This window comes from Hyla sarda, chromosome 2, assembly GCF_029499605.1.
Source record: "Hyla sarda isolate aHylSar1 chromosome 2, aHylSar1.hap1, whole genome shotgun sequence".
NCBI lineage: Eukaryota > Metazoa > Chordata > Amphibia > Anura > Hylidae > Hyla > Hyla sarda.
The window spans coordinates 385026574-385149576 of NC_079190.1; the positions used below are offsets into that span (position 1 = coordinate 385026574).

Genomic DNA, 123003 nt, shown 5'->3' on the forward strand with positions numbered 1-123003 from the left:
TGGTTCACTGGGGATTCATAATGTTAGCAAGACCACCATGCCACCCTGGACTCAACAAAAAAGACTTTGCCAGAGGGACCACTACCATCAGCTAGCCTAAACTACTAAACCCATCCTCCTTATGGGCACCACAAAAGCTGATCAGATGTTAGGCAAAGTTGTGGTTTCGACATATATGCAATGAATGACCAGAAGTAGTTGGCTCTGTTCAATGTGTAGTGGGGGTGCTGGGTTACTGCCGCTCTGTTCCCATTCACTTCAGTAGAACCTGTACTCCAGTAACCTAGCCAATGCTTGGCAATAAAAATACAATGCATGAAGTTCTGAGCAAACAGGTCTTGTGCTGGTGACACTTCTAGGGGAGGAAATGTAAAGCTTTAATATTTAAGGCCCATTGGGTGATTATCATTTTCATAGCCGATGTGATCTTTCTCGCAGCTCGCGCTGCGGCCAGGCTTGCTGGCTGCGAGCGCACGCTTGCTCTCTCCCCTGCTGCTGGCAGTGCCGGCATTCACATCGCGGGACTTGCCTGCATGCAAACGCCGGGCCCTCACTTACCGGAAGTCGTCAGATGACGTATTTCCGGTCCTGCAGCTCCGGATATCTATATTCCATGCAAGCTCATAGATAGAGCCTGCGGCGTCCTGTGGGAGGAGGCCTTATTATAGGCGTCCTGTACATCCCGAGTCCGCTCCCGTTCTATAACGCGGGGCCACAGCCTTTTAACAACGGCCAGGACCCGTGGCTAATAGCGCACGGCACTGATCGCGGTGCCGCGCGCTATTAACCCTTTAGACGCGGCGTTCAAAGTTGAACACCGCGTATAAAGTGAAAGTAAAACATTGCCGGTTAGCCCAGGGGGCTGTTCGGGATCGCCGCGGTGAAATCGCACCATCCCTAACATCTCTTAGAACAGCAGGGGGTTCCCTTACTTTACCTTACCTCCTGTTGTCCGATTGCTGAATGACTGCTCAGTGCCTGAGATCCAGGCATGAGCAGTCAAGCGGCAGAATCATTTATCAATGGTTTCCTGTGAGTAAGCATTGATCAATGTAAAAGATCAGTGTGTGCAGTGTTATAGCCCCCTATGGGAGCTATAATATTGAAAAAAAAAAAAGTGAAAAAATAAAAAAGTTAATAAAGATCATTTAACCACTTCCCTAATAAAAGTTTGAATCACCCCCTGGAAAAAAAAAAAGTGTAAATAAAAATAAACATATGTGGTATCGCCACGTGCGGAAATGTCAGAATTATAAAAATATAATCATTAAACCGCACGATCAATGGCGTACACGATCAATAAGTCCGATCATTACAAAAATGGTACCGCTAAAAACTTCAGATTACGGCACAATAAATGAACCCCATACTTCCCCCCATACGCGGAAAAATAAAAAAGTTATAGGGGTCAGAAGATGACAATTTTAAACAGAAATTTTCCTGCATGTAGTTATGATTTTTTTTCAGAAGTACGACAAAATCAAACCTACATTAGTAGGGTATCATTTTAACTGTATGGACCTACAGAATAAAGCGAGGGTGTCATTTTTACCGAAAAATGTACTGCGTAGAAACGAAAGCCCCCAAATTTACAAATTGGTGTTTTTTCTTCAATTTTGTTGCACAATGATTTTTTTTTCCGTTTCACCGTAGATTTTTGCGTAAAATGACTGATGTCATTACAAAGTAGAATTGCTGGTGCAAAAAATAAGCCATCATATGGATTTTGAGGTGCAAAATTTAAAGGGTTGACTTTTTAAAGGTAAGGAGGAAAAAACGAAAGTGCAAAAACGGAAAAACCCTGAGTCCTTAAGGAGTTAAAGTTTAATAAAAAATTTGATTTTATAAAAAAAATTCCACCATCCTGCCAGCTTCACAGGGGCAGAAACACCCCACTTGTGCTGCTGGTTAGGACGACAGCGAATGTATGGTATGGTCAACCATAAAATGTACCTGTTGGGTTAATTTTCCCTATTGTTCCTTTTTCTGCCAAAAGCACTTATCTGGCTATGTTGATGGGCATCCACAATGTTATTCTATCTTGGAAAGTAGGAATAAAAAAAGAAAAAGGAAAAAAAAGATGTCTCCAGAAATTGGAGATGTAATTGCCATTGGTTGCCGGTACTGCAATCTGCACCATATTTGACTCATATAAAAGAAACATACAGGGGTATATTTAAAGGGAAAAAGTGTATGTCACAAACATATGTTAAAGAATTGTATTTTTAATTTTGTATATAACAGTCTGAGACACAGTACATTGTAAAAATTTAAAGGTATGGCATTCACAGCAAACACACTATTTAGATCACATTGTGAGCTTGTTGAAACAAGTAACTAAGGGCGTGTGAGGTTTTAAAGTAAGTAGACGTCACCAAGGAGGCTGGAAGAAAAGAACAAAGAAAATCATGGGAAAATCAGAGCTGGGAGGAATCCAATCTGGACTGTCGTAAGTTTCTAGTTGTGTTCTCTGTGTAGTGCTCTGCAAGTGGATAGACTTTTTTTTTTTTTTTTAAAGAGTGGCATTAAAGGAAATAGATGAGGATCTATTAGAGACCAGTAAATAAATGAAGAAAATAAATCATCGGGATCTATAACACTTTCAGTTCTGGTCATTTGACTCAGGGTTGCTTCCGGACTGGCGTCTGTATTATAGTCATGTTAAATCCCGTTAATATAACCCTCCCAATTGCAATTTCAGTTAGGAAAAAGCTCTTTTATATATAATTTTTTTCTTTACTTTTGACTATTATTATGGTATACATGGAGGTGTATCTACATTCTTCGTATCATACTGTTAACATTCCTCAGAGATTTTGCTCCATATGGAAATCACACAGTTCCTCCATATGGACATGATAACATCACACAGTTCCTCCATATGGACATGATGACATCACACAGTTCCTCCATATGGACATGATGACATCACACAGTTCCTCCATATGGACATGATGACATCACACAGTTCCTCCATTATAGACATGATGACATCACACAGTTCCTCCATTATAGACATGATGACATCACACAGTTCCTCCATATGGACATCACAGTTTCTGCAGATTTGTCAGCTGCGTATCTATGATGATAATCTCCTGTTCCACCACATCCCAAAGGTGATCTATTGGATTGAGATCTGGTGACTGTGGAGGCCATTGGAGTCCGTGACCTCTGTCATGTATGAGATGGGAGCTTGTGACATGGACTCAGACCAGCCAGTCTACCATCAAAAACTATACCATGTTCCAATTCACATAAATCCTCTCTTTTACATTCTGATGCTTGGTTTGAACAGCCACTTTTTTGGCCACATCTACATGCCTAAACAAAATTGCTGCCATGTGATTGGCTGATTAGCCACTTGTTTACAAGCAATTAAACAGGTGTACCAAAGAAAGTAGCCTATGACTGTACAGAATTAGCACGGTAAGGCCGGTTTATACTGAGAATCTCCATCCAGAGATGATGAGTAGGACCGTGCAGACATTGCCATCCCTATAGACGGCAATGTCCGAGAAGCGGCTTCTACCTTCTTACAGTGGAGATATATCTGCAGCGTGCACTGTGCAGAGAAATCCCATTGGCAGCAATGGGACGAATTTGCAAGCAGATTTTCAAAACCAAATTCTGTTTGGAAATTCAGAGGTGTGAACCCAGCCTAAGTAGGCTTAGAATTGCTTCCACCCAAATGTACAGCAAACAATTTATCAAAAACCAAGCGCAACATCATTTTTTCCACAAACCACTGCATATCTGGTTTAATATAATTCTTCATATAGCATAATTAATGCTTGTGTGACATTATACCTGAATGCTGTGTTACACAATTTTGTATGAATGTCCAATAATCCAGAGTAAGTGATATCACAACTATACTATATAAGTATTCACACTTTAGAGGAACTTGCTGATACTGCCTGTTAGTGCAGGTGACGCTATTCAGAATATATGTCAGCAGCCACGGACCCGCTGGTAATGGCGGATATCAGCGATCGCGCTCAAGTGTGCCATTAACCCCTCAGGTGCCGTGATCAATACAGATCACGGCATCTGCGGCACTTATAATGGATTATCTGATCGCCAGCGGCACTGCCGCGGGGATCAGATCAGTCAAGATGGCGGACGGAGGTCCCCTCACCTGCCTCCCTCCATCTCCCAGGGTCTTCTGCACTGATCTGCCTTCCAGCAGACCAGAGCAGAAGATTGCCGAAAATACTGATCTTTGCTATGCCCTATGCATAGCACTGAACAGTATTAGCAATCTAATGATTGCTATAAATAGTCCCCTATGGGGATTAAAAAGTGTAAAATAAATGTAAAAAAAGTTACAAAAAAAAAAGTTTTCAAAAATGTGAAAAATCCCCTCCCCAATAAAGTTTTTAATCACCCTTTTTCCCCCATTATTAGTACCGTATTTATTGGCGTATAACACGCACTTTTTAGGCTAAAATTTTTAGCCTAAAGTCTATGTGCATGTTATACGCCGATACACTCCCAGGAAAGGCAGGGGGAGAGAGGCCGTCGCTGCCCGCTTCTCTCCCCCTGCCTTTCCTGGGGGTCTAGAGCCCTGCTGCCGGCCCTTCTCTCCCCCTGGCTATTGGCGCCGCTGCCCGTTCTGTCCCCCTGACTATCGGTACCGGCGCCCCATTGCCGCCACCGATAGCCAGGGGGAGAGAAGCGGCGCCGACAGCCAGGGGGAGAGAAGGGGCAGCGGCACAGATTGCCGGCGCCGCTGCCCCGTTGCCTCCCCCCATCCCTGGTGGCATAATTACCTGGGTCGGATCCGTGCTGCTGCAGGCCTCCGACGTGCGTCCCCTGCGTCGTTGCTATGCACGGCGCAGCGCACTGACGTCATGCGCCGCGCATAGCAACGACGCCGGGGACGCACGCCGGAGGCCTGCAGCAGCACGGACCCAAACCAGGTAATTATGCCACCGGGATTGGGGGGGAGGCAACGGGGCAGCGGCGCCGGCAATCGGTGCCGCTGCCCCATCTCTCCCCCTGGCTATCGGCGCCAGCAATGGGGCGCCGGCACAGATAGTCAGGGGGACAGAACAGGCAGCGGCGCCGATAGCTAGGGGGAGAGAAGGGCCGGCAGCAGGGCTCTAGACCCCAGGAAAGGCAGGGGAGAGAAGCGGGCAGCGACGGCCTCTCTCCCCCTGCCTTTCCTGGGGGTGTATCGGGGTATACACGCGCACACACGCACCCTCATTTTACCATGGATATTTGGGTAAAAAAATTTTTTTTAACCCAAATATCCTTGGTAAAATGAGGGTGCGTGTTATAGGCCGGTGCGTGGTATACCCCGATAAATATGGTATATAAGCGCGTAAAAAACAAAACAAAAAAAAAAACATTTGGTATCGTTGCGTGCGTAATTGTCCAAACTGCAAAAATTTTTTATAAAAAGCAATCAAAAAGTCAACTATACGCAAATATGGTACCAAAACAAACTACAGATCATGGTGCAAAAAATTATTTTCACAAATCCCTGAATATGGTAAAATAAGAAAGTTAGAGGTGGTCAAAATAGGGCAATTTTAAACATACTGATTTTGTAAAAAAAAGTTTGAGATTTTGTAAAAGCAGTACAATAATAGAAAAGTATGGTTATTATTTTAATCGTATTGACCCAGAGAATAAAGAAAACATGTAATTTTCCATAAAAGTGTACAGCGAGAAAACAAAGCCCCCCCCCAAATTTGCAAAATTATGATTTTATTAAATTTCCTTACACAAAAAATAATTTTTTGGGTTTACCATACATTTAAAGGGTAGAATGAGTGATGTCAATACAAAGTACAACTGGTCATGCAAAAAAAAACAAAAAAAAAAAAAACACAAGCCCTCATATGGGTCTGGGAATGGAAATATAAAAGTTATGAATTTTAGAAGGCGAGGAGGAAAAAACAAAAAACGCAAATATAAAATTGGCTGTGTCCTTAAGGTGAAAATGGGCTGAGTCCTTAAGGTGTTAAAGGACCAGGTACATTTTTTGCACCGTGATCTGTACTTTTTATTGATACTACTTTTGTGTATAATTTTTTTTTTATATAATGTGACAAAAAAAAGCAGCCGTTTAGGATTTTTTTATTTTTTAACACTTTAATAGTCCCCATAGGAGACTATTTATAGCAATCAATTGATTGCTAATACTGGTCAGTGTTCTGCATAGGGCATAGCGCTGGTCAGTGTTATCGGCCATCTTCTGCTCAATCTCAGACCAGAGCAGAAGAAGCCAGCGGAGGCAGGTGAGGAGAGGCAGGTGCTGCGGGCGATCAGATCAGCATACAATGGACTCAAGTAATATGCATAAGTTATAGAGATGAGCGAACTTACAGAAAATTCGATTAGTCACGGACTTCTCGGCTCGGCAGTTGATGACTTCTCCTGCATAAATTAGTTCAGCTTTCAGGTGCTCCCGTGGGCTGGAAAAGGTGGATACAGTCCTAGGAGACTCTTTCCTAGGACTGTATCCACCTTTTCCAGCCCACCGGAGCACCGGAAAGCTGAACTAATTTATGCAGGAAAAGTCAGCAACTGCCGAGCCGAGAAGTCCGTGACTAATCGAATTTACTGTAAGTTCGCTCATCTCTAATAAGTTACTAAAAAGAAGCCTGCATGAGGCTAGAAATTCCCAGCATAACTATATATATTATCTATGAATCTATGATTCAAGATCAAAATGTTGTCATGTTAATTAGTTTGTGTCAAAGGGGACACCCGATACAAAGTGCTCCCCTATTACAGGTGTGCATAAGTTTATAAACAACAGGGACCCCCAGGATGCCCAGTTATTGTATATCTGCAAAAGAAAGGGGACACAACAGAGGGAGGGACATCAGTAAAAATATATGAAGTATATCAGATAAATCCTATCTGTATGCTGGATTTGTACTCACAGTCCCCAATTAAAATCAAGGATTACCTAGAACAAATAAAATAAAGACCCCCATCAGTCCAGGGTTTAAGCCAGTACCTGCAAAGAAAAGTAGCTAAAAGTACTAGCAGAGTTACTCACAGTCCCGCCGTTTCCCCCCGGATTCGGATCACAAACAGAGCGTTAACCCGCAGTGGCGGGGAGTCGTCTGTCAGTGATGCTCTCTGTCCGTGTCCGCTGGCATCTGATGTCATATCCTGGCGCCGGAGAGCCGTGTCATAGCACCAGCCCCTCTCTGACATTTTCAGTGGGCGGTGCTGAATGTGAATCGCGGCACCAGTATTATAGAACAAGACAATTTGATTTGTATTATACAAGCAGCAGAAATGGCAATCATGGCCCAGATTAGAGACTATTATTTTTATTAATTGTGTGGAGCTGGAAATGTACCGGACATTGAGGGGGGCACCACGGCGTGACCCTTCAGTCAGTAGGACACTGGGTACTGCCCTCTTAGGTGTGATAGTGCCAGGTCCACCAGCATCACTTTTTAAACCAAAAAATTTATAAAAAATTAACCAAGACTACAGAGGTAAAAAGAAAAAATATATATATGTATACCGCTTCTGATGATTCCTATATTGTGTATTAAGCTAGACACAGTATACATGCTCTCAGATGATGTCTAGTATGTCTCTTTAGTGTGGTATTGAGAGAATAATATGAGGTGTTGGCAGTAAATGGTAAATCCACATTTGACTTGTGGTAACTGCGGACCTTTTTTTCGCCTTTTTGATTTATAATTTGGTGCTGGTGACATTAGAGCACGTTCACGTTTGAATGGTATTGCTTTTAATAGTGACTGAATAAAGGTTATGTTTTATGGCACTCTTCCCCTCCCTCAACATTTTTGGTTGAATACAGCATACATGCCGTGATCTGTATTGATCACGGCATCTGAGGGGTTAATGGCAGACATCCGCACGATCAGGGACGTCGGCCATTAACAGCGGGTTCCTGGCTGCTATCAGCAGCCGGGACCTGCTGCACATGACCCGATCATCGCTCCAATGCTCTCGGTCATGTACAGGATGTAAATGTCTGTCCTGGTGTGCGAAGTACCGCCGCACCAGGACATACATTTAAGTCAGTGGTCGTCAAGGGGTTAAAAAAAAAGTCAATTTAAATGGCCCCTTTTCCCCATTTAAAAGAAAAAACATCATACTTTGTATCGCTGCCTGCGTAAATGTCAGAACTATCAAAATATGTTAATTATCCCGTATGGTGAATGGCGTAAACAAACATTTTTTAAAAATAAAAACATATATGCAATCGTGGTACCTATAAAATTTGCAAAATCAGTTCTCTTTTCAAATTCCCCACACAAATAATATTTTTTTGGTTTTTCCATACATTTTATGATAAAAAATAAAAAGAGAGGAGGAAATAACGAAAATGCAAAAATAAAGTTTCCTGTGTCCTTAACCCCATTAGGACAAAGGACGTATATTTACGTCCACTCCCCGCTCCCGTTATGTGAAGCGCGCTCAGGAGCTGTAGGACACAATCACTGATGAAAAAAACTGATGCTTTAACTTTTAAAGTTGCAGCACATAAGATCTGCAGCATGTGAATATAGTCTGAGGAAACACTGCAAATTTAGTGCAGATTATCTATCACCACTGAATTCAAAGAGGAACTCAAAATCCTCAATAAAGCAGTTTTTATGCTAACCGAAAAATCCACATCTATGGATATAATATTATAATTAGAGATAGAGATATAGATATATATATACATATATATATATATATATATCTCTATCTATATCTATTTATTTTTTTATTATATATATTCCCCCCCCCCCTTCTACAACATTTATAATATCAGCACCAAAATACAAGAGACCATACAACAATAATGTCATAAGAAATGGATAATCTTTATTAGGATATAACAAAGCCTAAAAGCGCATAATAAAACATATCATGTATGAGTACAACAAAGACTCAGGTAGAAGAGAGGAGGATGGGGGCACTGGAAGAGGTCCTAAAAAATGGGGACTTCATGAAAACACACAGGACAGACTACCTGGGAGGGTAGGAGCCGAGCGCCAAACAAAAGGCTAGGCTATGGTAATCATGAAGGAAGTAACATGCTAGATGGAAACTACTGCAGACATAAGGTGATGTCTCTAACAGCTAATGCCTGTGATGAAGATAATAGCAGCAATTATAAGGTGAAAAGGAGAATAATAGTAAAAGGCATATATGTAACTCATGCAAACAGTATATACATGACCAGAGCACCTATTGAGTACCTCTCACCTCCTACTCGAAATGCGTTTTCGCATCAAATGGCTTCGTCAGGGAGCGCATACTTAGTAGCTACACACACAATAGAATAACAGTGGACAAACATCCCAAAATGTGAGAAGGTGCACATGTGATAAAGAGAAAGAGTGAGCGAGAAAACACAAAACAAAGACAGTGAACACTTACCACCACCATAGCTTAGCCTTTTGTTTGCTTCTCGGCTCATACTCTCCCAGGTAGTCTGTCCTGTGTTTTTTCCATGAAGTCCCCATTTTTTTTAGGACCTCTTCCACTGCCCCCATCCTCCTCTCTTCTACCCGAGTCTCTTTGTTGTACTCATACGTGATATATGTTTTTTTTTATGTGCTTTTAGGTTTTGTTATATCCTAATAAAGTTTGTTCTCCATTTCTTATGACATGGTTGTTGTATAGTCTCTTGTTTTTTGGTGCCGATATCTTGCGTAGGTCATATGATATAGGTTTTCAGACAGCCATATCTATTTTGGTAACAACATTTATAATATGTACCACAGATCTGTGGGCCGACACTAGGGGGGAGATTTATCAAAACTTGTGTAGAGAAGGTGCAGTTGCCCATAGCAACCAATCATTTCTTTCATTTTCCAGAGGCCTTTTCCAACATAAAAGCAGCAATCTGATTGGTTGCTATGGGCAACTCAGCAACTATTCCTCTGCACTGGTATTGATAAATCTCTCCCTGTGAGCTTTACAGACAGTCCTTTCCTCCTCAGTGCTTTGTTTTTGCTGATATACATTCAGCTGTGAGCTCTTCTAGACAGGGCTATGTCTTTCCTAATTATGTCTAATTAACTGAATTTACCACAGGTGACTCCAATCAAGGTGTAGCAACGTCTCAGAGCGAGACTCACAGCAAAGGGTGTGAATACTCCTATCCACGTGTAATTCTATTTTTAATAAATAGGCAAACATTTCTAAAATGCTGTATTCATTGTGTGGTATTGAATGGAGATTGCTGGGGAAAACTTGATTTTTTATTTTAGCACAAGGCCGCAACATACCAAAATGTGAAAAAAGTGTAAGGGTCTGAATACTAACCAAATGCATTGTATATTGTAATATTCATGTTCTGAAGCATTTCCATCCACTTGACACCAATACATCCACTTAGTTAAAAAGATTAAAAAAACATAACAAAAGCGGCTGGTCTTTTAAAGTTTATTCTGCATTGGGGTATTCGTGTCTTAGTCATCATCTACAGTTGGCTTTATTGTCACTCCTCTTCTTATCTGACCCCAGCCAATCAAACTGCGGAGAAAAAGATAAAGACAATAGACTTAATACAATGTATACACAGAAAAGGGAAAATACCAGACCCACACAGTAACAATATCCAGTGATCTCCTCCTGGCACTGGCCTGTATGAAGAGCTGCATTGACTCAAAGGCCAGCTATATCTGTTTCCCAACCAGGGTGCCTCCAGATGTTGCAAAACTACAACTCCCAGCATGCCCGGACAGCCAAAGGCTGTCCGGGCATGCTGGGAGTTGTAGTTTTGCAATACCTGGAGGCACCCCGATCGCGAAACACTGAGCTATATAAAGGCAACTTGCCAGAAAGCATTTCACATAAACAACAGAGCTTTCCATACATGCTGACCACTAAGGAATGGTTTGTCAATTCAGCCTGTACACACTTACCTGAATGATACTGACGTATAACACTATAAATTAACTCCTTCATACCCAGAGTGTTTAGGGCCTTAAATTATCATTTCCAACTTGCAGGTCTACAGGTTGGAACCCTTAAAGGGAACCAATCATCAGATTTTACCCAATATAACGCTTGGCAAAGCGTTATATAGGGTAAAAATCTTTATTTTCACCATTCCCGGGGGACGCTCCTGCCCCCAGGGATGGTGAAGATATGAAGTTATAAACTATATTGACTAGTTTATAACTTCATATCTTCACCATCCCTGGGGGTGGGAGCATCCCCCGGGAATGGTGAAAATAAAGATTTTACCCTATATAAACGCTTTGCCAAGCATTATATAGGGTAAAATCTGATGATTGGTTCCCTTTAACCCCTTAAGGACCGGGGTTTTTTCCGTTTTTGCATTTTCGTTTTTTGCTCCTTGCCTTTAAAAAATCATAACTTTTAATTTTGCACCTAAAAATCCATGTGATGGCTTATTTTTTGCGCCACCAATTCTAATTTGTAATGACGTCAGTTATTTTGCCCAAAAATCTACGGTGAAACGGAAAAAAAAATCATTGTGCGACAAAATTGAAAAAAAAACGCAGTTTTGTAAATTTTGGGGGCTTCCGTTTCTACGTAGCACATTTTTCGGTAAAAATGACACCTTATCTTTATTCTGTAGGTCCATACGATTAAAATGATACCCTACTTATATAGGTTTGATTTTTTCGGACTTCTGGAAAAAATCATAACTACATGCAGGAAAATTAATACGTTTAAAACTGTCATCTTCTGACCCCTATAACTTTTTATTTTTCCGTGTATGGGGCGGTATGAGGGCTCATTTTTTGCGCCGTGATCTGAAGTTTTTAACGGTACAATTTTTGCATTGATAGGACTTATTGATCGCTTTTTATTCATTTTTAAATGATATAAAAAGTGACCAAAAATGCACTATTTTGGACTTTGGAATTTTTTGCGCGCACGCCATTGACCGAGCGGTTTAATTAATTATATATTTTTTTAATTCGGACATTTCCGCACGTGGTGATACCATATATGTTCATTTTTCTTTTTATTTACACTGTTTTTTTTTTTATTGGAAAAGGGGGGTGATTCAAACTTTTAATAGGGGAGGAGTTAAATGATCTTTATTCACTTTTTTTTTTCCACTTTTTTTTTGCAGTGTTATAGCTCCCATAGGGACCTATAACACTGGACACACTGATCTTCATTATTGATCACTGGTTTCTCATAAGAAACCAGTGATCAACGATTCTGCCGGATGACTGCTCATGCCTGGATCTCAGGCACTGAGCAGTCATTCGGCGATCGGACAGCGAGGAGGCAGGTAGGGGCCCTCCCGCTGTCCTGTCAGCTGTTCGGGATGCCGCGATTAGCCGCGGCTATCCCGAACAGCCCGACTGAGCTAGCCGGCTACTTTCGGTTTCACTTTTAGCCGCGCGGCTCAGCTCTGAGCGCGCGGCTAAAGGGTTAATAGCGCGCGGTGCCGCGATCGGCACTGCGCGCTATTAGAGGCGGGTCCCGGCTTCACTATGACGCCGGGCCCGCCGTGATATGACGTGGGGTTACTGTGTAACCCCGCGTTATATCAGGAGAGCAGGTCCAAGGGCGTACCTGTACGCCCTTGGTCCTTAAGGGGTTAAAGGGGTTATCCAGGAAATGTATATTTATATTATAATCATATTTTATTATATTTATATTATAATCATATTTTATTATATTTATATTATAATCATATTTTATATATATATATATATATATATATATATATATATATATATATATATATATATATATATATATAGCAGAAGAGGTTTGCTATGGGAATTTGCTTCTACTCTGGATCGCTCCCGACACACGTGTCATCAGAGAGCAATTAGACAGAAAAGAACAACTCAACTTCAGCAGCTGATAATTATTTGAAGGATTAGGATATTTTAATAGAGGTAATTTACAAATCTGTTTAACTTTCTGGAGTTAGTTGATCAAAAAAAAAAAAAAAAAGTTTTTTCCTGGAAAACCCCTTTAACTATCCTGAATAGAGAAAAATTGTCCACAGAATAAATGGAGAACACACAGTGTGTGGCCAGTGCTCCTGTCATTCACTATTCTCCAAATCTTGTCACCTACTGAGCCATAAAGACATGGCACTATAGGAACGATCCATTTTCATAAAATTGTGTATTGTGGGTCATTAAGGCATTAATAATGAAGCGCAAGTACTAAAAATTAGCAAAACAAACTAAAAATTTTATTTGGCAGACACAGTACTACTGACAACTCCATTTCACTTTAAAAGTGTTACCAGTTTTACATTAATAAAGCTTAAGTGAAAATCTCTACAACCTCTACGATACTCTCTAGGGGGAATTTATGTTCTAGGTGGTTTTTTTTGGTCTTTTTTGTCCCTGTGATTCTGCGGAGAAGCGCCATGGTTATGAAGTCGCAGGGGTCCCTATACTATTACATAGCCCTACCAGATATACCAGACAAAGTTGTCAGGCTTTAAAAGGGAATCTGTTCTCACCTTCATGGTTCCTGAACCACGAGTTATTGGGGCTGTTCTCAGTAGCCTCTGCCTTCCCCACTAAGGCTGGGTTCACATGACGTTTTCTCCCTTATGGGAGCGCATACGGCAGGGGGTGGGGAGCTAAAACCTCACGCCCCCGTATGCCTTTCTATGCGCTCCCATATGTAATTAATTTCAATGAGCCGGCCGGAGTGAAACGTTCGGTCCCGTCAGCTCATTTTTGCGCTTTTACAACTGGACCTAAAACAGTGGTTGACCACAGTTTTAGGTCCGGGAAAAAAGCGCATACAGCGCAAAAATGAGCCGACCGGACCAAACGTTTCACTCCGGCCGGCTCACTGAAATGAATTGCATATGGGAGCGCATAGAAAGGCATACGGGAGTGTGAGGTTTTAGCTCCCCCCCCCCTGCCGTATGGGAGAAAACGTGATGTGAATCAGCCCTAACCCTGTTAAACCTCTTCTTGTAACCCAGGTGAGATCTATAAGTCAAGGCTGGTAGGGAGGGGAGAAGTGAACAGGACAGCTCTGATGACTTTTGGTTCAAGCAGAATGAAAGCTGTAACAGTATCCAAGTCCTACAAAAGCTCAAAGCTCTGTTAAAGGGTTAACATCATAAAAACAAAAAATTAATAAAAACACACCAACACACACCTGTTGCTGAGACATATTAAAAGATTTAATCACACCAGGTCTCACTTTGATTGGGAGCAGGGGAGCGAGCAGCCCTCTGCTGCGAACTTCTCCTTATAACTTGCAATTGCAGTAGACCTCAGTGACGAGACCTTGTGCGATCAAAAACTTGATGTGTCTGGGCAAGATGTGGAGAGTTTTAAGGATCGTAACCCTTTAAAAGGGTACTCCGCTCCTAGACATGTTAGCCCCTTTCCAAAGGACCCCTGGGATCTCGGCTGAAGTATCCCCCTGTCCTTACTGCACAGAGCAAACTCGCTCTCTGCGTAATGACGGGCGATACAGGGGCCGGAGCATCGTGACATCACGGCTCTGCACCCTCGTGACATCACAGCCGCCCCCTCAATACAAGTCTATGAGAGGAGGCGTGGTGGCTGTACATAACTAGGGACATAGCTGGGATGTCACGATGCTCCGGCCCCTGTATCGCCCGTCATTACGCACAGAGTGAATTTGCTCTGTGCAGTAAGGACAGTGGGATACTTCAGCAGAGATCTCGGGGGGGGGGGGGGGGACCCCCGCGATCAGACATCTTTTCCCCTATCCTTTGGCTAGGGGATAGGGGATAAGATGTCTAGGGGCGGAGGACCCCTTTAACCTAAACAGCTATAATGTTTTAATACTACACCGATTCTTACCGCCAATGTTTCTCAACTCTTCTGCTAAGAGCAATTTTCTCTCCTACTTCTGTGCACACGGGATTTGTAAGCACAATTTTTCCTAAATCCGCTTTTACAGCACTGACACGACCTCCAGTGGACAAAGAACCTATGTTGACCATCAGAACTTCATTCTTTGACAGTTTTTGAACCTGAAACACAAAAAGATGGAAAAAGATTGTGGAAATAGTAAATCCTTTATTTATATAGGGCCAGCATATCTCACAGCACTGTAGAGAGCTTGTCACATAAAAGGGGTACTCCACCCCTAGATATCTTCTCCCCTATCCAAAGCATTGGGTATTAGATGTCTGATCGCAGGTCCCACCGCTAGGACCCCCACAATCTCTGTGCAGCACCCGGCGTTCGTTTAGTGACTTCATAGCCACGACCCTCGTGAAGTCACGCCACACCCCCTCAATGCAAGTCTATGGGAGGGCCGCCACGACCCCTCCCATAGACTTGCACTGAGGGGGTGTGGTGTGACGTCACGAGGGGTGTGGCTGTGACATCACCACCCCCGCCGCTTGCTCCAAGCTTACGGAACAAAATGTTCTGAATGCTGGGGCAGCGGACTAACACTTTAAAGGAGATGTCCGGTGCGGACTATTCCTATTCCATCCTGTCCGGGCTGCAAAAAAAAAAAAAAAGAGAAAACAAACTTTCACTTACCTTCCTACGTTCCCCCGGAGCTCCGCAACAACCGATCGGTCGGCCGGGCTGTCTGCTTCCTACTTCCTTTAGCCCGGTACGTCACACGGCGCTTCAGCCTATCACCGGCCACAGCGATGTCCCGCCTCGGCTGGTGATAGGCTGAAGCGCTGTGTGGGAAGTAGTAAGTAGACAGCCCGGCCGACCAATCAGCTGTTGTGTGAGGAGCTCCGGGGGAACGTAGGAAGGTAAGTGAAAGTTTGTTTTCTCTACTTTTGCAGCCCCGGGTAGGATGCAATAGGAATAGTCCGCACCAGACATTTCCTTTATTAATCCCTGTTCCCATTGGGACTCACAATCTAAATTCACCTGTGTATTTTGGAGTGTATGGGGAAACCAGATTACCAAGAGGAAACCCATGAAAACATGGGGAGAACATACAAACTCACTGCAGACATTGTCCTTGGTGGAATTTGTTTTTTGCGTTTATCCTTACCTTTGCAGCCTTTTTATCTCCCTCTGTACGTACTCCAAGAAGACGTCGTAGGAGAAAGTAAGAGATTTCCAATTCTGTGAATATTTCAGGCAATGCTCCAACTGCACCCAACACCTGCCCAACCATACGATCAGCACGACACAAAGTTGGGTCAATCTTGGTGCCAACACCTGCATAAACATGGAAAGATTAGCTACCATTTTTTTGTAACTACCCAATATTAGTTATATATTGTGCTAGTTGGTGGTTTCAAATCACTAGACATTTCTGCCACAGCAGAAGGACCACCGGCTTCCTGACAAGTTCCACTGTTACGTTACTTGGCTTATGTCCATGCTCTCCTTTTCAGTCCATATTGAGTACAGATTAGGCCTCAGTGATACTGTCTTAACAGTAACGTAACAATACATGGCTATGACGTCTGCTATTGACAGTGACTGAATGTGGCTATGTTACTATAGATAAACCACCAGAGGTTTGATGTTAACACAGGCCAAATAAAGACAGAAGCATCTCTTTTAAGTGGTGGTCTCAGCACTAAGGCCCAACTAAAAAATTTTGGACATGTCTATATGACATGTCACAAGTTTATTTTATTTTTTATATATAATGACAGTAACACTTTAAAAAGAATCTGACAGGCTGTTCACCCGCACTAAACTCAATATATTGGGCTATAGTGTGGTAAGCAGCGTTAATATGAGTGGTCACTTAAATTGGTAAAGTATTGAGTATATGAGTCTTCACTCTTATTTCTATTGCGCAGCTGTATGCAACAGAGGCGGAAAGCCAGCTCATATTTTAATGCTGTTCCCCCCGCACTATAACCCAGTATATTGGGTTTAGTGCAGGTGATCAGCCAGTTTCGTTTTAATAGCAACCACAGCAGGATAAGTTATATAACCTATTAAGAGCTAAGACAAGGCTATACTAGCTTTACTAATAGCACCTCTTACCAATTAGGCCACCAGGAGCGGCATATTGTAGATCATTGTGCTCAGCAAAGAGAGACACAATTTTAGAAAATATAGGCTTGCACATGAGCTTTCCTTCACTGTCTTTAGAAACGATGCCAGGGCGAACCTCTATTTCTTGACCAACCTAAGTATATAATAAAAAAAAAAAAAAAAAAACACACTTTAGTAAAGACCAAAACTTGTTAGACTGGCTGTAGAAGTTTAGACAAAATCAGGGTATGCTCTGGGGGCAATCCTGTACACCTGTGGCAACTTTCAATGTACTGACCATAATATCACTTGTGTAAGTCTTGTGACTGTGGCCTACAAAAATGAATGTGAGCAAGTACAAGGCACCGATCATTTTGTTCTCTGCCCTCATGTGGGTGGATCATCTGTGTGGTTTGGCAGTTGAAATCGATTTGTCAGGGTAGAACGGTCAGCACATTCTTTGTAACTTGTGTGTTGAGCCCAGTGTAAACTCCAATTCAACTATAATCACGAATTTCTCCAAAACCCATTTATTTAATAATGCACTTAAGCATTAAGACAGCTGGCCATTCACAAAGCTGTAGGCTGAAGGCACATTCAATCCTACGGGTTGGCGGAGCAACTGCCAGACTTTTCTGGTAGGGGCTCAGCTACCAGAAAACAAACAAAAGGATAAAGCAGTTAAAACCCAACATGCCCAATCCTTCTCTCTCCTGATATCTGCCACCATAAGGTCAGACAGACCAGCCACAATCTGTGGGTTCGGCTGACACACACGTATAGAACCGGTTTAACACTAAACTCCTCTCTTGTATGTCAAATAGTTTGTAGCTCCAGACATTACTTTGGTAGCATTAATCATTCTAGATTAGATACCCATAGCCATACCTTCAATACACCTTTCAGAATACTGCCTCCAGCTACACCACCTTTCAGATCATCAACCTCACATCCTGGCTTGTTGACGTCAAAAGATCTGATAACTGAAAAGACAGAAAATGTTAAGTTCATGTTTTGTATCAATTATTTTAACAACATACGCCGCACACTGCATCAAATTGTCGTCCCAGAAGGAAGACTCTTCAAGAGATAATGCTCGAGATAGCCTGCAAACATTTTGCAGATGAAAAGCAGACTAAGGAGTTGAGGACCAAACTGCTTACCATATTTTTCGCCGTATAAGACGCACTTTTTCTTCCCCAAAACTGGGGGGGAAAAAGTCGGTGCGTCTTATACGGCGAATACACCCCTATGGCGGCGGTCCCTGCAGCCATCAACGGCCGGGACCCGCGGCTAATACAGGACATCACCGATCGCGGTGATGCCCTGTATTAACCCTTCAGACGCGGCGATCAAAGCTGACCGCCGCGTCTGAAGGGAAAGTGACACTAACCCGGCTGTTTGGTCGGGCTGTTCGGGACCGCCGCGATTTCACCGCGGCGGTCTCGAACAGCCCGACTGAATAGCCGGGTTAGTGCTTACAGGACAACGGGGGAGACCTTACCTGCCTCCTCGGTGTCTTCTCCGTTCAGGGATCCCCTGTATGGCCGGCGCTCTCCTTCCTCGGCATCACGTCGTCGCGTACGTGCGTCGGCGTGCGTAACGACGTGATGGCGGCGACGGAGAGCGAGGATTCCCGGCCGGCAGTAGAGACGTTCCGGAGCGACGGGGACACGGCGACAGCGATGGAGCGACATCTAGGGCAGCGGTGACGGGTCCGGAGCGGCGGGGACACGTGAGTATTACCTCCTCCTGCAGTGGTCTTCAATCTGCGGACCTCCAGATGTTGCAAAACTACAACTCCCAGCATGCCCGGACAGCCAACGGCTGTCCGGGCATGCTGGGAGTTGTAGTTTTGCAACATCTGGAGGTCCGCAGATTGAAGACCACTATTGGGTTCAAAATCTTTATTTTTTTAGATTTTGTCCCTAAAAATTGGGTGCGTCTTATACGCCGGTGCGTCCTATAGGACGAAAAATACGGTACTTACCAATAAGTCTTGGCTCAGATGTGAAGTCTCTCAGAGGCACTGGGATTTTCTTTACAATATATTCACACACCACTTCAATGTTATACTTCAGCTGAGCAGAGATTGGAATGATAGGAGCACCCTCAGCTACTGTACCTATTGTAGAAACAAATCTAGTGCATTATCCACAACAGTCCTGTAGAACGTGTGAAAATATTGAATTATACTACAAATCAAATGATTGCTATAAAAGGGACTGTCTCGTAAAGCCATTGTCACATGCTCTATTCCAGCATACGGACAAATCACAGAAGGAGGTCCCCCACTTAAAACCCCTCTCTATGAGGAACTGTGAAGGGCTTCTCTGTATAAGCAGCTACCATTCTGCAGAAACAAGCAGTCATTGTATTACATGAACTGCTTCTATGATACTACATTACTGGCCACAGCAGGAGAAATGCTTAGTTATCAACTTTCCCAGACAGAATCAGCTGTTAGCCAGTGGTGCCTAAAGTGAAATTAGCTGATCGGCCCGTCATCAGCATTTTAACAAGGGTTGTCATTGGTGATGCAACCCCTTCATTTCATATGAAAAACAAGGAGTGAAAAAAGAAACTAGCACCTGTCCGAATATAGAGGCAATCACTTGAGAAGCTAGTTCATATTAGGCAGAGGGATTTTCAACAAAGTCAACATGTCCCAGAAACTAAAAATGCAAAAATAGAAGTGAAATAAATGTGGCACTCACTGGGTAATATGTAAGAACTTTTATACCTTATTCAACATCCATTAAAAACCAGTCCAGGCCAAAGGGGAGCAGAAAAAAAAATTCCTCAGAGCTCACCAGTGACCGAGATCTCGCAGCTCCACTGTGATCAAGCAGTTAAACAGCTGTAAATTTTTACCTGGTCAGTGCCACATTGTTCTTTTTCATATGTAAAAAGATAAAAATTAAAACACACAGTATAGGTGTTCACTCAACACATTAAATCTGCCAATTTGTTGATATTTTACTTACCTTGTACAAATGCAAGGATCTGCTCATACTGTTCCTTGGCTTGACTTTCTTTTACCAAATCAATCTTATTTTGCAAAATAAGGATGTGCTTTAACTTCATGATTTCAATGGCAGCCAGATGTTCAGAGGTCTGGGGCTGAGGACAGGATTCATTACCAGCTGGAAATGTAAAATCAGACAATAAAAAAGGGGTTATTATGTTTTTAATAGTGTATATATATATATATATATATATATATATATATATATATATATATATATATATATACACACACACGAATATGCAAAGCAGCTCATTACATCACCTTTTCAGGTAATGTTCCCTGGAATCAGCTTAGCTCCTGTTAAGGAATATAAAAAGCTGATCGGGATTTTATGCCAAGCCAGACTACTCCCCAAAAGGGAAGTTTCTACCCATCTGCAGACAGCTGTTTCGTGGTTTATTGAAAGAGCTTTATTGTCCGTCCAATCATTACAAGTCATACAATAAATTACAATCACACAAAGCATGACAGTACAATACACAGCAAAGGTTCCCTAAGCTATACATCACACATCATGCTACTCTAACACTCCGCTCAATCCTGTAATAGAAAAGCACAAGAGATCGAATAACAAAACAATGCAATCTGTGATCGGGGTAGGGGCGTGGGCGGATCACAGGGCCAAACTGCTGGGCTGTATCTTCAAGGAGACATGGGAGAAGGAGAGGGGTCTTCACTCCTCTTCTTCCTCATCGACGGCCGGGCTGTCCAAGATGGAATAGTCTCTAAGCAGGCTCTAAAGCCGAGGAACGTGCTCTCAAATCACCCAAAGTGCAAGAAAAAGTGCAAACGTGTTACACAAAAAAAACGTGCACAAAGGATGCGGTCTATCGCAAGCCCTTCTCCGATAGGAGAGAGGCCCCCCAACAAACCTTACTCTTCGTCTCCGGACCAAAAGGTACCTGCGAGGTTCCAGGTTCGATGTCCCTTTTCGCCGAAGCTACTAGGGGACCACAAATGCTCCCGGCATCCCCCTTGGCGTTAGCCAAGGTATCTGCCCGCAGAGCCAATAACAGTAGGTACCCTGCCCATGCACGAGTACCCGGGGTGTTTGCAGGGAGGTGCGGAACCTAATGGCCACACACACCTCCCCTAGACCGCCAGGAGGGACACCCAGAAGGGCTACCGCATCCTGACAAATCCTGTGAACACACAACACGCAAAAAGTGACACAGTGAGACAAAAAGAAATAAATAAGTGAATGTGTGCAGATATACTGCCCGGACATACGGCCAGATCTATAAAAATTTCTCTGATCCTAGCCAGAAGGCCGGGAATCAAGAGGTGAGTGCCACAAGGTGAAGAGATTATGATGCCCGTGCTTCCACTCAGTGAGCCAATTCTCCCAGTGAGTTTCGGCACCTCGGGGTCACCACTCCCCGAGGCACAAAAGTACCTCGGCTCTAGACCCTCTCAGCCTCATGGCGAGACCCGGAGGGAACAGGTCACATCGGGGCAGCCTTCGAGCTGATTCCTCAGAACCAGCCCCGGAAAGCCCTGGTACACCTGCATCCTCCATGCAGCATCCATCCCCACCAGCATGAAAACTGATAAGAACAGATACTACACTTGATCTTAGCCAAAAGGCCTTCTGAAGCTCCGTTACACCAGGAGTGGTGGCCTCACCCTGAGGCAAATACTGTTTTAAGGACACAGTGTGGCTTGCCAGGAACCGCCTCGTGATCAACAGGGAGAACATGTCCGTCCGGGACTGCCGCAGGTTCATCAAGAGCCTGCTTAGAGACTATTCCATCTTGGACAGCCCGGCCGTCGATGAGGAAGAAGAGGAGTGAAGACCCCTCTCCTTCTCCCATGTCTCCTTGAAGATACAGCCCAGCAGTTTGGCCCTGTGATCCGCCCCCGCCCCTACCCCGATCACAGATTGCATTGTTTTGTTGTTCGATCTCTTATGCTTTTCTATTACAGGATTGAGCGGAGTGTTAGAGTAGCATGATGTGCGATGTATAGCTTAGGGAACCTTTGATGTGTATTGTACTGTCATGCTTTGTGTGATTGCAATTTATTGTATGACTTGTAATGACTGAACGGACAATAAAGCTCTTTCAATAAACCACGAAACAGCTGTCTGCAGATGGGGAGTAGTCTGGCTTGGCATAAAATCCCGATCAGCTTTTTATATTCCTTAACAGGAGCTAAGCTGATTCCAGGGAACATTACATGAAAAGGTGATGTAATGAGCTGCCTTGCATATTACCCTACACAGAATGCCCGCGGAGTGCTTAATGGCCTTCTGAAGCTCCATTACACCAGGAGTGGTGGCCTCGCCCTGAGGCAAATACTCATCCCATATATATATTATATATATATATATATATATATATATATATATATATATATATATATATATTTATATTAGGGATCAACCGATATTGATTTTGTAGGGCAGATACCGATAATTAGAGATGAGCGAACTTACAGTTAATTCGATTCGGCAGTTGATGACTTTTCCTGCGTAAATGAGTTCAGCCTTCAGGTGCTCCGGTGGGCTGGAAAAGGTGGATACATTCCTAGGAAAGAGTCTCCTAGGACTGTATCCACCTTTTCCAGCCCACGGGAGCACCTGAAAGCTGAACTAATTTATGCAGGAAAAGTCAACTGCCGAGCCGAGAAGTTCGTGACAAATCAAATTTACTGTAAGTTCGCTCATCTCTACCGATAATCTGTGACCTTTCAGGCCGATAGCCGATAACTTATACCGATATTCCGTTTGAGCTGTGGCAAATTTTCTGATGAAGCTCAAATTCCCAGCTGCGAACCCCCGCCCATGTCAATGTGCCCTAAAAACACTACACTAACACAAAATAAAAAGTAAAACACTACATACACCCCCCTAAAATAAAAAAAATGTCTTGTACAGCACTGTTTCCTCAGCAGCACTGAGACTCCAGCTGTTGCAAAACAACTCCTAGTATTGCCGGACAGCCATTGACTGTCCAGGCATGCTGGGAGTTTTACATAAGCTGGAGGCACCCTGTATGGGAAACACTGCCGTATTTTTGGTGGACGAGGCAAACCCCATGCTTGCATCCGGGTCCACCCTATGCAAATCCCTAATTTAGGCCTCAAATGCACATGGCGCTCTCTCACTTCGGAGCCCTGTCAAATTTAAAGGCAACAGTTTAGGGGTATTTACCACATATGGGGTATTTCCCGATTTGGGAGAAATTGCGTTACAAATTTTGGGGGGCTTTTTCTCCTTTATGAAAAGGTAAAGTTGAGGTCTGCACCAGCATGTTAGTCTAAAAAAAAAAAAAAAAAATTTTTTTACACTTACATGCTGGTGTTGCCCAATACTTTTCATTTTCACAAGAGGTAAAAGGAAAAAAAGACCCCCAAAATTTGTACAGCAGCACAACAGGGCTCAGGAGTGAGAGCGCACCATGTACATTTGGGGTTTACTTTCTGAAATGGGGTCACATGTGGGGGCGGTCCACTGTTCTGGCACCATGGGGCTTCGTAAACGCACATGGCCCCCGACTTCCATTCCAGCCAAATTCTCTCAACACAAGCCCAATACTCTTCTGAGCCCTGTAGTTCGCCCGCAGAGCATTTTATATCCACATATGGGGTATTTCCATACTAAGAAGAAACGGTGTTACAAATTTTGGGCGGCATTTTTTCCTATTACCCACTTGTGAAACTGAAAAATTTTAGCCAACACCAGCATTTTAGTGAAAAAAAAAAAAAATTTTAATCTAATTTTTCATGATCACTTCCCACTTTAACAAAAGTTCAATCAATCACCTGTGAGGTGTTAAGGAACGTAACATGGGGTAGAATGATCCTTGAGGGGTGTAGTTTCCCAAATAGTGTAGCACGGGTGTTTTTTTTTTTTTTCTTTATGCTGTTCTGGCACCATGGGGGCTTCCTAAATGTGACATGGCCCCCAAAAACCATTTCAGCTAAATTTGCTTTCCAAAATCCCATTGTCGCTCCTTCCCTTCTGAGCCCTCTAGTGCACCCACAGAGCAGTTTACATCCACATATGAGGTATTTCCTTACTCAAGAGGAATTAGGTTTCAAATTTTGGTGGGCTTTTTCTCCTTTAACCCCTTAAAAATAAATGAAATAAATAAATAAAAGGAGTCTACAAGAACATAGTGTAAAAAAATAAGATTTTGAGTTTTCTCCTGTTTGCTGCTATGCCTGTGAAACACCTGAAGGGTTAAACTTTCTGAATGTCATTTTGAATATGTTGAGGGGTGCAGTTTTCATAATGGGGTTCACTATGGGGGATTTCTAAGATAAAGATCCTCAAATTAACTTAAAAACTGAACTGGTCCCTGAAAAACTCAGAATTTGAATTTGTCTGAAAATTTAGAAAATTGCTGCTGAACTTTGAAGCCCTCTGATGTCTTCAAAAAGTTAAAACATGTCAACTTTATGATGCAAACATAAAGTAGACATATTGTATATGTGAATCAATATATAATTTATATGGAATGCCCATTTTCCTTACAAGCAGAGAGTTTCAAAGTTAGAAAAATTCTAAATTTTCAAGAAATTTTGAAATTTTTTACCATGAAATGATGCAAGTATCGATGAAAATTTACCACTAACCAAGTAGAATTTGTCGCAAAAAAAAAAAAAAAAAACAATCTCGGAATCACAATGAAAAATAAAAGCATCCCAGAGTTATTAATGCTTAAAGTGACAGTGGTCAGATTTTCAAAATAGCCGGGTCCTTAAGGTGAAAATGGGCTGAATATAATGCTGTTTACACTGCTAGGGAAGGGACTAGTGAAGGCTAAAGAATTTTTTATTTTTTTCCATGCAGTTCAGTAGCATTAAAAGGTTCAGTTCATGGCCATGTTCACGAAGTATCTTGGCCATATTTTCATTTTTAATAAAACAATGTTATTATGCAATAAACGCTGAATTTGCTCTGTTTTTGCATGAAAGGATGTAAACACTGACTAAATAAAAAAAAAAAAAATACCACTATAAAAAGGCCAAGACAATTTAACAGCTGTGAAATTTCAGTCTTAAAGTTATGAAAACATGTCTTTTACTATTCAGTTCAATAGAAGAACAGTTATTTTTTTGCCTTTAAACAGACCCCCAAAATAGGCAAAGGCATAAAAGTGCTGCAAAATATAGTACTATGATCTTTCTCAAGGTTTTGATCGATCACTAATCTTACTCTGATCATTGAATGTACTGAACATAGTATAGTGATTTGTACAAACTCACCAATCAACAATAAGGCAGCATCCATGACTGCTGCTCCGTTCAGCATAGTTGCCATCAAAATATCGTGACCTGGACAATCCACAAAAGACACATGTCTGGAACACAAGGATAAGAACGACTTGAGAAATATACTCATAGAAAAGTACACGTGAAATACAGCTTTGCAAATGACAAGATATTACTTCTTCATAAAGTCTACATGACCAATTAAACAAATCCCTTACTTACGAGAAACACCAATTCATAAAGTAGTATAGCAGCCATGTGCACTTAATGGTATCCCCCCCCCCCCAATATGTGACGTAGCTAAATTTAGATTCTTTACTCAGCAATCACATGGACTTAGACATTTCTAGAGATGAGCAAAGTTACAGTGATTCAACTCGTCACAAACTTCTCGGCTCGGCAGTTGATGACTTATCCTGCATAAATGAGTTCAGCTTTCAGGTGCTCTGGTGGGCTGGAAAAGGTGGATACAGTCCTAGGAGAGTCTCCTAGGACTTTATCCACATTCCCCAGCCCACCTGAAAGCTAAACTCATTTATGCCGGCTAAAATCAGCAACTGCCGAGCCGCGAGGCTCATGACAAATCAAATCACTGTAACTTCGCTCATCTCTAGACATTTTATCAGCACATGTTGCAAACTGATGCTCAATGTAAACAAAAAGCTTTTAGCAGGAATTCTATGTGCAGAAAAGTGTTAAGAAATGGTAGGGTCCAGCTCACAGAAGAAAAGCAATTAAAACGTAGCCTTTACTAGATCATATTAAAAACAAGGAGAAAAAAAAACTAACAAGTGCATTAAAAACAGCATGCCGACTCGTTTCGAGCTTTTAGTCATGGCAAAGTGACTAAACAGTGAAAGTTTATATACACTTATCAGAAAAATGCATAACAATGGGATAACTATGATCAATGTAAAAGATCAGTGTGTGCAGTGTTATAGCCTCCTATGGGAGCTATAACATTGAATAAAAAAAAAAAAAAAAAAGCGAAAAAAGTTAATAAAAGATCATTTAACCCTTCCCCTAATAAAAGTCAGAATCACCACCCTTGTCCACATTTTAACGAAGGCTGCAGTGGTCTTCAACCTGCAGACCTCCAGGGGTTTCAAAACTACAACACCCAGCATGCCCGGACAGCCGACGGCTGTCTGGGCATGCTGGGAGTTGTAGTTTTGAAACCCCTGGAGGTCCGCAGGTTGAAGACCACTGATGGAGGGATTGACAGGCGGAGAGTTCACTAGAGTATAAGCCGAGGGGGGCGTTTTCAGCACGAAAAATCGTGCTGAAAAACTCTGCTTATACTCGAGTATATACGGTAACAAAAAATTTCCATTTAAAAAATGTAATAAAATAAATGTTGAATACCGTGAAACCACCATAATTTAGAAAAATACTGTGATATACATTTTTGGTCATACAGCCCAGCACTAGTGGAACTGCGATCGTCAATAGCAACTTACTGCCATAATAAACGTATTAGCCAATATTCAAATCGGCATATACACCTTACAGCCACCTGAATAAACAGGAGTATAGATGGCAATGCGTGCGCACAAGATTAATTATGCGAATGTCATGTATCAGTTAAAACGAAAAATACTAATAACACCTTACACCATGCATGTTGTACTTCATATATAAATAATATCAATATGGATGAGAACTGTAAAATAATGCTAACGAGCAATTTCATACATGATATTGGTGATCCTAGAGATGTTAACATGAACATACATGATAATTCCTTAATTATGTATTTCAGAAATTATCATGAATGTTCATGTTAACATCCCTAGGATCACCAATATCATAAGAAATTGCTCATTTAGCATTATTTTGCAGTTCTCATCCATATTGATATTTATATATGAAGTACAACATGCATGGTATTTTTTGTTTTAACTGATACATGACATTCGCATAATTAATCTTGTGCGCACGCATTGCCATCTATATTCCTGTTTATTAATTCAGGTGGCTTTAAGGTGTATGTGCCATTTCAAATATTGGAAAATAAGTTTATATCCAGCAGTAAGTTGCATGGTGGATATCCATACCCGGTCTTATTCTACGCTCATGCAGCTGGATGGACTGGAACTGTCGTCACATGCCGAATCCATTGTCGGACACCTCTCAGGTACTCACGTGTGATGATGCATTTATCTAGTAAGTGTATATAAACCTTCACTGTTTTATGTCACTTTGCCATGACTAAGAGCTTGTCCAAAGCTTGAAACGCGTCGGCATGCTGCTTTTAATGCACTTGTTAGGTTTTTGTTTCTTTTTTCCCATGTTTTAATATGATCTAGTAAAGGCTACATTTTAATTGCTATTCTTCTGAGAGCTGGACCCCACCATTCCTTCCTATTGCTGTATACAATAAACTGCGCGCACCGTCCGTGCTCCAGACATCTCTGCAGTGCTGCATCACAGCCGCAGTTCCTTCATTCCGTGTCCATACTGGGTGGTGAGCTGAGCTCCGTTTTTCCATTTGATGCAAAGTGTCCGGGTGCATTCACATCACGATTTTACCCTCCTACTTTTCACGATTTTTAACTTTGAAATCGTACAAATCTGCACGCCAAGTCGTATCCATTGACTTCAAATCATTAATTATAGCCAACAAATGCATCTGTTTTGATCTGCATTCCGCATTTTGCACGATTTTCTCGGCTCGGCTCGGCAGTTGATGACTTATCCTGTGTAAATTAGTTCAGCTTTCAGGTGCTCCCATTGGCTGGAAAAGGTGGATACAGTCCTAGGAGACTCTTTCCTAGGAATGTATCCACCTTTTCCAGCCCACCAGAGCACCTGAAAGCTCAACTAATTTATGCAACATAAGTCATCAACTGCCGAGCCGAGAAGTTCGTGACGAATCGAATTTACAGTAAATTCGCTCATCTCTAATATTCATTTTAATAACAGGATCAGATTTTTATTGAAAAGCGGATGGAATTTTCATCTGTACGATTTTTGGATAGGATTTTAAATCTGATAGCAAAGACATTTTTACATATGATTGTATACAATTTTTTGCAATCTGATTTTACTGTCTGATAATCGGATGGTTAAATCGTGATGTGAACCTAGCCTTAGTTGACCATACATTCCAATACAAAAAGAAAGGCAGTGCCCCCATTGCATGCAGCCAAGATCCACATCAAAAAGACACTGCATAGACATCTGTCAGGTCACAGAAGTTTAAAAAAACCAAAGCCTAACTATTGACAAGGTTTTGGACATTATTTTGTTGAATCTGTGGTTTGTGTGCAAAAATGTTGGCAACTTTATATGGAGTCCTTTACAAAAGCAGTTTGATGGGGGATTTTCATGGCAAGTTTGTGCAGCGTACAGTGACCCGGCCCGACCTACGATGGCCCGACATACGATAATTTCAACATACGATGGCCTCTCAGAGATCATCGCATGTTGAAGGCAGCATAAACATACGATGCTTTTGTATGTCGGGGCCATCGCATAAACAGTTATCTGGCAGCGCAGACTGCTGCGGCCGAATAGCCATTTAAGGTTCCCCGTGTGGTCCGGTGACGGTCACTTACATGTCCCCGGCACTCCGGACCGTCCTTTTCGGGATCCCCTGCATCGCCGTCGCTCTCCGTCGTCATCACTGTCCCGTCATACAATAGGAACGGCGTGCGTAGCGACGTGATGACGGCGATAAGCAACGACGATCCCGGGCAGTGGAGACGCGGCGACAGCGACATCCAGGGCAGCGGTGACGGTCCTAAGCTGCGGGGACAGGTGAGTATACCTTCCTATATGTAACATTGCACTGATCCCTCAACATATGATGGTTTCAACTAATGATTGTTCATTTGGAATTAATTACCATTGTATGTTGAGGGACCACTGTACTTACATTTATTCTGTGTGACTTTTGGGAAAAGGTGCATTTTTTGTCACCAAACAACTCTTTACACCACAAATCCACACCAGCTCAGAACACTCTCAGAAATGTGTCTATATCTAAGCTTCTTTGTCATTTACGAAGAAGGTGGGAGAAGTACACTTGCCGTACGCTCAGGAAAGCAGAGGTAAAAAGAACTTTGCTTACACGGACAATAATAAATTCCCCTCCTGTAACTCTGAAAGACCATGTGTATTGCATTTCATCAGATACTTACCTGACCAATTTAAAGTTACCCTTGGTGTTGGGTATATCTGTAGGAAATTCATCAGGGGTGCTGCTGCCGCAGGAACGATAGCATTCAGGGCGAGAACAGCTGGGGTCATCAAGTTTGTAGATCTGCAATGCCAGCAGTCATTAGTAACAATGCATGTCAGCATAGGACAGTGTTTCCCAACTGTTGCAAAACTACAACTCCCAGCATTCCCGGACAGCCGAAGGCTGTCCGGGTATGCTGGGAGTTGTAGTTTTTGCAACAGCTGGAGGCACCCTGGTTGGGAAACACTGGCATAGGAATACTACTAACTTACTTTCACTGGTATCATAGTAAAAAGGCCTGTGCAAAAAAGCAGAAAACCTTCTTTTGCATTCAGACAGTTAGAAATCACACAAATAAATGTAGCAGTCCTGCACTTCTCTGTAGCTGGTGTGTGTTTCTCTTGGTAATGTAATACTAAATCCATTCTAAATATAATAAACAAGTTTACCTTCGGAAACGACTGCCTAGTAGTAGTAATTCAGAACCACCTTATCCTACTGCACCCAACATGTCCTATACTATTTCCAAGTATCTCTTGTGACTCCCCCTGCAGCTAGATATAGTACCAGGTTCACACTCGGACTTCTCTCCTGCAACTTGTAGGTGTCACAAAACCTGCAGGATGGAAGAGCATCTAAAATAGGGCAGCACTGACCACACTATTTCTACTCACAGAAGTCTTAAAAACAAGCCTTCTGTATAACATGTGCACAAATCCACAGAGCAGCAGGACAGCCTTTTCTTCCCCACACTGAGTTTTGCCTTATGGCCTTGTCCCAGGATGAGGCTGGAAGACAAACTCAGGGTCGGGCAGAGAGGAAGGCTGTGCCACTGCTCTGTGGATTTATGCCATCTTATACTGAAGGCTTGTTTTTAACAAACATTTGTGAGTAGAAATAAACAACCACTTTCTTATGTATTAATGCAGTCCAAGTGTGCCCTACACCATATGCTCTTCCAAACTGTAGTTTTTAAAGGGGTATTCCGGCTTTATACATCTTATCCTCTATCCAAAGGATAGGAGATAAGATGCATGATCAAAGGGGTCCCGCCGCTGGGGACCCCCCGCGATCTCGGTACAGTCCATGAAATTCTGTGCCAGACGCAGCCTCCAAGACGGGACGTGACGTCACGCCCCCTCTATTCAGGTCTATCATGGCTGTCATGCCCCCCCCCTCCCATAGACATAAATGGAGGGGGCGTGGCGTGAGATCACTAGGGGCGTGGCCTTGACACCTTGGATAGGGGATAAGATGTATAAAGTCGGAATACCCCTTGAAGTGACATCTACAAGCAAGAAATCTGAATGCGTTGTATCCAAGTTGCAGGGGACAAGTCAGAGTATAAACTTAGTGCTACATCCAGCAGCTGGGAATAGTGAAAGCTATGTAGGACACAGACTTGTACGATGGTTGTGAATTACTTTAACAAAAGCAATTCCAAAAGGTAAAGTTGTTTTTTCAAACTAAGGCTGTGTTCACATTACGTTTTCCCCCATACGGGAGCTCATACGGTAGGGGAGAGCTAAAACCTCACGCTCCCGTATGTAATTAATTTCAATGAGCCGGCCGGAGTGAAACGTTCGGTCGGCTCATTTTTGCCCCGTATGCCCTTTTTCCCTGGACCTAAAACTGTGGTCAAGCACGGTTTTAGGTCCGGTTGTAAAAGCGCATACGGCACAAAAATTACCCGACCGAACGCTTCACTCCGGCCGGCTCATTGAAATTAATTACATACGGGAGCGCATAGAAAGGCATACGGGAGCGCGAGGTTTTAGCTCTCCCCTGCCGTATGCGCTCCCGTATGGGGGAAAATGTGATGTGAACCCAGCCTTACACTTATCTATTCATAAGTAAAAGTTTACTTGCATTTAGATGGAACTTATATCTCTTAAAGTAAAAAAAATAAAAATAAAAAATCATTGATGCAACCACAACCAAGAGACCTGAAAAGAACATAAGGCGCACAGATACTACACCCTTTGGCTTTTCAATGTTGTGGGCAAAAGACAATACACAACACCGGTGCTAGTCAATGTAAACAGACCTTAGCATTGGCATATCCAAGCTTGATAGTAATGTTCCTCTCCAGTTCATTCTTAAATCGGACAGTGTGCACACCAGAAATGGCTTTTACTACGGTTGATTTTCCATGGGCTACGTGACCAATGGTACCTAGAATAAATGAAAAGGTCAAAAACTTGCCTACATTACACTAAACCATATATACAGCATGAGCACAAAGCATATGCAAGCTAAAGAGGGAACAGAGGTCCGGAAATGCATTAAAGGGGTACTCCGCCCCTAGACATCTTATCCCCTATCCAATGGATAGGGGATAAGATGTCTGATCATGAGGGTCTCGCAGCTGGGACCCCGCAATATCTGTGCAGCACCCAGCGTTCGTTTAAAACACTGGAGGCTAGGGTCGTGACGTCACAACCACGTCCCCCATGATATCACAACACGCCCCATCATTGCAAGTTTATGGGAGGGGGTGTGACAACTGCTACACCCCCTCCCATAGACTTGCATTGAGGGGGTGTGGTGTGATGTCACGAGGGGGCGTGATTGTGACATCACGACCTCCGCTCCAAGGCGTTCAGAACGAAATGTTCCGAATGAAGGGGCTGCGGAGTACCCTTTTAAGAACAGAGACAAGGACAGCCTAATATCTGCATTCATGACTTCTATATTACCTATATTAATTGTGGCTTGCCTGCTGATGATCTCTTGTGACAGGGGCGTCAACTTGGTGACATCCTGTAAAAGTAAAATAAAACTGCTTATAATATGAAATGTCCATATAAACAGAATGTATATTTTAATAAACACTGATTACAATGATGTATCCCCCTTGTGTTTCAGCCATTCTACTGATATCTTTGTTGATATTGAGGACACCAGTAGTCCTCCTAACTACATGCATGCGCTTGGTAGTCCTCAAGATCCAGTCCCTGTGCTGCTGCTGACGGACATCTGTGTATAGGGAGACAGCTGGCAATGAGTGGCCAGTGGGAGCGCGTGGCACGGTGCTCATTCTCCTGGTTAGCAGAAAAATGGCCGTATTACAAAATGTAAGTTCTAGATCTTTCTAACCAGCATCTCTGCTGCTCTCAGACAGCATAGACCTAGTAACAGAGTCCCTTTCATATTTACAGAACTCAATAAGGTCAGGCTACTTGTATATGGTGCACAAAATGCACACAGGTTACCTCTACTTGCCATACTTCACCTGTACTAGCAGAAAAACTGCGTCACCTATTTATTGCAGCTCAGCCACACGATACACAAGCAGCCTTAGGGCATGTTCACACGGCGGAATTCCGCAAGGACATTCTGCTGCAGTCCTATTGATTCCGCAGAAATGGGATGTACCGTATTTATCGGCGTATAACACGCACTTTTAAAACTTAAATTTAAGACAAAAAGTCTGCCTGCGTGTTATACACCGATAAGTCTTCTTGTCACTGATTTAAAGCGGCCGCAGCAGCATCTGCTTGTTAAGTATTAACAGCACGGCCGCGGCCACTTTAAATCAGTGACCAGCGGCGTCTCCTCCCCGCTCTGTCGCATGTTTTCTCCCGCACTATCCACAGGTACTGCTGGATACTGCGGGAGACGCTGATTAAAATGAGCCCTACCTTGCCCGGATCTGCGCTACCCTTTAATCAGCGTCTCCCGCACTATCCACCAGTACCTGTGGATCGTGCGGGAGACAAGCGAGTTTTACTTTTCATTTTTCCTCCCACCCTCATCATTCCCCCTTTTGCTGCTTTTTATAGTTTTGTTTATTTTCCTTACCTGTCTGCGCTTCGGCAGGTCAGGCAGAGGGTCTTGCAGGGTCAGTGAAGCAGATTAGTTACGTCCTCTCCCGGCATCACTTCATTTTCTGTAGTTGCCGCCAAAAAGTGACATCCGTGATGCTGCACAGAGAAGCCGGGAGAGGACGTAACTCCTCTGCTTCACTGACCCCGCAAGACAGCCGAAGCGCAGACAAGTAAGGAAAGGGGAAGAGTGGTCTTCAACCTGTGTACCTCCAGATGTTGCAAAACTACAACTCCCAGCATGCCCGTACAGCAGTTGGCTGACCAGGAATGCTGGGAGTTGTAGTTTTGCAACATCTGGAGGTTCGCAGGTTGAAGACCACTGATCATGCCATAGGAGGAACATGATGGGGGGATGAGACAGGGGGAAATGATGAGGGGGGAATGATGAGGGACATGATGAGACAGGGTGGGGGGATGATGTGGGGGGGGAATGATGGGGGACATGATGAGACAGGGTGGGGGGATGATGATGGGGGACATGATGAGACAGGGTGGGGGGGATGATGGGGGACATGATGAGACAGGGTGGGGGGGATGATGAGACAGGGGGAATGATGAGAGGGGGAATGATCGGGGGCATGATGAGGGACATGATGACACAGGGTGGGGGGGGGGGATGACGAGACAGGGTGGGGGGGGGGGATTGACGAGACAGGGTGGGGGGGGGGATGACGAGACAGGGTGGGGGGGGGGGGGGGATTGACGAGACAGGGTGGGGGGGGGGGGGGATTGACGAGACAGGGTGGGGGGGGGGGAATTGACGAGACAGGGTGGGGGGGGGGGGGGGGAATGACGAGACAGGGTGGGGGGGGGGGGGGGGAATGACGAGACAGGGTGGGGGGGGGGGGGAATGACGAGACAGGGTGGAGGGGGGGGGGGAATGACGAGACAGGGTGGGGGGGGGGGGGGGAATGACGAGACAGGGTGGGGGGGGGGGGGGGAATGACGAGACAGGGTGGGGGGGGGAATGACGAGACAGGGTGGGGGGGGGGAATGACGAGACAGGGTGGGGGGGGGGGGGAATGACGAGACAGGGTGGGGGGGGGGGGAATGACGAGACAGGGTGGGGGGGGGGGAATGACGAGACAGGGTGGGTGGGGGGGGGGGGAATGACGAGACAGGGTGGGGGGGGGGGGGGAATGACGAGACAGGGTGGGGGGGGGGGGAGAATGACGAGACAGGGTGGGGGGGGGGGGAGAATGACGAGACAGGGTGGGGGGGGGGGGGGGAATGACGAGACAGGGTGGGGGGGGGGGGGAGAATGACGAGACAGGGTGGGGGGGGGGGGGGAATGACGAGACAGGGTGGGGGGGGGGGGGAATGACGAGACAGGGTGGGGGGGGGGAATGACGAGACAGGGTGGGGGGGGTTAGGGGAATGACGAGACAGGGTGGGGGGGGGGGGGGAATGACGAGACAGGGTGGGGGGGGGGGGGGAATGACGAGACAGGGTGGGGGGGGGGAATGACGAGACAGGGTGGGGGGGGGGGGGAATGACGAGACAGGGTGGGGGGGGGGGGGGAATGACGAGACAGGGTGGGGGGGGGGGAATGACGAGACAGGGTGGGTGGGGGGGGGGGGAATGACGAGACAGGGTGGGGGGGGAATGACGAGACAGGGTGGGGGGGGGGAATGACGAGACAGGGTGGGGGGGGGGGGAGAATGACGAGACAGGGTGGGGGGGGGGGGGGAATGACGAGACAGGGTGGGGGGGGGGGGGAGAATGACGAGACAGGGTGGGGGGGGGGGGGGGGAATGACGAGACAGGGTGGGGGGGGGGGGGGAATGACGAGACAGGGTGGGGGGGGGGGAATGACGAGACAGGGTGGGGGGGTTAGGGGAATGACGAGACAGGGTGGGGGGGGGGGGGGGGAATGACGAGACAGGGTGGGGGGGGGGGGGGGGGGGGGGAATGACGAGACCGGGTGAGGGGGGGGGAATGACGAGACAGGGTGGGGGGGGGGGGGAATGACGAGACAGGGTGGGGGGGGGGGGGAATGACGAGACAGGGTGGGGGGGGGGGGGAGAATGACGAGACCGGGAGGGGGGGGGGGGGGGAGAATGACGAGACCGGGTGAGGGGGGGGGGGGGGGGGGAGAATGACGAGACCGGGTGAGGGGGATGACGAGACCGGGTGAGGGGGATGACGAGACCGGGTGAGGGGGATGACGAGACCGGGTGAGGGGGATGACGAGACCGGGTGAGGGGGATGACGAGACCGGGTGAGGGGGATGACGAGACCGGGTGAGGGGGATGACGAGACCGGGTGAGGGGGATGACGAGACCGGGTGAGGGGGATGACGAGACCGGGTGAGGGGGATGACGAGACCGGGTGAGGGGGATGACGAGACCGGGTGAGGGGGATGACGAGACCGGGTGAGGGGGATGACGAGACCGGGTGAGGGGGATGACGAGACCGGGTGAGGGGGATGACGAGACCGGGTGAGGGGGATGACGAGACCGGGTGAGGGGGATGACGAGACCGGGTGAGGGGGATGACGAGACCGGGTGAGGGGGATGACGAGACCGGGTGAGGGGGATGACGAGACCGGGTGAGGGGGATGACGAGACAGGGTGAGGGGGATGACGAGACAGGGTGAGGGGGATGACGAGACAGGGTGAGGGGGATGACGAGACAGGGTGAGGGGGATGACGAGACAGGGTGAGGGGGATGACGAGACAGGGTGAGGGGGATGACGAGACAGGGTGAGGGGGATGACGAGACAGGGTGAGGGGGATGACGAGACAGGGTGAGGGGGATGACGAGACAGGGTGAGGGGGATGACGAGACAGGGTGAGGGGGATGACGAGACAGGGTGAGGGGGATGACGAGACAGGGTGAGGGGGATGACGAGACAGGGTGAGGGGGATGACGAGACAGGGTGAGGGGGATGACGAGACAGGGTGAGGGGGATGACGAGACAGGGTGAGGGGGATGACGAGACAGGGTGAGGGGGATGACGAGACAGGGTGGGGGGATGACGAGACAGGGTGGGGGGATATGATCGGGGGCATGATGAGACAGGGTGGGGGATGATGAGACAGGGGAAATGATGGTGGGAGGAGGCACTAAATGCTTAATGTCTGTATGGCTAGTGGTGGTCTATGACAGGGGGAAATGATGAGGCATGGGGGGTGGCGATGAGAGGGGTAAATGTGGCACAGGGACTGTTAAAAGGGAAGGAATGATGTGGCACTGGAGGGGACAGGATCAAACTGAGCTGCAGAAGAAAACGAAGTTGGGGGGGGGGAGGGATGATGTGGCATTTAGTCCAAGTCATTTATTTTACATTTTATTTTTTTTACTTACATTTCCCTGTTAAAATGGGGGTGCGTGTTATATGCCGATAAATACGGTAATCTTTATTGTGTAGATCAATATGATTGAAACAATACCCATGTGATAGTTTTTCTATTGTACTAATAATGGGACTGTTTTGAAGGGACTTTATCATTTTTTTTCTAATATATGATGTGACCAAGTATCTGCATTTTCGGCTTTCGGGGGGCGATGAGCCCCTTTAGCTAACAGGAATGTAGTATTTAATACTTTACACCCTGTGATTCATACCAATCTAAAAAGAGTTAATAACAGGAAGCAACAGGATCCCCTCGCTCATCATTAGCGGTGAGTATCTGGCTACTGATAGCAGCTGTCACTCACCTCTATGAAGCAAGCGCAGCTCCTGTGCTTGCTTCATAGTCCCCTAATGCTTCAGGGCGGACAGGCAGGCCAGATGTCGTCTAGGGGTTAAAGGTGTTTTCCCAAGACCTAAATGGAGATGGCTAGACAAATCTCCCTATCCTGTATCTAGGTTAATCTACTACGTTGTTACAGCTCTGTACAATGCTTTACAGTTTGGGACCCATTTACAGTACCAAATTTCGAAACAGAGCAAATAGGTCCTTACATGTTCAGGAATGTGGAAATTTAATAAACTACTTGTCCACGGGACTAAAACAGAGCAAAATCTACTTGTCCCTCATGACGATCCACTTGTACGGGACATTTTTCGCTTTTACACTTTTTTCCTGCTCGCCCTATAATAGCCATACCTACTATAACGATATCTTAATTTTTCCATAACATATTCTCCGAAACAAAAAACAAAAATCCACCCCACAAGCCCACCAGGGAGCATCAGCTTTGACAGCAGCAATCTAAGGGGATAATAGCCAGCCGTGGCAATTGGGATCGCCGCATGCTGGCTATTAGCGGTGGCCCCCTACTACTGAAATCAGCTGGAAGCTGCAGAGTACGGAGTGGGCTGGAGTCAGGAGCCCGCTCCATACTCCCGTGAGCGCTGCCGTGCTTGTCGGAGGCATTCGGCTCCGGCCCTGTTTGCCAAAAGCAGGGCTAAGGACCTGAAACATTTACCTGCCAGGAACTGCATGTACTGGGCGTTGGGCGATACAAATTCCACATCCCTGCATGTTGCATTACCTCTTCCTGCCCTTAACAGCATTTAGATATATGCTTTACAGTAAGCTCAATGGACATAGGCAACAATAGACAGGAGCTGTCCATTGAGCTGACATGAATGGGAAAGGTTTCTGAGCATGCTCTGTGACCTTCTTTAGAGGTAATTCCACAAGGAAGGGAACTGCTATTATCTCATCTATATACTGGTGTCCCCTTTCACTGTAATGCTATAGCTAGAGATGAGCGAACTTACAGTAAATTCGATTCGTCACGAACTTCTCAGCTTGGCAGTTGATGACTTATCCTGCATAAATTAGTTCAGCTTTCAGGTGGTCCGGTGGGCTGGAAGAGGTGGATACAGTCCTAGGAGACTGTTTCCTAGGACTGTATCCACCTTTTCAAGCCCACCGGAGCACCGGAAAGCTGAACTAATTTATGCAGGAAAAGTCAGCAACCGTCGAGAAGTTTGTGACGAATCAAATTTACTGTAAGTTCGCTCATCTCTAGCTATAGACATCACTTCCAGCAGCCTCCTCCTTATCACAAAATAAACAAAGTTTTATAGTTTATAATTTTATGAGGCCGGATGAAGTGTCATTGATTGATGTGAAACGATTCCTTGCCACTGTTCACGCCCCTGCACCTTCCACTTCCCCGCTATCCTGACCTGCTGCTGTTCGGATTTCCTTGTGTCACATGATTGTATGCCGTGAAGTTCTGAATTAAACCTACGTTGTTCCCCGGGACCAGTGAGTGCGGCTTCTTCTTTCTATTTGATGCCAATTGAACACTGCTGTTTGCTGCACCCCACACATCGAGGACCAGGTCAGTTGAGCGGAGCCCTAGGACGTAGTGCAGTATCGTCCGCTGTGGTGCTGACGTGATATTGCTTCTGCTTTTACATTCAGAATACACAAGGATTTACATGAAGAAATGACGAGTTCTCTGAACTTTTACCACAAAATGATATATCATTCTGCTCAGCAAAATAGTTAGGAGCTCCATGTGTGTCACGATCATTAGTTTCCCCTCAGCTTTGAAAAGATACTGTTCTACTCCCCTCCGCTCCCACGCTGATCCACCATTCTTCCTCAGCAGTCACGCTCTGTATTCTTGAGTACACAGCATGACTGGCGAGGCTGCTGATTGCCACCATCATAACACTGTAGAGCCGACTGGAGGCAGAACGATCAGCGCAGAAACACAGGTGAAAGCATATTTTTTTTGTTTGGACAAACCACTATAGGAAAGGGTAAGGAAGACAGTACATATAACACACTCACCCGGTTTCATGCCAAAGAAGGGGTAACTTTATTTCAGAAGTAGCATGGAATACAGGAGTTTGGGTCGGGAAGAGGAAGGAAGTTGAGCTCGTGGAACGACTGTCCTGTGGAATGACGGTCCCGTTCGGTGGGTACTCCGCTTGGTCACGTCCCTGGGGCGTGACCAAGCGGAGAACCAACGGAACGGGACCGCCATTCCACGAGCTCAACTTCCTTCCTCTTCCTGACCCAAACTCCTGTATTCCATGCTATGCCCCTGGGGCGTGACCAAGCAGAGAACCCACGGAGCGGGGCCGTCATTCCACAGGACCGTCGTTCCACGAGCTCGGTAGAGCTCAACTTCCTCTTCCCGACCCCAACTCCTGTATTCCACGCTACACCCCTGGGGCGTGACCAAGCGGAGTACCCACGGAGCGGGGCCGTCATTCCACAGGACCGTCGTTCCACGAGCTCGGTAGAGCTCAACTTCCTCTTCCCGACCCCAACTCCTGTATTCCACGCTACGCCCCTGGGGCGTGACCAAGCGGAGAACCCGCAAAACGGGACAGTCGTTCCATGAGCTGAACTTCCTTCCTCTTCCCGACACAAACTCCTGTATTCCATGCTACTTCTGGAATAAAGTTACCTCTTCTTTGGCATGAAACGGGTGAGTGCGTTATATGTACTGTCTTCCTTGCCATATTGAGTTACACTATATGTTCCATGTAGACGCATCAGCCGTCCACTCGCACACAGCCCAGTAACTCACCGGATCGCCAGTACACACTACAGTGCCGGCCCCCTATATAGTGCTACTATAGGAAAGGGCTGAGAAAAAAAACCTAGGCACAACAAAGTCTAGTTGCCATGGCGACCGGGGACTTGTCATGTCCTTGACTGAACATACCACCATTAGGCAGAAGCGCAGTGATTGCTAGAAGTTGTTGTTACATTGGTCAGAGCTGGAAACTGTTTAATATTCTTGCAGTTTCCCTATTCAGTGACAGGACATGTGGGGCCAGGCCTGCCGCAGCCAATAGGGCCCATCTTCAGGTCTGCAGCCACCTACCTTCCATCATGTGGGAGGCTGCTCCCCTACTGATCAGTGATGTGAGGCTAATCCCACCATTATGTCATGTCCACATCATATGGCCGTCCCCATCAGTACACAGGTGAGAGGGGCCCTATAACCTGCAGACCATGGTGCTGGGATCTGCTCACAATGACTGGGCCTGCGGACCCCGATAGCCCATGAGGCAGGAGATAAGCCCAGCAGCCGGCATGGTGCAGTCATGTGTCCCCCAGGCGCCATGCTCAGTGCCGTACACTGGCTTAGCAGCTCCCTGGTCTCGGCGGCCAGTACAGCCCCACAATACAGGAAAACTCACCAGAGAACTCAGATCCTGCCTGGATAAGTGAGGCTGCCCCAGAGTCACTCCCGACTCATCGCCCGCCATCTTGCTGAAGAGGAAGTCACTGGCAAACTACAGGCAATCCCAGAATGCTCACTGAACTTACTTCCGGTACGAGCTGCGTTCCACACCTCCACTTGATTTCTGGGGGAAATTTTCCGGGGTAGAACTAACAAGTGATTGGTGGACGAATGGTGATGTCACGGCTAAAAGGCCTGTAGCCAGCTAATTACACCCTGTAAGCGCCGGGTACTGTTCAGAGAGCCGTGCAGTGCAGGTCGGTGTCTTCATTCATTCTGCTGTGGTCGCTGTTCTGTGACATCGAATGAACCGGAAGTAGTTTATCCTTCGCTCTGAGATGGGGCTGCACACTACAGCTGATGCAATCCTTCCTCTCAGCAATAGTTCTCTTTTATATGGCTCAAAGGCAGTGGTCTCCAAACTGTGGCCCTCCAGATGTTGCAAAACTACATTTCCCAGCATGCCGGGAAATGTAGTTTTGCAACATCTGGAGAACCACAGTTTGGAGACCACTGCTCTAAGGAAACACAGAATCCCAGCAAAGGACTAACTTATTTTATATAAACTCCCACACCGGAATAGTTTTCCCCTTTCATTTCCTTTAGTTTTTTTTTTTGGACCTGCCGATTTGGAAGCTATACATTAAATTTTTTTCTTGTTTTTTCCTCCACACTGCCACCCAACCGGTAGGGTAGGGTCACACGTATGGTCGCCACCCAGCCGGCAATTTCCTGGCGGAGCTGGTATTTATGTTGCCGCCGATAATTTCATATGAAAGATACTGGCCATGCAATGGCCAATATTTTTCATTAAAGGGGTACTCCGGTGGAAAACTTTTTTTCTTTTCTTTTTTTAAATCAACTGGTGCCAGAAAGTTAAACATATTTGTAAATTACTTTCTATTAAATCTTAATCCTTCCAGTACGTATCAGCTGCTGAATACTACAGTGGAAATTCTTTTCTTTTTGGATTTCATTGATGTCATGACCACAGGGCTCTCTGCTGACCTCTGCTGTCCATTTTTGGATCTGTCCAGAGCAGGAGAAAATCCCCATAGCAAACATATGCTGCTCTGGACAGTTCTTAAAATGGACAGCAGAGAGCACTGTGGTCATGACATCAGAGAAGTCCAAAAAGAAAAACATTTCCTCTGTAGTATACAGCCCATAAGATGTATTGGAAGGATTAAGATTTTTTTTTTTTAATAGAAGTCATTTATAAATCTGTTTAACTCTCTGGCACCAATTGATTTAAAAAAAAAAAAAAAAAAAATTCCACCGGAGTACCCCTTTTAAGGAGCTCACTGTACGAAGTGGCCGTGGCCTGAGATGCTGTACAGACTGCACCACAGCAACTTTAAATCAGTGAGCTGCAGCAGTGACGTCCTCTTCCGCCCAGAGCCATGCAGGAGGACATCACTTGTCACTATCGGTGCCGCTGCCTGCAAGAGAAGCTGGGGGGATACTATAAATTAAAATGCATAGTATGGTATGATGAGGTTAATTAATTAAAATGGCCCCAGAGGAAGGAGGGAGGGAGGTGGACTGAAATGGCAAAGGGGCCCTGTGCCATTTCAATCCCCACCCCTGCACTATTTCAATTGCTTCCCTCTGATCCCACTATGCCATTTTAATTCCCCCTCTGATCTCCCTGTGCCATTTTAATCCCCTTCTGATCCCCCTGTGCTATTTCAACCTCCCCTTCTGATCCCCCTGTACCATTTCAATCCCCCATATCTGATGCACCCTGTGCCATTTAAATTGCCCCCCTCTGATCCCCCTGTGCCATTTTAGAGGAAAACTATCAGCTTTCTTTCCCCGCACTAACCAGCAGTACTGTTCGGCCGCACCGTTCTGCCTTAATCTTCTATTTTCGCTATATGCAAATGAGGTGCTAACTTGCACTCTGATGTCAGTGCCAGGCCGCAGCGCCGCAAAGCTCATCGATATTCCTCACCTCCCTCTACATCTCCCTCTTCTCCCCGCTCTGTAATGGAGAGGGGAGGAATATTGATGAGCTGGGCGGCACTGCGGCCCGGCACTGACGTCAGAGTGCCAGTTAGCACCTCATTTGAATATACAGAAAATAGAAGATTAAGGCTAAACAGCGCGGCGGATCTGGGCACGGTAAGGATCAAACTGATCAGCGTCCCCCACACTACCAGCCAGTACAGTTTGTTAGTGAGGGGGAAGAAAGCTGACAGTTTTCCTTTAATCTCCTTCTGATGCCCCCTGTGCCATTACGTGACAGAACGTGTATAGGCATGGGCAAAGCTTCCTTTGATGTCACGCATATATAATTATGCAAATTAGCATGGCCGGTATTTTTTTTGCAAGAAAGGTGGCAACCCTAGTCACACGTGTTGTATTTTGCTGCATATTTTCTGCAACTGATTTTGCTACCCATTGACTTCAATGGGTGGGAAAATATGCTGCAAAATACGGCACTTGTGACCCTACCCTAAGGGTACCCTTACAGTATCCTGCACATATTTGAAGCTGCAGATTTCAATTATTGAACATAGCTTAAAATCTGCAGCATTAAATGAGGGGGATACTGTGTGTGTGTATATACACCAGTTTTTGTTTCTTTTGCAAAACATCCACCCATGTGAACGTACACTCAGGGTACAGTCCTACTTGGAGTATACACATCAGCAAATCCGCTGCATATTTTCTTATGAGTAGACACCGGCAGCAGCCCTACGTGTGAGTTGAGGTGGGCCTGCGCATAGTCCCGTCGACATTCTGGCCCCGCCTTCAAACCTTGTTGCATAAATGGGGCTGCCGCCAGGTAGCCCTCTGTGTCTACTCATGAAAAAAGTACACAGCTTATTTCCTGCTGTGTATACGCTACGTGGGACCATACCATTAAAGGGGTACTCCGTTCCCTTTCAGAGCTCCGGTCCCCAGTGTCCAGAAGTTATTGTTCTGAACGATGTGTGTGCGGGCTTCCGTCTTCAGGGCCGCCCCTTGTGACCTCACGCCCACCCCCCTCGTGACGTCTTCAGTAACAACGCACTCAGCTCTGCTGAACACACACACACACACACACACCTTCAGTACATGCACACTCAGCTCTGCTGAACACACACATACAGCTTCAGTACCTGCACACTCAGCTCTGCTAAACACACACACACAGCTTCAGTACCATCTGAACCAAATAAGTTTATCTTGGTCTCATCTTTTTTTTTTTTTTTTAAAAGCCGAGGAACGTGCTCGATTCACCCAAAGTGCAAGAAAAAGTGCAAACGTGTTACACTAAAAAAAGTGCACAAAGGATGCGGTCTATCGCAAGCCCTTCTCCGATAGGAGAGAGGCCCCCCAACAAACCTTACCCTTCACCTCCGGACCAAAAGGTACCTGCGAGGTTCCAGGTTCGATGTCCCTTTTCGCCGAAGCTACTAGGGGACCACAAATGCTCCCGGCATCCCCCTTGGCGTTAGCCAAAGTATCTGCCTGCAAAGCCGATAACGGTAGGTACCCTGCCAAAGCAGGAGTACCCGGGGTGTTTGCAGGGAGGTGCGGAACCTAATGGCCACACACACCTCCCCTAGACCACCAGGAGGGACACCCAGAAGGGCTACCGCATCCTGACAAATCCTGTGAACACACAACACGCAAAAAGTGACACAGTGACAAAAAAGAAATAAATAAGTGAATGTGTGCAGATATACTGCCCGGACATCCGGACGGATCTATAAAAAATTTCTCTGATCCTAGCCAGAAGGCCGGGAATCAAGAGATTATGATGCCCGTGCTTCAACTCAGTGAGCCTATCCTCCCAGTGAGTTTCGGCACCTCGGGGTCACCACTCCCCAAGGCACAAAAGTACCTCGGCTCTAGACCCTCTCAGCCTCATGGCGAGACCCGGAGGGAACAGGTCACATCGGGGCAGCCGTCAAGCTGATTCCTCAGAACCAGCCCTGGAAAGCCCTGGTACACCTGCATCCTCCATGCAGCACCCATCCCCACCAGCCCCATACCGGCGTCACCGTACACCAGCATGAAAAACTGATAAGAACAGATACTACACTTTATCTTAGCCAAAAGGCCGAGAAGCGATCTTGGTCTCATCATGCCACAGGACCTGGTTCCAGTAACCCATGTCCTTAGTCTACTTGTTTTCAGCAAACTGCAGGCTTTCTTGTGCATCATCTTTAGAAAAGGCGTAGTAATTGTTTTGTAAAAATTACTTTTAAAATTTAATACAAATTGGTTTAAAAAAAAGTGCATGGGAATCTTTACCAAACTGTTATACATTGTTCCACGGCATATTCCTTTCCCCAAATTATATCCAAGGGATTTATTAAATACTGTAGACTTTTTGTAGCCAGTTAGACCACCCCAGGAGACCAAGCAATAAGAATATTCATGAGCCAGCGAGTGGAAACACCATGCCGCGTCATATAGGGTGTAAAATAAATAGCTGTATAAATCCTCAAAGAAAAAAATATATTTTATTATATAAACCAATACAGCTGAAATAAAAACACATGTAATGTATATAATAAGGCAGCATTTAGATGTAAAAAAATGTTATGTTACAATCAATGTTCTCAAAGCAGCAAAATGAATATACATAATTGCACTAAACATATTGGAAGGCATTGTGGGGGACTGAGTTGCACACCTTTCTTTCTTTAAGTAGTTTCCGTATTGCTTGTATTTGTAGTACCCATTGTTTAAGAGCTCTGGCTTTCATCATTTTTGTTTTGCAAAACTGCATCAAAATGTCGCTTTCCATCCAAATACAGCATTGATTCTGAAAAACAAAAAGACATTTACATATGCATAATAGCCTCAAGCTAAATGCAGATTAGCTATTTAGTGGATATAGATGACAAAACACTGTCTTATAGAGCTCTATTATGATGGACTAGGTGCATTCAAGTACAGTTTCTATGCAGCAAAGCTTGCATCTGATGTGATTAAGGCTAAGCTTCTAAAAAAAAAAATTTTTGGGGGGGGACGGGGAAACACCAAGAAAAATGCCAGTTCTGCCGCATGGTGTTTTTTCGGCCAAAAAACGCTGCGGCAAGATGTTAGCTGGCGTTTTTCAGTTTGGCGTTTTTCACTTTTTTGGCGTTTTTCAGCTCCTTGGCGGATTTGTAAAATTGCAGCATGTTGAGCCACTGGCGTTTTTCTCCCATAGAAGTCTATGGGAGTAAAAAAAAACGACAAGAAAAACACCATATGGGTTTTAACTTTGGCGTTTTTTCAGGCGGTTTTTATTCTCTTTTGGACTTTAACGATCCAAAAAAGTGATGGAGATACCTTTTTTAATAAAATTCCGTAGGGTACCGTTAAAAAAAAAAATAATAATAAAAGATACCGTAGTGATGGAAAAAATTGTATTTAACGAAATTTATCTTTTTTTATAACAAAATTTTTCTAAATTTTTAAACAGATCAATTTATGTGGGCGGGCAGGGCACTAAAAATGTAGCCTACAATAATAAAAATGTAGTGTGTGTGTGTATGTTTTTTTTCACTTTTTATTCTTTATTTTTTAGGTGGTACTACTACTTGCAGCATGGAACACACTGTTCCATGATGGGGGTAGTAGTAGTACCTGTACTAATTGACAGATCGCCCCGTGTTCCGTTGCGATCCTCCTGTATAATGTATAGATACGGCCGGCCTCTCTTCTATAGTCCCCTGCACTGCCGTATATATAAAGCTATTCATATTTCCCGCTGAGAGCTCTCTGTGGGAAATATGAATAGGTGTGTATATATACGTCAGTGCAGGGGACCATAGAAGAGCGGCCGCATCTATACATTATACAGGAGGATCACAGCGGATGTCAGGAGTGACATCCTCTGTGATCTTTCCTTAACTGCAGGTACTTTCCTTAACTGCATTAACAGACAGATCGCAACAGGTGTCAGAAGTGACACTTTTCTGTCTATTAATGCAGGTAATACAGCTCTTAGCATGGAGCAGAGTCTGTTTCATGATGGAAGTAGTAGTACCTGCAGTTAAGGAAAGATCACAGCAGGTATCACTCCTGACATCCGCTGTGATTGTCCTTTATATTGCAGAGATGCGGAGCGGCTCTATGCAGCACTCACATCTCTGCACTATACTCCGGCCAGTAATGTGAATAGAACATCACTCATTCATATTTCCCTCTGAGAGCTGTGACTGGCTGCAACCATTCGGCCAATCCACACTCTGGGTGGAAAATATGAATGAGTGATGTTCTATTCACATCACTGGCTGGAGCTGTATCTATACTGGCGCTGTATAGAGCCGCTCCGCATCTCTGCTATATTATGGACGATCTCATCAGGCGATATGTCTATTAGTACATGTACTACTACTCCCATCATGGAACAGTGTGTTCCATGCTGGGAGTAGTAGTACTACCTAAGAAATTTAAAAATAGAGGAAAAAAAGTGACACACTTATTAAAAAATTATAAACATTTTGTTATAAAAAAATATAAATTTAGTTAAATAAAAAAAAATTTCCATCAAATTTTTGAGTACCAAAAAAACCACCAAAGGGCCAAAAATGCAATTTCCACACACAGTACCCCTATTAACTAATAATCCCCCTCCTATAGAATTTTAGGTGTGTTAAAACATCACTTTTATTAATGCTCATTAAAAGGTCCAGAAAGTGTATTAAAATTACCAGCATGGTCCCTATAATATCAATTTAACTCTCCTAGATGGAATAGTATTGTGTATGAACGTCTGCAGTATGTCTGGGGATTGGGGACCATATGCTGTTATTAAAACCACACAAGCTATGTTTCCCCTACATGTTTCGTGGTACCAACCACGTCCTCAGGGGCTATGAGACATACTCAGAGGCTATGAGACAGTTTGTTCCAAACGCTGAACAGTGGAGTGCCCCTTTAACCTCTTCAGGACATAGGGCGTATGGATACGCCCTGAATCCCGAGTCCTTAAGGACCGAGGGCGTATCCATACGCCCGTGGGAATTCCGGCCCCCACCGCTAGCCGGTTGGGGACCGGAGCCGGATGCCTGCTGAAATCGTTCAGCAGGCATCCCGGCATATCGCCCAGGGGGGTCATTATGCCCCCCCATGTCGGCGATCGCCGCAGATCGCTGGACAATTCAGTCCAGCGATCTGCGGCGATTCCGGGTCAATCGGGTCTCCGGTGACCCGGAATTACTGGCTGTTCGGGGCCGTCTCTGACGGCCCCGAACAGCCAGAGCCTGCAGGGGTGAGGTGGCACTGGTGCCACCTCACGATCGCCCCGATTCGTCGGCCGGATTACCGGCCGACCAATCAGGGCGCCTGCTGCGGGCGTCACTCCCGCACCCGCTCCGCCCCTCTTCTGGAGGACGTGAGCGGGTGCGGGAAGACGACCCCCGGTGCTGGGGACCCCGATCCCCGGCGCCCCTGTTGGGATCGGGGCCCCAGGAGCAGCTGCGGCGGCGGGACTGACCTGCAGCGTCTGGATCGTTGGAGGTGAGTGACAGCCTCCTGCTGTTGCTTAGCAACAGCTCCCAGCATGCAAAAAGGGCATGCTGGGAGCTGTAGTTATGCAACAGCAGGAGGCAGACCACCACAACTCCCAGCATTCCCTTATGGGCATGCTGGGACTTATGGTTTTGCAACAGCTGGAGGCACATTCTTTCTATGGAAAAGTGTACCTTCAGCTGTTGTCTAACTACAACTCCCAGCTTGCACAAACAGCTAAAGTGCATGCTGGGAGTTGTAGTGGTGCATCTGCTGGTTGCATAACTACAACTCCCAGCATGCCCGTTGGCTGTCGGTGACTGCTGAGAGTTGTAGTTTTGCAACAGCTGAAGGCACACTGGTTGTGAAACTCAGAGTTTTTTTTTACCTAACTCAGTGTTTCACGACCGGTGTGCCTCCAGCTGTTGCAAACTACAACTCTCAGCAGTCAACGTACACCATGCACCGTACATGCTGGGAGTTGTAGTTTTGCAACAGCTGGAGGCACACTGGTTGTGAAACACTGAGTTAGGTCACAAACTCAGTGATACATAACCAGTGTGCCTACAGTTGTTGCAAAACTGCAACTCTCAGCAGTCACCGACAGCCAACGGGCATGCTGGGAGTTGTAGTTATGCAACAGCTGGATGTCCCCCCCCCCCCCCCCCATGTGAATGTACAGGGTACACTCACATGGGCGGAGGATTACAGTAAGTATCTGGCTGCAAATTTGAGCTGCCGCAAACTTTCTGCTGCAGCTCAAATTGCCAGCGAGAAACTACTGTGAACCCCCCACCCGTGCGACTGTACCCTAAAAACACTACACTACACTAACACAAAAAATAAAATAAAAAGTAAAAAACACTACATATACACATACCCCTACACAGCCCCCCTCCCCTCCCCAATAAAAATGAAAAACGTCTGGTACGCCACTGTTTCCAGAACGGAGCCTCCAGCTGTTGCAAAACAACTCCCAGTATTGTCGGACAGCCGTTGACTGTCCAGGCATGCTGGGAGTTTTGCAACAGCTGGAGGCACCCTGTTTGGGAATCACTGGCGTAGAATACCCCTATGTCCACCCCTATGCAATCCCTAATTTAGGCCTCAAATGCGCATGGCGCTCTAACTTTGGAGCCCTGTCGTATTTCAAGGCAACAGTTTAGGGTCACATATGGGGTATCGCCGTACTCGGGAGAAATTGTGTTACAAATTTTGGGGGGTATTTTCTGCTTTTACCCTTTTTAAAAATGTAAAATTTTTGGGAAAACAAGCATTTTAGGTAAAAAAAAAAAAAATTTTTTACATATGCAAAAGTCGTGAAACACCTGTGGGGTATAAAGGTTCACTTAACCCCTTGTTACGTTCCCCGAGGGGTCTAGTTTCCAAAATGGTATGCCATGTGGTTTTTTTTTGCTATCCTGGCACCATAGGGGCTTCCTAAATGCGGCATGCCCCCAGAGCAAAATTTGCGTTCAAAAAGCCAAATGTGACTCCTTCTCTTCTGAGACCTGTAGTGCGCCAGCAGAGCACTTTTCACCCCCATATGGGGTGTTTTCTGAATCGGGAGAAATTGGGCTTCAAATTTTTAGGGGTATTTTCTGCTATTACCCTTTTTAAAAATAAAAATTTTTTGGGAAAACAAGCATTTTAGGTAAAAATTATTTTTTTTTTTTTACATTTGCAAAAGTCGTGAAACACCTGTGGGGTATTAAGGTTCACTTTATCCCATGTTACATTCCCCGAGGGGTCTAGTTTCCAAAATGGTATGCCATGTGGTTTTTTTTTGCTGTTCTGGCACCATAAGGGCTTCCTAAAGGTAACATGCCCCCCAAAAACCATTTCAGAAAAACGTACTCTCCAAAATCCCCTTGTCGCTCCTTCCCTTCTGAGCCCTCTACTGCTCCCGCCGAACACTTTACATAGACATATGAGGTATGTGCTTACTCGAGAGAAATTGGGCTACAAATACAAGTAAAAATTTTGTCCTTTTACCCCTTGTAAAAATTCAAAAATTGGGTCTACAAGAACATGCGAGTGTAAAAAATGAAGATTGTGAATTTTCTCCTTCACTTTGCTGCTATTCGTGTGAAACACCTAAAGGGTTAAAACGCTGACTGAATGTCATTTTGAATACTTTGGGGGGTGTAGTTTTTATAATGGGGTCATTTATGGGGTATTTCTAATATGAAGACCCTTCAAATCCACTTCAAACCTGAACTGGTCCCTGAAAAATACTGAGTTTGAAAATTTTGTGAAAAATCGGAAAATTGCTGCTGACCGTTGAAGCCCTCTGGTGTCTTCCAAAAGTAAAAACACGTCAATTTTATGATGCAAACATAAAGTAGACATATTGTATATGTGAACCAAAAAAAATGTATTCGTAATATCCATTTTCCTTACAAGCAGAAAGCTTCAAAGTTAGAAAAATGCAAAATTTTCAAATTTTTCATCAAATTTACGGATTTTTCACCAAGAAAGGATGCAAGTATCGACAAAAATTTACCACTATGTTAAAGTAGAATATGTCACGAAAAAACAATCTCGGAATCAGAATGATAACTAAAAGCATTCCAGAGTTATTAATGTTTAAAGTGACAGTGGTCAGATGTGCAAAAAACGCCCCGGTCCTTAAGGCCAAAATGGGCTCCGTCCTGAAGGGGTTAAGGCTAGGTTCACACTACGGAATTTCAGAGTGGAATTTCAAAGCAGAATTCCACTCGGAAATTCCCAAGTAGCAGACTCCCGTTGCTAGAACAAACTGTACACTGCGGAATGTCAGCAGTGTATATTGTGCCACCAAAATTCCGCTGACAAAATAATGAGCTTGCTCATTCTTTAGGCAGAATACACACCACAGACATTGCCATCTATGGGGACAGTGATGTTTGCGCAGTCCTAGTACCCATTCATTCAGTTGGCGCTGGCTGCAACAGGAATCTCCGGCTGGAAACTTCTTAGTGTGAACCTAGCCTAAGAAGCTATTTTATTTTTTTTCAGTATGAGATTATGGTCAGTGGTTCACTGAAAGTAATAGTGCACAAAGTAACAGACCAGCAGTCATACACAAACTCATGGATTAAGAAGGAATGTGACACGTTGTTAGTGGTGTATTTCAATAGTGAAAATTGCACTCTTAGGCTATGTTCACACGACTGAATGGTTGCATGGAGAATCGACAGTGCAGAACCGCACATGAATGCGCCGTCTCATAGACTACTATGCATTCCGTGTGGACTCATCACAATAAATTAACATGTCATTCTTTGTGTGGACACGGAAAAAGGAGTGGAGAATGTGTAGCAGCGGACAGAGAGAGGGTTCCCAGCCTGCTACATTCCAGCTGAAGCAACCACCTGGGAGAGCTCTAGAAGACAGGACTGTACTTCCCAGGGATGGGCTTCAAGTATTAGGGACAGGCATTGCAAAGCCTGCAGAAGCCAGGGGAAAGACTAGTTTGGTGGTGGAGCCTGTGTTGGTATGTGATAGGTATAGCATTGAGCTCTAGGCTCAGAATAACAACTAGGGATGCTGTGTAATGTTTAGTTAGTGCCAAACAAGCAGCTTTTGTTTTGAGTTTTGTGACATAATTTAATGTTACGAATTAAGTTGGCTAAGACCAGTATAAAAGTACATTTCTGTCATTTCTGGTGTGCCAACAGATTCAGATACTGTAGATGGCAATCCATGTGAGCAAGAGACCCCCAATTTGCTACAGTGTATATACAAAGACTATGAAGAAGCACGATAGACTGGTTCTCAAGTGGCAGTAAGGACAGAAGATTAAAGGGGTATTCCAGCTTTATACATCTTATCCCCTATTGAAAGGATAGGGGATAAGATGTATGAACGCAGGGGTCTCAGATATGAATGGAGGGTGTGTGGCCGTGACGTCACGTCCCAGTCTCTGAGGCAGAGCCCGACACAGAATGCCGGGGGCTGCACAGAGATCATACATCTTATGCCCTATCCTTTGGATAGGGGATAACATGTATAGAGCTTGAATACCCCTTTACGATTACTATAGTAGACCACAGTGCTCTCTGCTGACACCTCTGTCCATGTCAGGAACTGTCCAGAGCAGGAGAGGTTTGCTATGGGGATTTGCTCCTGCTCTGGACACTGACAGAGGTGTCAGCAGAAAGCACTGTGGTCAGATAGAAAAGAAATACTCAACTTCCTCTGGAGCGTACAGCGGTGGATACGTACGTACGTGGATGATTTTTAATAAAATATCTATATTTTATTAGTGCGTGGTGGGTCACGCACATGAACCGTAGTTCTTGGGCATATATTTAGATCTTCTCTGATTTTCTCTCATGTTGAAGCTAATAAAAGTATCCAACACATAGATTATCTTTAAACTGGTTGGGAAACACTGGTCTAGAGAATGGTAAGGCTCCAAGCAGTCAGACACATTTTGATCAGATAGCATATCCCAAAAATAAGGCATTTAAAGCAGGAATAATATTGCAGCAGGAGAGGAGAGTCCCTATTATTACTAGGGAGTTTTAGGTGAGTTTGGGTTCTTGGTGATTAGTTTGGTTCATTGAATAAGGGATTTTTAATCTGATATCAGTTATATTTTAGATTATGCACTTTATTCTGCAATTTTCTAAGTCTGTCAGTAAATCTGGTTCAGTTTACTGCTTCTGTGATTTAAGAACTGAGCTGAGGATTTGGAAAGCAGTGATAAAAAAAGCCTCAGGGTTAGAAAGGTAAAGACTACTTATTACATCCAATGATTCCTTCAGACTTACCTCCGTATGTCTGGGGCACAATCTGTGGAACTTCTTTTTCTGACATATATGTAAAGTGGAAGATGTTGGTTGTGTGATGTTCTCCGGTGATGGGATCTGAAACCTCTGTGTGCACCCTGACTTGGATGTAGTTTTTCATTGTGTAACACACCTGTAAGAAATTCCAAAATATTAAGGACTGAAAAAACTAATACCTGAATGGAAAAACAAAGATGTCTGATGCTATCCAATTTCCAGCTGCCATAATAGAAGGTCTAAAGCAGTGTTTTCCAACCAGGGTGCCTCCAGCTGTTTCAAAACTACAACTCCCAGCATGCCCGGACAGCCGTTGGCTGTCCGGGCGTGCTGGGAGTTGTAGTTTTGCAACAGCTGGAGGCACCCTGGTTGGAAAACACTGGTCTAGAGACTGGTAAGGCTCCAAGCAGTCAGACACATTCTGATCAGATAGCATATCCCAACAATAAGGCATCATGTAGTATGATGAAGGAAACCTAGTGAATGGGCTGTGCATATGATACATTTTTATAAACACAGGAGGCAAAAAGTTAAACAATGGACTAATGCTAAACAAGATTTTAACATTTAACAACATCGTAGGACTGAGAGTGTAGGACTGCACATTATGGACTCCATCTGTACATAGGAATGCTGTGTTAAATATTCTATTAAATCACTGCAGGAATGCAATGGTTAATTTACTGCATGTATCAATAATTTACTACTGTCCAAAATAAGAATTTTACTAAATATCCTATTAACAAAGAAAGGTTGTACCTGAGAGGACAGGAACAGCAATGACCCAATCTCCACCGGTCTCTGGAACATGATGTCATCTACAGCTACAACAAATGGCCTAGAACCACTGGAAGATAAACATCACAATAGTTTGAGATATATACACACAATAGAAATGAATAATCTTCCCAAACAGAGGACTGAGCTGTTTATTATTTCTAAACATTTCCTATTCACTAAGCTGCACTGCGTCCAACCCAGTTCTTAGTATGCGCCCTAAAAAGCTGAAAAGTGTGGTACCGACACCCAGCACCCCCAATGATCAACTACTTACAACCTATCCTGTAAATAAATAAAAAAAAGACACAGACAGCGCTCGGTAGTGTGATACTGTTTACAACAGGAATAGATTTAGTAAAAGTGATGCTTATCACATCAAGTTACACTCCACCAAGTGTAACTATGGAAAAGAGCAAAGGTATTAGGTGCCTGCAGCCACTCCACGTCCAACTTCAATGTAAAAGCAAAGGTTTCCTCCAACGTATCGACGGGATTCAGAGGCGCTGGACACACAAACTGAAGGGATCTCAAGTTTATTCATCCATGATGCAACGCATTTCACAGTAAGACTGCTTCATCAGGCAACTGATGAAGCAGTCTCACTGTAAAACGCGTTGCATCATGGGTGAATAAACTTGAGATCCCTTCAGTTTGTGTGTCCAGCGCCTCTGAATCCAGTCGATACGTTGGAGGAAACCTTTGATTTTATTCTGTAAATAGGCCCTCAGTAGTATTTCCATAGAAAACCACTTTAAACAAATGCTGCGCCCAAAATATCGTACAACGTTTTACTTGAAAAGCTAAGGTTCTGAGCTTTTATAGGATACCAAGATTGACTCTACTCCTTATATTCTAACTCCAGCGACTCTTTAAAGGCAACATGTATTACATATGTACATGGCAAAGAAGGGGTTAATGGATGGATACAATCCTATGCTGACTATGCAGCAATAACATTAAAAATGTAATAAAATATAAAAGCAAAAGAATATATGCACTGCAGGGGACTGAAATGAAACTACCTTCATAGCCATAAAGTGGGCACGTTTTTTTCTTCTATGAATCCTATATGTATAGGAAATATCTTTGCTGTGCAATACATTGTGGCCGCATATGTCAGTGTACATATTACTTTAGGCATGATATTTGTTTAAATGGCCATTGTCATGAAAAAAAAACTTTTGACTGTGACCGTAGGGCTGGGCGGTATGACCAAATATGTGTATCACGGTATATAACTGTATTCCCCCCCAAAAAATTATCAGTCCAGTGATGCGCTGTCCACATTGGGGTAAATACTCACATATCACCTGCGAGGGCAGCGCTTGCGGGCATATGTGAGTATTTACCCCGATGGGGACAGTGCAGCGCTGGGCTGATAATGAATTGGGGGGGGGGGGGGGGAGAAGAACAGCGTTCGCGGGTCACATATGATTAGTTCCCCGATGTGGAGACAGCGCAGCGCTGGGCTGATAACTTATTCATTCCTGAGGGGAGGGGCCAAACCATTATTGCGGTATGGGGAAAAATTAATGTCATGCAGGACAAAAATTTTGGTATTCAGTATGAACCGGTATACCGCCCAAGCCCTACGTGACTGATCACAAGAACGAGTTGGGAGAATGGCGTGCTTAGTGTGTTCTCTCCGGCCTTGTGTCACATGACCAGGATGTACTCATAATGTACTATAGAGCAGTCCTAATTTGTAATACATTGTTATATTGTATATGTCATATTGGATAAGAGCACTTACCCATAAGAACATGCAGTTGCCCATCCCAATTCATATGCTTTCCTCATCAGAAAACCACCGAAGATCCTGTTGAAGATGTTTCTTTGCTGAAGACAGAGGAATTTTAAAATACAAATATTTTACAAATAATAATAATTTATCCATACAACTCCAAAATATTCGCTTGTTGATCATGGAGCAAAGTTGGACAAGGTTTTGAGCACAGCACATTGTATATTTCACTACAGTATACAGAGGTTGTCCTTTATGAAGTGCTTGCACCATTGTCATAGCCCAGATGACAGGTCCTCTTCTATAACATAAGTACAGCCTTGATGGGCTGCATTTAGGCATTGTATAAATTAGACTACCAATTATTATGTAACTATTATCTGTAATTTTGCATTGGTTTTCACATTTAGTTTTCACATAATTACCTGTGGATGACAAATTTCCAAACCCTTAAATTTAGCATCTTCCATCCACACTGCATTAGGTGGCAAGACACGGCTCCTGAAGCTCACTGTCCTGCAAGACATACATAGTACTTCAGGAAATTATAGAAGAAGCGGCTTTACTGGAACTTTTTCATGATTATTATTAATCCCTACCCAGTTAATGAGTTATTCATGCAAAAAAATAATCTTACCCCCTATCCACAAAGGCCACGGCTTACCCACTTGCATGGAGTAGGAAACTGCATAGGGCTGGGTCTAAAAACAACTTAAAGCGATTACCCAGTTTATTAAAACTTAAACTTATACCCCCCTCACCTTGTGCACGGAGCTGGGGTCGGTACACAACTTCCATGCTCTCTATGTTCTCATGTTTCCCTGGCTCTCCCATAGAGATGCAAGGAGGGCCCATGTCGACCCCTGCTTCGTGCGGTGGTCGACACAGCTCTGTGCATGGGGAGAGCTGGGGTACCGGGCAGGAGATCCTTTTGGATAGGGGATACATTTTTATAAACTGGACTACTCCTTTAAAGGGGTACTCCAGTAAAAAAAACAAAAAAAAAAAAAATCAAACGGTACCAGAGCATTAAACAGATTTGTAAATTACTATTTAAAAATCTTAATCCTTCCAGTACTTATCAGCTGCTGTATGCTCCACAGAAAGTTATTTTCTTTTAAAGTGTATTTTCTGTCTGACCACAGTGCTCTCTGCTGACACCTCAGTCTGTCTAATGAACTGTCCAGAGCAGGATAGGTTTGCTATGGGGATTTGCTCCTACTCTGGACAGTTCCTGAGACAGAAAGTTGTCAGCAGAGAGCACTGTGGTTAGACAGAAAAGAATTTCAAAAAGAAAAGAACTTCCTGAGGAGCATTTAGCAGCAGATAAGTACTGGAAGGATTAAGATTTTTAAATAGAAGTAGTTTACAGATCTGTTTAACGTTCTGGCACCAGTTGATTTAAAAAACAAAACAAAAACTAGTGTGTGTGTGTGTGTGTGTGTGTGTGTAAATAATGTATATGTGTTTATCCCCAGAGTACCCCTTTAAAGGGAAGCGGAGACAAGTTTCAGGCTCCCTATTACAGTGATATAGAATTCACTCTGAACAACTGTGCCATTTCAGATAAATCGTCATTGTAACTTTGAGAACAGGGCCCAGTGGATTGAATTGAAGATCTCTCCCTATTTGTATATAGGGAGAAACCAGTCAGTCAGAGCCAGCAGACCACCCCAATAACTTGAAGCTCCATTCCTGGCCAAAGATCCAACAATGATTTCTCTGAAACGGTAGTCGTTCAGTGTGAATTATACATCACTTTGATAGGGCAGCCTGTCAGTTCAGTCAGTGTTAAACTAGTGACAGGTTCCCTTTAGTTAAAAATACTCTTTTTGGCCTTTTAAGACAAATGAAAAATGTCAGTAAGACGCTGCTACCCAATGAACTTACTTTGAATCTAATGTGTTAAGAAACATTTCATGTACAATCTTCCTTTCTTCAGCGGTTGGAGCCATTTTCAGTAAAGATGCTGTACTGAATTCAACTCTTCTTAACTTGTTCACTGAAGGTAACGTAATAGACAAAACAGATTTAGTTGAATAAACGAGATGGCCATTAATGTACAAGAAAGTAGAAAAAAACTGTTGTAATATACACTGCTCAAAAAAATAAAGGGAACACTAAGATAACACATCCTAGATCTGAATGAATGAACTAAATCGTATGAAATACTTTCGTCTTTACATAGTTGAATGTGCTGACAACAAAATCACACAAAAATTATCAATGGAAATCAAATTTATCAACTCATGGAGGTCTGGATATGTAGTCACACTCAAAATCAAAGTGGAAAACCACACTACAGGCTGATCCAACTTTATGTAATGTCCTTAAAACAAGTCAAAATGAGGCTCAGTAGTGTGTGTGGCCTCCACGTGCCCGTATGACCTCCCTACAATGCCTGGGCATGCTCCTGATGATGTGGTGGATGGTCTCCTGAGGGATGTCCTCCCAGACCTGGACTAAAGCATCCACCAACTCCTGGACAGTCTGTGGTGCAACGTGGTGTTTGTGGATGGAGCGGGACATGATGTCTGCGATGTGCTCAATCGGATTCAGGTCTGGGGAACGGGCAGGCCAGTCCAGAGCATCAATGTCATCTTCTTGCAAGAACTGCTGACACACTCCAGCCACATGAGGTCTAGCATTGTCTTGCATTAGGAGGAACTCAGGGCCAACCACACCAACATATGATCTCACAAGGGGTCTGAGTATCTCATCTCGGTACCTAATGGCAGTCAGGCTACCTCTGGCAAGTGCATGGAGGGCTGTGTGGCCCCCCAAAGAAATGCCACCCCACCCCATTACTGACCCACCGCCAAACCAGTCATGCTGGAGGATCCTGCAGGCAGCAGAACGTTCTCCACTGCATCTCCAGACTCTGTCACATGTGCTCAGTGTGAACCTGCTTTCATCTGTGAAGAGCACAGGGCGCCAGTGGCGAATTTATCAAGCTTGGTGTTCTCTGGCAAATGCCAAACATCCTGCACGGTGTTGGGCTGTAAACACAACCCCCACTTGTGGATGCCGGGCCCTCATGGAGTCTGTTTATGACCGTTTGAGTGGACACATGCACATTTGTGGCCTGCTGGAGGTCATTTTGCAGGGCTCTGGCAGTGCTCCTCCTTGCACAAAGGCGGAGGTATTGGTCCTGCTGCTGGGTTGTTGCCCTCCTACGGCCTCCTCCACGTCTCCTGATGTACTGGTCTGTCTCCTGGTAGCGCCTCCAAGCTCTGGACACTACGCTGACAGACACAGCAAACCTTCTTGCCACAGCTCGCATTGATGTGCCAACCTGGGTGAGCTGCACTACCTGAGCCACTTGTGTGGGTTGTAGACTCAGTCTCCTGCTACCACTAGAGTGAAAGCACCGCCAGCATTAAAAAGTTACCAAATCATCAGCCAGGAAGCATAGGAACTGAGAAGTGGTCTGTGGTCACCACCTGCAGAACCACTCCTTTATTGGGGGTGTCTTGCTAATTGCCTATGATTTCCACCTGTTGTCTGTTCCATTTCCACAACAGCATGTGAAATTGATTGTCCTGAGTGGACAGTGTGATTTCACAGAAGTGTGACTGACTTGGAGTAACATTGTGTTGTTTAAGTATTCCCTTTATTTTTTTGAGCAGTGTATAAACCAGCAACTACATACTTTCTCCTTGCTTCAAAAGTCTTTCCTCTTCAGGGCCATCTGGAACTAATGGATTGACAAATGCAGGCCTAAAAGGTGAAACATACATTTTGTATCAGAATGTATAATCTGATCTAATCTGAGTATGCTATTTTACATTCTGCTACCGAATTGAAGGCTTTTATACCGGTCACAATTCTCACTCCAAACTAAGGCAACAAATACAAAAATGAGCTGCTGAGCAAAAACAATAAATCAACACCAAAATATGAAAAGCCTGTTTTGCTTCCTACAGGTACATATACGATGGGAGTTCTGGCACTATACATGGATGTTATTAGATTTCCCTTGACATGATCCTCTTGTAGTGTGCAGCATTTGCTATTCTAGCTGCACTCATTTTGCTTTTCCATGCAGTTTCAGTTGTGCTGCTTTAATGGGGTATTCCATAAAAAAAAAAAAAATTTCATATCAACTGGCTCCAGAAAGTTAAACAGATTTGTAAATTACTTCTATTAAAAAAATCTTAATCCTTTCAGTACTTATCAGCTGCTGAAGTTGAGTTGTTTTTTTCTGTCTGACCACAGTGCTCTCTGCTGACACTTCTGTCCATGTCAGGAACTGTCCAGAGCAGGAGAGGTTTGCTATGGGGTTTTGCTGCTACTCTGGACAGTTCCTGAGACAGACAGAGGTGTCAGCAGAGAGCACTGTTGTCAGACTGAAAAGAAAAACTCAACTTCAGCAGCTGATAAGTACTGGAAGGATTAAGATTTTTTTTTTAAAATAGAAGTAATTTACAAATCTGTTTAACTTTCTGGAGCCAGTTGATATGAAAAATATGTTTTAATGGAATACCCCTTAAACTTATTTTTTTTTTTGCAGCATATGACTCATGCCCCACTATGTCATTTTGTTTTTTCTTCTTGCATTTGCCATTAGTTTAGCCTCTCCCTGGTGTCTATATTCCTTATGCACATACCTTTTGTTCTCTGGATCTCTGGCCACCATGACAAATGTTGCATCTAAAACTGGACTGTAAACGCCATCATGAAGCTGCAGAGGGGAATAAATATGGATACAATAATTTGTGTAGAATAGACGGACATCACACACCCAGAATAAACTGCCCAACTGGAAGGACCGTGGGGGAATTAATCACTTGTACCTGTTTCACTCCACTTTTCAAGATTACTCTTTATCCTTATGCCAATATCAAATGCGCCAAATCATATTGTCATGTGATACATGAGGAATTTGGCATGTGCCTCAAACCACTTCCCACATGCCAAGCGCGGACACCTAGGCCTGATGCGATGGGTGAATGATTACATGTTAAATGGCCACTGTCATTTGTAAAAACTTTTGATATGTCCTAGCAACATGTCAGAAGTTTTGATCGGCGTGGGTCTGAGTGTTCCGACCTCCACCAATCAGGAGAAGGAGCCAGGAAGTTCACGCTTAGGGTGCGTTCACACGGCCGTCTGTCCCCGTTTTTTTTATCCCAGTTTCGGTTCCTTTCTTGCAGGCTGTATATGGATTAAAAACCTTTAAAAAAAAATCCCATTCATGTAAATGGAATTTTTTTTACAATCAGTTTACATCCGTTTGTACCTGTCTGCACTCATTTCTGTTTTTTGGACGGCAGAAAAAATGTCACATGCAGTATTTTTTCTTCCTTCAAAAAAACGGATACAGTAAATCTAACAAAAAAGTCTATGGAAAACGGATGAGCCTTTAATGTCATCCGTTTGCATCAGTTTTTTTCAAAAAATTATATATTTTTTTTGTTTATTACCTGAACAGTAACGGATCCAAACAGATAACATCCGTTTGCATCAGTTATTGTGCGTTTTTTTTTTTTTTAAAGTCCGCTTTTAGTTTTGATGGGAGAAGAACGGGACGGGTCTAGACGGCCGTGTGAATGCAGCTTTAGTGCGCTTTCTCCCATCTCCATGTCATGTGATAGAGAAACATGAAGGGAGAGGAGTGCGCAGCAGCACAGTCTTCTTTCGGCTCGTTTTCCTGATGGGCGGAGGTCTGAACATATCAGACCCCTGCCGATCAAAACTTTTGACCTGTCACTAGGACATGTCAAAAGTTTTTACAAATGACAGGCACTCTACAACTATTTATTTTTCCCAGTTGGAAACCAGAGAGAATGTAATATATTTTTGCACATAAGAGCAAATTCCATCCCACCAATTGTTTAGTAACATCCTCCAGCCCAGTGTTTCCCAACTAGGATGCATTCAACTGTTGCAAAACTACAACTCCCAGCATGCCCGGACAGCCTTCGGCTGTCCGGGCATGCTGGGAGTTGTAGTTTTGCAACATCTGGAAGCACCCTGGTTGGGAAACACTGCTCCGGGAATAGGGATTGTCATTGTTCTAATATAGTTGCGGCTTTATGCATGGCCATTTTATGACAGCAAAAAAAGACATGAGCAGCAACCCCCGTTTGTAATAAAATTTAAATAAAAAAAAATCATTGGAGACAATGGTCACCCTAGTCTCGTTCCATTGTTAAAAGTGAACAGATGACAAGGATTCATTCATATATCCTTGGGACAAAGTTCTTGAATATAATGACAATATGGTGGCTAAGAGACTACCTGAAAACCAAAAACTTAGTTAAAGAAGCCTTAACCCCAATAATCCCAATTTACCCTGTTGAACGTCTTCTCTGCATCCAAAACAAGGAGCAGAAAAGGCGTTTGGTTCTTCTGAGCCACATTTATTATTATATAAAATGTCAAACACCATCTGACACTTGTTGACCTCTGACAGCCTACCAGGCTAAAATGGACCAAATGCGCCAAGATTTGCGTGAAAGGTTTTGCTAACAATGAAAATAACTTTGTCTGAATTAATCAACAGTTGGAGGGTCTCATTGCCTGTTTTATGATATTATAATAATACAGCAAGTGACCGCAGTATCTGCAGTGAAAAATTCTGCCCTTCAAGAATTCTATTAAAAATTGTTGTTAAAGGTGTATTCCGGCCAAATACATCTTATCCCTATATCCAATTGATAGGGGATAAGATATCTGATCGCAGTGGGCCTTCCAAGGTAACTCCCAGGGAGGGAGGGGAAATAAAGAGTGTAGCTGGGTTTTAAATCAGTAGCTTGGGTCAACTGTCTGTGTATAGCCAATAAATGACAAGTTGTTCTGCCAGTCAGCACATAGCAGAACTACATCCCTTCCGCCATGATTAGCCGGTCACGCCCCTACCAGAAAATGTTCACTTTTCTTCTTTTAGTTGTCAAACTTTTTTATGTTTTGTTCCATGTAGATGCACCATACCTTGTTTTTTTGAGGTACCAGTTGTATTTTATTTTCCATATTATGGTACATACATACTGGTTTCCTTGTCATGTGATAACTGGTTAAAGGGGTATTCCAGGAATTTCTTTTTTTGACTATGCTACAGGGGCTGTAAAGTTAGTGTAGTTCATAATATAGTGTCTGTACCTGTGTGTGAAGGTTTTCTCACAATTCTTCTGTGATTTTTTCCCCCAATATTTTAACAACATACAAAATGACTGTTGTCTCAGATTTTTCCCAAGTTGCAAAGACACCTGACTCACTAGTCAGCTGATGACAGGGAGCCTGTCTGCTTCAATGGGTGGAGTAATCGTTTGGTGGGAGAGAGATCAATCTGCAACTAATGCAACAGCTGTGATTGAAAACCACAGGTCTTTTGAATGGATGCAGCTCATTTATGTTTCAATGGGTGGGGTGGATGATGTGTGGGAGGTAGGAGAATGGAATTATGGGATTTGTAGGCAAGAGAAAACTCAAACAGTAAATGCCTTTTCATAAAAAGCTAGCCACAGTGTTATGGTAATCTCACAATATAGCCATTTAGCCCCAAGACAAGTGGGATCCTTCCTAAGCATGTCCATTACTGCCTGCCAGGTACGTACTAAAATCACCTTATGGTGGATAACTTCTTTAAGAGATGAGAATGAGACTCCGCTTTTAATAAGCAGGTTATGGTCTGATTTCCTAGATTAAACTAATTTAAGGGGATTACTGGAGAACTTCATCCAATGAATCTGTCACAAATGTAAACAAGACTTTATCATGCAAGTTTCTCATAATTTTCCAATTTTGTGCAAGAATCTCCTCAATGTCATGCAGATCTAGCATAAAGCAGACCAGTCAGCAGGTTTTTAGGGAGTAAAATAAGGGCATGGCTGTATAGTACTTTTGACCCTAAACCATTTGTGCAACTCCCATTTAACTCAAAGGAAGTTACACAAATTCCGTAACTGACCCACTTCAGTTGTTTTCGACTTTCCGGGCCACCTTGGATGGCCTTTGTGTTAAAACAAAATAAGTAAAAAAATTCGTCCCTAAATAAGCCCAAAATAAGCTGAAAATTACATACTTGTAACATGTGCATTTTAACTTCCATTGAGGTCTTCCCAACCCAAGACACATGGCCTGTCAACTTGATATCACAATCGGGAGAAATGAGTTGCTTACGAAGATCTGAAACCGATTAACAAGAAAAGGAACAATGACACTTTTAGCTGACAAAATATTTCACTCACTCAAAAATATATTCTCCACTACACAAGCAAAAACATATGTTACAATAGTCAGGTATCCACAATCTGGAGATCACATCCTTACTAATATGTAATTAATGCCTCAGTATTTATAGTTTAAAATCATTAAATCTTTTTGTTTTCAAACCTCATAATAAGAGGACAGCTCCTGTTCTGTAGATACCTTTTCATTATCATCACAGGTACAGCCTTTATTAAGCTGAAGGCAGACAATAGGTGATTGTCACGGTTCACTACCCCCCTCCCTGCATAGTCACCTGAAGACTATGGTTTTCTATGGTCTATGTGGTGCTGTAATGTAATGCTGAAATTGAATGTTGTTAACAGAGCAGCAGCTCAAGCAGGATGGCTGTCCCTATAATCATCATGGACAAAACATATAAAAAAGAAAAAGTCTAATTTCAAAATAGAAAATTTTATTAGAAAAAAAAAGAAATAGAATAAAGAGGAATACATTTTTTGGCTAACAGTAAAAGAGGGAAAGAGTGTCCCAATATATCGTCCAATGAGGAGAATTCTCCGACTTATTAAATTCAGAGAAAAATAGGATGAACTATTTTTATTTACTTCACTTATTTTTCTTACCTATCTTGTCTACTAGAGCAGTGACTATTGACAAAGGAGACATGTTACGTGACTCAGACTTTGTGTGGGTATAACAGATGAGAACTGGAACAAAAAGAGAAAACATCAATATGCATGGTACCATAATGAATCACCACCAGTTCTGGTATCTTTAGGACATATTTGCATATATCTGCAGAAGGACATATTGTACACTCATTGACAACAACAAAAAAAATGCATTAAAAGGAGCTGTTGGAATCAAATAAAACTTTGTGTGTGAATGTAATGATGATATATGTGACTACAATATTAGAGTGAAAGCATACGTTTATTAGGGTGCGGCTATCTGGAAGAGGCCTTACTAGCTCGTGTAGGCCTTCTAAAGAGACCGAAAAACACCTTGGTAATACAGAAGGTGCCGGTTTTCCGGTCATTTCTATACAGTGACCCCCCGACATACGATCATTTCAACATACGATCACTCTCAGAGGCCATCGCATGTTGAAGGCAGCATCAACATACAATGCTTTTGTAAGTCGGGGCCATCACATAAATGGCTATCAGGCAGCACAGACTGCTTCAGCTGCCACTGGATAGCCGTTTACGGTGCCCCGTGTGGTCCGCTGATGATCACTTACCTGTCCTCGGGGCTCCGGTGCGTCCTCTTCGGGATCCCCTGCATCGTCAGCGCTCTCTCCATCGTCGTCATCACGTCGTTGCGCACACCGTCCCGTCATCCAATAGGAGCGGCGTGCGTAGCGACGTGATGGCGGCGACGGAGAGGGAGGATGCCGGGGAAGCAGAGGCCTTGCCGGAGCGTCGGGGACACCCCGGGGATGCGGCAACATCGATGGAAGGCGACATCCAGGGCAGCGGTGATGGTCCGGAGCAGCGGGGACACGCGAGTACAACCTTTAATACTAGTGGTCTTCAACCTGCGGACCTCCAGATGTTGCAAAACTACAACTCCCAGGATGCCCGGACAGCCGTTGGCTGTCTGGGCATGCTGGGTATTGTAGTTTTGCAACATCTGGAGGTCCGCAGGTTGTAGACCACTGTCCTATACTTTACATTGCACGGATCCCTCAACATACGATGCTTTCAACAAACGATGGTCCGTTTGGAACGGATTACCATCGTATGTTGAGGGACCACTGTATTTCTGTGTGCATTATTTTTTGTCAATGAATGTACGTTATATCTCACACTACAAAGGCGGCAGCTGGCGAACAGACCCTTCCATATCTGTCTACAGTAAATAAGAGACAAGGAGGAGGGAGATGCAGCTGCAGTTTCTCAGTGTGTCTGGGGGAGACGGCTTAAAGTGCAACTATCATGTAGAATAAGCTTGTGAAGCTACACACATAAAGCACAAAGGCTTCACAAGCTTATTCTAGCAATATGTGTATAGAGAAATCAGGCTGCTTTATACTTATAAATAATGCCTTTGGAATTCCTCCAGGAGTCGGGCCAACAGTCATAAAAACAGCCCTGGGGTCCTCTATGCTCCGGGGCCACACCACCTCTCTCTGGCCACCTCGCACTTGTGATTGACAGCCGGTGCATGCCCAGAAGAAGCGCACAGGTTTGCCACGGGCAGACGAGTGGTGGAGAGAGGCGGTGCAGCTCCGAAGAATAACAGACCCCAGGCCCAGTCTCTCCTACTGTTGGCCCGACTCTAGTGGAATTACAAAGGGATTATTTATAAAGCAGCCTGATTTCTCAATACAGGTATGACTAAACTAGGCTTCTGAAGTCCTAGTGCACTGTGTGTCCAGCTTCACAAGCCTATATTAGGTGACGGCAGCACTAATTACTATTACTATCAGTTTCTTTTTATAAAGTTAATACTCGGTACTAGGCCAACTTATACTCAAGGTTCTCTCTACAACAGCAGACTTAGAAGAACAGATGTCATATTGAAAGTTAGTAAGACATACTAGTTCCCAACCACCACATACTTGTTCTGCATGTAATAGCAAGAGCTATTGATAGCATAAAGTGCCTGACATTACCCCTTATACAGCCCTATTATTGGCCTGGACTCAAAGTCTGAAAAAAAAAGGTAAAACTAAAAAGAAATGTCTTTAAATAAGCTTTCTACAACATAAAATGGCATTCTCACTTCACAATGCTATCAGGATCTGCACAAAGATATGTTCACATGCTGCAGATATTTGCTGATTCCCCCCCCCCCCCCCCAATTAACCCCTTCAGGACCAGGCCAATATTGGCCTTAACCCCTTAAGGACTCAGCCCATTTTGGCCTTAAGGACTCAGACAATTTAAATTTTACGTTTTCATTTTTTCCTCCTCGCCTTCTAAAAATCATAACTCTTTTATATTTTCATCCACAGACTAGTATGAGGGCTTGTTTTTTGCGCGACCAGTTGTCCTTTGTGATGACATCACTCATTATATCATAAAATGTATGGCGCAACCAAAAAACACTATTTTTGTGGGGAAATTAAAACGAAAAACGCAATTTTGCTAATTTTGGAAGGTTTCGTTTTCACGCCGTACAATTTACGGTAAAAATGACATGTGTTCTTTATTCTGAGGGTCAATACGAATAAAATGATACCCATTATTACATACTTTTATATTATTGTTGCGCTTAAAAAAAATCACAAACTTTTTAACCAAATTAGTACATTTATAATCCCTTTATTTTGATGACCTCTAACTTTTTTATTTTTCCGTATAAGCGGCGGTATGGGGGCTCATTTTTTGCGCCATGATCTGTACTTTTTTTTTTTTTGATACCACATTTGCTTATAAAAAACTTTGAATACATTTTTTATAATTTTTTTTTAATAAAATGTATTAAAAAAGTAGCAATTTAGGACTTTTTTTTTTTTTCCGTTCACGCCGTTCACCGTACGGGATCATTAACATTTTATTTTAATAGTTCGGACATTTACGCACGCGGCGATACCAAATATGTCTATAAAATTAATTTTTTTACGCTTTTTGGGGGTAAAATAGGAAAAAACGGACGTTTTACTTTTTTATTGGGGGAGGGGATTTTTCCCATAGGGGACTATTCATAGCAATACCATGATTGCTAATACTGATCTGTTCTATGTATAGGACATAGAACAGATCAGTGTTATCGGCTATCTTCTGCTCTGGTCTGCTCGATCACAGACCAGAGCAGGAGACGCCGGGAGCCGGACGGAGGAAGGAGAGGGGACCTCCGTGCAGCGTTCTGAATGATCGGATCCCCGCAGCAGCACTGCGGGCGATCCGATCATTCATTCAAATCGCGCACTGCCGCAGATGCCGGGATCTGTATTGATCCCGGCACCTGAGGGGTTAATGGCGGACGCCCGCGAGATCGGGATCAGCCGCGCATGACACGGGCATCGCTCCGATGCCCGCGGTTATGCACAGGACGTAAATGTACGTCCTGGTGCGTTAAGTACCACCGCACCAGGACGTACATTTACGTCCTGCGTCCTTAAGGGGTTAAAAGGGGTATTCCAGGCAAAACTTTTTTTTTTTTTTTAATATATCAACTACCTCCGGAAAGTTAAACAGATTTGTAAATTACTTCTATTAAAAAATCTTAATCCTTCCAATAGTTATTAGCTTCTGAAGTTTTCTGTCTAACTGCTCAATGATGATGTCACGTCCCAGGAGCTGTGCATGATGGGAGAATATCCCCATAGGAACTGCACAGCTCCCGGGATGCGAGTCATCAGAGAGCAGTTAGACAGAAAACAGCAACTCAATTTCAGAAGCTAATAACTATTGGAAGGATTAAGATTTTTTTTAATAGAAGTAATTTACAAATCTGTTTAACTTTCCACAGCCAGTTGATATATAAAAAAAAGTTTTGGCCTGGAATACCCCTTTAAGGACCAAGGTCAATTTTCCAAATCTGACCTGTCCCACTTTATGTTGTGATAACTTTGGGACACTTAAATTTATGGAAGTGATTCTGAGATTATTTTTTTCGTGACATATTGTACTTAATAGCCCTTATTTACTAAGAGTGGAGTGTAGGTTTCTTTGTGGGTTTTATTTCCCTACAATTTATTTTCCATGGTATTTACTAAGGTTTCCCCACATTTTGCTTTTTTTTATTTATTTATTTATTTTACACATGCTCTGATCTGTCTGGTTTTCCTCAGCTGAAATCCACCACATTTTATGTGGAAACCTTAGTAAATATGTTGGGTTTTTGTGAAAATGTCTGGAACACGCCCCTTTTTGGCGACCGACCCCCCTTTCAATGGCGGCCACGCCCCTTTTTCGGGTTTTCTTAGCAAAATGGAGAGTTAGTCGGGGTTTTCTCAATTCTGGCGCAAATTCTGGTGCAGAATCTGGCGCAGACAGAATTTCGGCCGCAATGCGACAGAATCTGGCGCACAACCCAACAAAATATGTCGGCTTTGCAATAGTAAATGAGGGACATTGTTAGTGGTAAATTTTGGTCAATGCATTCTGCATTTTTGTGTGTGAAAAATTCCAGGAAAAATTTGAAAATCTCAGATTCTCCATTTGTAAGAAAAATGGTCATGCCATAAAAATGTAATTCATAATTTGCATTTACGATATAACTACTTTATGTTGGCATTTTTTAAATGTTCTTTTCCTTTTATAGGATGTTACAGGATTTAGAAGTTTGGCAGCAATTTTCTAAATTTTAGAGAAAATTTCAAAATCAGATCTTTTTAAGAACCCCCAATAAATCACCCCATTATAAAAACAGCACCCCATAATGTAATCAAAATGACATTTAGGAAGTTTATTAACCCTTTAGGTGTTTCACAGAAATAAAGCAAGTGGAATTCAAATATTTTTTTTTTGCAAATATGCTTTTTTTTTTCCTGTAACAATGCGGGTGCTGACAGAAATGCAACTCAATATTTACTCCCATAATTCTGACATATTTAGAAATATCCCATATGTGGCCCTTGTGCACTACATGACTCGCACACAGGCCTCAGACATGACGGAGCACCATGTGGATTTTGGGTCTTCCTTATAAAGATGCAGGGGCCTTTGGGTACGATTTTTACCAATGGAGCCGAGTAAGGGCTTACTTTTTGCGGAATAAGTAGCAGTTTTTTATTTTACTATTGGGGCAAGTCTGACATTTTGATCACTTTTTATAAAAATTTTTGTGAGGTAGGATTATCAGAATTATTATTTTTTAAACAGTGTTCACCATGCGGTATCAATGACATGGTAATTTTATTCTGCAGGTCAGCACAATTCTGGCGATACCTCATTTATGTACCGTATTTTTCGCCCTATAGGACGCTCCGGCATATAAGACGCACCCAATTTTAAATGAGGAAAATCTAGAATACAATGTAAAGTATGGGTCACAGTGATCTTCAACCAGCGGACCTCCAGATGTTGCAAAACTACATTTCCCAGCATGCCGCATGCCAGGAGTTGTAGTTTTGCAACATCTGGAGGTCCGCAGGTTGAAGACGGAGCAGACACCGAGGAGGCAGGTAAGGTCCCTCCCGGTGCAGCCGGCTTAGTGTCACGTTCGCTTCAGATGCGGCGGTCAGCTTTGATCGCCGCGTCTGAAGGGTTAAAACAGGGCATCACCGCGATCGGTGATGTCCTCTATTAGCCGCGGGTCCCGGCCGTTGATGGCCGCAGGGACCGACCCGATAGGTGTGTATTCGCCGTATAAGACGCACCAACTTTTCCCCCCCAGAGAAAGTGCGTCTTATACGGCGAAAAATACGGTATTTTATTTCATGGTTTATTACTTTTACACTATAAAAACTTTTTTTTGATTAAAAAAATCATGCAACTCCATTTTCTGAGAGCTTTTTTTTTTATTATTATTTTTATACAGACAATGTTGTTTAATGGCAAATTTTTTTCTAGGAGGAGTTGAATTTTTAGTGGCACTATTTTGGGGTACATGGGACATTTTGATAACTTGATTTTAGTTTTACAGAGGCAGCATTGATATAAAGCTGTAAATTTGGCAAGGTTTTTATAAAAAAAAATGTATGGTGATCATTGCGCAGGTTGAATAATGTAATAGTTTTATTGCTTAGGTTGTTATGGACGTGGCGATACCAAATACGTGTATATAATATCTTTTGTATATGTTTATTTATTAATTTATGAATCAACGCCCACACAGCTGCGGTGCCGCAACAGTAAATGTATATATATATATATATATATATATATATATATATATATATATATATATATATATATATGCCCATTTGCAGGAAGTCACAATCTGCATCAAATTTGCAACAATTCCACAGTGTGAACATACCCTTAATGCATTAAATGTGAGTTATCTGTGAATTTATGAACATTTTGCTATTGTGTCCTTACTATCTGTTCTTCTAAGATAATTTTGATGTAACTGGACACAATACCTCCAAGACTATCCAGGTCTTCAAGGATTCTGCCAAACCTACAACACAAACATAATTTAAGCAGTCAAACTTCAAACTCAAATGTTACAATTTCTTGATGGTATTTCAATACAAATATTTGCAAAACTCCAATAGACTGTTTGGAAATATAAGAACACTGCATGTAAATTATCTTTCAGCCAAGACATTCTCACCGGACGTTGTTGTATACATTCAGGTACTTTTCTCTCAGCTGTGGTTCAGTGCCGAGCGGCAACATAACTTCGCTGTAACTGTCCTTCATCCTGCGTGGGGGGAGATCCTCTTGCTTCTTGGCCAGAAGAGATTGTAGAGCTTTTCTTTCCTCCATGGCTTGTACATGATCTCTAACAGGATCCAAAAATAGACAACAATAAAATACACATCTTTATTTTATTTACAATAACTGGGGTTAATACAAAATTCAAATATTTTATTACTGGAAGACACTTTCCCTATACATCTTATCGAGCGGCTCCAAGACATGCATAGGGAAAGTGAATTTTTTGTTCAAACAGCATTAGCTGTCATTATCGGACTGTCACTAACACGGTCATGTGGGCAAGAAGTGGGACTGGAATGGAATTTTAGCTAAAATAATAAAAAAAAAAGCCACCAAAAATGTGGAACACTGGTCTGCCTTTTATTCAGTGTGTTACAGCTGAGCAAAAAAATCAAATTTTGCCTGGAGTTTATTTATTTTTTTATTCATAGGATTATTATTCTACTGTGTGATTATACCGTCCCCCAAATTTAATGGTGTAAGTGTTGTGGTCCATGCTAATCCATGCCAATATGCACTTCAATAACCATTCTGGTAATTTACTGGCATAACTGGGTAGGGCTTAATAGGCCCAATTATTAAGGTTTTCTCATCAGTAGTTGGAATTCAGCAAAAAACTGGTCTATAAAACTTCTATTCTGTATATACAGCAGCACACAAAGGCTTGCGTGGAACAAGGGTCCTGTAGGGCAAAGTTTGGCAGTCCAGGCATGCTAGGAGTTGTAGGTTTGCAACATCTGGAGGTCCACTGTTTGGAGTCCTCTGCTTTTGGGTATGAAAATTAGAGATCCCTGGTTCTTCTCTTCACTATTACAGGAAGTGTACCTTTTTATTTCAGGTGACTTTTTTGAGGATAAGCTGCCCTGTGTATGTACATGATTAGGAGCACTATTTGTGGCAATTATATAATTTGCATATGGTATTTTACAGCAGATATCTGCTCTGCAGGCTTCATCTCTAATTTGCAGTTCTCCTAGAACTGGTTGTCAGAGCTCCAGTTCCCCCTCCATAGACTTGTATTGCTTGTCTTGCAGACACAGGAAAAAGCTGATCTGATTTTTAGTCTCACATGAGAGGGAAGAAGTTTGATAACAGGAGAAACAAGCATTTACATCTAATAAGATATCACAAAGCTTCTTATAATTTGCAGACACCAAAAAAACTTTCCTATTTCCAAGCTCAAAACTATATAATCAGATAATCAAAGGGGTGAGTCCTGTATTCTATCACATTGGCTTATTTGTATTTAATACTGCCATTCATCAGCTTCCATTTTTTGCTGCTAAACTGCACTAGTCACCTTCTCACTTGCTGTTATCAGTGCCTTCTCCCCCCCCATTGTTTCACTTGTGTGTTTTTTCAGTTATTTACCTGGCACATTACACTTACACTTGTGTGTTATTGATCCTTTTTGAGTTATCTTTGCACTTTTTTTGCATTGTTTTGCACTGTGTGTACAAGCACTGATTTATTTATTTATCCCATTTATCTATTCAGTTGCAACTTATCACCTGTGCACTCACCTCATCCCTGGCACTAGCACTTTATTAATCAGCAACTTTGGCCACTGATTTTTCTACATTATATATATATCTTCCCCCTTTTTTAATTCATTATACAGGACTCCATTTCCCAGCACCCCTCCATCTTTCTTTTTAGCTTACATATATAATCATAATTTTTTTATATTTTTAATATGCCCATATGAAGTTATTCTGTACGCATTGTTTTATTTATTTTGTGTAATAAAATATTTTTAAACTACCACTTTCAGTGTATTCCACAAGTCATTTTATTTCTATTTATGTACTATATTGGGGGTTCATCTCTCGGTCAGATGTGCGTTTTCACACACCTTTTGGTGTCACATTTCTTATAGTTTGTTCAAATAACAGTGCCTTTTTAATCCTACATTTCCAGGAAGAATAACAAAAGGAATGACACACAGACATCTTCCCAATTTATTCCTTCAGTATCTCTGGAATTAGAATGGAGCATATTTTCTAAAAAAGAAATATACAGCTAGCAATCTGAACCAGGACTTAGCATATTATAGTGATTGAATACCTCCAGTTTGTAGAAGCTCCAACTATTTCCCTCAGTTTATCACGTACTGAAAAAGAATGAGAGACATTGTTGTTAAAGAGGAAAAATACTAGAACAGAGCGACAGGCAATATCAAGAGAAGGGGAAACAGAAGAGACAGACAGCACTTAGAATGTCCCACCGTGCGACAATCTCCACCAGCCTGAAGTCTAATGCAGACCGAAAGGCAAGTTGCAATTTACCAGATGTTATATGTGTTAATGGATTTTTTGTGGTATGCCCTATACCTTACGTTATTATTCTACTTTACCATCCATTGTATGTACAAACAATTTTTTAAATAGCTGCATGTAAAACTGTCAAGTGTGACCAAGCCCTTGTTATGATCCCGTCAAGTGAATAGAGCCAAGCCAATAATGTAATAGGCTTTGGCCAGTGAAATGTGATCTCGTAGATCTGGCATATTCCATGTAATGCATGTATTATTTTTACCATGACTACTTCTGTGGTTACAGTTAGAATGAACATGTCCCATGGATCATATGAATCTAGGCAGCGGATGGATCATAGGATGCCTCCCTTCATTTAGGAATTCAATGTAATTGTGGATTTACATAACAATGGAGATCTGAGCAAGATGAAAACCACAGCACTGGAGAGCAGCAAAGGAGCAAACTTCATGAAGGTAAATAAGGATGAAAATATACAATGCAAAAACTTTTAGTGAAGCTCGGCATGAATGCAGAATACATGCAGCGATGCATTTTGCTGACTGGATTATGCTTTGTGGACACCTGTACAGGTCATTCTTATTATAAGGGAATTCCTCTGTAATAAGCAATGATCGTTTGGCCTTGGTATGGTTGGGAAAGTTCTAACCAACTCCATCTGCGGCTAATGGGTGAAAAGGCTGCGGCTAAATAGAGGACTGGAGGCACATAGTGATATATACTGCTAGCCTTTTTGTCATTACATTTACAAGCACATTTAAAAGGGGTACTCTGCTGGAAAACATTTTTTTTTTAAATCAACTGGTGCCAGAAAGTTGAACAGATTTGTAAATTATGTATATAGTGGGGGTACACTTTTCTCAAGTCTGGGCTCGATTAAAACCAATGTATAGGTGTATAAAAAAATATGATATCACATTATGAATAGAATAATGTACATACAGTGAGTTAGATTGAATGAAAACAATTAATACAACAATAGTGATATTTCTTGTGGTGTCCTTTGTATGGCCCTTACATCGGACTTACCACGATAAGACTGGTAGTAGATGCACATAAAATAGAAACTAAAATAGGCATAAAGGGGGAGATTTATCAAAACCTGTGCAGAGGAAGAGTGGTGCAGTTGCCCATAGCAACCAATCAGATTGCTTCTTTCATTTTCCACAGGCCTCTAAAGAGGCCTGTGGAAAATGAAAGAAGCAATCTGATTGGTTGCTATGGGCAACTGCACCACTTTTCCTCTGCACAGGTTTTGATAAATCTCCCCCAAAATGTATAAGTAATAGGTGCTGGTATCCCAGTTAGGCAAACAATAGGTATCTCTATCACATACGAGCCCCACAGAGACATCGCTGCTCAGATCATAAGACGTTGTATACCACCCGGCATAGCACCATCGCTGTGCATGCACCTATTATTTGCCTAGCTGGCATACCAGCACCTATTACTTATACATTTTGGGGGAGATTTATCAAAACCTGTCCAGAGGAAAAGTGTCCCAGTTGCCCATAGCAACCAATCAGCTCCCTTCTTTCATTTTTCAGAGGCCTTGTTAAAAATCAAAGAAGCGAGCTGATTGGTTGCTATGGGCAACTGGGACACTTTTCCTTTGGACAGGTTTTGATAAATCTCCCCCTTTATGCCTATTTTATGTGCATCTACTTCCAGTCTTATCGTAGTAAGTCCGATGTAAGGGCCATACAAAAGGACACCACAAGAAATATCACTATTGTTGTATTAATAAATTGTTTTAACTCAATCTAACTCACTGGATCTACATTATTCTATATATTTTTTATACCCCCAATACATTGTTTTAATCAAGCCCAGAATTAAGGAAAGTGTACCCCCATTACATACATTGTTTACAGGTTGTATGGGATACACAACCTTTTCACATTAGTACTGGTCTGGCAACAATACTATTGTCCCTATTGTCTGGTTGTAGCTACCTACACACGTTTTAGCTAGATTTGTAAATTACTTCTACTTAAAAATCTTAATCCTTCCAGTACTTATCACCTGTTATAGCAGGAAGTTCTTTTCTTTTGAATTTCTTTTCTGTCTGACCACAGTGCTCTCTGCTGACACCTCTGTCCATGTCAGGAACTGTCCAGAGCAGGAGAGGTTTGCTATGGGGATTTGCTCCAACACTGGACAGTTCCTAAAATGGACAGAGGTGTCAGCAGAGAGCACTGTGGTCAGACAGAAAGGAAATAAAAAAAGAAAAGAACTTCCTGTGGAACATACAGCAGCTGATAAGTACTGGAAGGATTACAATTTTTAAATAGAGGTAATTTACAAATCTGTTTAACTTTCTGGTGCCAGTTGATTTAAAAATTTTTTTTCTAGTGGAGTACCCCTTTAAAGGGCCTGCAGAGTATAAGAAGAATAAAAACTTGGCTACTTTTTCCAGATACAGTTTTACATACTGTCTATGGGTTGGGTTTACAACCCCTTTAAAAATTTGTGGGAGTCCTTTTTTGGTGCAGCTCCACCTGTTGGTTATTAGTGGGGCTGAATTATTTTATTTTTCACTTCAGCTTTGATGGATGGTCACTACTAGGAATGTCAAAATTCAACTCCGAAAAAATGAGATTGCAATTCCAAAATTTAATAAGTCACATTTTAAAATAGAAAAAAAAAGGGAGTACTAAAAGCGATGCAGAAACGCCAGGCGTTTCTGCATCGCTTTTAGTACTCCCTTTTTTAAATTTTTCTATTTTAAATGTGACCAACTGGCGTTTCGGGGGAACTCATCTCAATAGCGGTGAGATAGCTTTTCCTATATGGTCACTATTAGGAACAATTGCTAAATTCCTATGAGATAAGCCATAATGAAAACTCTAATACAACATGGTAAGCTTTTTTTTAACCCCTTAAGGACACAGCCCATTTTGGCCTTAAGGACCAGGCCAATTTTATTTTTGCGTTTTCGTTTTTTCCTCCTCTCCTTCAAAAATCCATAACTCTTTTTTTATATTTCCATTCACAGACCCATGAGGGCTTGTTTTTTGCTTGACCAGTTGTACTTTGTTAAGACATCACTCATTTTACCCTAAAATGTATGGTAAACCCCCCCCCCCCCCCAAAAAAAAAAAAATTTGTGTAAGGAAATTTTAACGAAAATCATAATTTTGCTACTTTGGGAGGGTTTCGTTTTCACGCTGTACATTCTACAGTAAAAAAATAACATGTCTTCTTTATTCTCTGGGTCAATACGAATAAAATGATACCCATGGCTTCATACATTTCTATTATATGTACTGCTTTTAAAAAAAAAATCTCAACTTTTTTTTTTTTTTTTAACAAAATCAGTACGTTAAAAATTGCCCTATTTTGACCACCTCTAACTTTATTTTTCCGTATTCAGGGATGTGTGAGTGTTAATTTTTTGTGCCATGATCTGTAGTTTGTTTTCGTACCACTTTTGCATATATGTGACTTTTTGATTGCTTTTTGTTCATTTTTATTTTGCAGTTTGATGTGACAAAAAAATAAAAAAATAAGCAGAAATTTTGGACTTTGTTTTTTTACGTTCTATATTTTTATAGTTCGGACATTTACACATGTGACGATACCAAGTACCGTATATACTCGAGTATAGGCCGAGTTTTTCAGCACGATTTTTCGTGCTGAAAACACCCCCCTCGGCTTATACTCGAGTGAACTCCCCCACCCGCAGTGGTCTTCAACCTGCGGACCTCCAGAGGTTTCAAAACTACAACTCCCAGCAAGCCCGGGCAGCCATCGGCTGTCCGGGCTTGCTGGGAGTTGTAGTTTTGAAACCTCCGGAGGTCCGCAGGTTGAAGACCACTGCGGCCTTCAACATCATCCAGCCCCCTCTCACCCCCTTTAGTTCTGAGTACTCACCTCCGCTCGGCGCTGGTCCGGTCCTGCAGGACTGTCCGGTGAGGAGGTGGTCCGGTGGGATACTGGTTCCGGGCTGCTATCTTCACCGGGGAGGCCTCATCTAAGCGCTTCGGGCCCGGCCTCAGAATAGTCACGTTGCCGTGACAACGACGCAGAGGTGCGTTCATTGCCAACGTACTTCTGCGTCATTGTCAAGGCAACGCCTCTATTCCGGGCCGGAAGCGCGGAGAAGAGGCGCCCCCGGTGAAGATAGCAGCCCGGACCACCTCCTCACCAGACCACCTCCTCACCGGACAGCCCTGCAGGACCGGACCAGCGCCGAGCGGAGGTGAGTACTCAGAACTAAAGGGGGTGAGAGGGGGGCTGGATGATGTTGAAGGCCGCAGTGGTCTTCAACCTGCGGACCTCCGGAGGTTTCAAAACTACAACTCCCAGCAAGCCCGGACAGCCGATGGCTGCCCGGGCTTGCTGGGAGTTGTAGTTTTGAAACCTCTGGAGGTCCGCAGGTTGAAGACCACTGAGGGCGAATGATGAGAAGAGGATGATGAAGGGGGGGTGTGGGGATGATGTAGGGGGGTGGGGATGATGAAGGGGGGGGTGTGGGATGATAAGGGGATGATGAAGGGGGGATGTGTGGGATGATAAGAGGATGATGAAGGGGGGATGTGCGGGATGATAAGGGGATGATGAAGGGGGGATGTGCGGGATGATAAGGGGATGATGAAGGGGGGATGTGCGGGATGATAAGGGGATGATGAAGGGGGGATGTGTGGGATGATGACAAGGGGATGATGAAGGGGGGATGTGTGGGATGATGACAAGGGGATGATGATGAGGATGTTAATGACGGGTCTGGATGATGACAGGGGGGGATGAGGTATTTCCCACCCTAGGCTTATACTCGAGTCAATAACTTTTCCTGGGATTTTGGGTTGAAATTAGGGGTCTCGGCTTATACTCGGGTCGGCTTATACTCGAGTATATACGGTATGTTTATTTATAGTTTTTTATGCTTTTTTGTATTAATATGGGGAAAAGGGGAGATTTAAACTTCATTGGGGGAGGGGCCTGGTCACATTTTATTTTAAACTTTTTTAGTCCCCAAAGGAGATTATTTACAGCAATCATTAGATTGCTAATACTGCTCAGTGCTATGCATAGGACATAGCACTGATCAGTATTATAGGTCATCTTCTGCTCTGGTCTGCTGGAAGGCAGATCCATGCAGAAGACCCCGGGAGACGGGCGGAGGCAGGTGAGGGGACCTACGACTGATCTGATCCCCGCGGCAGTGCCGTTGCCAATTAGATCAGCCATTTTAAGTGCCGCACTGCCGCAGATGCCGTGATCTGTATTGATTCAGGCATCTGAGGGATTAATGGTAGACAGTGCGATCGCTGATGTCCGCCATTACCCGAGGGTACGCGACTGCTGACAGTCGCCGGGACCCGCTGTGAATGAAGCGAGCGCCGTATATTTACGGCATGTGTCCTTAAGGGGTTAAAGGACAAAGCATTCCTACTACATACAAATACCCAGTGAAGAACTGAAAGAGGTTTCCTGAGATAAAGCTTGTGTGCGGCCATTCTTATGCCTTAGGTTGTAGCAGGATGGTTTTGTGTTATGATTTACTATTATTGTTTGCATTGGAAACTTCTTGTAAATCAAATGTAATTAAATATTATTGTCACAGGACTTGGGTTTTAATTCTCTTCCTGCTTCTCCCTATCCTAGTTGATAAACGTAACCTCGTGTCTCTGCAGTCCAGAGCAAAATACACAGGAAAGGTATAAAGCGAGGCGAGAATGCATTAAATGACCACAAACCATTATTCACATGGACTGGTGTGCATCCTGTAAGGGAAGACAAGTTTATACCAACAATGTACAAGGGAAGCAACTCAAATCATATGCATCATATGTAGTGCCCACTGCTCCATGCCATCCTGCCCTCATACTGTACAGTACACTGCCACCTTTTTACCTAATGCTTCCTGATTTACACTGTTCCCCTTAAATTAGATGAATTAGAATCACCTTCAACTATACCTAACTGTTCTCTGTCTAGATCACTATATATAAGTGAAAAGTTTACTATGTCATAACATCCTTAAAAGGGGTATTCCGGGCAAAAACATTTTATCCCCTATCCATTCTATGTGGGAGCTGCATCTCTAGTTTCGGAAACCTCTGGGTTTCCGGGACTGGGGATGTGACGTCACGCCCCCTCCATACATGTCTACGGAAGGGGGTGTGACGGCCGCCACGCCCACTTCCCATAGACATAAACGGAGGGGGCGTGGCTTGACGTCACGTCCCCAGTCCCGAAACATTCCGAAACTAGAGACGCAGTCCCCGCATAGAATGCGGTGCTGCAGGTAGATCGCAAGGGGTATCAGCAGTGGGGCCCCCGCAACCAGACATCTTATCCCTTATAAAGGGTTATTAGTTTGCTGTCAGCAAATCAGAACAATCTTGTTTAAAGGGGTTCTCCGGTGCTTAGACATCTTATCCCCTATCCGAAGGATAGGGGATAGGGAATAAGATGCCTGATCGCGGGGGTCCCGCAGCTGGGGACGCCCGTGATCTTGCACGCGGCACCCGTTTGTAATCAGTTCCCGGAGCGTGTTCGCTCCGGGTCTGATTACGGGTGACCACAGGGCAGGCGGCGTGTGACGTCACGCCTGCGCCCCCATGTGACGTCACGCTCCGCCCTTCAATGCAATCCTACGGGAGGGGGCGTAATAGCTGTCACGCCCCCTCCCGTAGGCATGCATTGAGGGGCGGAGCGTAACGTCACACGGGGGCGCAGGCGTGACGTCACACGCCGCCCGCCCTGTGGTCGCCCGTAATCAGACCCGGAGCGAACAAGCTCCGGGGACTGATTACAAACGGAGTGCCACGTGCATGATCCTGGGGGTCCCCAGCGGCGGGACTCCCGCCATCAGGCATCTTATCCCCTATCCTTTGGATAGGGTATAAGATGTCTAAGCACCGGAGTACACCTTTAAGTTGTTGTTTATGTGTGTTGGAGCTTCCATTGTAGATTCCATCCAAAAATCCCAGATAAAATAGAGCAGTATGCAGAGATAACCTGTCCAGTAAAATCCAAACATCATGGCGGAAACATGATGAACCCATTACAGTCTTTCAGGTGTTTCAGCTTCTACATCAAGTCCCAGCAAAGCTAGTCCTGCTGTCAGCTGAGAAGTTCCTACCAACTGGGGGGTGGGGGGGACATGTGTATCTGGGGCCCTATTTACTTACTAGGGGAGCACTTTATGCCTGCCTACGGAATGAGGGGATGTACCTGATAAAGGGACATATCTACCTGAAGGGGGGACTACCTATTTAATGGGACAGACTTATCAGGGGCCCTATCCACCTAATGGGGTGACATACTGGTCTGCCTATTAAGTTCCTATTAATAAAGACCTTATTTACAGACTATTTTGGTTGGAATTATTTTATGTACCAGGACAAGTGGATTGTCATGAGGGACAGGATTATGTCAGGCTGCTGCTTCCAAAGCCGGCAGGATATTGTCATGTATAAAAAGAGGCATGGACTCAAGGGACAGGGACATAATACTCCCCCTTTATAAAGCATTGGTACGGCCTCACCTGGAATATGCTGTTCAGTTTTGGTCGCCTGTTCATAAAAGGGACACTGCGGAGTTGGAAAGGGTGCAGAGACGCGCGATTAAACTAATATGGGGCATGGAACATCTTAGCTATGAGGAGCGATTAAAGGAGTTACAATTGTTTAGTCTTGAGAAGAGACGTTTAAGGGGGATATGATAAACGTATATAAGTATATTAATGGACCATACAAAAAATATGGAGAAAAACTGTTCCAGGTTAAACCCCCCCCAAAGGACGAGGGGGCACTCCCTCCGTCTGGAGAAGAAAAGGTTTAGTCTAAAGGGGCGGCACGCCTTCTTTACCGTGAGGACTGTGAATTTATGGAACGGTCTACCTCAGGAACTGGTCACAGCAGGAAAAATTAACAGCTTTAAAACAGGGTTAGATACATTCCTGGAACAAAATAACATTAATGCTTATGCAGAATTATAAAACTACATCCCTTTCCCTTATCCCCTTACATCCTTCCCTTCAATCCCCTGGTTGGAATTGATGGACGTATGTCTTTTTTCAACCATACTAACTATGTAACTATGTAACTATGTGTTCCGTTTTAGTCCCTTGGACAAGTTTTTTTTTCCCCCCACACCCCTGATATCAGCATATATGTTTTATTTTAAAAAATATACAGGTTTTTTGGTGTGGTGTAGAATTTTGCAGTCAATGGTAAATGTTTTTTCATGTAAATCCATGCAGATTCTGTGGTCAAATTAGCGTATATTTTAGCAGTGTGAACATGCCCTAAAAGCGTGCTGTCTCATATTGCAAACAAGGATGCACTCATTTACTGATCACAAAGACCCTGTAAATGTATTAGAAAGTTGTATACATTAAAAATGCAGTGACTTTGCCCCGTACAAAAAAATGTGACAAAATAGAACAACTCAACGACAATGTTTGAAAAACTGCACCGTGCACTATTTGCATGCCCTATTGACAAGCAATGTGTTCTATCTACCACATATGACCCCCCCATCCAACTGGACAGTTTACTATTTGGGGTATCTAAGGGAAACAATGTAAATGTGCCAGTCCACATGACAGCAATATCTGATGAAATAAAGTGCACATGTGGAAAGTATAAAAGATTTAATTGTCATTTATTACACATACATCCGGATCAACATGGAGTACACACACTGTCACTACTCCAGGTACATTATGTTACAAGCAGTGCCAGCTATAACTCAATGTTCTCATATGACAACCCAAACAAGACAGGTACGCATGTCATTAAATGTTAACAATGCTGATGTAGTAATCATATCACTTCATAGAGTAATCCAACAGACAGGAAAACTAGCGTGAGCTGGCGTCTGACAGACTACACCCTAGGTTCTCACCCTGTGGCATGTATAGATGTGCCATGTCTCTAGGTGGTACTTGCATGGTCTTCACGTGAAGTAAAACAGGCAGCACATTGGATAAGCACAGCTTTGGAACTCTATGACACACACATATATATATATATATATATATATATATACACACATACACACACATGAGGAAATAAATTCACGTTTTTTTTGCATTGGAGTTCTGCACACATTTTTATGGATATCTACTGGGACTGTAATCGAGTTGAGGGTGCGTAACGCACCCTCAACTCGATTACAGTCCCAGTAGATATCCACAAAAATGGTGCAGCGCTCCAATGCAAAAAAAACGTGAATTTATTTCCTCATGTCACACAAAAATAGCAATGTTTCAGCTCCTCAATGGAGCCTTTTTCAAACGTGCTTGAAAAAGGCTCCATTGAGGAGCTGAAATGTTGCTATTTTTGTGTGACATGAGGAAATAAATTCACGTTTTCTGCATTGGAGCGCTGCGCCATTTTTGTGGAGACATATATTTATTTTTAAAACAAACTTCTGACGCAGCATAGAAACATGTCAGAAGTCCGGATCTGGGGGACCACCACCGATCACTAGAACAAAGGAGCAATAGGGGTCAGCTGAGTGCTGTGCCCCTCTGTTTCTTTTATCTGGAGTGGTGTATTGAAGCAAAGTCAAAAGATCAAAGTCCATAGACCCCCACCACTTAGGCAGACTTTATGACCAGTGATTTTCATATATATATATATATATATATATATATATATATATATATATATATATATATATATAATTTATTTATTTATTTATTTTTACCTCAGCACATTCCATCAGCAACAAGGATTTATTTTTATGTCCATTCAGGACAAGTCACAGATTTTTTTAAAGTTATTTCTGGCCTACATATAAAAGTTAAGGGGGTATTCCCATCTCGGCATGTTTTCCCTGGCATAACATTCTCGCGGCAGGCTCACATTTACAACAAATGTAGGGAATTACTTAATGTGAGCATAGCCTTATATGCAGGAAGAGGACCATTCCATTTGGATTTTTCCGCCAGATTTCCCTTTGGAAATTCCGCCGTATGAACATAGCCTTACACTACCAGCCAGGATGGGAATGTTAATAAATTTCATCCACACGCTTTGGAATAGACAAAAGCGTAATTGGCACAAAAATTTATCTGCAGTGCAGACTCCACAGTAAGTCAATCTGTTGTGGCTTTTCCTATTAACATCAATGCAGAAGAAAAAATTAACAATGTAAATGTCTTGTTGTGGATCCTGCTATAGAAACACTGACACCTGAAATAAGCACTAGGGGGACATTTATCGAACCTTAAGCAGAGGAGCAATTGCCCATAGCAACCAATCAGATGCCAGCTTTCATTTTTGAGAGGCTTTATTTATTTTTTTAATGAAAGAAGCAATCTGATTGATATGGGTGACTGCTTCACTGATTCCTGGCAGTGGTTTCATAGATCTCTTCCTTTACGTTTTCTCCAAAATCCACATTTTGTACAACTCTGAGCACTTACCTTCATTCATATCTGGTAGCTGGCCCTTCGAGTGCATGGTGCTTGCTGTCATCAGAGATCTCCTGAGAAATCCAGACCTTTGACAGGTCACACTAAGCCTGAAACCAGGAGAAAAGACCAGGGATTAGGAAGAAGAGCTCCTACTGTGAAATGTTAAAGGGGTACTCTGCCCCTGGACATCTTATCTCCTATTGAAAGGATAGGGGATAAGAGGTCTGATTGCATGTGGTCTGGCCGCTGATTGCATGGGGTTTTTCCCAAATTTCCCATGCAGATATTCCATCGTCTGAACATAGCCTTTAGGGTGCATTCAGCAGTAGAATTTTAAAGAAAAACGGTCACCCATTCACCCACACTAAACCCAATACACCGGGTTATGGTGCGGGTGAACAGGTGACCGATGCGGGGTCTCTGACTTATATACATATCTGCAGTCCGGCGCCCGGTCCCTCTGAAGATCCTCTTCTGTCTTCTCTGATTTGCACGCTGGAGGCGAGCCGGCCGGCTGTATAATATTCATGGTCACAGGTCACATGGGAGCTTAGTAGGCACAAGTACTCACGTGACCAGCAACCATGAATATTCAAATTCACCTGGTGGGCCCGCCTCCAGCGCGCAATTCAGAGAAGACAGAAGAGGATCTTCAGAGGGACCGGGTGCCGGACTGCAGGTATGTATATTAGGGTGGGTTGACACCACGTTTTGCAATACAGTTTTGTATCAGGTTTTTGATTTAAAAAAAAAAAACGATTCCTCAAAACCTGACTAAACTGTATCAAAACATGTGTACAAATTTTTATCTGTATCCGGTTTGAAAAATGATGTCCAGTTGCATCCATCTTTTCAGAAAAAAACATATACGTTTTTAACTTTTCACTCCATTATGAATAAAGTTTTACTTGTTTGATTGAAATTCCAAGAAAAAAAAAAAAAAGCAAAGCCAAAAACCATATGGTGAAAACCGGATGGAACTGTACGCACATACAGTTCTGTACGGTTCACATTGACTCCCATGTTAAAAAAAACGTATACGGTTTAATACAGTTTTTCACCCGGACCAAAAACCATGGTAGGCCACAGTTTTCTGTCCGAAAAAAAAAAAAAATAGTAAACAACCGTATGGTTTGAAAAACGGAGACAACCGTATACATTATGGTGCATACGGTTTTGAATAGGAAGTCTATGGGCACGGATTTCTGTACGGTTGCATACGTTTTTTTTTTAATGAAACGTATAGTAAAATCATGGTTTGAACCCCCCCTTAGTCAGAGAGCCAGCATCGGTCACCTGTTCACCCGCACCATAACCAATATTGGGTTTAGTGTGGTGACCGGGTGACAGTTTTCCTTTAAAACCGCCTCTTGCAATATCTCTGCCAGACCTATTCCTGTCGGCTCATTTTCCAACCCAAAATGAAAACCTGTGTGGAAACTTACAAAATGTACCCATGGTTCAGCTGAATCCAACATGCCCCTTCCTCTCTCGACTGCAGAAATGCCATTATATAGAGCAGTGTTTTCCAAGCAGGGTGCCTCCAGCTGTTGCAAAGCTACAACTCCCAGCATGCCCGCACAGCCAAAGGCTGTGCGGGCATGCTGGGAGTTGTAGTTTTGCAACAGCTGGAGGCACCCTGCTTGGAAAACAATGCCATAGAGGGAATTCTATATTGGGAATACTGCTGTGAGCAGACTGTTCACACACTGCACTTGATCTGTGACAGAAATGTACAGTAAAAATGCAGTATCAGGGAAGGATCACCAGTGTGGACAGAGTCCAAGTACATTCACACCCTGGCACAGATGTTGGCACAATACATATGTTCTGCCACATTCCTGCAGCACACCCTGTGGACCCCCCCTTCAGACCTGACCTCCACTGCCACCCTGCCCCATCCTGTGCCACCCTCCCACTACGAATATCTTATGAAAAGCCTGAGGGCTACAGCGCTGATCACCGCCAGCAGAGGGCGCTACACTGGGCGTTGTCGCCTCCTGCAAGACAGCGGCAGCCCCTACCTGACTCCGAGCAGCATGTTCCCCCGTATCACGAATCCTCCCCGCTGACAGAGGAGACCACCAACAGGGAGCGATACCCCGGACCTTACTGCTGCCTCTTGTCAGCGACCCGCCCACCTGTCAATCTCTGAGGGGAGGAGCGGTTTGGTTTTTGCATGGGTTCGGAAATCTCGCCTCACACCGGTCCTCCTGCACCATAGAGAGCGCGGTGTAGAGCGCCCGGTTACAGTAAAGAGCAGGCCTACAAGTTTCATTATACATATTCCCTCAGCCCTGTAAATGGTGGCAGCGACAGAATACAGGCCATAGCCTGTAGCAATATTCCTCAGACTGTGGTCACCCAGCCAGGGCTCAAGTCCTGCAGGAACTTATGGGGGGGGAACCTGCACTTTTTTTTCATAGCAGGAACACCATTCCCATTAGTAGGAGTCCTGCAGCACCAGCCCTTTGGTGGAAATCTAGGTTGAGTTCCCACACCTTTTTTTTCCCCGCGACTTGACCCCCTGCACCCAGCTGTTATAAAACTACAACTCCTATTATGTAGCACAGTGTTTCCCAATCAATGTGCCTCCAACTGTTGCAAAACTACAACTACCAGCATGCCCAGTGTGTTCCTTATGGCCAAACTGTGGCCCTCCAGCTGTTGTTAAATTACAAACCCCACATGCATGCTGGGAGTTGTTTTGCAACAACTGCAGGGACACAGTTTGGAGACCACCACTCTGGAGGAACCATCCTTTCTAGAGATGAGCGAACTTACAGTAAATTCGATTCGTCACGAACTTCTCCGCTCGGCAGTTGATGGCTTTTCCTGCATAAATTAGTTCAGCTTTCCGGTGCTCCGGTGGGCTTGAAAAGGTGGATACAGTCCTAGGAGACTCTCTCCTAGGACTGTATCCACCTTTTCCAGCCCACCGGAGCACCTGAAGGCTGAACTAATTTACGCAGGATAAGTCATCAACTGCCGAGCCGAGAAGTTCGTGACGAATCGAATTTACTGTAAGTTCACTCATCTCTAATCCTTTCCTGTATCCCTCCCGTATGTAATTAATTTCAATGAGCCGACCGGACTGAAACTCTGACTCCGGTCGACTCATTTTTGCCCCGTGTGCGGTTTTCCCTCAACATACGATGGAAATCCGTTCCAAATGGACCATCGTTTGTTGAAACCATCGTATGTTGAGGGATCCGTGCAATGTAAAGTATAGGACAGTGGTCTACAACCTGCGGACCTCCAGATGTTGCAAAACTACAACACCCAGCATGCCCGGACAGCCAACGGCTGTCCGGGCATGCTGGGAGTTGTAGTTTTGCAACATCTGGAGGTCCGCAGGTTGAAGACCACTAGTATTAAAGGTTAGACTCACGTGTCCCCGCCTCTCCGGACCGTCACCGCTGCCCTGGATGTCGCCGTCCATCGCTATCGCCGCGTCCCCGAGGTGTCCCCGACGCTCCGGCAAGGCCTCTGCTTCCCGGCATCCTTGCTCTCAGTCGCCGCCATCACATCGCTACGCACGCCGCTCCTATTGGATGATGGGACGGCGTGCGCAGCGACGTGATGACGGCGATGGAGAGCGCTGACGATGCAGGGGATCCCGAAAAGGACGCGCTGGAGCCCCGAGAACAGGTAAGTGATCGTCAGCGGAGCACACGGGGCACCATAAACGGCTATCCGGTGGCAGCTGAAGCAGTCTGCGCTGTCGGATAGCCGTTTATGCGATGGCCCCGACTTACAAAAGCATCGTATGTTGATGCTGCCTTCAACATGCGATGGCCTCAGAAATTATCGTATGTCGGGGCCATCGTAGGTGGGGGGGGGGGGGTCACTGTACTTGCCAACATTTAGCGCCAATATGGATATTTGAAGAGTACATTTCATGATGGCTCTGGCGGCAGGATATGTGTTGAAATTTTGGTTGCAAGTTCCGGAGCCCAACACTTGTGCAAGGCTTCAGTGGTCAGAATTCGGATTTACTGTAAGTCCCATAGACCTTTACAGAACTTCCAGTAAATCGGTAACCTGATCCCTGAAGCTTTGCACATGTCTCGAGCCTGGAGGTTGCTGCAAACTTTTAACATACACTGCTCAAAAAAATAAAGGGAACACTAAGATAACATATCCTAATCGTATGAAATACTTTGGTCTTTACATAGTTGAATGTGCTGACAACAAAATCACACAAAAATTATCAACCAGGAAGCATAGGAACTGAGAAGTGGTCTGTGGTCACCACCTGCAGAGCCACTCCTTTATTGGGGGTGTCTTGCTAATTGCCTATAATTTCCACCTGTTGTCTGTTCCATTTGCACAACAGCATGTGAAATTGATCGTCAATCAGTGTTGCTTCCTGAGTGGACAGTGTGATTTCACAGAAGTGTGACTGACTTGGAGTTACATTGTGTTGTTTAAGCGTTCCCTTTATTTTTTTGAGCAGTGTACATCCTGCCGCAGCCATTAACGGATGTATGCTTTAAGTTCCATCCGTGAATGCCCCATAAAAAACACTTTCAGGTTCGTTTGGTGGTCCATTTGTGGAAATGTTTTACCAAAATCAGACTTTCAGCAAGTATCCATACTCGCCACCTCAGCTGGGTTTGGGCTCAGGGTCCTAGAGCTACAGAACAACAAAAAAGAAACCTGAGACCAACATTCCAGTGCTTTTTTCCAGATGCCCTCTGATGCATTACACAAGTACTAGGAATGTGGATTCTTATCTATGATACCATGCTATATACAGTGACCCCCAACCTACGATAATTTCAACATGCGATGGCCTCTCAGAGTCCATCACATGTTGAAGGCAGCATCAACATACGATGCTTTTGTATGTCGGGGCCATCGCATAAACTGCTATCCGGCAGTGTAGACTGCTTCAGCTGCCACCGGATAGCCGTTTACGGTGCCCTGTGTGGTCCGGTGATGGTCTCCAACCTGTCCTCGGGGCTCCAGAGCGTTCTCTTTACGATCCCCTCCATCGCCGGTGCTCTCTATCGTCATCATCACGTCGCGTGCACGCCGTCCCGTCATCCAATAGGAGCGGCGTGCGTAGTGACGTGATGACAGCGACGGAGAGCGAGGATCCCGGAGATGCAGAGAGGTCCGGAGCGTCGGGGACACCCCGGGAAGCGGCGACAGCGATGGAGGGCGACTTCCAGGGCAGCGGTGACGGGTCCGGAGCGGCGGGGACAGGTGAGTACAGCTTCCTACTCTTTACATTGCACGGATCCCTCAACATACGATGGTTTCAACAAACGATGGTTCATTTGGAACGGATTACCATTGTATGTTGAGGGACCACTGTACAGTATTTTATTCCTACACTAGCAGAGTTTTGGCGTTGCCCTGTCTTCCTACACAAACCTTGTCAAAGAGGGGGAAAAAAACACTGTCGCTCTCGCATTTATATCCCGTCCTCATATCCCATCATCATATCCCGTCCTCATACGTCAACCTCATTTGCCGACCTCATTTCCTGTCCTCACATCCTGACCTCATTTCCTGTCCTCATTTCCTATGTGTTGTTTTTTGTTGGAATGCTGCAAGAATAGCACCAGTTTTGTGCATATTTTTCTCGGGGAACAACATGATACAATGACTTAAAGGGGTACTCCAGTGGAAAACATTTTTTTCTAGGTCAACTGGTGCCAGAAAGTTAAACAGATTTGTAAATTACTTTTATATAAAAATCTTAATCGTTCCAGTACTTATCAGCTGCTGTATACTACAGAGGAAGTTTAGTTGTTCTTCTCTGTCTGACCACAGTGCTCTCTGCTGACACCTCTGTCCATGCCAGGAACTGTCCGGGGCAGGAGAGGTTTCCTATGGGGATTTGCTCCTTCTCTGAACAGTTCCTGACATGGACAAAGGTGTCAGCAGAGAGCACTGTGGTCATACAGAAAAGAATAACTCAACTTCCTCTGTAGTATACAGCAGCTGATAAGTACTGGAAGGATTACGACTTACAAATCTGTTTAACTTTCTGGCACCAGTTGATTTGAAAACCTTTTTTTCCACCGAAGTACCCCTTTAAAGGGGTAGTCCAGAGGGGAAAAAAGTTAAAATAAACTGGTGCAATAAAGTTATACAGATTTGTTAACTGCTTGTATTAAAAAATCTTAAGCCTTCTGTACCTATAAGCTGCTGTATGCCCTGGAGGATATTGTATAGTTATTTTCAGTCAGACACAGTGCTCTTTGCTGCTACTCCTGTTAGTGTCAGGAACTGTCCAGAGCAGGAGCAAATCCCTAAATTGAACTTTTCCTCCTCTGGACAGTTCCTGACATGGACAGAGGAGGCAGCAGAGAGCACCATGTATAACTGGAAAGACAACATTTTTTCCTCCAGGGCATGCAGGAGCTGATAATACTGAAAATTATTTACAAATCTATACAACTTTCTGTCAACAGTTGATATAAAAACAATTAGTTTTCTCCAGAGTACCTCGGCAAAGTGGTTCTCTAGACATTTGATAGAAGGGTCCCTTGATAAGAAGCAGAATGCAACCTGTCTCCCTGCTGCAATCAGTGAGGAAACCTGACAATAAGTGTTAACATAAATAAGTATATATATATATATATATATATATATATATATATATATATACAAATATATATACATATACACACATAAAACTCAACATGTAGATTCCAAATGGCTTAAAGAGGAACTCTGCCCCTAGACATCTTATCCCCTGTCCAAAGGATAGAGGATAAGATGTCAGATCGCGGGGGTCCCACCACTTGGGACCCCCGCGATCTCTGCTGCGGCACCCCCGCTATCATCACTGCACAGAGTGAACTTGCAATGCAGGGGCCGGAGCATTGTGACGTCACGGCCTACCCCCCCCCATTACAAGTCTATGGGAAGGGGCGTGACTGCTGCCACGCCCCATCCCATAGACTTGTATTGAGGGAGCGGGCCGTGACGTCACGAGGGGGCAGAGCCGTGATGTCATGATGCTCCGGCCCCTGTATCGCCCATCATTACGTACAGAGTGAGTTCCCTCTGTGCAGTGATGACAGCGGGGTGCCGCAGCTGAGATCTCGGGGGTCCCCATAATATGTCTAGGGGCGGAGTACCCCTTTAAGACATTTTGGTGAAACTTCTGTATTGTTAATGAGCCCTTAGTGCAGGGGACAGGATATGAGGACAGTATGTGAGTTCAGGATATGAGGACAGTATGTGAGTTCAGGACATGAGGACTGTGGATTCTTCTGCACCATTCAAACTACAAAAATTCCAGATCCTAGACTGAAGATATGAGAATGGAATGTGGGGTCGGAATATAAGGACAGGATATGAGGTTGGGATATAAGCTCAAGATATGAGGTCCAAATCTGAGGTCTGGATATTAGGAGGCGTTATAAGATGTGGATATGAGGACAGGAGCGACTAGGTTTAGGTGGGAAGACCTGACAATGCCGAGTACTCTGCTAGTGTAGGAATAAAATACTGTATATAGCATAGTATCATTTAAGAAAGATGAAGATCCTCTTCTGTGCATGAGGGATGTAAATAGCTACAACCTCTGGCCCTATATGTTTTGAGAGTTTCCATAAAAATCCACATTCCTAGTAATTGTGTACTCGCATGTTGCAACGTTTATTTCTGTTTCTCTTTTCTTTAGAAATGATGTGGGATGGAGGATGTACTTTTTCATGCACATCTTGTTCTGTTCAGTGGTGCACTGTTTGGTGTTCTGATACAGTATATAGAATTTATGGAAGTGAAACAAAATATGACGGTGTAAACAGTGTATAAACACAGCCTAAGGGTAGGGTCACATGTAACGCATCCGCAGCGTATTTTACGTTCCAGATCTGCCAGTGACCCGACCCATTTTGTGCCTCCAGCTGCAATCCGCCACTACGAGCAGCCACACAGGGGACCTGCGGGTCGGCTAATGCACTCTGACATCACGACTGACATGGCGGAGCAGACACGATGTCTGAGGGCACGCATGTGCAGTCTACTCAAACATTGCAGCTGCTCTGCCATGTCTGAGTGGACTCCGCGACTTGCAGGTCCCCTGTGTGGCTGCTCGTGCCGCTGTAAGCAGGCCAGGGGCGCAGCGAGGCGGGGGTGGCAACAGCTGCGGATCCCTTACGTGTGTCCCTAACCTTATACTTATATATTCTACATAAAGGCAACCATAATAATTATAATATGAACTTTATTCACAAATCAATATCACAATAAAAATCATTAAAATACACAAAGCACAGCATGATATAGGGCTAAAATGGAGAAAAAGGTAAGTGGAAGGAGCTGATGTATGGAATCACAATACTACCAACCTTGTGAGATAGAATAGAGAGATAGATAGATTAAATAGATTACATTGATAGATTAGATAGATAGATAGAGAGAGAGATAGATAAGATAGATAGGTAGATAGATAAGATAGATTATATAGATAGATTAGAGAGGTAGTTAGGTAGATAGATAAGATGGAGAGATAGATAGGTAGATTGATATAGATAGGATAGATAGATAGGTAGATTAGATAGATATATAGAATAGATTAGAATAGATAGATAGGTAGATAGAGATAGATAGGTAGATAGATTAGATAGATTGATAGATATAGATAGATAGAGATAGATAGATTAGATAGGTAGGTAGATAAGATAGAAAGATAGATAAAATAGGTAGGTAGATAGATAGATATAGATAGATTAGATAGGTAGGTAGATAAAATAGAAAGATAGATAAAATAGGTAGATATAGATAGATTCGATAGGTAGATTAGGTAGGTAGATTAGATAGATAGGTAGGTAGATTAGATAGATAGAATAGATTAGAGTAGATATAGATAGGTAGATAGAGGTACATAGAGATAGATAGGTAGGTAGATATAGATAGGTAGATAGATTAGATAGGTAGATAGATAGATAGATTGATTGATAGATAGAGATAGATTGATAGAAAGATAAATGTGTAGCACTACATAAAAGGTGCTGAGACAACACACTACCACTAAGTGGCGCTGAAGAGCTGCCGAGAATATCCCTCTAGTCAGTGAGTCACAGTTTCCGGGATCCGTGACGTCAACGATCAGCGAGTATGGGGCGGGGTAAATAAAATAAAAAAATAAAAAAAACAGACGTTATGCAATCCTGTTTCTATTGGCTGACAGGCAGAGGAGGGCAGTACTGGAGGCGGGTTAATGTCTATAAATAAAGTAGCCGAGGGTTACGTTCCGTACTTCGACGTCGGAGATTGCGGTGCACCGTGGCTTGTTCGAGGATTCTCTGCCGAGTCAGGGTCCCAGACTGACTAAGGAGCGGAAGCCCCTGGGAAGCGAATGAAGAAACACCTTATCCTACTCTTCACGTACAGAGGACTTGTGAGAAAAGGGAAAAAGAACAAGAGACGAAAATGGCCAATTATGTCATACGGTCAGCTGTGCCCGGAGACTGTAAAGACATATTGCGACTCATAAAGGTACGCTGACGTCATCGTGCTGGGTCACGTGACTATTCATGAGACTCCGATTACCGTAAAGGAGCTGTTTTATGTCACTAGAACGTCGTTAACGTGAGATACCTGCATAAAGATTTCAAGTATATACTTTATATCAGTGTTTCCTAACCAGTGTGCCTCCAGCTGTTCAGCTGTCCGGGCATTCTGGGAGTTGTAGTTTTGCAACAGCTGGAGGCACACTGGTTAGGAAACCCTGCCTTATATAAAGGCTTCTTCATTATATTTTCTTATGGTTTCAAAACCAATGACTAGCAATTTGTCATGGCATTCTGGGAGTTGTAGTTTTACAACAGCTGGAGGAACACTGGTTAGAAAACACTGCCACATATATATATATATATATATATATATATATATATATATATATATATGCTTCTACATTATATTTTCTTATGGTTTCCAAACCAGTGACTAGCATCTGTCAGGGCATTCTGCTAGTTGTTGTTTTGAAACAGCTGGAGGCACACTGGTTAGGAAACCCTGCCTTATATAAAGGCTTATACATTATATTTTCTTATGTTTTCCAAACCTGTGACTAGCATCTGTCAGTATTCTGGGAGTTGTAGTTTTGCCACAGATTGGGGACTATTGCCCTAAGGGGACACTATGCCAGCTGTGCCAGTGAGTTGTGTATAACTTTCAATTTCTTCCTGGTACCACCAGGGTTACTAGTCAGTATGAAGAAGTGATCTTTATACCATGTTGCAATAGCCTTTAACCTAGGAGCCTGCACTTCATACTAAGCAGTTTTGCAATCTGAGCTGGTGTAACTCCCTGGTGATCTAGTGCCAACATATTCTGTGTTGCAGTACAAAGATTGTCAGCGATGAACTCAGTCTGATGATGAGCCTGGCTGCTTGGCTTCTTTTTGATCAGCGCCAATCTAGCTCTGCTAGGTTTCCTGGTTCAAAAGGAGATTTGTGCAGTAAGTGTTTCCCAGTCAGATGTTGAAAAACTACAAATCCCAACATGGCTGCACAAGTATACTGGGAGCTGTAGTTTTGCAACAGCTGGAGGCCCACCGGTTGTAAAACACTGCACTTAGGGCACTTTTATAGGAAAGTACCAAAGTTTTTCAATGTTTTTGAACTGTGGGTGGACCTGTAGTCATTGACTTAATACATTTTATTTATTTTGTTCTTACAGGAATTGGCCAAATACGAAGAAATGGAAAACCAAGTAGTACTAACTGAGAAAGGTATGAATCAAACCTGTGTGCTGTTTTTTTATTATGCATCTGCAATGTACAAGAATAAAGCTGCAGTTTTAGTAGGCTTGGTGCACCTGCAGTGTGTACTGCTATTTTAGGCTTGGTTGGTATGGCAATTTGTTTTGCTTTACTGATCCCTGAACAGGCACACTGCCAGTTTGATCCCTTGAGCCTTTCGAAGACTGCTTAGACAAATTAAATGGAACTGTGTGTGTTTGTTCGTGTGTGTTTGTTCGTGTGTGTTTGTTCGTGTGTGTTTGTTCGTGTGTGTTTGTTCGTGTGTGTTTGTTCGTGTGTGTTTGTTCGTGTGTGTTTGTTCGTGTGTGTGTTTGTGTTTGTGTGTGTGTGTGTGTGTGTGTGTGTTTGTGTGTGTGTTTGTGTGTGTGTTTGTGTGTGTGTTTGTGTGTGTGTTTGCGTGTGTGTTTGCGTGTGTGTGTGTGTGTGTGTGTGTGAGAATTGTCTAGATACTGGCTTCATGTAGCATGCAGACCAAATGGTTTCTTTTCTGTTTAGATCTTTTAGAAGACGGCTTTGGAGAACATCCTTTCTACCACTGTCTTGTCGCTGAAGTGCCGAAAGAAAATAAGACTGTAGATGGTAACGAGATAATTTCTGTAGCTTCTTATTGTTGTGACTTATGTTGAACCTTGTGGCATTTCTTGTATTTGACCCTATTTGTAAGCAGTTGCAATATTTGTTAAAACACATTTTCTCTTTAATTTGTCCCCAATCTTCAGGTTACAGTCTCTAGCTTCGCCATGTACATGGATGGCCCTTCCGTGTACATGGGTGGGCGGGGAGGTAACTAAAAGATCCGTTACACAATAACATAGATGAGCATGAAAGAGGTAAGGCTGCTAGGGACATCCATTAGAGAATAACCAACCAACACGGTAGATCAGAAAACGTGTGCAGTTGATCAGGGTGCTAGTGGAGAACACTGAGTTTTTCATTACATCTGCGGAAAATTCTCCACCATTTCAAGAACAATCTGTTACGAACTGCAAAATTTGACCTAGGGGCAGAGTTGCTTATAAATCTCCCACTTTCCACCTAACAATTCCTTTTGTGTGGACACCAACTTTGGTTGTTTTTTTTTTTTTGTTTGTTTTTTAATAGTTAAAACTGCTTTTCATCTTTCCAGTCTTTCATTTCTGCAAAATTGGATTCAGCATTCAATAATAAACTGTATTTAGTACTTTTTTTTTATTTTTTTGGGAGACGAGTTAATGGTGCTGTGGATTATTCTGAACTGCCGTGTAAAAGGAAATCTCTATAGTGGAAATCGTGCAGCATTAAGTGCAAATATTACAATGTGTGACTTTGGTTTAGAATATACAGCTTTGGAAAAAAGGAGACCACTGCAAAACTAGTTTTTCTGGCTTTATGCATTGTTTTCAGACCTCAAATTAATATGAAAAAAATCATTTTTAGAGATAATACTAATGTGTTAAATTGGGAAGAGTTCAGAAATCAATATTTGGTGAAATAATTCTAACTTTTAATCATGCTGTTGGGTGACTTTATTCCACTCTTGGCACACATTCAAGTAGCTTAACTTTAAAGGCTTGTAACATCCTCTCTATTGCTAAAGTTCCTGAGGTTTTTGATTGGGTTCTGGTCTGGATATTTGACTTGCCATAACAGGGTATTGATCTGGTGGCCCTCCATTCCCTTGATTGACTTGGCTGTGTGGCCTGGAGCAGAATCCTGCTGGAAAAAACTATTGTCAGAATAGGGAACATTTTCAGAGCAGAAAAAACAGGTGGTGGTCCAGGATACCCTAGTTCATGCATGCTTTACATCTAGGGTGACCTATCCCTAGATAACTGATTCTCTTTCAAATTCTGTGGGTGCGAAACACTGGCTTGTAGGCCTCTACCTGGTGTTAAGTTGAAAATTTGTCTTGTCAAAAGATGAACTTGCTCTTTCGTCATTTTCCTTATGGTCTTTTGCAAACTTCTGCTTGGCTCTGTTTGTCATTGATAAATGGCTTTCTTGCTAGCTATGTGCAACTTCATACTTGTCCCTAGGAGACTTTTGAACAGTCCTCACTGCACTTCACCATAGCTACTGTTTGCCATAATTTTTGTATTTTCATGTCTTCCTAAGGTTGAATGATATTCTAATGGGTTGACCGTTATCTTGGCCTGTGGACAGTCACTTTTGCCTTGTGCTGCTGTGTAGCTTTGTCCCCAATGTTAATTGACCTTGTTCTTGTAAACTGCTGTTGATCAGGATGGAAGCAACTTCACGCTCACTGTATTCCTCTGCCAGTAAAGCCAGAACGGAACATTTTATTTTCCCCACTGAGATTTTCTTTTCAACTTTAGCCATGCTGAATAGTGTTGTTTTAGTTCAAATTACCTTTTAAGTACTACTTGCATTATTTTTGCCTTCGAGCTTTTCCATGTTAAATTAGATTTGGTTCAAGTAATCTCTTAATCAGTAACTTATTAAGGAACATGTGGTTTGCCTGTGTTGGCATTTAACATGATAGAATGACCGCCATACATGTAGAGATGCTGATGTAAGAAATTAGGAGTGGTCTAATTTTTTTTCAGAGCTGTAGGTGTGCATGAAGTGAGATGAGCGGTATGTAATATATCCTTAAGTGACCTTCTAAATGAGTCATTTTCTTCTTTAACAGGATATACAATCGTTGGATTTGCTATGTACTACTTCACTTATGACCCATGGATAGGGAAGCTTCTCTATCTTGAAGACTTCTATGTGATGAATGAGTTAAGAGGTAAGTTTTCTGTAAATTCATGATGGCAGCTGCTAAAATAGGTGATTTGTTTGTTATAGAATTTATTTTTTGTATCCTTGTAGGGTCAGGAATTGGGTCAGAAATATTCAAGCACCTAAGTCAGGTGAGTAGTGTTTTTGTGTGTTGTTGATTAGCTTTTGAAGTGTAATTTGTAAAATTGTCAGAATGGATGGCTTACTTGTTCATGAGAGCTTCAGGGTTTTGGCTGTAGTGTACCTGACAAAAAATCTGAAAAGGGGCAACAGTCTGCTGTAACCTATTCTTTAAAACAAGTCTAACACATTAGATACAGCGAATAGGCTTTAAATCTATTTAGACATTCCTACAACCAATCTGAATTCTTGGCCCATGTTACATACTGAACTGACTCTCCCTTTCCCACCAGATTGCTGTGAAGTGTCGCTGTAGCAGTATGCACTTCCTGGTAGCAGAGTGGAATGAGCCATCTATTCGGTTCTACAAGAGACGTGGTGCATCCGATCTTTCCACTGAAGAAGGCTGGCGCCTCTTTAAGATCGACAAAGAGTACTTGTCCAAGATGGCATCTGAGGAATGAATCTCAGTATATCCGTTGTTAAAATAAAAATGCTTTTCTTTTGCTTGCTTGTTATGTAGTGTTTACATGGTCACTAATTCAGAAGCTTTAGTACCAGTGGCATTGTGACATGATATTCACTTACCAGCTTTTCATCAGTTTCCTTTGACAGAGTGTTCGTGAAGCCCTCCAAACAGAAGATCCTCAGTTGTGTGTGTATATATAACTTCATTCTTGTAAGTCGTGTGATTGTGTACAATGTACACACTGGTATTTAAGGTTTTTGTATACTTAACCTGTTTTTACAAATTAAAGAGCGGCTTTTGTTCTATATGTTCTCTTGGTGTCCTTGGTTATCCCTATGCACTGAATTAAGTGTTAATGTGTTTTAGGGTGATTGTAGAACAGAAACCCATGGCAAAGGTCAGGAGGTGATGGACACAGAAAATGAGCTAAAACATGAGCATGCATGGCATCTGTGACTTAGGCTGGGTCCACACTACGTTTTGTCCCATACGGGAGCGCATACGGCAGGGGGGAGCTAAAACCTCGCGCTCCCGTATGTGACCGTATGCGCTCCCGTATGCCATTCACTTCAATGAGCCGACCGGAGTGAAACGTTCGGTCCGGTCGGCTCATTTTTGCGCCGTATGCGCTTTTACAACCGGACCTAAAACTGTGGTTGACCACGGTTTTAGGTCCGGTTGTAAAAGAGCACACGGCGCAAAAATGAGCCGACCGGACCGAACGTTTCACTCCGGTCGGCTCATTGAAATGAATGACATACGGGAGCGCATACGGTCACATACGGGAGCGCGAGGTTTTAGCTCCCCCCTGCCGTATGCGCTCCCGTATGGGACAAAACGTAGTGTGGACCCAGCCTTATCTCCTTACAGTCTCTGTGCAGAGAATTGCTGCCATGAGTCCATAAAGTTCTACCTATAACCCTAATAAGTCCCTATTGAGTTGAGTAGTGTGAGCTCCCCAATTTCTATTTTTAACACCATGATCATCCCTTCCCTCAATGATTGGGGTATTCTGCCCTCCACTACCATCTTCTCGTACAGTTCTAACAGGTCTGGGAAAATGAGATTCCTTAGCGCTACATAGAGCTCTGCTGGGTGTTTGTAACTCTCCGGGGTCCTGCTGGGCCTAAAGAATTTAGAGGCAGAGATCAGCTCCCTCACTATCAAAGGATCGTCCATGGGCGATGTGTCTGAACTTAGCCTGTTCACTTCAATGGTGCAGATGAAATCTCTGCCCAACATTACAGTCCTAGTGGTTGCGAGCTGGGCCTGTAGGGTCAGGAAAACCTCTAGACTCCCACCCACATCAGGAGAGGTGTACACATTGATGAGCATTATGGGTTTCTCTAAGATGCCATCTGCAATTAGCAATCTGCCAAAGACAAATTCCCCCGTAGCAGATTGGCCACCCCTGCTGTCACCCTCATCAGACCAGTAAAAGGGGCCATGGGAACACTGCTTGGCCAGATGGTTATAAGACAGAAGAGAGCAAAGCACATTTCTGCAACATGTACACATAACACATCTGGGAATCTAAAAAGGTAAGCACAGTCTTATGTCTAATCCTACCTCTAATACCCCTTACGTTAATGCTAAAGATGTTAAGCTTAAAAATGGGGAATAAAAAGGTTAGTGCAGATGGTCTCCTCTATGGTGTCTGTCAGCTCCTGTGGGTTCTCCAGACATCCTTCCCAAAAATTCCAAGGGAGGGGAGTTTGGTATGTTTCCACAACTTTCTTTTTGTTGAACTCTGCACTTGCGTTGCGGGGGCTTTTGCCTTCTTACCCTCTTTGACCAGCTTTGCCTTGGCCTTCTGTGCCATTGAAGCTTGTGTTGGATTCTCTCTGGCTGGAGCATTCGCCGCCAAAGATGCCCACGTTCTCTCCCTCAGGGGACAGTCCTTGTAACTGTGGGCCACTTGTCTACAGAGGATACATGTCTTTACCTTCGATCAATCCCTTGTAGTATGGCCTGTCACTTGATTTAATCTGCAGGCAGCTTTCTTGCTTAATTGATCTCGTGCCCCTTCTTGCCACATCTCCTGCAGGTCTGTGGCATGTCTGGGTAAAAGATCAGTCCTGAGGAGTTGCCCAAGGAGAATGTCTGTCAGTGAAAGGTGCTGGAGTCAGTCTCAGGAGGAAGGGTCTTTGTTAAGCCTGACGACTGCTGACCACTTGGTGGTCTAGAGGCTGTTCAGGATGTGAATGGGTTCCTTCACCAGAGTGCAAAAAAACGCCTCTGGTAGGTTGAAATGTCCTTGCTGGGTGTATGTGGGTTCGGCATTGAAACCGTCACCCACCTCTCATCTCTTAGGATAGGGCAGTTGCACATGAAGCCACAGAAAGGGGATTAAGGTCTCGCTGCTTTCACCACCTCTCAATATCTTCTATAGGTGTTGATGGACACAAACATGCTGTAGAAGGATCCCCTGACAAATGCTTGAATGATGACGGTGTTGTCCTTGGTGAACCCCTGCTCCTTGACCATCTTCTTGCAGAACAAGTCGTGGGACATGTCCAGCATCCTTCCACCCACTGGCTTTAGCTCTAAGGCAACAGTCTGGAGGAAGCTGGAAAATGTGCATGAGGATGTGGTCCATTGCAAGCCCTTCTCCGAAAGGAGAGAGGGCCCCAACAAACCTACCCTTTCCTACTGGCCAAATGGCACCTGCAAAGGCTCAGGTTTAATGTCCCTTTTTGATGAAGTTACTAAAGGACCACAAGTGCTCCCAGCATAAACCTATGTCTTAACCAGCGTATCAGCCAAGGAGCTTTAGAAATTGGCATCCCAAGCCCAAGAGTTGCATGGAAGTGAGGAACCTAATGGCCACACACCTCCCCTAGACCATCATGAGGAACACCCTAAAGGGCTACCATACCCTTACCAATCCTAGTGATAGAAAGTTTCAAAGTGACTGACAAAAATAAATAAATTAATGTGTGCTGTGAAGTACAGCCCGGACATGTCTGGATCTATAAAAATTCCCCAATCCTAGCCAGAAGACTTGTATTCTAAGAGTGCCTGCTAGAAAGGTTTAACCCGATAACGACCATGGACAAGTATAGACGTCCAGGTTGGCGGGCGTTCCCGCACCTGGACGTCTATACTCGTCCATTCTTCTCGTGGGTGCTGCCCAGTGCACCCACAAGATCGCGGCAGGGACTCAGCTGTATCACACAGCCGGGACCCTGCTGCACTGCCAGGACCGAAGTAAACTTCGGTCCCGGCAGTTTTAACCCTTACAGCCGCGGTCGGAAGTGACCGCGGGCTGGAAGTGTTATGACAGAGGGAGGGAGCTCCCTCTGTCTCCTCTGCAGTACCCCGCATCGCGATCGCGGGGTGCTGTGTGTAATACACGGCTGGCCGGGACCCTGCCGCACTGCCGGGAGTGAAGTTCACTTCACTCCCGACAGTTTAACCCTTACAGCCGCGGTCAGAAGTGACCGCGCGCTGTAAGGAGTTCTGACAGAGGGAGGGGGCTCCCTCTGTCTTTCCTGCAGCACCCCGCAGCGCGATCGCGGGGTGCTGTGTGTGGCCGCACTGCCGGGAGTGAAGTTCACTTCACTCCTGACAGTTTAACCCCTACAGCCGCGGTCAGAAGTGACCGCGCGCTGTAAGGAGTTCTGACAGAGGGGAGGGGGGCTCCCTCTGTCTCTCCTGCAGCACCCCGCATCGCGATCGCGGGGTGCTGCTGCATACCTGGGCTGCCGGGGGTCCTACAAAGACTCCCAGGTCTGCCCTGGGTATTGCCTGCTAGTGAAATATGCTGCCTGCTAGTGAAAACTGGCAGGCAGCATATAACTGCAATGCTTTGGAATACTAAGTATTCCAAAGCATTAAAAAGTGTAAAAATAAAAATGTAATAAAAGTGTAAAAAAAATATATATATTAAAAATAAATGAATCTAATTAAAAAAAAAAGCATAATGTGTAGGATTGCATTGGCGGACATCCGCAGCATGTAATATGCTGCGGATGTCCGCCACGTGATCCTACACATTATGCAGCAGTCACGGTAATGAGCTCGCTGCTGCGGCTGGGTAGCTTTGTGCGTCCACTCATAGCGGCGGATTTTCCGCCAGCAGTCATGAGCGGACACACTGAGCTACCCAGCCGCAGCAGTAATGGATATATTCGCCATGAGCGGGTGCTTATTCCCACAACATGGCGGATATATTCATCAGGAGCCTTAACTGTCACAGACAGACGCGTTATACTGCCAGCCGACCAAGGACCAATCAGAGAGGTCCCTGGTCCAGCCAATAACTTGTAGGGGTGCGGTATATAAATAGGGTCACTTGTGGGGGTGGGGGTACTGTTCTGCCCTGAAAGCCAAATGGCGCTCCTCTCCTTCTTAGTCCTACCACGCGGCCAAGGAACCATATATGGCCAAAGCGGGGGTATTTCCGAACATGGGACAAGCAGCTAAATAAAATATAAGGTGCATTTCTTTCAATATCAGAAGTGATGTACAAAAAATATGTCCCCCAAATGATGCATTTGTGAAAAATTGCAATTTTCGAATTTTTAACACTGACTTTGTAATAATTCCTGCCAAAAAACTATGGTGTTAAGATACTCACTGTACCCCCTAGCGAATACCTTGAGGGGTCTAGTTTTTAAAATGGGGTCATTTGGGGGGTACTACCTTTTAATTTCTGCAAACCTTGCATAGCACATAAAAAAGATGTACTTTTCAAATTTTCAAAATTTCAAGTTAAATTGTTAGGCTTCTAACTAATATAAAATATTAATTAAAAACTAAAAAATGACGTCAAAATAAAGTAGACATCTGAAAGTATAAGTTTCATAAACTATTTGGTCAGTATGTATAAATATATGCAACCAATTAGTGTTAAAATAGCAAAAAATTGTAATTTTTTGTAAAAATTTCATGATTTTTTGCATTGTAAAAAAAAAAATGACAAATGATATCGGCTTACTTTTACTATGTACATGAAGGACAACTTGTGACAAAAAAACAATGTCAGAATTATCGTGATTGGCAAAACGTTACCAGAGTTATTCTCTAATAAAGACAGACATCCCCGATTTGAAAAAACAGGCCTGGTCTTTCAGGGGCGTACAGGTTTATTTGTATTGGTCCTTAAGGGGTTAAGTTGATTAGTGCCTGTGCTTCCATTTATAAGACCTGCCTCCCAGTGAGTTTTGACACTGCATAGTCTTAAAGGCTATGCAATGCTTTGCTGGTAAAAAAAAAACATATGCATATAACCCTAACCCAGTCTTATATAAAAAAAAAATGCAATAAAGAGAAATAAATACCTTAACCCAGAAGATCCCTCAATGGAACTTTTCTCTTTAACTGGCTTGACAAAAGACATGTACAGTCTCATAGGCTATGCAATACTTCTCTGGTATATCTAAAAAGAAAATGCAAAAAACCCTAACCCAGTCTTTTTTTTTGTTTTTTATTGAAAATAACTTTATTTGCAATCTATCGTCAATCACATCTACAGTATATATATCAAAACCTGTGCAGAGGAAAAGTTGTCCAGTTGCCCATAGTAGCAACCAATCAGCTCGCTTCTTTCATTTTTAACAAGGCCTCTGCAAAATGAAAGAAGCAATCGGATTGGTTGCTATGGGCAACTTTATCTTTGCACAAGTTTTGATAAATCTCCCCCAATGTGTTTATATATGTACTGTATGTATGTATATATGTTCCAGCATAACTTCCAAACGGCTAAAAATATTAACATGAAACTTGGCACACATGTTACTTATATGGCAACAACAAACATAGGACAGGTGAATTAACCCTTACTCACCCCCATTTGCCAGGGTCAGGGTTTTTGTTTAATGTCCCATACAAGTCTATGGGAAATATATGTTACTGCATAACTTCCAAACGGCTGGAGATATTTCGATAATACTTGGTCACATGTTACTTATAAGGCCACTAAAAATATAGGATAGTTAATTTAACCCTAACCTACCCCCATTTGCGAGGGTCAGGGTTTTTGTCTAAAGTCCAATGCAAATCTATGGGAAATGTATGTTCCAGCATTACTTCCATACAGCTGGAGATATTTAGCTGATACTTGGTCACATGTTACTTATATGTCAAATAAAAATATGTAATAGTTAAATTAACCCCTAACCTACCCCCATATGTGAAGGATGGAGTTTTTTCTGGGGGTTTCAAGTCCTATACAAGTATATAGGACTTCTGGTACCTTACTCCACAAGCTCCGCATCTCCTGGTGAGTGTGTCAGTCTGGCTTGAGAGCCATACCCTTCCTGCATGCCACGCCCCATATAGCAAAGACAAGCCAACCCTTTAAGCCACACCGCTTTTATTTTCAGTTTACAATATCTTCATCACAACTCAGCCTCACCTGAGGATGGGGTACGAGGATTAGAAATGAGGGTAGGATATTGGGACAGGATGATGTTGGGATATGAGGTAGGGATATGAGGACAGAATATGAGGATGGGATATTAGGGCAGAATATGAGGTCAGAATATGAGGAGGGGATTTGGGGTTGGGATATGGGGACGGGATATTCGGTCAGGATATGAGGATGGGACATGAGGACGGGATATTAGGTCGGAATATAAGGAGGGGATTTGGGGTGGGCATATAAAGAGGGGATATGGGGTCAGGATTTGAGGGCAGCATATGAGGACAAAAGCTTTCTCCTTTGTTGCTTTTCCTCCCCCACAATTATTAGATAGGAGAAACTGGGCAGCGCCGGGTACTCAGCTAGTCTATATATATATATAAAACTCAATGGGTGAGATTTATCAAAACCTGTGCAGAGATTAAGTTGACCAGTTGCCCATAACAACCAATCAGATAGCTTTTTTCATTTTTCATAGATTAAAAAAAAAAAAAAAAAATGAAAGAAGTGATCTGATTGGTTTTCTATGGGCAACTGGTGAACTATTCCTCTGCACAGGGTTTGATAAATCTCCCCCAATGTGTGTATGTGTGCATGTTCCAGCATCACTTCCAAACGGCTAACGATATTTCCATAAAACTTGGTACACATGTTACTTATATGTCAACTTAAAATATAGGATAGGTAAATTAACCCTTACCCACCCCCATTTGTGATGGTCAGGATTTTTGTTTAACCCCTTAAGGACGCAGGACGTAAATGTACGTCCTGGTGAGGTGGTACTTAACGCACCAGGACGTACATTTACGTCCTAAGCATAACCGCGGGCATCGGAGCGATGCCCGTGTCATGCGCGGCTGATCCCGGCTGCTAATCGCAGCCAGGGACCCGCCGGCAATGGCCGACGCCCGCGATCTCGCGGGCGTCCGCCATTAACCCCTCAGGTGCCGGGATCAATACAGATCCCGGCATCTGCGGGAGTTCGCGATTAAAATGAACGATCGGATCGCCCGCAGCGCTGCTGCGGGGATCCGATCATTCATAACGCCGCACGGAGGTCCCCTCACCTTCCTCCGTGCGGCTCCCGGCGTCTCCTGCTCTGGTCTGTGATCGAGCAGACCAGAGCAGGAGATGACCGATAATACTGATCTGTTCTATGTCCTATACATAGAACAGATCAGTATTAGCAATCATGGTATTGCTATGAATAGTCCCCTATGGGGACTATTCAAGTGTAAAAAAAAATGTAAAAAAATGTAAAAGTAAAAGTAAAAAAAAAGTGAAAAATCCCCTCCCCCAATAAAAAAGTAAAACGTCCGTTTTTTCCTATTTTACCCCCAAAAAGCGTAAAAAACATTTTTTATAGACATATTTGGTATCGCCGCGTGCGTAAATGTCCGAACTATTAAAATAAAATGTTAATGATCCCGTACAGTGAACGGCGTGAACGAAAAAAATTTTAAAAAGTCCAAAATTCCTACTTTTTTAATACATTTTATTAAAAAAAAATTTATAAAAAATGTATTAAAAGTTTTTTATATACAAATGTGGTATCAAAAAAAAGTACAGATCATGGCGCATAAAATGAGCCCCCATACCGCCGCTTATACGGAAAAATAAAAAAGTTATAGGTCATCAAAATAAAGGGATTATAAACGTACTAATTTGGTTAAAAAGTTTGTGATTTTTTTTAAGCGCAACAATAATATAAAAGTATATAATATGGGTATCATTTTAATCGTATTGACCCTCAGAATAAAGAACACATGTCATTTTTACCAGAAATTGTACGGCGTGAAAACAAAACCTTCCAAAATTATCAAAATTGCGTTTTTCGTTTTAATTTCCCCACAAAAATAGTGTTTTTTGGTTGCGCCATACATTTTATGATATAATGAGTGATGTCATTACAAAGGACAACTGGTCATGCAAAAAATAAGCCCTCATACTAGTCTGTGGATGAAAATATAAAAGAGTTATGATTTTTAGAAGGCGAGGAGGAAAAAATGAAAACGTAAAAATTAAATTGTCTGAGTCCTTAAGGCCAAAATGGGCTGAGTCCTTAAGGGGTTAAAGGGGTACTCCCGTGGAAAACTTTTTTTTTTTTTTTTTAAATCAACCGGTACCAGAAAGTTAAACAGATTTGTAAATGACTTCTATTAAAAAATATCAATCCTTCCAGTACTTTTTAGGGGCTATATACTACAGAAGAAATTATTTTCTTTTTGGATTTCTCTGATGTCACGACCACAGTGCTCTCTGCTGACCTCTGCTGTTGGAACTGTCCAGAGTAGGAAAAAATCCCCATAGTAAACATATGCGGCTCTGGACAGTTCCTAAAATGGACAGCAGAGGTCAGCAGAGAGCACTGTGGTCGTGACAGAAGAGAAATCCAAAAAGAAAAACATTTCCTCTGTAGTATACAGCCCATAAAATATTATGTATTGGAAGGATTCAAATTTTTTAATAGAAGTAATTTAAAAATCTGTTTAACTTTCTGGCACCAGTGTATTTAAAAAAAATGTTTTTCACGGGAGTACCCCTTTAAAGTCCCATACAAGTCTATGGAAAATATATGTTACTACATAACTTCCAAACGTCTGGAGATATTTCGATAATACTTGGTACATATATTACTTATATGTCAAATAAAAATATAGGATAGTTAAATTAACCCTAAGCTACCCCTTATGTGAAGGATGGGCGTCTGTTTCAGGTCCCATGCAAGTATATGGGGCTTCCAATACCTTACTCCACAAGCTCCTCTCTTAATCTCCTGGTGAGTGCGTCAGTCTGGCTTGCAAGCCACATCCTCCCTGCATGCCACAACCCATCTCACAAAGCCACACCCACCCTTTAAGTCATACCCCTTTTATTTTCTACCCTTTTGCACGTCGGTCTGGCTGGCAAATCATGTCACTCCTTCAAAGCCATGCTCCATTCTAATTTTGGCTTGAAGATTATATATGAGATAAAAGGTCGGGATATGAGGACGAAATATGAGGTCTGGATATGAGGTGGGGATATGAGTTGGGGATGGGAGGTCAGAATGTGAGGACGGGATATGAGATCAGGATATGAGGTCTAGATATGAGGTCGGAATGAGGATGGGATATGAGGTGGGGATATGGGGATGGGATATGAGCTTGGGATAAGAGGATGGATATGAGATGAGGACAAAAGCTTCCTCCTTTGTTGCTTTTCCTCCCCCATAAGGATTAGGTAGGAAAAACTGGGCAACATCGGGTACTCTGCTAGTATACAAGAAATGATGCATTCACCATACATAACATGACAGCACAATATACAACACAGGTTCCCTGCGCTATAAATCATACTACATGATACACTAACATTTCTGCATACATTTTAAAACAAGTTTTCAAAACCAAAAGTATCTACAGTATCAACCAACAAAGCATAGGGGACTGCAATAGGGGAAGGGGGTGGGGAAGTCAGGAAATAGGAAGGGGAGATCACAGGCCAAAGCTTTATTTAAAGACAAAGAAGCACACCAATCATACAGGCTAGACAATGATCTTATGGAGAGAAAAAAGAAGCAAAAGAAAAAGCAGGCAATGGATCAGCCTGCTCCGGTCCAGGCATGTTGTCCCTGTTGCTGACAATACAGTTTTTGGTCAGCCTATAGCGTTCTTAAAACAGTTCATTATATCCCTAACCCAGTCTTATAAACAATTCAATGATCCAATGGGAAAATCCTAACCAACAGTTCCCCACTGGAACATTTCTCCTTGAGAAGAATGCAAAAAGACATGTAAAGTCTTATAGGATAATGGTCTGCTGGTAAAACAAAACATATAAAACAATCTATATATATATAAAACTAAATGGCCCTCATTTACTATTGCAAACCCAACATGTTTTGTCGGGTTGTACGCCAGATCCTGTCGAATTGCGCCAGAAATTCTGTCTGTGCCAGATTTTGCGCCAGAATTGAAAAAACCTGACTAACTCTCCATTTTGCTAAAAAAAAAAACATAAACAAATGAAAAAAGGGGTGTGACCGATGGAAAAGGGGACGTGGTCTCAGAAAAAGGGGCGTTTTCCCGACATTTTCACAAAAACCCAACATATTTATTTACTAAAGTTTCCACATAAAATGGGGTGGATTTGAGTTGAGGAAATCCAGACAGATCAGAGCATGTGTAAAAAAAGCAAAGTGTAGGGAAAGTGGAAAATGTAGGGAAACCTTAGTAAATACCGTGGAAAATAAATTGTAGGGAATTTTATGGCAGACAGGAGGCTCATATGAAGTGCATTATCCTTCTTTATTAAGCCCAATAGCAGAAAGAAATGCAATCTAAATGTAATAACAAAAGAAAAAAGGTGCAGATCACCTTAGCAACCATATACACCCCCTTTGCATTCCAATCCTATCTCGACTTGCTCCATATTAACTGAATCCGACTCCACTTCCTCCTCTTTCTTTCTGCTCAATAGCAGAGGCAACATCAGATAAGTACATGCTCCTAACTTGGGTATATTGCGGCTGGAAAAGTTCATGGTTGCTTCTTCCATCGCTCTGTATTTCCCTGTAATGCTTTAGTTCTCCTCCGGTGTAGATATTTCATACACCGGATTCCCCTTTCCTTAACTACTATTTTCATACATTCCTTTATACCTCTCTTGTGACCCCCTTTTTCTTCTGGTGTTCTGCCAGGTTGTCTGTCTATTCTCCCCCTTTTTGTCCGGTCCTCTTCTGGGTTCTAGTTGTTCCCCCCTTTTCTCTTACTCCTACCTGTTCTTCTGGCGCAACTCTGCCATTCCTGTGACGTCGGCGCTTCTTCTCCGCCACACGTCTCCGCCCCTTCTTGCTCCCTGCGCGCCTCTCGTACACACTGTCCTTGCGTGTCATGTGAGCGCTCAGGATATCGCGAGATCGCGCAGTGAGGCCGTTCTCCAGGGACGCCTGCGTCCTTGGTTACGGCGGCGCCTGCGCACTGCAGTGCTCTCGTCAGCAGCCTCGCCTGCGCTTCTACAAGCGCAGACAGCGCTGCGGAACTGCTGGATCGCCGTCACACAGCTTTCCTCGGGATTGCTGTGTTGGCATTGTCCAGCAGGCTTTCTGTTCATCTCAGGGCAGCTATACTGCTGTTCTGGCAATTGGGTTTTATTACTGTACTATTGTATGTTCACTTTATGTCCAGCAGGGATCTGGTTACATATATATATATATATATATATATATATATATATATATATATATATATATATATGTTCTATCATTATTAAAGGGATTTGTATATTTATTGGGCTACCCCCTTTCTCTCTTCTCTTCACAGCCCCGTGCTTGTTTTATCTACAGTCCTACTGTACCACAGTATCCAACACTATGACTAACAACAAATTAGAGATGACCCTGGGGGATGGCCCCACTAATGTCAAAGACCCTGAATCTATGTCCTCTGATCAGATACATCAGCTAGTCAACAGGTCTGTCCAATCTGCTTTTACGTCGGCCATGGCGGTCATGAATGACACTCTCTAAATCTATTTTGATAGCGATGTCCCAGTCACGTTGTGAAACTATGGTGGCTCGTACAGGTCCGCCACCAGTTGGGACCTTGTCTATTGCGGTCTCTGAACCTCAGAAATCCGGAAAATCCGAGAGGGAACGCCACCACTGCTCAAGTGTTATGACCTTTCCCACACCACATCAGACGGTGGGAGATAGCAAAAATATCTAAGGTGGCCTTTCCCATTCGGGCACCAACCCGAAATTGGGTGTTAGACCCTCTGCCCGGGAGGAAGACGATACTGTCCGGGCATCCCGTTCGCCGAAGCGGACTAAACCCGACTCGTACATTGACGAATCGGAAGGGGACTCTGAGTCAGAGTTTGATATCTCGATACCCTCTTCTATTGACAGCGACGAAGGGGAGGTAGGTGAAGGCGCAGAGTGCGATCCTGCGGGATCTTCTTCTGCGGTGGACAATCCGCACGCCATTCTGGACTCCCGTTTTTTGACCCGGATACCATAAAACATCCGAGGTCAGGAGAATGGGCCCCTTTGCCGCAGGTGGCTAAGTATGTGGAGGCTTGGCTGCGGAAGCCCCTAGATAGGGGCAACCGAAGCAAACAGAGGTCGGAATGTCCTCGGCCTTTGGTGGCTAACAGGGTCACAGTCACTCCTGAGTTGGACCCGATACTTATTAAGTATTTACTTAAATAGGGTAAAAACCCGAAGAAAGGGCTGGACAGGTCCTTCATATCCGTTCAGGACAAATTGTTAGATATTTTGGGACCTCTTACCAAAATCCTTAACCTGGCTGAGCAGGCTGTGGCAACTGGTGGCTCTGTGGACCCTGAGGTGCTCAGGGGTTAGGCCTTATGGGCCACATGTCTGTTGGGCAACGCAAATTCGACTATGTCCACTGAGCATCGCCGCTCTATATTAATGCTCCTTTACCCCCAATTGACACACTTGGCTTCCGAGGAGCCGGGCCCATCTGCTGAGGGCCTCCTTTTTGGGGATTCCCTAATCAAGAACATAAATAAGTTCGTAGGTTTGTTCTCTAGCCTGGATAAGGCACAAATCTCATTGAAGAAAGCCTCTAAGGTTTTCGACAGGGCCGGAAGGGGTAAGGGTCGACCTTCCGGCAGAGGTGCATATTTTCGACCCTATGCTAAACACACCGTTCAGTATGTGCAAGACATACCTCAACCTCAGGCGGACCCTACACCCGTGGTCCACAGTCCATTTTATCCAACCCGAGGACGGCCCTGGAGGGCGCATGGCAGTTCCAGAGGCTTTGCATGAGGCAGAGGCACAGGTAGGTTGGATCACCCTGGGGGTTTGTACGGCCCCAGTGGGGGGCAGACTGAAATATTTTATCCAAAATTGGTCCCTGATTTCTGCAGACCATTGGGTTCTACAGGTGGTCAAGGGATACATGATAGATTTTACATCCATTCCGGTACAATCCCGGTGGCCAATACATATTCGTTTTTCAGAAACGGACAGAGCGCTGATTTGCAAGGAGATCGCAGTTCTCCAGGAAAAACACGCCATCGTCAAGGTACCTCTAGACAAACTGGAGTTTCTCAGCAATCTTTTCTTGGTGAAGAAGAAAGACGGAGGCCACAGGCCCGTCTTAAATCTAAAAGATCTAAACGAGTATGTAGTGTATCGCCACTTCAAAATGGAGGGCATACATTTACTCAGAGACTTACTTCTTCCCGAGGATTGGCTGGCGAAGATCGATTTGAAGGATACGTACCTAACGGTGCCGATTCACCCTTCTTCCCAGCAGTATCTGCAATTCCTGTGGGACAACAAAAAGTGGGAGTTCATGTGCCTCCCATTCGTACTGTCATCCGCTCCGTGGTGTTTCACCAAAATTTTAAGAATGGTGATGGCTCTTCTCAGGAGTCGGGGTGTGAGACATCATATATCTCGACGATATTTTGATAAAGGCTCAGTCACCTCATTAGGTCCGGCTCCACGTGGAATGGAAAAGGTCCCTTCTTACGGATCTGGGATTCTTAATCAACGACAAAAAGTTTTCTGGGTTTCATGGTGGACACCCCTATGGCGACATTGAGTCTTCCGGACAGGAAGCTTACACTGCTTCGCAAGGAAATAAGATCCCTGCTCAAGAAGGATATGGTTCCATTGCGGGCAGTAGCCCGCATTGTGGGCCTATTGTCAGCTTCCATTCAAGCGATTCTACCGGCGCCTCTGCATTAAAGGGCGCTTCAACGTTTAAAAACCGAGGGACTATTGGTGGGTCTTACTTATGCGGACAAGATTTCTCTGTCCCGAGAGGCCCGTGACGAACTGCTGTGGTGGCTCCGCCATGTCCAGGATTGGAATGGCAGGATGATATTCAATTCCAAACCGGATTTGATTGTGGAGTCGGACACCAGCCTGAATGGTTGGGGAGCCCGGTGCGGCTCGTCCTCCAGGGGAGCCAAATGGTCTCCAGACGAGTCGCAGTTGCACATCTAGTGCCTAGAACTCCTGGCGGGCTCCTTTGCAGTCAAGAGTTTCGCTTCCCACAGGTCGGATTGTTGTATCCTGCTTCACATGGACAACATCTTGGCTGTACGGTACATCAACCGTTTAGGGGGCACGAGGTCCAAAATGTTGGCGGACATTGCAAAGGAATTTTGGTTCTTCTGTCTTCGGAAGAACATTGTTCTTATGGCGGAATACCTTCTGGGAATTTTCAATGCGGTAGCGGATTGTAACTCCAGGCATTTAATGGACAGCAGCAATTGGACTTTGCATTCATCAGTCTTCCAGATGATTTGGGACCTTTGGGGTCCTCTGGATCTGGATTTGTTCGCGTCCCAACTCAACCGGAAGTTACCTCGGTTCTTCAGTTGGAAACCGAACCCGGAGGTGTTGGCCGCGGATGTGTTCCTACAAGTGTGGCCTCCAGGAACGTTGTATGCGTTTCCTCCCTTTACTGTGATCCCCAAGGTCTTGTGGCAAACAGAGTCTCAAGCATCCACTCTGGTGTTGGTCACCCCCTGGTGGCCCACCCAGTCTTGGTTTCCCCAGATCCTGGGGATGACCATAGAATGTCCTCAAACTGTCCCTTCTTCCCATCGCTCCTACGGGATCCGATGGGAGAGCTGCATCCATTTGTCTTATCCGGTCAATTATGGTTAGTGGCTTGGCTGATTTCAGGATGCCGGAATTCGGGGATAACATTTCAAGATCAGCTAGGGACCTCATGTGAGATGCATGGGCCCCAGGTACCAGATCGGCTTACCAATCTGCCTGGGGATTATGGGTTCATTGGTGTTCACAACGGCAGATGGATCCCATTCAGGCCCCTGTGTCCGGAGGCTTTTGACAACGATAAGGCATATCGGACTATTAACTTTATAGATCTGCCATTTCCGCCCGTCACGACCGGGTGGAGGGGGTGTCATTAGGTCGTCATCCGTTGGTCTTTCGGCTTCTCAGAGGCATTAGATTTAAACATCCTCCTGCTCCTAGGTATCAGTCCACCTGGGATGTGTCTTTGGTTTTTCGAATGTTCTCCTCATGGGAGGATAATGAGGATTTACATCTTAGACTCCTGTCTTTCAAGTTGACTATGTTGTTATGCTTGAAATCCATCAAGCGTGTGTCAGATGTTCGGGCCTTAGATATATTGAGGAGACAGTTTACTCCTAAATTGTGTGTAGTTTGTTGTTTGAAAGCTTATGAGCTTCGGACGGCACCACTACGTTCTGGGAGATTCTCTCAACTTCTCATATCTTTTTGTTCTCCGCATCTTCCAGTGTCTTCTCCGACGTTGTCACGTTGGGTTAGGCAAACAATGGTTTTGGGCGGGATTGATGTCTCGGTATTTAAAGCTCATTCCTCTAGAGGAGCCATGGCTACCAAGGTGGCTCAGGCGGGAGGCTCCTTGTCCGACATTATGAAGGCAGCGGATTGGTCTTCAGAAAATACGTTTTGCACGTTTTATTTTAAACCAGAGAGTCATATATCTATGACAGTGTTGTAATTTGTATGTATTATATTGTATTGCTGTTTGTTTACTTTGAACATGCACTTGATATGAGCCTCCTGTCTGCCATAAAATGTAGGATTTTCCTAGTTTATTGACGGAAAATATAGATTTTATTAAGACAGGAGGCGAGTATCAACCCTCCCTGATTCCCACCCTATTACGGTTGTATTTTTTCTTTTCCAGGTTACTGAAGATAACACTTGGTCGATTGCAGCAGCTTGAGCTTTCGGCCTGTGGTTCGAACTACAGTTTTCCCTGATGGTTGGAGATTGGTCATGGATCCTTTGTTCCAGTTAGTTTCTGGAGTATGGTCAAGTTCGGAAGCTTCGTTACCTGTTGGATCCTCCGTTGGATTCGTGTTTGCAGTTCCTTGACGGATGGCCTTCTCGTAGAGTGCATTTGGTTCCGTGGTCTGGCTGCATAAAGAAAGAGGAGGAAGTGGAGTCGGATTCAGTTAATATGGAGCAAGTCAGGATAGGATTGGTCGGAATGCAAAGGGGGTGTATATGGTTGCTAAGGTGATCTGCACCTCCCTTTTTTTCTTTTGTTATTACATTTACATTGCATTTCTTTCTGCTATTGGGCTTAATAAATAAGGATAATGCACTTGATACTCGCCTCCTGTCTTTATAAAATCTATATTTTCCGTCATTAAAGTAGGAAAATCCTAAATTAAAACCCACAAAGAAACCTACCAACCTGTGAGTGTGTGTATGTTCCAGCATCACGTCCACACGGCTAAAGATATTAACATGAAACTTGGCACACCTGTTACTTATATATCAACAACAAACATAGGATAGATAATTTAACCCTTACCCACCCTTATTTGCCAGGGTCGGGATTTTTGTTTAAAGTCCCATTCAAGTCAATGGGAAATATATGTTACTGCATAACTTCCAAACAGCTGGCGATATTTCGATAATACTTGGTCACATGTTACTTATATGTCCACTTAAAATATAGGATAGTTCATTTAACCCTTAACTACCCCCATTTGTGAGGGTCTGGGTTTTTGTTTAAAGTCCCATGCAAATCATTGGGAAATGTATGTTCCCACATAACTTCCGTACGGCTGGAGATACCGTATTTATCAGCGTATAACATGCACCCCCATTTTAACAGGGAGATTTAAGTAAAAAAAAAATAAAATGTAAAATAAATGACTTGGACTGATGCCACATCATCCCCCCAAATTAGTTTTCTTATGCACCTCAGTTTGGTCCTGTCCCCTCCAGTGCCACATCATTCCTTCCCTTTTATCAGTCCCTGCGCCACATTTACCCCTCTCATCGCCACCCCCCATGTATCATCATCCCCCCATGTCTCATCATTTCCCCGTGTCATAGACCACCACTAGCCATACAGACATTAAGCATTTAGTGCCTGCCCCCACCATAATTTCCCCCTGTCTCATCATCCCCCACCCTGTCTCATCATGCCCCCATCATTCCCCCCTCATCATTTCCCCCTGTCTCATCATCCCCCCCACCCTGTCTCATCATGTCCCCCCATCATCCCCCCCTCATCATCCCCCCACCCTGTCTCATCATGTCCCCCCATCATCCCCCCCTCATCATCCCCCACCCTGTCTCATCATGCCCTCCATCATTCACCCCCTCATCATTTCTCCCTGTCTCATCATCCCCCCACCCTGTCTCATCATGTCCCCCCATCATTCCCCCCTCATCATCCCCTCACCCTGTCTCATCATCCCACACCCTATCTCATCATGTCCCCCCATCATTCCCCCCTCATCATCCCCCACCCTGTCTCATCATCCCCCACCCTGTCTCATCGTGTCCCCCATCATTCCCCCCTAATCATCCCCCCACCCTGTCTCATCATCCCCCCATCATTCCCCCCCTCATCATTTCCCCCTGTCTCATCATCCCCCCATCATGTTCCTCCTACCAGTGGTCTTCAACCTGCAGACCTCCAGATGTTGCAAAACTACAACTCCCAGCATGCTTGGAGTTGTAGTTTTGCAACATCTGGAGGTTCGCAGGTTGAAGACCACTCTTCCCCTTTCCTTACCTGGCCGCGGGCTGTGGGGTCAGTGAAGCAGATGAGTGACGTCCTCTACCGGCATCAGGGATGTCACTTTTCGGCGGCGACTACAGGAAATGAAAAGTGACGTCACTGATGCCGCGCAGAGAAGCCGGCAGAGGACATCACTCATCTGCTTCTCTGACCGCAGCCCGCAAGACCCCCTGCCTGACCTGACCTGCCGAAGTGCAGCCAGGTAAGGAAAATAAACAAAACTATGAAAAGCAGGGAAAGTGGGAATGATGAGGGAGGCGGAGGTAAGAAAAATGAAAAGTAAAACTGTCACTTGTTTTCTCCCGCACTATCCACAGGTACTGGTGTATAGTGCGGGAGATGCTGATTAAAGGGTAGGGCAGATCCAGACAAGGTAGGGCTCATTTTAATCAGCGTCTCCCGCAGTATCCACCAGTACCTGTGGATAGTGCGGGAGAAAACAAGTGACAGTTTTCCTTTATAGCAGAGCGGGAAGGAGACGCCGCTGGTCACTGATTTAAAGTGGCCGTGGCCGTGCTGCTAATACTTAACAAGCAGCCGCTTTAAATCAGTGACCAGAAGACTTATCACCATATAACACGCAGGCAGGCTTTTTGGCTTAAATTTAAGTTTTAAAAGTGCGTGTTATACGTCGATAAATACGATATATGAATACCTGGTACACATATTACGGGTCGGGATATGAGGTCGGGATGGGAGGTCAGGATAGGAGGTCGGGATAGGAGGTTGGGATAGGAGGTCGGGGTATGAGGACGAGATATGGGGTTGGGATATGACAACAATATTATGGACATTTATCAACGGGTTTAGTCAGGTTTTCTTTACTATAATTGTCGCAAAATTGTCGCAACTGCGACTACACGATTTTTCATGCGACATTTTGACTGGAAAGCGAGAAAAGCAAGTTTTCCAAAAATTAACTACGTAGTAATAATTTTAAAATGGACTACGGTAATCAGGTATTTATTAACTGCGACAGTCGCAACTGCGGAAAAAAGAGTCGCAACAGTGTTAAAAATTGACTAAATTTACTCCAGCTCAAACATGGAGCAGAAAAAGCTACTACCAAAGTAAAAAAGGAAAAATTGCTTACGTGAAAGAAAATTATCAACAGGCTGAAACCAGTTGATAAATAAGTCACACATAAGCAAAAAAAAAGTAAGGAAAAAATTACTAAAAAAATTAATACATAAGCAAACATTGATAAATGTCCTCCTATATGAGGACGGGATATGAAGTCAAAAGCTTCCTCTGTTGATTTTCCTCCACAACAAGGATTAGGAAGGAAAAACCGGGCAACGCCGGGTACTCAGCTAGTATATATCTATATCTATCTATATATATATATATATATATATATATATATATATATAAATACATATGCCTAATACTGTTTTATAGGCAGTGCAATGATCCAATAGGAACACCTTAACCCACATCGGGTAGTATCATATCAAGCATAATTCTTTGTGGAGAGTGCCAAAAGACATGTAATAGGTTATGTAGTGCTCCACTGGTAATTAAACATATTTATATAACCTTTTTTTTATTGAAAATAACTTTATTAGCAATCAAACACCATTTCACATACATACGATGTACTGTGAATCAGCGCAGGTTAGGAATCAGCGCATAATAAATTAATACAATTATCATACATAGCATGACAGTTTAACATACAGCACAGGTGTCCCTACACTATACATCATATCACATGCTACACTAACATTCCTGCACACATCATGAAACAGAGTCAAACAGTAAAGCATTGCAAACAGTGATAGGGGATGGGGGTTGGGAAGGAGGGGTGTAGGGAGGGGAGATCACAGGCCTGGAGCTTTAGGGTCTATTCACACAGCAGAATTACTGCACCGATTACACTTTCGCTTCCTTGGGTGGTTTCTGGCTTGTGCGGATTTTGTGTGGTTTTGCTGCGGAATTCTGAAGTATGGAATCCCATAGAAGTCTATTGGGCTTTCATTTGAGGTGGAATTCCGCCCTTGTGAATAGACCCTCATTGAGAGACAAAACACATAAGGGAGAGGGGCAAGGACAGGGATGTTAATCCTCTTCTTCGTCAGCATCCAGACTGTCCCTGATGGAATAGTCTCTGAGCAGGCTGCGAACCAGCCTGCGGCAGTCCTGGATGGACATCCGCTCTGAGTTTACTATAACGTGTTTCCCGGCAAAGCACAAAGCGTCCTTATAACAGTTCATAAAGCACCAGGCCTCTTGGATAGCCCCAACTGTGCGATCTCCAGGAAATAGTGAAATAATGCGAAGCACCGAACAATGAGATGAAACAGAGTCTCAGAGTTCATATTCCAGGGCATTCAGAAGGGCCCAGGCAAACGGGCACTGCCAAAAGAGGTGCAAAGCTGTTTTCTCAGTGAATGGGCACCTTGGGCAGTGTCTGAGGACTGGTGTTTGGAAGTCCTCAGACATGCAGGGCCATAAACGACAGGTAAAGTCATACAGGATATGCAACGCTACACTAGGAAAATAAAAACCCGAACAGTTCTTCCACTGGATCGTTTCTCCTTGAGTATAGCACCACAAGACATGTAAAGTCTTGGAGGTTACACAATGCTCAACAGGTAAAAAACAATATTCACATATCCTTGATCCAGTATTATAGTCTATGCAACAATCGCCTGAGAGAATAAATATGCAAACACTCATAAAGCAGTTCACCCTCTGGAACATTTTTCCTATTGGAGAGCATCAAAAGTCATTTATGGGGAGATTTATAAAAACATGTGCAAATGAAAAGTTGATCAGATGCCCATAGCAACCAATCGGAATGCTTTTGTTTATTTTTCAGAGGCGTTTTTAAAAATGAATGACGCAATAGTTGCCATAGGATAAGAATGAAGAGGCCACATCAATGATTTAGCACCAGAACCACTGTCCTGTACAGCCATGGTTCCAACTTCAGCCATCTTATTTACCGTATATACTCGAGTATAAGCTGACCCGAATATAAGCCGAGGCCCCTAATTTTACCCCCAAAACCCAGGAAAAGTTATTGACCCGACTATAAGCCTAGGGTGGGAAATACATCATCCCCCCATGTAATCATCCAGACCCCCGTCACCATCCAGACCCCCGTCATCATCCCCCCTTCATCATCACCGCCTGTCAATCCCTTCATCAGTGGTCTTCAACCTGCGGACCTCCAGATGTTGCAAAACTACAACTCCCAGCATGCCCTGACAGTTGATGGCTGTCCGGGCATGCTGGGTGTTGTAGTTTTGAAACCTCTGGAGGTCCGCAGGTTGAAGACCACTGCGGCCTTCGTCATCATCCAGCCCCCTCCCCCTTTTGTTTTGTACTCATCTCCCCTCGGCGGGAAGTTAGGGTGAGCTGGTCCGGGCAATCTATGCTGCAGGGACCGTCTGGTGGGGATGGTTAGTCGTTGCGAGCTCTCCATTTTCACTGGGGCACTGGGGGGGGGGGGACCTATTCTCCGCGCTTTGGGCCCGGCCCTGGACTAGTGATGTTGCCTTGACAACAACGCACAGGGACATTCATGCGCAACGTCCCTGTGCGCCATCGTCAAGGCAACGTCACTAGTCCGGGGCCGGGCCCGAAGCGCGGAGATGAGGCCCCCCTGGTGAAAATGGACAGCCCGCAACGACTAATCCTCCCCACCAGACGGTCCCTGCAGCATAGATGTCCCAGACCAGCTCACCCTAACTTCCTGCCGAGGGGAGCTGAGTACAAAACAAAAGGGGGGGGGGGGGAATGGATGATGACGAAGGCCGCAGTGGCCTTCGACCTTCGGACCTCCAGAGGTTTCAAAACTACAACACCCAGCATGCCTGGACAGTCGATGGCTGTCCGGGCATGCTGGGAGTTGTAGTTTTGCAACATCTGGAGGTCTGCAGGTTGAAGACCATTGAGAAGGTATTGACAGGCGGAGAGTTCACTCGAGTATAAGCCGAAGGGGGCGTTTTCAGCACGAAAAATCGTGCTGAAAAACTCGGCTTATACTCGAGTATATACGGGTACTTAAAGGGGTTTTCCAGGAATAGAAAACCAGACCTGTGAACCTGGCTTTACTTGTACTGTAATCTGCATCAGATTTTCTTCTTAGAACATCCACAGCAAATCTCTCTAGTCTGCATTTGGCCTTAACCTCTTCAGGACACAGGGCGTATGGATACGCCCTGCATTCCGAGTCCTTAAGGACCGAGGGCGTAATCATACGCCTGTGGGAAATCCGGTGTCCACCGCTAGCCGGTTGGGGACCGGAGCCGGATGCCTGCTGAAATCATTCAGCAGGCACCCTGGCACATCGCCCAGGGGGGTCCTGAGACCTCCCCATGTCGGCGATCGGAGAAAATCAGACATGCGATTTTCTCCAATTCCGGGCTGATCGGGTCTCTGGTGACCCGATCACCCGGAAAATAGGGCTGATCGGAGCTGTCAGCAACAACCCCGATCAGCCTAAAGGATAGGAGTGAGGTCGCAAAGCTGCGATCTCCTCCTATCCCCTGCCATTACTCATAACGGAGTTCTGACCAATGGCAGCGCAGGACAGGGGGTTGCCATGGCAACCCCCCGTTTTGCCCGCCCCTGGATGTTGAGGGGCTCTGGGAAGAAGATGGAGGCCGTACCTGCAGGAGAAGATGCCTGGGGACCTGAGATCTTCGCTGGAGCCTGCTGGATCTTTGCTCAGGTAGGGAATTGACAGTGGGGGGGAATTGAAAGTGAAAGTAAATCTATATTTACTGTGGCAACCACTAGTGGGGCCAAACTGCAACTCCCAGCATGCCCAGACAGCCAAAGGCTGTCTGGGCATGCTGGGAGTTGTAGTTTTGCAACATCTGGAGGGTCACAGTTTGCAACATCTGGAGGGTCACAGTTTTGCAACATCTGGAGGGTCACAGTTTGGAGACCACTGTTACATGTTGCCAAACTACAACTCTCAGCATGCCTCGACTGCCCAGGCATGCTGGGAGTTGTAGTTCTGTAATATCTGTCCCTTCAGATTTAGCAATTTTCATGACATTTTTGAAAATTGCTGCTCTACTTTGAAGCCCTCTAATTTTTTCAAAAAGCAAAAGTATGTCCATTTTATGATGCCAACATAAAGTGTACATATTGTATCTGTGAAGAACAATAAAATGTATTTGGAATATCCATTTTCCTTACAATTAGAGAGCTTCAAAGTTAGAAAAATGCAAAATTTTCAAAATTTTCATGAAATTTTGGGATTTTTCACCAAAAAAGGATGCAATTAACGCCGAAAATTTACCACCAAAATAAAGTAGAATATGTCACGAAAAAACTATCTCAGAATCAGAATATTCGGTAAAAGCGTTTTCGCGTTATTAATTCGTAAAGTGACGGTGGTCATTATTGCGAAAAAGGGCTCAGTCCTTAAGGTGAAAAAGGGCTGCGTCCTTAAGGGGTTAAACTGCTAGAAGTCTGAATAAAGCAGCTGCACTACACAAATAAGGTTTTGCCACACAGCGAGGAAACTTCTGCTTTCACTAAAACCATCTTCATTCTTAAATTCCGATGCAGGGACTTTTTTTTACCGACTTTCTTACAAGATGTAAGTATTCTAGGCACAATTTTAGCACGCCATGGGTGGCGCTCACATTTGTTCCAGTTTTTCAATAGCTAGCAGTATAAGGAATTGCTTATTATGAGACGTCATCATTATATATTCACAGTTGTTTCTGAGCAAGCACGCATTATACCTCATAGAACTGGATTGAGAAAGGTTACGTAAGATTTACTTCCTGCACCAGAGGCACTCAGTGATACTTACTCTTTCAATTTCGGAGCCTTCCCAGCTGAACAATAGAATCTCTTAAATCAGCTTTTATTTGGATCCTTCTCTGGAATGATGAATCATAATTAAGGAAAGGCTCTGAAAGGGAGGAACTCTATGAGACTGAGTGGATGTGACATTACACTGATCTAATAAAAGCAAAAAGTGCTGTGAACACATGGTTGCTTTGTCCTTTCTCGAGTGTTGTGCTAGAGAAAACGGATTTCTGCGAATATCATTATAAATACAATAAGTTAAAAAACACTTTTTTCAGATGAAAGTTTGATGACATGTAGATATTATGGCTACATTATATCAATTAAATAAAGATTTACTTATTGTTCAGAACTTTTGTGTAGCATCCTTGGACAAGTATTTGTCCACAATTGCCCAACAGGACAGCATTGTTTTACCAATGCACGAAACACTAGAGATATAAGAATTGTTAAAGGGGTACTCCGCTGGAAAACATTTTTTTTTTTTAATCACCTGGTGCCAGAAAGTTAAACAGATTTGTAAATTATAATAATATAAAGTAGAAAAAGATAGTGGCTATGGCACCTAACGGTCAATTGAAGAAATGCAATGAATAGGACTATAAGAGGTCCCACAAATATTCAAGAAAGTGTAAAGTGGTAGTCCGTATACATAAAAAATGTCCTGCGTAACAGTGGTGCCTGGACAGAATAAATGCAATTCAAAAAATACCAGTAATAAAGAAAAGGGGTCCGGCAACTCACAGTAAGACGCTAGCTGCTAATCGACACGAGGTCCGTCCATGGGGCAGGAGAAAGTGAGGGAAGCTCAGGAGATTTGTAAATTACTTCTATTAAACAATCTTAATTCTTCCAGTACTTGGTCTGACTACAGTGCTCTCTGCTGACACCTCTGCCCATTTTAGGAACTGTCCAGAGTAGGAGCAAATCCCCATAGCAAACCTCTCCTGCTCTGGACAATTCCTAAAATGGACAGATGTGTCAGCAGAGAGCACTGTGGTCAGACAGAAAGGAAATTCAAAAAGAAAAGAACTTCCTGTGGAGCATACTGGCAGTACTAGAAGGATTAAGATTTTTTAATAGAAGTAGTTTACAAATCTGTTTAACTTTCTGGAGCCAGTTGATAAAAAAAAAAAAAAAAAGGTTTTCCAGTGGCGTACCCTTTTAAAGGCAAGTATTTCGACCAGAAGTTCTGACCTGAACAGAAGCCAGGCATGATTACGCTGTCACTTGATTGGCCATCATATTAAATAACATATGTACAGAAGTAACCAGTGAACCAATAAACAAAGGTGACACTGTATACTGAAAAGTTTACTACATTTAAATTTTGAAAGCATTCAGACCTTTGTTTTACAATCTGGAAGCTTCTTAAGGTTGTTTTGAACAGTAAACTTAAATGGATATTCCTATTTTATAATAAGATGACATATTGCTGAATATGCTATCACTTTGTGATTTGTTGGGATCTGACCTTTAAGGCTCAAAACAGATCCTGAGAATAAAAGGGTTAAATAAAAGGGTGTTGCTCGGATAGGAGATATCAAGCTGATCAGTGGTGGTCCAACCACTGAAACCTCCGCCGATCACAAGAAAATACTTTTCTATGTTCTCATGATCGTGGGGGCCCTCGCAGTAATCAACTTATCTCCTATCAAGTGGATTGGGGATAACTTTATGAGTTGGGAATACCCCTTTGACATCACTTGCACTTTAATGCAGCTTGTGCCCATTTAAGTGAATAGGATGTCTGAAGTTGGGAGCACCGCTGTGAAGGAAAGTGGATCGGTTGCTAAACCATTGTGGTGGCATCTTCATTTTTATTGGTAATAATTATTAGATATGAATACTCTAAATTTAGCGATCAGTGGCCGCTACCCAGTCAAAAGAAATAACTTCTCAAAAAGACACAACTGACTTGGAGCAGGTCCAGAGGAGTCGAGCAAAGTAGTTAAGAGAAGGTTGTAATAAATAGACTAAGTATTAATTATAGAATAATGTTTCACACCTAGACACGCAACCATGACAAGAGAGCATCATTAATTTACAAATTGTCTGTACTAGATTGCTTTAAAAGGTCTTATTTATATATATTGGAATCAGGAAAAGATTTCTAGAAAAGGGGCTTCTGACTTATCAGTTAT

The 123003-nt window shown here is 43.8% G+C and overlaps 3 protein-coding genes and 1 pseudogene across 6 annotated transcripts; 1 reads left to right on the forward strand and 3 right to left on the reverse strand.

Annotated features, from left to right (window-relative positions):
- Positions 1-10268: 10268 nt before the first annotated feature.
- Positions 10269-40441, reverse strand: EIF2S3 (eukaryotic translation initiation factor 2 subunit gamma). The gene is made up of 12 exons (XM_056558580.1): positions 40217-40441; positions 32014-32077; positions 31362-31489; positions 29274-29395; positions 25123-25217; positions 19865-20023; positions 18868-19002; positions 17766-17860; positions 16887-17031; positions 15931-16100; positions 14763-14935; positions 10269-10485 (listed from the first exon to the last, which is right to left on the reverse strand). Exons 1-12 carry the CDS (start codon positions 40283-40285, stop codon positions 10422-10424), a joined length of 1419 nt encoding a protein of 472 aa, XP_056414555.1. The 5' UTR covers positions 40286-40441; the 3' UTR covers positions 10269-10421.
- Positions 40442-44219: 3778 nt separating this feature from the next.
- LOC130359836 (U2 spliceosomal RNA) lies at positions 44220-44329 on the reverse strand (annotated as a pseudogene).
- Positions 44330-44723: 394 nt separating this feature from the next.
- ACOT9 (acyl-CoA thioesterase 9) lies at positions 44724-85279 on the reverse strand. Of its 4 annotated transcripts, XM_056558576.1 has the most exons (16): positions 85142-85272; positions 83127-83224; positions 78439-78465; positions 72528-72573; positions 70354-70524; positions 70160-70197; positions 63801-63884; positions 63032-63135; positions 59616-59689; positions 58658-58725; positions 56896-57007; positions 55431-55521; positions 55015-55100; positions 53241-53328; positions 52467-52617; positions 44724-45028 (listed from the first exon to the last, which is right to left on the reverse strand). In XM_056558576.1, the coding sequence occupies exons 1-16, from the start codon at positions 85156-85158 to the stop codon at positions 44949-44951; spliced, it is 1335 nt and encodes a 444-aa protein (XP_056414551.1). In that variant the 5' UTR covers positions 85159-85272; the 3' UTR covers positions 44724-44948. The 4 variants fall into 4 exon arrangements, with proteins under 4 accessions (XP_056414551.1, XP_056414550.1, XP_056414553.1 ...); XM_056558575.1 differs by lacking the exon at positions 78439-78465 and having other exon boundaries at positions 85259-85279; XM_056558578.1 differs by lacking the exon at positions 78439-78465.
- Positions 85280-92251: 6972 nt separating this feature from the next.
- Positions 92252-97476, forward strand: SAT1 (spermidine/spermine N1-acetyltransferase 1). The gene is made up of 6 exons (XM_056558593.1): positions 92252-92588; positions 93774-93825; positions 94351-94434; positions 96488-96589; positions 96673-96713; positions 96996-97476. The coding sequence occupies exons 1-6, from the start codon at positions 92523-92525 to the stop codon at positions 97164-97166; spliced, it is 516 nt and encodes a 171-aa protein (XP_056414568.1). The 5' UTR covers positions 92252-92522; the 3' UTR covers positions 97167-97476.
- Positions 97477-123003: the final 25527 nt, after the last annotated feature.

Bases quoted from the DNA above. Each gene is read 5' to 3' on its own strand.
- EIF2S3 (XM_056558580.1), bottom strand. From the start codon at position 40,285: ATGGCGGGCGATGAGTCGGGAGTGACTCTGGGGCAGCCTCACTTATCC. The intron at 20,024-25,122 runs GTGAGTTTGTAC...TTACATTTCCAG, and splicing joins TGCTGCCTTATTGTTGATTG to CTGGTAATGAATCCTGTCCT. The intron at 10,486-14,762 runs GTAAGAATCGGT...TTTTCTCCGCAG, and splicing joins AGAGTTGAGAAACATTGGCG to TTTGATTGGCTGGGGTCAGA.
- ACOT9 (XM_056558576.1), bottom strand. The intron at 72,574-78,438 runs GTTTGTGGTCAT...ATTCTTTTTCAG, and splicing joins ACCAGTCCATGTGAATAATG to TACGTGATAAACTGAGGGAA. The intron at 63,136-63,800 runs GTAAGAAAAATA...AATCGGTTTCAG, and splicing joins TGCTCTAGTAGACAAGATAG to ATCTTCGTAAGCAACTCATT.
- SAT1 (XM_056558593.1), top strand. From the start codon at position 92,523: ATGGCCAATTATGTCATACGGTCAGCTGTGCCCGGAGACTGTAAAGAC. The intron at 94,435-96,487 runs GTAACGAGATAA...CTTCTTTAACAG, and splicing joins AGAAAATAAGACTGTAGATG to GATATACAATCGTTGGATTT. The intron at 96,590-96,672 runs GTAAGTTTTCTG...GTATCCTTGTAG, and splicing joins TGTGATGAATGAGTTAAGAG to GGTCAGGAATTGGGTCAGAA.